This window comes from Ochlerotatus camptorhynchus, unplaced genomic scaffold, assembly GCF_037179485.1.
Source record: "Ochlerotatus camptorhynchus isolate MF236.1 unplaced genomic scaffold, CSIRO-AGI_Acam_v1.1 ptg000270l, whole genome shotgun sequence".
NCBI lineage: Eukaryota > Metazoa > Arthropoda > Insecta > Diptera > Culicidae > Ochlerotatus > Ochlerotatus camptorhynchus.
The window spans coordinates 278,277-422,455 of record NW_027040759.1 but is presented as its reverse complement, the minus strand read 5'-3'; the positions used below and the strand labels follow the sequence as shown (position 1 = coordinate 422,455).

The following is a 144,179-nucleotide window of genomic DNA, read 5'->3' as shown; positions in this document are numbered from 1 at the left end:
CACTTGGCTATGGGCGATATACGTACGGGGGCGGGTCATTGAAGACGATAATGCCTGCTATTATCCGGCCACTTGGGACGAGGAATGTGGGTGTTTTTGAGAGTGTGTTTTTGTTTTGTACTTGAACAGGTCTTGTTAGCGGGGTCAGTGGCGGGCGTAGTGCATTGGAATAGGAGGCTGCTGTTCGGCGAGTGAATGGAACGTTTTGCTCCAAGTCTTTGAGTTATGGTTTCTTGTGTTATGGGTGTTGCAGTATGGTTTCCGGGGGCCTAAAGTAGCTGTGGTAAACTTCAGGTCGGTCGGTGTAACTATATTTTAGCGCCACTGGTTTTAATTTTACATAGGATTTTATATACTTTTTGAAATAACAATCTGTCGAGGTCACCCATTGTCCTCTAAAAATAAATCAATCCAAGGAAATTTTACAAACTTTTCTTCCAAGACCACAAAACGATCCGACGCTTGTGGAAAAAGTTATATAGCCATTACTGACTGCTAAAGGTACGTTCAGACTATCTGATTTGTGATTAGATTTAACGTTTGATTTGTCGAACGAAACAGGTTTGTGTTTAATTTTCATTCGACGCATTCAGCAAAATAAGCGCAATTGAAATAAAAATATTGATTTTTTTTTCCTAAAATTTCACGGTTTTGAACCGCTAAAAAAAGTTTGAATTGTGTTTTGATCGCACCCAGTAGCAAGGTAAACCGATTTCCTAGTCGATTTCGCTATTCAATATTGTCCTGTGTATGATTCGGCTGATTTTTATTTTCCAGTGTCGTTGGCCGCTCTGAGAGCCTACTAAGATTTTTTTAGAGCTTCAGAGAGGTTCGGAGATCTACTGAGATATTTGTTGAGCTTCAGCGTAGTTCGTAGATCTTGAGAACAGAACTACAAAGCTTCAGAAACCTTTACAGAAATTAAATGAAATATGCAGACATTCAGAAAAATTCTCAAGATAGATCGTAGATCTTCATATAAATGATCATAGAAATTTTTAAAACTTCAAGCAAGCTAAAAGATTTTCAGATCAATTTGTAAAACTAAATACTGGATTTGGAAAAAAATACGACACTTTGTTTTGGGTGTAACTTTTTATCGCGTGGATAAAATTTTGGGTAGTACTAGTTTAGAGTGTTATGTATATGTGTGCAAAATTTTATCGTGATCTGTCAAGTAGTTTTCAAGATGCATTCGAAACAAGAAGAGCTACGCCAGCAAATCTTGGGCGTGGTGATCGATAATCCTGGTCAGTCGCACAGATGGATCGGCAAAAGGCTTGGAATCCACCATTCCACCGTGTCCCGCGTTGTGAAGATGTTCCAGGAGACGAAGACCATCGAGCGGCGCGCTGGAAGCGGCCGAAATTCGAAAACGGAATACCCAGAGCAGGCGCGGAAGATAAGGCAGTACTTTAAGAATAACCCGAACCTTTCCACCCGAGACGTGGCCAAAAAGGTCAATTCGTCGAAGTAGTTCGTCCAGCAGACCATGAAGCGGGCTGGGCTACGTGTTTTTAAGGTCAGGAAGGCGCCAAACCGGACTGACAAGCAAAACACGGTGGCCAAATTGCGTGCGCGGAAGCTGTACCGTGAGTGGCTGGTCAAGCCAGGCTGTCTCGTCATGGACGACGAGACATACATCAAGGCGGACACCAAACAAATCCCCGGCCTCGAGTTTTTTGTCGGTACGTCCCGCATGGAGGTTCCGGAAAAGTTCCGGAAGAGAAAGACGGACAAATTCGCGAAGAAGTACCTGTTGTGGCAGGCGATCTGCGAAAGCGGACGGTACAGCAAGCCGTTCGTTACAACCGGCACCATAAACGGGCAGATTTATCGAGAGAAATGCTTGCAGAAGCGCTTGCTGCCCTTGCTCCGCTCTCACCGTGGTCCCACGCTGTTCTGGCCGGGTCTCGCTTCGTGCCATTACGCCAAACCTGTAATGGATTGGTACGAAGCGAAGGGCGTTAATGTGGTCCCGAAGGAGGCGAACCCGCCAAATACACCAGAACTTCGTCCGATCGAAAAGTTTTGGGCGATAATGAAGAAGAAGTTGAAGAAAAGCGGAAAAACATTCAAAACCGATGAAGCTTTGAAGAAAAACTGGGAGAAATTGTGTAAGGAAGATGGGCAAGATCTCATGAGCAGTGTTAAGAGAAATGTACGAGCATTCAGCTTGGGGGAGGAAATTCAATAAATAAATTATGCCAAAACATAGCTAATATATAGTTGTTTAATCCCTGAAAATTTGATAAGTATCCGATTTAAAATGAATTTTTGGTGATCATTTTTATGTGTCTCATTTTTTTCCGAGTCCAGTCTTTATAAGCTAATTTTTTCAAATCTTCAGGGAAATCCGCAGAACTTCAGACAAGTCCAAGAATCTACAGTGAAATGTAAAGATTTTCACAGAAGTTTGGCGATCTAATGAAAAATTATTGAACATCAGAGAAGTTCGTAGACCTTCAGAACAACATTTCTGTTCTGATACATTTTTAAAATCTTAGAAATTTTAATGGATCTTCAGTGAAATTAGCAGAACTTCATGGGAGGTCGGTGATTTAAAAAAAATCTTTATACGATTTCAGGGAAATTCGTATATTTTGAGAGAGACATTTAAAACTTCAAGGAAGCTCTAATGTGTTCAGATAAATTTTGGGAACTTTAGGTAATTCAAAAGATCTTCAGAGAAATTTTCAGATCTTCAGGGTTGCCCGAGAGAATACAAAGGAATTTACAAAACTTCAACGAAGTTTGCAGATCTACCGAGAAATTTATTGAGCCTCCAGATTTTTTTTCGTAGATCTTAAGGGGGTAGTACACTTTGAACGTCCAAAAAGTAAGGCATTTTCGTTAATTTTTTTAAGCAATAAAACACTCAGGGAGGGCAAATATAACATATTTAATTAGTCAAACGGCGTGGGAAAATACTCCTTTCCAAGTGATCCTGGAACATAAATCGAACAAAAATCCTGATTAGTAAAGAAATTTGGGTTAGAAAAAAGTATTCCGATTTATTTTAAATAATTTTTTTCAAAAGTTGTGGCCTTAGGAAAAAAAGTCCATTTTTTCACCCTAAAAATGCTTACAAAATCGTGGATTAAAAATCAATTTTTGACAAAATAGAAAATGTGCATACTCATTTCTAAACAGAATTTAATTCTGAACAAGAAAACTTAGGCGATATTCAAATTTGATGATAACTGGTTAGAGTTATTTCCCACGCCAGTTTGAAAAACCCCGTTTCGAGATAAACGCGTTTAAAGATAAAATTGCTCTCTCAGCGTGCCGGTACATGTTTTAGGAAATCGCTTCGTAAAGCGGTAAGGAACATTCTGGCGGACTTGGAGTCTTTTCTAAATTGAAGTATACATCCCAAGGACCATTTTAAGCCAAAAAAATGCATTTTTTTTTTTTGAAAAATCAAAGTGCACTCCCCCCTTAACAATAGAACTATGGAGTTTCAGATAACTTTACAGAGCTTCAAAGATATTTGCCAAACTTCAGAGGAGTAGATATTAAGAGAACTGCTAGGAATTAGGCATATCTTCAGAGTCATTCAGTGGTTCAGGAAGCTTTACAGTTTCAGAAAAATGTGTGATCTCGGTAAAAATTCGTAAAATTTCCCAAAAGTACATCAATTCCAAAAACAAATCGCAGCGAAGTACGAAAATCCTAGCTTCTGCAAAACCCCATGGAAGTTGGAAATAGATAGATCTGAAGAACTTCAAAGAAGTCCGTAGATCTTAAGAGAAGTCTGTAGAACTTCAGGAAGTTCGTACCGTTTTAGAAGAAATGCAAAGCTTCAGCAAAACTCTTAGAAGTTCAGGAAAGTTTGCCGATCTTAAGAAGTATTTATACAACTTCAGAGTTACGAATTACTCTGAAGTTGTATCTTCAGCTAAGTTCAAATATTTTCAGATAATTTTTAGAGCTTTGCGGAGATCCAAAGCATTTCAGATAAATCTGCAGAACTTTATGGTAATCCAAGAATCCACAAAGAAATTTACAGAACTTTAGAGAGATTTGGAAATCTACTGAGAAATGAATTGAACCTCAGGGCGGCTTGTAGAACTTCAGAGCAGAAATACAGTACTTCAGAAAACTTTACAGAATTTCAAAGAAATTTTAGGACCTTCAGAGAGAAGATCGTAAATCTGCAGATGCTTAAATACATTTTCAAAATTGTATTGCGGTTCTTGGATGTTTAGAGAAATTTACAGAGTTCCATGGAAGTTCGCTGATCTTTAGAGATATTTGCACAACTTCAGAAAATTATTAGATCTTCAGAGAACTTCCTAAAACTTCCGAGAAACTCAAAAATTTCTGGGTAAACTTTTAATAATTTAGGGAATCGTGTAGATATTTGTAGAAAATTACTATACTTTTGAAAGTGCACAGATTACAAGAAATTTAATGAACATTCGAGATAATTGTTGATCTTCAAGGATCTTAAATCTGCAGGGATTCAGGAACTTTGTAGATTTTTAGAGAAAATTGCAGAACTTCTGAAGAAAACAGTTGAACTTCAAAGAAATCCACAGAACTACCGAGAAATTTGCAGCTCTTCAGGAAAGTTTGTTGATCTTTGAAGATATATTACCAAAAACAAAACTTCAAGAACGTCCGAAAGCCTTTAGAGAAACATGCAGAATTGAGTTCTTAACAGAAATTTTCATAACTCGAGGAATCATTTAGATCTATAGAAAACTTTTCCCAGTACCTTGTCGAAAGTTAGTATCGACATCCTGGCGAAGTTTTGAAATCTTTTTCATCTTCATATCGCAGTTCTTGAAGGACAAGGTGACCCAGATCCCTGCCGGTGTTCCTCCTGAGCAACCATATCCTACTCCACAATGCTAACCTTCTCCTTCTAATTTTATTTAAAATAATAAAAGCAAATACGCCTGTTGAAGATTGAGCAATTTTCCGGTAATTCGCGATGAAATTATTTACAATTTATTCCTGATACAGTTTTGTTTTGAAATCAAAATTGACAGTTCTTTCGACATGTGCAAGCAGTGTGAACACCAGCAAACAGGGGTGTTTTGTGTCGAATGTAAATTCGAGCAGATTTTTCATTATCATACCAAGATAGCAGATAGTCTAAACGGATCTTAACCGAACGAACTGCTCATTATTCTTTTTTTCTAGCAGCACTGCCAGCTGCCGCCTGCACGCTATTTTGAATCTACCAAGTAACTGGTCAACGTTGACTTCAACGTTGGCTTCAGATCGCGGTACAAGAGCCATCGACTTCAGCGACCTGTCCATCAGCTCTATCGTGCCTGCTGCAATCCCCGCCAAATTCTGGTTGTATTTGTCGGGGTTCCAACCGCTGATCTCCCCGGATGATGTACAGAAAATTGTGGGTCGCTGTCTTGATCTATCGTCTCCGTGTGATGTGATCCGCTTGGTTCCGAAAGGAAAAGATGTCTCGAACATGTCGTTCATTTCATTTAAGATCGGTCTGGATCCATCGTTAGAACAACGTGCGCTGCTTTCATCGACTTGGCCGGACGGACTGGTATTCAGGGAATTTGTGGACCAGCCAAAAAACTCTCGCCAAACTTTGAACTAGCCAACGGACAACGATCGAACACCAATTTGGAGCTCTGTACTGCGGACGATGGGAACCCTAGGGCTCCCATCACAGGCGAGTATTGTTTTGTAAATTCGTCTTCTCATACACTCAACCGTTTTATGTTGCAGCCTGGTGTATCCCCAGTCGATCCTGTATGGCTTTACTACCAGAACATCCGAGGTGTTAGGACTAAAATTGACGACTTGCTTTTGGCTGTTATAGAGTGCAATTACGACGTCATCATACTGACAGAGACTGGATTAAAGGACTGCATCGATTCTCTGCAAATTTTCGGATCATTGTTCACCGTATTTCGCTGTGATCGCTGCCGCAGGAACAGTGATAAATCGAGCTTCGGAGGTGTACTGATTGCAGTCCATCACCGTTACCGTTGTACTCAAGTTCAGACGCGCCACGGTAAAAGATTGGAACAGCTGTTTGTTGATGCTGTTATTGGTCGTAATCGTTTGCTGATTGGTGCTGTGTACATCCCTCCTGACCGTAGCCGTGATGCAGAGCTGATAGATGAACATGTGGCCTCCGTTCGTGAACTGTGTGACAGCGCTTCGTTTGATGACCAGGTGCTGATATGTGGTGATTACAACCAGCCCCGCCTACAGTGGTTGCAGAATGCAGACGGCGAGGTGTTTCTGGCTGCAACGTCAACTGTACCTCCAGTAAGTGCTGCTTTGATGGATGGAATGGATTTTTTGAATTTGTATCAAGCTAACTGGATTCGTAACCGTTCTGATTGAACGCTTGATCTAGTGTTTTGTTGGACCAACTGTGGGGTAACCGTAAATGAGGCTGCTGTTGCACTGTTGCCTATAGATTTGCACCATCCTCCGCTGGAAATGTTTCTTCCCGTTCAAGCCAGGTGCCAGATTGATGATCCGCACCATGCTGACTGTGAGCCTACTCTTGATTTTGGCAAGATTGACTACGGCATGGTTCGAGAGTACCTTTCTACGATTGACTGGGCTTGTCTGAATTGTGAGGATGTTAATGAAATGGCTTCAAACTTCTGCTCTATTATTCAACAGTGGTTGCAGAGGAATGTTCCACCCACTAGACGTCCATTTTCGCCTGCCTGGAGTACGCCACTGCTGCGAAAGTTGAAACGTGAGAAAAATGCCAAACAACGTAAGCATCGTGCTCTACAGTCGTCTGACAGCAAGCTTGGATTACAACGTGCTAGTAAGGCGTATCACAATTTGAATTCAGCTTTGTACAAGGCTCATGTCATGAGAGTAAAGACCAATCTTCGGAGGAATCCAAAAAGCTTTTGGAAGTGGTCAATAGTAAGCGGGAAAGTTCATCTGTACCGAGCAACGTGATTTTTGACGACGTCGAAGCGAAATCTTCTACTGAAAGCTGCGAACTGTTTGCCAGATTTTTTGCTTCTGTGTTTGACCAAACTTTTGCCTCTGAAATCGAAGCTGAGTCTGCGGCTTTAGACATTCCCATGGATTTCATTAGTCTGTCGACATTCGTAGTTACTCCTGCAATGATCATATCTGCTGCCAAAAAGTTGAAAAGTTCGCTTTCTGCTGGTCCCGACGGTATACCATCGATTTTGTTTTGCCGCTGTGCTGTTGACTTAGCTGAGCCACTGTCTGCATTTATGTTTCCCGTCTTCAAAAAATGGTGACAAGAAAAACGTCAGGAACTACAGACGAATAACGAGCTTATCAGCTGCGTCAAAGCTGTTTGAAATAATTGTCAGCGATATGATTCTACGCCAGTCGCACAGCTATATTTCTACCGTTCAACACGGTTTTATGCCTGGAAGATCGGTCACGACGAATCTACTAAGCTTCACCAACACTTGCATAACTGGTACGGAAAGCAAGGCTCAAGTTTATGTCATCTATACTGACCTGAAGGCGGCTTTCGACAAGATCGATCACAATGTGCTGTTGGCTAAACTGTCACGTCTCGGATCATGCTCTAAGCTAGTGTCTTGGCTGAACTCTTACCTAACGGGAAGGAAGCTCCGCGTTAAATTTAACTCCTGTGTTTCTTCGACCTTCTGCAATACATCCGGTGTTCCCCAAGGAAGCAACTTGGGACCATTATTTTTCACACTGTTTTTCAACGACGTTGCTTCGAAATTAGGCTTGGACTGCGTGATTATCTACGCCGATGACCTGAAAATATATTTAGTTATTCGCTCAACTGAAGATTGCCACCGTTTGCAACATCTTCTAGACCTATTTTCTGACTGGTGCCATCGGAACAAGTTAATTATTAGCGTACCGAAGTGCTCTGTTATGACCTTTCATCGTTCAAAACAACCGATATTGTTCGATTATTGCATCAAGGGTACTTCACTTAAACGAGTTGAGGTGATTACTGATCTCGGAGTTGTGCTGGATCCAAAACTGACGTTCAATTCTCACTACACTTCGATAATTGCCAAGGCGAATCAACAGTTGGGCTTTATTTCGAAAATTGCAAAGGATTTTACGGATCCATATTGCTTGAAATCCTTGTATTGCCCGCAGGTACGGCCAATTCTCGAAACCGCTTCTGTTGTTTGGACTCCAAATGATGTTTCCTGGACCTTAAGGATTGAACGTGTCCAGCGACGATTCATCCGGCTAGCACTGCGTCATCTACCTTGGCGCGATCCGTTGAACCTCCCTGCCTATCCCGATCGATGTAGACTGTTGGGCATGGACACCCTTGAAAGAAGGCGAAGACTACAACAGGCGACATTCGTGGCGAAGTTGCTAAATGGTGAAGTCAATTCTCCCCGGCTACTTTCTATGTTGGACTTCCGTGCTGCTCAACGTCCTCTTCGGCAGCGGTCACTACTACAGGACAGATTTCACCGTACTTTGTTTGGATATAATGAACCAATATCATCGATGATTCGAGCTTTTTCGGTGGTGGAGGATCTCTTTGAGTTCGGCGAAACTTCTGGTCGCTTAAAAAATAGAATTACTAGTTTGTCAATTTTGTAGCTGTTTTGTAAATGTATCCTCATATTCATTAAGACCACATTTGTCAGATGAATTATAAATAAATAAATACATAAATAAATAAATAAATAAATAAATCAACTCTTAAATATATTTCGTTGATATCAGCAAATACAGAATAATTAATTATCATTTTGATCATTTTCGTAATGTTTTTTTTTTATATTCTTCCTGGACGAATTAATTTATATATAAAGTATTCATGCGGCATTCATTCGATTTAATCGAAATGGGTAAAAGTTTACTCAGTTGAAAAATCCGGAGAACTTCGAGATTAGGGCGTAATTGCTTTTGTAAACAAACACTTCATTTGACGATTTCTCGAGATTTAAAGCTCAATTTTAAAAACTAACAACACAAACAGATAAATGAATGGTTCCTCTATCATTTGATATAGTTTGTTCACGAGATTGTTCTTTTATTCGCGAGAAATCAGCGGTTGACATGTTTGTTTACAAAATCAATTACGCCCAAATCTCAAAGTTCTCCGGAAATGTCATCATGTGAGTAACCGTTACCCAGAGTTAACCATAGACCACGTTAACTCAAATTTGAGCATGTTTAATCATTTTTGAGTAACTTTTCTTTGGCTGGACTGAGGCGTTTTGACGTAGGACTACGTCTGTGATTTCGATATGGGGGTAAACTTTGTGAAAACCGAAAATACAACGTGTAACAACATGATGAAAGATTTTGAACGTTAATAACTCAGCTGCCTCTGGACCAATTTCAATAATTTTGTCACTAATTGATCAGAAATATTTCAACGCATCTGTTAAAATTGCTATCAAGGGTGAGACCAAGGAAGATGACTTCACTTGACCATTCGAAGGAAGTATTATCAAGGTAGACTTTTAAGTTACCAGGCGGGGCAAGCCGAGGTGAATTGGAGTGTGGAAATAGTATGGACTGTGTTTTAGCTGCATTGATACAAATCATCCAGCTTTTGAAATAGTCGGACAGAACATCCAGGCCTGATTGGAGTTTATTCGTAAGAGCACGGATTACTCGACCCTTATAGATGATGGCAGTGTCATCCGCAAACATTGACAAAATACCACCACCCGGAAGGGGAGGAACATCTGACGTGAAGAAGTTGAAGAGGATAGGAGGAGGCTACCCTGGGGAACCCCAGCATCAACGTTGAACGTATCAGAAGGTGAATTGTTTAAGAAGACCTGGAATGATCTGCCCGACAAGTAGTTTTTGATGATCTTAACAAGGAAGATCGGGAACTTGCATCGATGCAGCTTGTACACTAGGCCATCATGCCAGACATTGTCGAACGCCTTCTCGACGTCCAATAATGCCATGACAGATGTATTGGAAACGGACTTGTTCCGCTTGATGATGTTAGTAACCCGTGCGAGTTGGTGGATGGTAGAGTGGCCTTTCCTAAACCTGAATTGCTCTTTGAGAAAGATGTTATTATCATTTGAAAACACCAGCAGACGGCTGAGTATCATCTTTTCAAATCACTTCGAGATGGGGGACAAGAGACTGATGGGGCGATAGCTTTTGGCACTGATAGGATCTTTGCCAGGCTTGTGGATTGGAATGACTATGGCTAACTTCCAGCATGCAGGGAAGTAGCCAAGCACCAACCACTTATTGTAGACCCCTGCAAGGTGCTCGAAGAAGTCAACACTCAAGTTTTTCAACTTGAGGTTGACCACTCCATCGACACCAGCGGCCTTCATGTTCTTGTTTGATTTAATCGCTGCTATCACCGCATCAGCCGACATTCTACTTTCGTCAGGGACAACTACGGGGCAGGCAGTGACTCTAGACATTGCCTCCAATACTGCATCATGGCTTGACCAAGGTTATGTGAATTCACAAAGTGTTGACCAAAAGCATTGGCCTTTTCCACTGGGGTTATGAGTAAGGATGGATCCGAATTCTGTATAGGAGAGGAAAGGGGAGGGATGGGCCTTCTTCTTATTTTTTAAAAATCCTTGCCATTTTCCAGAATGGCTTAGCACAATCTGGAAGAGAGCGAATCTTGTTTGCAAAATCGATATTTCTGAAATCCACCATCCTGAATTGGATGATTTTGTTCAAACGGTTGCAATTGGTCTTCAGGTTAGGCAACTCTGTACGCTGGTAAATGCCTACGAATCGTGCTGCGGAGTCTAGTGAGGTCTTTAGTGGACCTGTCAAGGTTCAGAGTATTACTCAGCTGTCTGGATACTGGAACATGTTGCTCCCTGGCTCGGGAAATCACTTCATCGATAGAGCGCAGACACCGGTCGATGTCGTCGGTCGTTTCCGGGTGGACGTCATAGTCGATACTGGTGTCAACGCAGTGTTGGAATTGCAACCAATCTACCCGATGGTAGTTTCGCCGTGATGCTTGGAACTTGTTGATTGAGGAACCCACTTCAGCCACCACCGGATAGTGGTCCGAGCTGAGTTCCTGATACACGACAGGTTGCGAGATGTTGTTGCCCATGTTGCTCATGTAGATATCGATGGTGGCATGAGCACCGGACCTACTCAACCGGGTGGGAGTGTCCGGACTCAAGATGTTGTACTGCGCTTCCTGCAGATCGTTGTTAAGGATGGTACCGTTTTGATTGCGCAGACTGTTGCCCCAAGCTTGATGTTTGGCATTCAGGTCGCCAGCGATGTTGTATTTTTGCCGCCGCCGAGTCAGCTTGATGATATCTCGTCAAAGGTCCGCTGCCGAACCATCGCTGTTGTTGGCTTGATGGGGCCAAGCGATGTGCCAACTTCAACCCCGATGGCTTCAATAATTTTGAGTTGAAGGTACGGCAGCAGGTGGCAGTTGATGTTGCGCCTCACGGCAACGGTAATGATGGTTATATTTTGTAATGTTGAAATGATATCCTTATTTGGGAATTGCAATACCGTATTCCATAGTTATACATTTTTTCGACAATCATTAACAGGCTATATGAGCCGAGAGATGTACTATAGTCGGGTGAGGTTATGTTTGATAGAGCTGCTGCAGCAGAAAATATAAAACAAATTCCCATTAAATGGGTAAAGTTTACCCAGTTATCAAATGTCAACATATGAGTAAACGTTACCGAGTTTCTGCCGCAAGTACGTTTACCCAGATTTGGGTAAATGCATGATTATGCATTTTTGGGTAAGTTCAGTTTCGATCGAACTGGATAAACTCTACCTATTTTTGGGTAGTTTTCAAGTAGCGTGTGCTGCTGTCGGCGCGAGACAGTCACGTTGTGTGGGGATTCACTCAGCATGGAGGAAAGCCGATATGATGCTGAAAGAATTTTCGATTTGGATGAAATTTTTTTTTTTCTTGGGTTTGTTTTCCGTCGATCTTGTTTTCCGTGCTGAGTACCAATGCTACCGACACCAGGAAGGCAGCTTCCACACCTGGACCCTACCCATCAACTCATGAACCGGGGACCAACGGCTTTACTTTCCATCCCGGCGGCGCCGACTGGGATTGAACACAGGCCTGCTGGGGTGAGAGGCAATCACGCTTACCACTACACTACCTACGGCACCGCTGGATTAAACTTTGCACAGGGTAATTTGGAAACAAGCGTAATTTTTCACAAGGGCGTATTTGTTTTGGCACATAATTTATTCAAGCAATCTAACCTGGGACAACATCGAGTGTAGAGCAAAACCGTCTAGAAAACAAATGTAGGCCGAACATTAGGCTTAACGAAACAGACAATGCTCATTTCGTTTGAGGAACAGTTAAAATGAACTGAAAATTTCTAAGTTGTTCTGTGATTAGGTAAAATTTCAGTTAATTTATGAAACTGGTCGTAGAGTCCTGCGTTTTTTTAAAACACTTATAGAACAACTCATTAGAATGAATTTGGACTTCTGACCGGAAAATGGAACCCTGGGGGTCACGGGGTGACATAACTATTGGAATGTGTTGGTGGTGTAGAGGTAACCGTGATTACCTCTCACCCCAGCAGGCCTGGGTTCGGTAGCATTTGTGCTCAGCACGGAAAACAAGATCGACGGAAAGCAAATCAAGGAAAAAAAAAATTAATAACCGGTTATTTATCAAAATGCAGATTTAGTCAATTGATGCTGATATTAAGAAAGACTATATTACTTTTTTATTGTCTAGTTCAGTTCTTTGAAAGGCTTAATCGTTTTAGCTTTACGAAGCCGATAATTCATCGTTGATAACAAGGTCGATTACTCGCGGCTTAGCCGAGGTAAGAGGATCAGGGGAGGAGCTTGGGGTGGAGCTTCGTTGTCTCATCAGTGCGGTGTCCCAGCATATTGATGGTAGTGTAGTTCTAGGTTCAACGTTGTCTGGAGTTCGACCGAAAGTGGTAACTAACAACAAAACAATCAAAAACGAATAAGGAAAGGTTATACTAATTAATTAGGCTGTAGTATGTACGAAGCATTGCACCTACTGGTTTTATTCGTTAATAACAGGTAAATTTTGGTCAAAAACGCTTTCGCAAATATTTTTTTAATTCCCAAAATCATCTGACATCAATGGTCGCAACACATTCCATTAATCTAGATCATCATTCGATGACGGAATGTCACTAAGCATGAACCTGAGATGTTCGACTCAATCACCAATGACGCTCCGCAGCCGATTGTTTTAGGGACAATCACGGAAGTCGTCATGTGTTATTCAATTCGAACTACAAGATACCTTGTTTTTTTTCGAACAAGTGCAGAAAAGCGTGAAAAGTATCATGACTTGTCTTGGACCACAAATAAGTGCGGCAGAAACGCCATTATACATTAGCTTATGGCCATACATTACGGACCGCGTCGTCCCAGCTTGGGATCGGCCGTTGGTTGGTTTTGGCATGGTCCGTTGATTTTTATGGTCTCCGTTCAAGATATGACATCGAGAGACAAAATGTCCATCTAAATTCATAAATTTCTATCTTCCTGCCCGCTGCGGGGGCCTCGGTCGACGCCGCTTCGTAGGTGGAGCCGGAGGATTCTCCGTGCCTGTTTTTGCATTTTTCTTTCTGGTAAGGTGTCTCTTTGTTATCCAAGACGACGGCGGCTTTTGTTTTCATTGGTCTCATTTTCCTGAGTTGCCACTGCTAGTGTCACGTTTCGGTTGCTTGCTTTTTGTCGAGCTGCATAATTGATACATGCCGACCGGCGGAGTCCAGGGCAGTCTATTTCTGTTTTCCGACCGGCATATATGAGGAAGAAGGTTTGAATTAAACATGATCATGAGTGGGGGTGGCACTTTGGAGACCACGGGGAAGACATGTGTGAATGACCGACTGTGAAAAGTGGCCACAATGAGGACCCATAAATTCATACGGTTTTCAACAACTGACAAAGTCGCTTCGTTTTGGGTGGCAGTAAACTTTGATGATGGCATATTTTCGCTATGCGTAATCCGGCCAAATCAGCGACGCGGAATGGATTCAGTTGGAAAGCTTTGTAACGGCTTCCAGCGTTCGAATAGAACTTCAGCCCAGTTTTACCAGCCCAAAAATATCCTCGTCTCATCAACAAATTTTCATCGCAGCCTGCACTGCGTGGGTCACCTCTGGTTGCTTCTGAAATTCAAAATACAGTTTGAAACAAGCAAAAACAACAGCACCGATAGGTACTTGCGGTAAGTGTGCGTAGGTGTTCAATTCCCCCGAGAGGAGATGATCATCTTCACAAGTGTTACTTTGTGTTCGGTGAAAGAGCGGAAAAGGTTACCCGCCAGAGTTCAACCAACCACGCAAAACAGATGGCATAGGTGCTTTCGTCAAGATGATGTGATGATCACGCACACCTCTACCCCCTCCCCCTCGGACAACCATAGACCCTTCATCGGTGAAAGGTTTCGTGAACCCTGCCCAAGACAACAGATAGGAAGGAAAGGCGGAAATCTTCCGCTATCACGGAGTTCCCACAATTACCACTAACTGACTGACTGCTTGGCTGGGGCGGCTGGCGGCGGCGGCGGCGGCGGCGGCGGCTGTGGCAGCAGCAGCAACATCAGCGATCGGCGTCAAATGGCTTCTCCTCCTTCTGGGACCGCGTGTTTCCTCAGATCACTCTCGGCATCACTAGAGTACGGAAAGCCGGGCGGGGGAAGAGGGAGCTAACAATAAGTGGAAAACAACAGCAAATCGATTGAAGCGCGCGGGTTTTTCGATCAATTAACAAATTTTGTGCTTTTTTAACTGTGCCTCCTCGGTGCTGAGCAACATTGCCATCAGTCAGCCAGTGGCCGCAACAGCAGAGAAAATTGAGTGGCTAGGGGTGCGTAGGAATCATTATGGCAGTCATTTGCTGGGAGCTCACCAAATTTCCAGACACAACCTAGTCCAGAGCCAGCTTTCCCCCGCTGGGAAGCCATCTTACCTGTGATGTCAACTCTCGCTGAATTTGTGGTGGAGTTCAGATGGATGACTTAGAAATTATGATAAAGGCTGACTAAAAGTAAATTGGTACGCACAAAAAGAACCGTTATTTGTGATTCAATGAGATTAAGAAGTCCATTAATGGTTGCTTTACAGTACTTTTATTAAAGCTTTAAAGTTACAGCATTAGATAGTTACATTTCTCCCGTTCGAATGAAATCTCGAACCTTCCTCTTGATGGAGCCCATCATCGCCCGCACAGTGGAAACGGACACGGGATCAGCGCATTTCTTCCATTTTGCGCGCATTTGCTGGATGGCCTTGGCTGTTCCGCCGCTTTGTCGAAGTCACTGCTTTGAAATTGCCCAGTATTTTCCGATTGGTCCAATTCCAGGCAATTCGGCGGATTCATTAGCCTGGGGACAAAATCGATCTTGTTGGCAGCATACCACTCCAGAACCACCTTGGAGTAGTGGCAGCTGGCCAAATCGGGCCAAAATATGACTTTGCCCCTATGCTTGCGGATGAACGGCAATACACGCTTTTTCATGCATTCTTGGATGTAAACTTGGGATGTCATCGTCGAGGATGTGACGAATGGTTCCGTTTTCATGCCACAACTGCAAATTGCTTGCAAAATCAGGGCCTTCTTCGTGAACTTGTCGGCAAACACGAACTTAAATCTTCCCGGCACATCCCCACGTCCAAGTGCGATGTAAAACTTTTGACCGGTGAGCTGCTTAAAATCGAGTTTGACGTATGTTTCGACATCGATCAAAGTGCAACCCTTGTGTTTCGTCAAAACACGGTCGTACAAGAGCCTTTTATGCTTTTTGACCACGGAATTCTGCTTCATGTGCCGGTTCGGATGTTTACTGACTTTGTACGACTTGTATCCTTCTCTGGCAAGGATGTACCGCACCGTTTGAAAGTTGGCGTTGTACATTCTGGCCACATCTCGGATCAAAAGACCGGGGTTGGCTTTAACGCACCTCAACACCTTGCTGCACAGCTGATGATCTCTGGTTCAAGTTTTTTCGTAGGTTCGCTGCTTCCTTTCCACACTCAGGGTTTCTTTGTAGGTTTTGAGCACTCGAAAAACTGTTGTTTTCGGCATCTTCAGCACTTTAGCCAGCTTGGAACCGGACCATTCCGAATATTTTTTTGTTCTTTCGAGTTCCATTTGATGTTATTTCTGAACGCGACTACTTTGATCAAACTTGCACGAGTTGTTCTCTATAGAAGTGTAAACAAACCACTGTCAAAGATTTTTGATTCCCAACACTAGAGACGGGCTAGCGGCGTCCGAGGGGCATACCAATTTACTTTTTAGTCAACCTTTAGGGTATATGCCCGAACATCGGTCTAATATAGAGCTTTCGATTACATGTTATGCCGTATATTATGTAATAATTGAGCTGCAGTCGATATCTCACTGTCAAAATGCAAGTTTAGATATTCTTATTATTTGGATATTAATTAGGCACGACTGAAAATTTTAACACTCACAACTTTAACGGGAACAATTTCCAGGTAATTGGATGTAATGTCGATCTAATGTTCTCAAATTGGGTCTATAAATGGATACAGCTTTGTCCTATCGAAGGTGAACCTCGATCTACAAAGGTTCAACATGTGAAATCGCGAATTATTAACGAAAGAGAAAGTTGACAAAGAGAATGGATCATTACTTAGGAATGCATTGTTCGGCATGATACTTTATCGAAGGACCTACACGGTAAATGAATCTAACTTATTCCGTTCACTCAATTTCGCAAAATCGTAGATCACTTATAGTACGAAACTGTTGCTTTCCGAACTCGACAGTGTGCATGCGTAAGGGCGTAGACGCGATGATCGATTCTCTTCGTCGATTTTCTCTTTTGCTAATAACTCGCTAGATTTAACGTTTCTCGGTGCGTTTGCTGTTGTTTTTGATAGCCAATACAACCTGCTAAAACTCTGCATTGAACAAATTCTAGAAAATTGTTTCACTTAGCTGTAGCAATGCAAAGAGAAAATCGATGAAGAGAATCGATCATCGCGTATACGCCCTTATGCATGCTCACTGTCGAACTTCTGATGAAGAACAATGAGGAGGACCACACAATGGTTGCTATCGAGTAAACAGACGATCGTGTGAAACATTTAGAGAGTGGCCTGCTTCGGTCGACAGCCGAGTGAACTCTCGGTGCTTGGATTGGCTGTACCCAAGTCAGCCAGTGAAGATAGTTTCGTTCGAAGTGGTATTGCCAATTCAGAGCAAAATTATTATTTGGCGTGAAGCACTAAACCAAAACTTCGCAGAAGGCTATGTTCTCATAACAACGCGAAAAGCATCACAAAACAACAATAAAGCAAATGAAAGTTCGGATTGAAAATCGAAGAAAAAGGAAGCTTGTGTGTGGATTTATAGCTGTTGTGCCATCCGCGATTTGCATAATTTAGATAGGGGAGTTAAAATATTTTAAATACAAAATGATGCAGTTGATAATCGAGCTGACAATCCAGCCACCGTTCAACCCACATTGGTGCCTAAAAATACACCGGAAGTTCATCCTGCTTTCTACCATGCAATCTAGTTAAATTAGGCAAACCGGATAAGTTTAAAAAGCAGGATGAACATCCGATATATTTTTAGACATGAATGGTGGGTTGAACTTATATAGATGTCCTTGAGTCATCCAGCTATACTCAACACGTTTGAATCCGTCATCCAAGCCATCTAGCGGGTCAGCGGAAAACAGTTCATTTTGTCCTTAAACGCCTTAATAAAAATAACCATAAGAAAGAGCTTAACGACGTGTTCGGGGTATCATCCTAACCATTTGTGGGATGATTCTACCATTCGGGTTACCATTTGTCCATGGTATTCATGTCCATGGTATTCATGTTTATTAGGCCGGGCAATAAACACTTTTTGGTACTCTCAAACTTCCAAAATATATTTCATGGTAAAATACTTGGCATCTGAGGTTGAGGCAATAAGGTTTAAGAATCAGATATAATTGATCCGGTTGTGATTACATACTAGTGTCATATATGCCCGAACCTGTACCAGAACGGGTCTCAGAAAAATTCATTTAGAGTAGATCTGAATTTTATAAAAGTTTGAAGTCTACAATTAATGTAATAATATGTTATTGTGTCAGTGTTTGGAATGTATAACAGTTGCGGTTGTATCTTCTTCTTGTTGCTGAAAAATCAATTAATGCTAAAACTCCTGTGAACTGGCAATATTCCGTGCAATGTGATAGAATGCATCTATATTTGGTAGAAAATATTGGAAAAAATATCGTGAAATTTTTTTGTTATGATCATAATCTGAGTGGAACTGACTTGTCGTTATGTTTAAAGTCAATGAGAAAAATAATCGCAAGTTAGTCACAACGCCACAACGATGCTGTTCTAGCTTAGTACATTATTGAACAGTAGAAAGGTACCATGGAATCATAGAATTTTATTGAATGTTTTGGACTACGTCTGTGATTTTTATATGGGGGTACACTTTGTGAAAACCGAAAATAGAACATGTAACAAAATTATGAAAGATTTTGAAAATTAACAACTCAGCTGCCCCTGGACCAATTTCAATAATTTTATCACCAATCGATCAGAAATATTTCTACGCATCTGCAATTCAAGACTTTATCATTTTTCAAAATAACACTATTGAAAATTGCACGAATGTGCACCTGTTGCCTGCGAAAAGTGATTTCCCTAACACAGATTTCAAAGTTGAATTCCATGCGGTCTCTCCAAACGGTGTTTATTCAATCACCGCGTGGTGAGTGGTGGTGTTCTCCAGTGCACAACGAAAGGCTGCCTGCAAGCAGCGAGCTGCAGCCCACATGACACATCCATAGAAGGAAGAAGAAGCCGCACCGCTATTGATCGGAATCAGTCACCCCTATTCTGTATTTCGTTTCGAACGAAATTCTCATACAAAAAAATATTTTTTTGTATGAGAATTTCGTTCGAAACGAAATACAGAATAGGGGTGAGTAGCTCTTCGTGAGTCGCTGTGGGCCATCTATGTCAAGCGCGTCATACTAAAGAGTATAAACAGAGAGAACCCCGCTCAAATTCCGTTTCCTTCACAAAACACAAGCGCCTGCTGCAGTTAACAAATAGCATTTATTATATGAGACCACGTAGTCCTACGTCACCATTGCGTACACCTCAATATGGCTGACCCTTGTAGTTTTTGGCACCGTTTCACTGGTTTCGGAGCTATGACAGGAACATATTCCGGCGAGTATGGATCTTGAAAACAGACATTTTCAAAAACGTGCCAAACCCACTATTCGATAAATCAATTCACATTAGAATTCGAAAATAAGATCAATAAGAGTAATGATGAGTAATCAGCAATTTGTTGGCTATACCCCGACATATTACGGGTAGCTCCGGGGAAGTGGTAAGACATTTTTAAATCAGTACCCATCAAAACCATTGGCGGTGACATTAAGGGTCGTAAGAACTTTATTGGTCACATCGGGACATGTATCGGATACCCTAAAGAAAGTTGACTCACCTCGGCTCATGAGTTGATGGGTCAATAGGTAGGGTCCAGATGTGGGAGCTGCCTCCCTGGTGTCGGAAGCATTGGTGCTCAGCACGGAAAATAAGATCGACGGAGAACAAATCTAGGAAAAAAATATGATCCTCGAGTTGTTTCACAAGTATTTCATGATATTCTGTGAAAATTTCAGCCTTTGAATGAAGGTATTCTGATATATCTTGATATTTTTAAATTTAATTAGATAATTCCATTAACATCGGCAGAACTACCCTGAACTTCAGCAGAACTTCTCTGAACTTCGGTAGGACTTCGCTGAACTTCAGCAGGAGTTCCCTGAACTTCGACAGGCCTTCCCTGAACTACGGCAAGACTTCCCTGAGTTTCGGCAGAACTTCTCTGAACTTCGGCAGGACTTCCCTGAACTTTGGCAGGCCTTCACTGAACTTCAGTAGAACTTCTCTGATTTTCGGCAGGAGTTCTCTGAACATTGGTAGGACTTCCCTATAGTTCGGAAAAACTTCCCCGAACATCATCAGAACTTCTCTGAACTACGCCAAGACTTTCCTGAGCATAAGTAGGACTACCCTGAACTTGGATTCTTTGAATTGTAGTTGTCATTTCAGTAGCAGAATTATTATAATTATACAATAAAGGGTGATACGGTCAAAATTTGGTCAAGGGAAAACGCGTGTAAATCGGTGAAATCGTTTATTTAAAAAATCAAATTAAATTTCTTCTCAAGTTCAATTAGTATAAAATTCAGGAAAAATATTCAGTTAGGCTTCGGCTTTTCCAAATCCGAATTGCCGGGCCTTACGCTTGACCCCTGCCATCAGATTTTGTACAGCCTTCTTCGCCGCAGAAAGCCAGTTTGCCTTGAACTGCTGCTCGCCCTTAGCAGTTTTTTTGGTCTTCTTTAGGTTCCGCTTGACAATAGCCCAGTATTTCTCAATTGGGCGGAGCTCTGGCGTGTTGGGAGGGTTCTTGTCCTTGGGAACCACCTGCACGTTGTTGGCGGCGTACCACTCCATGGCCTTTTTACCGTAATGGCAAGATGCCAAATCCGGCCAAAACAGTACGGAACAACCGTGTTTCTTCAGGAAAGGCAGCAGACATTTATTCAAACACTCTTTCACGTAAATTTCTTGGTTGACAGTCCCGGAAGCTATGAAAATGCTGCTTTTCAAGCCACAGGTACAGATGGCTTGCCAAACCAGATATTTCTTTGCGAACTTTGACAGTTTCATGTGCTTGAAAACATCTGCTACCTTTCCCCTTCCTTTTGCCGTATAAAACTCCTGTCCCGGAAGCTGCTTGTAGTCGGCTTTGACGTAGGTTTCGTCGTCCATTACCACGCAGTCAAACTTCGTCAGCATCGTCGTGTACAGCCTCCGGGATCGCGCTTTGGCCGTCGTATTTTGTTTATCATCGCGATTTGGAGTCACTACCTTCTTGTAAGTCGATAGTCCGGCTCGTTTTTTGGCTCGATGCACGGTTGTAGACGATACACCCAGCTTATTTGCGGCATCTCGGAGAGAGAGGTTAGGGTTTCGCTTGAAACTACCGGCAACTCTCTTTGTCGTCTCAGCGGCTTCCGGTTTTCGATTTCCCCCCGATCCAGACTTCCTGGCTGTCGACAAACGTTCCCCAAACACTTTAATTACATTTGTAACGGTTGATTTGGCAACTTTTAGCGATTTTGCCAACTTTGCGTGCGAGTAGCTCGGATTTTCGCGATGCGCGAGCAAAATTTTGATACGCTGCTCTTCTTGCTTGGACGGCATTTTGACAACTGAAGAGTGAATTCCAAAATAAAAATAGGAGCAACATTCTACACACACACACACCTTCAAAATGAGGGGTGTTCAGGTTTTTTAAATGCAAAATTGAAAGAAATACGTCAAGTTGATATTGACCAAATTTTGACCGTATCACCCTTTAATGTTTTGTTATGTTCAAAATGGCAATACTTCCCATTTTTCTAATTTGCAATGCTTGTTGGTATTGGTGCATTTCAAATCTGGGTGTGGTTTGAACGGGTGTATATTCCGTATCAACGGAAAAGCATTAACTTTACCCTTAATCCAATAGAAGCAAGCCTAAAATGTGATGTGACTGACTTGCGGTTACTTTTCGTTCTGGGATAATTGGCAATGGTGGTGTTTTTCATTACCATGAACAAACAACCCTTTTTCAATAGCACAGCTCAAAAAACGTTAAAGGATGCAAATTCTAAATTGATAAAAATGCAGATGGGACTGACTTGCGGTTACCGGCAGCATAGGTAAGTTAATCTCGCTTCCAGTCTTGTTGGAGTGAGCCTGGCTGATTTTAAACGCTTAGCTAGGGAGCGATTTTGTCTAATCACCAGTCCATTTTCCAATGGAGTTGATCAATTTAAACGATACCACGTTGCTTGCAATATTTCTCGAACTCCGTGCTCACAAACTGTCGAACATTACCCAGCGTGCTGGCCTTAGGATAGCCGAGACGTGTGAATATCTTCTCCAATCTCTCAACAGTCTCTGTCTCAATTCATCGATATCGACCGTTGCAACCTCGATAACACTACGAATGTATGCCTCTAAATCGGGATCGAATTCACCTGTCTCTGGCTCTTGTGCTTGTGGCAATCTCGACGACGGATCGGCGATTTTAGATTTTCCTTTTCGGTAAACCATATCGTAGCTAAAAACCTGCAGCCGTAAAACCCACCGCTCAATTCTGATGCATGGTGCTGAATTTGCAGAGAAAATAGTTTCTAGGGGCTTATGATCTGTTTCTAGCTCAAAACGGATACCCAAAAGGTAAATTTAGAAACGCTCAGGTGCCCAAGCTAAGGCATCTTTTTCTGTTTGAGCGTAACGTCGTTCGGTATCGGTAAGGCTTAAACGAGCCTTCTAAAAGCGTACAGCCCCTAGCCTGACCAGCGAAGAATCTGCTACAAGGCGAGTTTTGAGTTTGGGATCACGTACTGACTTTTCCAGTTATCTCTATAATATATCAAAAGCACCCTGCTCCTCTGTTTTCCATTCAAATTCCGGCTCGTCCTTCGTAAGTTCTCGTAGCGAAAAGGAAATGGTTGCTAAATCAGGAATAAATGATCCAACATAGTTGAAAAGGCGTAAGAAGCTGCGCACTTCTTCCATTGTGGACGGAGGACGGAACGTACGAATAGCAGTAATTTTGTCTTGAGCCGGAGACATTCCATTCGAATCAAAACGATGGCCGAGAAAATCGATTTCTGTTAATTTAAAGGCACAACGGCGCCGGTGGTGTAGTGGTAAGCGTGATTACCTCTCACCCCAGCAGGCCTGGGTTCAATCCCAGTCGGCGCCGCCGGGATGTTCTGAGGCATAACATCTCTGATCACGCCTTCCTTCGGAGTGGAAGTAAAGCCGTTGGTCCCCGGTTCATGAGTTGATGGGTCGATAGGTAGGGTCCAGGTGTAGGAGCTGCCTTCCTGGCACGTCGGTAGCATTGGTGCTCAGCACGGAAAACAAGATCGACGGAAAAAACAAACCAAAGGAAAAAAAAAAATTAAGGGCACATCCAGCCTTATTCCAAAGGATTCCAAAATTCCTAAGTGTTTCATTCGATGAAACTCGTGCTCCTGTTCAATCTTTCCGCACAAGAAATTGCAAAGACTAAGCATTTATATCTGTATAAACCTTTAAGTAAACATGTTTTCCCTTAGAACCCCTGAAAGCTACAACTACTACATCGCTTACCTTTATGCGAAGACAACAAATCGCTGCGCTCGAGTGAAGGTGGAAGCAACGCATAGAAAAATGAGCAAATACACAAACCCTTCCTCTGAGGATGTAATCTTTGCTATCAAATTCGTTCGAAGCATTTACCTTTGAGTGGCAGATCACGCGATTGTACCTGTCTCATAGCGTTCGTATCAGAAAATGGAAGAGTTGCCAGTCTTCTTGATTTGTTGTCTTCGCTTTATGTGTGTTAAATGTCGTCAACGGCTTGCTCTCATCGTCCAATTCTAACTGGTCCAGTCGTGAAAAGTAAACTGCTCCATTCAGCCTCCAACGGACATCTTCCATCGTAGGGAAGGGGCGAGTCTCGCGTATGACAATCTTGTTGAGCTGCCGTAGATCAATCCAGAGACGAATATCCCCACTGTCCTTCTGCTACACGACCAAAGGAGATACCCAACGACTGGGCTCCATTACCTTTTCGATGGTGTCTTTGCTAAGCAATTCAGTTAGTCCTGTCCTGTCCTCAACATGTGACAGAGAGGCAAATGATAGTCGTCGTAGGCTTTGAGTTACTGGTTCCATCGACTTTTCAATCGGTATATGGATCTTCACTCCAGGATGGTCGGTGTCGTGACCAGACCGAGGTTTCCAGCCTCGGTCACGGCTACACGAATCCGCAGTGCAGCTTTCTCGGCGCTATTCCTGGTGCTGCTGTCGCTTCTGCTGCTGCTTCTGCTGCTGCTCTTCCGTCCTCTTCCAAATCTCTTCAGTGTACTTTTCCATCCATCAGGTCATGGTAATTCTTATTTACCATCCATCAGGTCATGATAATTCTTATTTACCATCCATCAGATCATGGCAATTATGCTAAGAAAATTTCCTCGGCCGAGAACTACGTAGCTGCTGCTGCTTCTGTTGCTGCTTGTGACGAATTTGGAAGAGGACGGAAGAGCAGCAGCAGAACCGGCAGCAGCAGAAGCAGCAGCAGCAGCAGAAGCGGCAGCAGCAGAAGCGGCAGCAGCAGAAGCGGCAGCAGCAGAAGCGGCAGCAGCAGAAGCGGCAGCAGCAGAAGCGGCAGCAGCAGAAGCGGCAGTAGCAGAAGCGGCAGCAGCAGAAGCGGCAGCAGCAGAAGCGGCAGCAAAAGCGACAGCACAAGCGACAGCACAATCGGCAGCAGAAGCGGCATCACAAGCGGCAGCACAAACGGCAGAACAAACGGCAGAACAAACGGCAGCACAATCGGCAGCAGAAGCGGCAGAACAAACGGCAGCAGAAGCGGCAGCAGAAGCGGCAGCAGAAGCGGCAGCAGCAGCAGGAATAGCAGCCGAGAAAGCTGCATCGCAGATTCGAGTAGCCGTGACTGAGGCTGGAAACCTCGGTCCGGTCACGACACTCGGGAACTGCTCCACTGCATAGATATGCTGGATCGTCTCGTGCTGACTAGGAAGACCAAACCGTAGTACTCCCTTCGCTGTCTCCTTGGCGAGTAACGGTTTATCGTCCTCTCTTTACAACATAAAATCCGGCAATGGTTCTAAGTTGTCGGCCACATCAAACTTCAAATATAATTCGAGACAATCTTGTTGCCCGTATGCTTTAAACTACCTAATTTGAATTCTTCAAATCGCTGGTCCATTTTATTCCATGTAATGCCACGTCTTGTCATCTATTATGTTTCATTGCACACCAGAATCGATCTGCATTTCAATCGTAACATTTCCAACCTCGGCCCAAACTAACTCATCGGTGTCATTTGCAAATGATATCATCTCAACCAATTCAACGCTCTCTTCGTGATCATCTATCTCATCAAACGCATGTACCCTACGCGGGTTATACGATGGGTTACTTTTGAACTACTGAAGCAGTCGAGGTGTCAGCGAATGATTGTGCATGCATGCGCTTGGCACTGTTGGTCTTGTTTATGACTACCACCACAGTACTTACAAAGTCCTACAATGCGCTGTAAGATTTCGGAGGATTCTCTCAGCTGAAACTGTAGCACCTTGTGTATACCTGAACTTTCCATCGCCGGGTCCTCATAAGAAATTTTCCCATGTTCCAAAACAAGAACCGCTCGTGGGTCTCGTTCCGCTGAGAAGCGAAAAAATCGTCGGGTCACTTCCCTCGACGTCCGCGTCAGGAATGCCAAAAAGCACCTCTTGAAGCTCAAATCCTCCATACGCCAGCAAAAGATCCTTCTTCTCAGACGCAGTGGTTATCTTCCCTGCTCTGAGGCAAATTTCAAATCCTCGTTTCCACGTTTGCCATTTACTACGATGTTCCGTCATAGGCACATCATTGTACCCAAACGATGGTAAACCAGCGAATGCTTTGCTCACATCCATTCCTTAAGTTCAATCATTATTTTCAGAATACCGTTCAACTTGCATAAAATATTAACATACCAGAATTGTGTCTGTACTAAATCTGTGATCCTTCGAGCAGCAAGTATAATCTTAATCGCCGGCAACTTGGGCAGATCTCCGACTTCGTGGGCCTATGTTTGGCTACGTGGGCCGATCTTCAGCGGCTTGATTTTGGCGAAAAATATTCCCGAATTCGTCACCTATTTTTGGTAATCATCCGAAATTAATAACACGTGCGATTCTCAGTTTGTTTCTATATTTAGTTCATGATTTATCTATCCAGTCATGTCGTCTACAATGTGCAGTCAGCGTCGTTCCCACTAAATACTTATCAAAAACCTAACCCCCTTAAAAAGCTTGTGTTTTGTGTAGGAATAAGAATTTGAGCGGGGTTCTCTCTGTTTATACTCTTTAGTATGACGCGCTTGACATAGATGGCCCACAGCAACTCACGAAGAGCTACTGATTCCGATCAATAGCGGTGCGGCTTCTTCCTCCTTCTATAGATGTGCCATGTGGGCTGCAGCTCGCTGCTTGCAGGCAGTTTTTCAGTACTGGAGAACACCACCACTCACCTCGCGGTGATTGAATAAACACCGTTTGGTGAGACCGGATAGAATTCAACTTTAAAATCTGTGTTAGGGAAATCGTTTTTCACAGGCAATCGGTGATAATTTTTATTATCATAGCATCAGTTGCACATTCGTGCAATTTTGAATAGTGACATTTTGCCTTAAATTTAACAGGTACGTAGATACGTAGAAATATTTCTGATCAATTGGTGATAAAATTATTGAAATGCGTCCATGGGCAGCTGAGTTATTAAGGTTCAAAGTCTTTCATAATGTTGTTGCATGTTCCATTTTCGGTTAAACACTAAGTGTACCCCCATATAGAAAACACAGACGTAGTCCTACGTCAAAACTGTTCCAAAATTCGAGCATCCCCATTTGCAGCCATTCCAGAAGCTTGACTCGCAATCCACGGTCCGTGTGCGGAGAGAAGATTGAGTAGAAACAAACAAACGCTCGGAGCTCAGCGCGCACACATCACACACAAAACAACAGTAATTCGATAATTTGTTAATCAGCATCTCTTAATAAAGCACTGCCTGGCCGGTTTCTGCCTGACCAAATCAACTCCGGAGCCAGAGAGCAAACGAGAGTGAGCGAGAGACAGAGAGTGGGAAGGATGCTCCTAGCCGACGACGACGGCCAAGACGACCAAGACGACTCTGTGAGCCAAATGTGAGTCGAACCGTCCAGGTGTGATCCCCCCCCCCCTCCCCGCGTGGATAAGGCGGGGGAGGAAGACGCGACTGACTCCATACTAGCCTATGTCTATCACATATTTGGCTTTTGGTGCAGCAATCAATTTTCGAGGTGGATGAATATCATCAAAACCGGTAATCAGATAACAGGAACCATACTGCCCGGAGGCCGGAAACGAGAAATTCTTTCCCCCGGCCGGTTTGCGGAAGAAATTGCATCTTCTTGATGGCGCTGATGGCTGTGGCGGCCGCAGCGGCGGCGGCGGCGGCGGCGGCGGCGGCGGCGGCTTCGGCGATTGGAACGAATCAGTCGGTAACAATGGAAATAGTGAGGATGGAGGGGTGGAGGGGGTAGAAACAAACGAGAAAAACAAAAACTCCATTAGAAGGCGAGATTTGCCTGCTTCGGCTGATGGGGCATTGGCGCTGACGTAGTCCCAATATATTAAGACTAATAACTGTATTGATTGCGATTGGAACCCGTGGAAATGATGAGCCACGCTGGAACGACAGATGGTTCCTCTTGCCGATGGCCGGCCGGGAATTAGTCGGGACCCGGAGAGAAGTCGATGGCCGATGACTTTGATTGCGACTCGGGTCCCGGTTGATCCCGGGGAGCGGATGGCCATTAAGTAAGTGGGGTGGTGGGGAGAGAGAGAGAGAGAGAGGGGGATGGTAATTATTGCCATCAGGTGGTTATTGCTAATGCGCTAATTCATGATAGAAATAGTCGAATCAATCCACCTCCCGGCGGTGAAGAGTGGCCTTCAGTGCTGAATGCTCAGGGAAGTCGAATTGTTTCCAAATTGGAAGCCTTATCGGCTGCGACAAGACTTAAGTAGAAATCCCTTATGCTATTGTTATCCCTGCATATTGATCGTAAATTTGGAGAGGATTGTTTCTCCAGAAATCTTACAACGCATCTTTAATTCAAACAGGGTATGGTAAGAATCCCATTTTCGCAATTATACACTTTTGTTGGTCCTAGCCATTTAAATCACTTAGGGCATACCAAATGTCAAGCAGTGTCAAAACTGGTGCATTTCCCCTATATCAACTCAATTTGAATCAATAATCATGTTGATCTTAAATTATGCCTTCAGAACCACTGAAAATTCTGAGCTAACCTGGACACGTGCTTCTCTCCACGCTTCCCCACACGTTCTAACAGAACACGTGGTCCAATTCACCGATCGTCCCAAACACACACACGCACCGTATGTTTGTACGGCTGTAATTAAATTTTCATCCTTAATTTATTGCCTGGCTCATTGTTTTTACGACCAGGCAGCGCACGTTGCGCTTTCCTTCGCGCTTACCTGCGTCCGTCCCCTCCTCGCTGGCCTTTGTTACGGTCCTTTCACAGTTCCTCGTCGTCATCGTCGTCTCCGTGACAGCCACACCACTTAGGTACATCTATCGAATGCGTGCGGGATGCTCGCTTTGCCGGCCTGAGCATAAAGCAGACCTTTTTGTTTTCACGTTTAGTTTAGTTTACCTTGGCTCAATGCAAGCGGCAGCAGCAGCAGCTGATGATGATGAAAATTTTGGGTCGAACGAAGACGAGCACGGTGGAGTAAAATGTAGGTCTCACTTTGTTTTTCAAATCGTTAGCGTTTTTCACGATTGCTGCGTTGTTTTATTAAAGGTAGGAACGAGCCACACATATCCCGTCCCTTGATTGGACCTAATGTCGTCGCAGTGGCAGTGGACGCACGCATGAATGATGGGCTGGTCAGATGGTGTTGTTCGCCAAAGCAGTCCTCGATCGGGATAATTGATATGTCGAACATATGTATTTTGAGATAATTTGATTCCCGGTATCGTTAGGAGCCCCTGCTGCAAGACGTAGATCGATTAGAATTTATCGGCCGAAGAGCAAAACGAGGAATAACAAAACGCACATTGATCAACAGTTGTCCCAAGGCGAATGATTAGCCTTCGGATCGCAAAAATGATTGCCACAGAGCGAGTGGCTGGGTGAGGTTGACTTCAATTTACGCAGTACCTACCTACCTACCTACCTACCCGTGCACTACTTATCGGTTTCACAATGTTCGTTTGTATGCTGCTGAAGAGTTGGAGCGAGCAGACCTTGTGACTTGGGTTCATCGAATCGTGTGCCGGTAATAACAAACAATTGAGATGCCACACTACTGCTGCTGATGCTGCTGGTGTTGTTGTTGGTGATTTTGATGTTGTACTTGCTCTTTGAACATGACGCATCGATGTCGCCACCTTTGAAAGCGGTTGCAAACCAGGCTCATCATAGGCATAGCTATGGAGTTCCAGCTGAAACTCTTCGTCTGCCCTCAACTTACGTGACGCAAAAAAGTAAGTTTTATACTCCCCCTCTCCCCCCCCCCGTAAACAAACAACACATTTACCAATGCCTCCCCCATATGTGTAACACGTAACAATTAAATTTTTCAAGCAAGAGAAGGCATCAATCGCATTAATAATTGCTACCATAAAATGTATGCAACAGGAATATATATGAGGAAAACCTACAAAACTATTAAACATTATTGTGAGTTATTTACAATAGCATATACAAGTTTAAACATTAAGAAAAGCTAGTGCCTCTTAAGGAAAAAAATGCCAAGCACGACCACATAATTGACGTAGGGCTGAAAGATTGTTTTTTTTTTGACGTAGAACTACGTCTTTGTCGCCTTTACTGGGGTACAAATCAAAAAATATGTGTGGTGAAATAGTGTTAGGTTTTGGACGCTTGTAACTTTGTCATTTATAGATGAAATTAAAATCCAAATACGCCAATCGATAGGATATTACTTAACAAATCTTCTGAAATAAATATTTTCCAATTTTTAATCAAAAAACTATTGAAAACTGTGCAAATGATAATTTTGGTCACTGTTTTCATGAACTAAACGTTTTCCCTAAACCCAGTCATCATAAACGAATACCACTTGGTTGCACATAATTCTGCTTGCACCTGCCTCTGCTCATTACCGCTTCGGACGGAGTGGTACTAGGTCCATTTTTATCAAAAAAAAAAAAAACTGCTTAAGAGGAGACACACACTCGATGAATTAGCAACAACTGACAGTAAAACATATCTGGTACCTCTATATATGCAATTATATTAACATCCAAAGTCCATCCCTTTTGACATATTCTGCACAAAAGAAACTTTCTGCTCCACCCCATTCATAAAAAAAAACTGCGGGAAATCCTGTCAGGTGCGGTTGCACATCGTTCTGCTTGAACCTGAAAAGATATGAAACAGCGCTGCTGTCGCTTCGGACAGCGTGGCACAAGTCAGCGGCTAAAGGTGGATCACGGCGTGACGACCACAATAAGGAATTAGACTTGAAAAAGCAATGTATGTAAAACCCCCTCCCCCCTTCAAAACAACCCCCCCCCCACGTCTTAACAATAACCCGAAAAAGGCATGGACTTTGACGATCACTTATTTTTCCGGGAAATAAATTTTAAACAAATCACAATTATTAGTTTTTCCCTTAATTTCTTCGCGCACCAAAACTTTTAAATTTGAGAAAAAAAAATGTTTGAAAGACGTATTCGATGATATTATGTTGGTGAATTACACACAACTGACTGTAAATCATATCTGGTACCTCTATATATGCAATTATATTTACATCCAAAGTCCATCCTTTTTTTTCCAAATTCTGCACAAAAGAAACGTTCTGCCCCGCCCATTCATAATAATAAGTATAATAGTCAAAAATAAATGACAAACGTCAATTTTGCGTGGTTTTACGTCATACTGCGGTCGTGCCTAGGACACAACCATTTAATTTTTTTGGTTACTAATTTAATTAATGATTAAAATAATAAAAAAAAAATATTGATTTATTATTCCACCTATTATATTCTATTCCGCAAGCATCACAGAACAAGTTACGCAAACTTGGGTTAAGTAAGCGTTTTTAAAAAGGAGTTTGGATTAAAACAATCTACTTGATAGATGGTCCAACTAGAACTGATTTATATATCTCTATCACCCACCATGAACCCATAATGTTTACGTCTATGTTGGGACAGAAACTGGATTTCGGACTGGTACAGCACGACTCGTTTTTATGCAATGTGCATGAGTCAGATCATCGAATACCAAGCCAAAGGGTACATTCATTAGGTGAGCAAAGAGGAGTTAGCCAGTTTCGACCCCAAACGGACCTGGTTCCTGCCGTTGAACGTCGTTACGAATCCGAGAAAACCAAACAAAGTACGATTAGTATGTGATGCGGCAGCTAAAGCCCATGGACAATCGTTCAATTCTGCTCTTCTCGCTGGCCTGGATTTTCTCGTACCACTCACAGCAGTCTTGAGTTCATTTCGCCAGTTCGAGGTGGCCGTCAGCGCAGATATCTGCGAGATGTTTCACCAGTTTCTCATCCGACCAGAAGACCGATCTGCTCAGTTGTTCTTGTGGCGGGACGATCCACCTAAGCCTTTTGTTGTGTTTGGCTCCACGTGTTCGCCTTCTGCAGCATAGTTTATTAAAAATCGAAATGCTGAGGAAATTTTCCGAACAGTTTCCACGAGCGGCGGAAGCGATCACGAATCATCATTATGTGGATGATTTCCTGTGTAGCGTACACACAGAGCAGGAAGCTGTTGAGCTGGCAGAGCAGGTGAAGCTGGTACACTCCAAGGCAGGTTTCAACATTAGAAATTGGCTGTCAAACTCGTGTGATGTTCTAATACGGGTCGGGGAACAGCAAGCGGAGTCACAGAAAAAACTACTCGTCGACAGGTCGGCTATCTACGAACGCGTTCTTGGCATGATCTGGAAGCCAGAACCGGATGTCTTCGTCTTTCAAAGTGTGTTTAGGGATGAAATAAAAGCTCTTTTACTGGATGACACGGTTCCGGCGAAAAGAGAAGTTTTCCGTGTCGTAATGAGCATCTTCGATTCCATTGGGCTAGTAGCTGTCTTCGTCGTCCATGGAAAGGTGCTCGTGCAACACATCTGGCGGTCTGCACTTAGCTGGGATGAGCGTATACCTGACGCACTGCTTGAACAATGTAAGAGATGGATCAAGTTTTTGAAGCAGTTGGATCACGTCGAAATGCCCCGCTGCTACTTTCCAGGCTACACAGCGGTCTATGGAGCTGCATATTTTGTTGACGCATCTGAAGAAGCATTTGCGGCTGTTGCGTATTTTCGAATCGTCGAAGGTTAAGAGTTCGTTGCTCCCTAGTGTCGGCGAAAACGAAGGTTGCGCCTTTGAAACTCCTGTCCTATTCCAAGACTAGAGCTGTCAGCAGCCGTTCTTGGTGCAAGGTTGTCGAAGTCCGTAATTAAGAACCATGCAAAGACAATCAACCGGAAAGTGTTCTGGAGTGATTCTCGCACCTTTCTTTCCTGGTTGCAATCTGATCCTAGAAAGTATCGACAATTCGTTGCTTTCAGGCTGACGGAAATTCACGATTTAACGCAGGTCGACGAGTGGCGTTGGGTGCCAACCCGTTTGAACGTTGCCGACGAGGCTTCAAAGTGGGGCAAAGGTCCAAATATCGCCTCCAACAGTCGCTGGTTCCATGCGCCATCGTTCCTCTATCAACACCCGGATATGTGGCCCCAGCAAACAACGAAGGAGGTGGAGACAGTGGAAGAACTTCGTCCGGTACACCTCCATGAGAATGTCGTCGGAAATCAGCTGCTGCAGTTTGAAAGGTTCTCGAAATGGGAGCGCTTGGTCCGGGCGGTAGCCTACGCACGCAGATTCGTTGACATCCTTCGCTGCAGAATCAAGAAGCTAGCACCAGGTAAAACAGAGTTCCTGAATCTGGACGAAATACTCAAGGCAGAGTCAACTATTTTCAAGCTGATTCAGCTAGAGACCTTTGGAGATGAGCTCGTTATCCTCGAGAGAAGTCGTGGACTTCCCGCTGGAGAACAAATGAAGATCGATAAAACTAGCAAAATCTCCAAACTTTCTCCTTTCCTGGACGACCAGGATGTCATGCGGATGGATGGCAGAATTGCACATGCTCAGCAGGTATCGCTTGACTTCAAGTTTCCCGTGATTCTGTTCAAAAGACACGGCGGAACTAAACTCCTCGTCGATTGGTACCATCGGTAGTACAAACACTGCAATGCTGAAACAGCGGTGAACGAGATGCGCCAAAGGTTTCACGTATCGGAGATGAGGGTTGCCTTCAAGCTAGCCAGAAAGCAATGTCAGTGGTGCAACATCTACAAGGTGACTCCGGAGATTCCACGAATGGCTCCCCTGCCTCAAGCTAGGACGGTGTCGCACGTTCGGCCATTTACCTATGTCTGCGTGGACTACTTCGGGCCAATGCTGGTTAAGCAGCAATTTGATTCTTAACAAGTGTTGTTCAACGACTTTAATTCAGCCTTAGTTTGAATAATTGTTGTATACGTTAACCTTTGTTCAGCTTTTAAACATCTAAATCAGGTGATTTTAATCAGCCAAAAGCTTAACAGTTATGTAAATTATAAACTTTTTAAGGCATTAAATAACAGTCTTTTCCAACCCTTGTTCAGCCTTCTAGTTTTATTTAGAAAAAAAAAATTGAAGACCGCTTCATATCTAATACATTTTCATGGGACTGCAACAAGGTGCTGACTAACTAATTGGATTTACATATTTATATTGTTATTATAAGTCTAAAAATTACCTTTGCATTTCGGGATTTGAACCGGCAGTCGCTGATTCACAGGCATCAATCATACCTACTGGACCACTTAAGCATATGTGTGGCAAATATATTATTATGTAATTATTAATAATTAAATATGTAATTATTAATAATTAAATATATAATTATACATCATTAACTTGAAACACGTCAAATTTAAGTTGAATAACAGCAACCGGAAGCGTAATATACAGCAATGCAGAATTGTAAACAACAACTGGTGACAGTAAAATATTCCTCTCATTTTAAAGTGTAGTTAACACAATATGGACACAAGTGCGCGATTTATTTAGATCGTCATGTGGAAGCTGTTTTAATGAGTTATATTTTTGGAATCCTGTCTGAAAATTCATTGCAATATAGCAGTCAAAACACAGAAATACAAATGTTAATGCTTCCGACGTCGTCGCAGCCCACTTCTACCTGGAGCTATTCCTCCACTGCTACCGCTGTTTGGGGTTAGAAATGTAGGCAGTGAATTTAGAAGAACTAAAATGCCGGAAATGCAACGAGTGACACTGGCTACATTTAACAAATCAGGCTATCAAAATATTTGTAGTACATTGCTGATACGTGGAGTAGTGTTAAGCTAAACTAAGGCATGTTCAATCTTTAGATCAGATAACTTATTGAGGTTGAATTATGGGGATACAATCAGCTTTACGCACTATTAATCAACTATATATTCAGACTGCTGTTAATCAGCTTTGTACACCTTAAATCAACCAACTTATGTTCTTACTGATCAGCTTGAATTGTTACTTGGGAGGGACGCAGCGAGGTTACGCGTTGGGTTGCACTATTCACCTGCTTGACCATACATTCAGTGCATCTGGGGGTGGTGCACAATCTGACGACGGAATCCTGCAATATGGAGATTAGGCGGTTCATCGCACGGAGGAGGGGTCCCCCGGGAGATATTTAGTGATCGGTGAACAAACTTCGTGGGCGCTAGCCGCGACCTGAAGAAGGAACTTCAGCACATCAACAGCAACCTTGCGGGTACGTTCACCAACACGGATACACAGTGGTGTTTCAATCCACCCTCCACGCCACACATGGGAGGGTCGGTTAAAAGTGCGCTGGCATCTTTGACTACCGGGTGCAAGCCGCACGATGAAACCCTTCGTTCGTTCCTGATCGAGGCTGAATCTCTTGTCAACTCACGGCCTCTCACATTCCTGCCAATAGATTCCGAGGAACAAGAAGCACTTACCCTGAACTGCTTCCTAATGTTGAGCACTAGCGGAGTTAATCAGCCAGCTAGGGACGAAGTGGTTCGTGGATGGAAGACCCGTTCAAGTTGGTGATCTGGTAGTTGTGGTGGAAGACCGGATCCGGAATGGTTGGCTGAGAGGACGAGTGCTACGTGTTTTCCCGGGACGTGACGGCCGGGTACGGAATGCAGAGGTATTGACAGCAAGTGCAGGAGTGCTGCTTCGTTCAGTGGCAAAGTTGGCAGTTCTGGAAGTTGGTGGTACCGCTGAAGTAAACATCGAGCAATACGGGTCGGGGAATGTTCCGAACGACCAGAAACCAGTACTTCGGTGCGACAAGGCTACCCGGTCTACACGCAACAGGATGAACTATAAATAAGAACACCAATATATACGCATTGAGTTGTCAACGAATTGAAAAGTTCCTAAATACCTACAAACGACAAGTAAACTCACCACAAAAGCTATACTAAAACTGTTGGACTTAGAACAAAACACGAGAATAAGGACTAGAAATGTAAGTGAACACATAAACACAAACATTTAACAAACCCTTATTTAACAAACCCTTATTTAACAATAATCCTAATTAAATACATTACAGCTAAAAAGCTGACTCATGCACATTGCATAAAAACGAGTCGTGCTGTACCAGTCCGAAATCCAATTTCTTGCTGGAACCGGGTGATGTTGATAGGGCTGGAACTGGATGGTTGAGACGACTGGTGATAACTCCTTCTTTTAAGTGGCTTTATCCTCAAAGTCATATTGGTCGATCTGAAGTAGGCATATTAAAATTGTTGAGTAATTCCTTGAATCTTTCATCTGATATATCCGGGAATGTTGATTTTGTTAAATTACCTTCAAGTTCGATGTCCTCTGGTCTGGGGCACACGGTTTTTTAGATAGGTTAATCTCAATTTTAGTTTTGTTGATCCTCTTTAGTGAAGTGTATAGATCAAGACTAGTGATACAACAATAAATACTATACTGATGCTGATAGTTAAAATTTTATTGTCAGTTTCCGTTTTAAGGATTTATTTTCCAGGTATACATGTTGTATCATTTTTCTATGTTTCATTGTTGAATTTCCAAGATATTCCGGGGTTTTTTTTTATCAATGACGTCCCTCTCATACGCTATCAATCCAGTGGTTGGTCGATATGCTTTACTGCTTATTTCCATTAAATAGTTTGAAAAATGGTGATCATCTAAAAATAGTTCACACTGTTCAAACTCTATTATAAATGATCCCTCTAATAGTTGGTTATTGTTGCTGCAATTCGATTGTAATGAAGTATTAACATTGTTAAGTAGAATCAAACTATCCTTGAGACGTTTGATAGCCCCATCCGTGTACGTCTTTTCATAAGTACAATTTGCGTGTTGAATCTTAATTGAATTGTTGATGCACGCACTGCTTGCCTTTAAGTTTTATGAATTGCAAATGAATAAATAATTGTTTTCTTAACATTTTTCTTTTGTTTCAAAGATATGTGTTCCGTTTTTAATTATAAAATTTGATCCAATCGAAACTTTTTTTTGGGTTTGTATTAATGAATCTATGAATTCATATTCATATGTTTCCAACGACAACTGCGGTATTTTCAAACTGTATGCGTAGAGTTCATAGCTTTCTGGCTAGTAGCTGTAGATAACAAATCTTCATAAGATGTCACTTGTATTTGGTGACTTTCCAGAAATCCTTTGATACGTAGATAATCCTTAATGGATAGAATACGGCTGCTCATTTATCCATGTTTTGCTAATAATATAGCTTACTCTAAATTTTCGATTTGTTGTTGAATAGCATCAATATTTCAAATAATCGTTAGAAGGTTGATCTCTATATCATGTTGCTTTTGAGATTTATGATCCAAATCTATAAGTTCATTGGTGAGACGGCTGATTTGTAAAATTGTTCCGTTGATTGCTTTATTAATGAAGATGTAATTATTGTTTTCAGCTACGACTTTGTTCATTGTGGAGTTAATGATGCGAAGATTCTCAGCATCCACAGTTCCTGCTATCCATTTGAAGAGAGTTCCAATGCTATTCCAGCGTTCCCTACGCTTTTGTACTGGACAAAGTTTTGAAAAAGTATGCCTTAATAAAAAAAAAATATTCTGAAGTAATAAACTGGCTATTATAAATTATTAAAAGTATCTACAATATTTTTCAATTGATCAAATTCAACAGGCTGCATAATTCTGTTGTACCCCTAATGAAACTATAACAAGTGAATTGCTATTAAGATCATGCATTTGTATCATCGCACTAGCTGCTAAACAACTAATAATCTGCAATAAAGGATAAAAAAAAGCAACCAAGAATTAATATTTTTTTAATATTTTTATTAAATTTGCTTTGTGGATTTTTCTTCCATTGTCATCTATTATAAAAGTTGAATGATTCTCAATAACTTTGATTTTTTTTAAACGAGTTTCTCTTTTCGAAAATGAGTTAACTTTTTCATACTGTTAATTGCAAATCTTTATAATTTGGATCAACTATTTTTCTCTTTTGTATTTATTTGGTCTATTATATGATCAGTATAAATATGAATTTTTGTTCCGTAAATAAAGTTACGAAAACTGTTCAAAGCCCAAACTATGGCTAATGTTTCATTTTCGTTGCTCGCATAATTTTCCTCAGGTCGTGCTAATGTTCTTGAAATAAATTAAATGGGTTTATCACCATCTTTGTTTTTTTGTGATAAAACTGTTCCTAGGGGCTACATTAGAAGTGTCAGTTGTGATTATAAATGGCTTATTAAAATCGATAAATATGAGGATATCATTCAAAACGGTGGGTTGACAACCTGGAAGGAGTGGAATACCTAGCCATGGCCCTCACAAGTTCCTACTTCACGCCTCCCCGAGTCATATGATAACAAAAGACTACCAGCTAAAACATGGACACAGCTGGGTGGCGTAGCCTGGGCAATGTTACCAGTCCGGCAATAGCAAAGTGAAGAGGTGCGACGCGAATACTGGCGCGGTAACCATAGTACGGTGATAGAGGAAATGCTTCACCAAACCCGAGCGTCTGTACACCATGGAGGAGCGGCTCAAAACGGCGTCTGTTCTCCATGTTAGGAGCGGCTGATCACCGTCCTAGTGCCAGCGTGGGACTCTAAACAGAGCTGTGCACGATTCCCGGCGAGACAGGGGGCTGGGGCAGGCCCAACAAGCAACTCTGAAAAAAAAAAATTGTAAATACCGGAGAAAGGAATACGGATCGGAACAACCGGCACAGACCTACGCGACGAAATAAGGACTATGAGTGGAAACTCGGAACATGGAACTGAAAATCACTCGGCTTCCCGGGCTGCGTTAGGTTAATCTATGACGAATTTCAACCACGCAACTTCGAAGTCGTAGCACTGCAGGAACTTTGCTGGACGAGACAAAAGGTATGGAAAAGCGGGCATCGAGCGGCTACTTTCTAACCAGAGCTGTGGCACCACCAACGAGCTGGGAACCGGCTTTGTAGTGCTGGGTAAGATGCGCCAACGCGTGATTGGTTGGCAGCCGATCAACGCGAGGATGTGCAAGTTGAGGATTAAGGGCCGTTTCTTCAACTACAGCATCATCAACGTGCACTGCCCACACGAAGGGAGACCCGACGACGAGAAAGAAGCATTCTATGCGCAGCTGGAGCAGGTGTAATCGTCATCGGCGACATGAACGCTCAGGTAGGACGGGAGGCAGTGTATAGATATGCAATCGGGCTAAACAGCCTGCATGCCGTATCGAACGACATCGGCCAACGATGCGTGAACTTTGCAGCCTCTCCGGGGTATGGTAGTTCGAAGTACCTTTTTCCCCCGCAAGGATATTCACAAAGCCACCTGGAGATCACCTGAGCAACACACAGAAAATCAAATCGATAACGTTCTAATCGACGGGAAATTCTTCTCCGACATTATCAATGCCCGCACGTACTTAGATTCGGACCACTACCTAGTTGCAGTATGCATGCGTTCAAAACTCTCGATGGTGCATAGCACCCATCGAAGTAAAACGCCGCGACCCAACATTGAGCAACTATGGGACGCCTTAGTTGCCCAGGACTACGCGCAGCAGCTGGAAGTTGCACTACCCACGGAAGAGTAGCTTCTCTTGAAGATGACTGGAGGGACATCCGTTCAGCCATAGGTAATACTGCTGCAGCGGCACTAGGTACTGCGATCCCGGACCGAAGAAATGACTGGTTTGACGGCGAATGCAAACTGTTAGTAGAGGAGAAGAATGCAGCACGGGTGAGAATGCTGCAAGACCACACGAGATTGAATGTGGAGCGATACAGACAAGCGCGGAACAGACAAAACTCGGTTTTCCGAAGGAGGAAGCGTCAGCAGGAAGACCGAGAACGCGAGGCGATGGAAAATCTGTACCGCGTAAACCACAAACGGAAATTCTACGAGAAGCTAAATAGTCCGCGCAAAGGCTACGTGCCGCAAGGCGATATGTGCAAGGGCTTGGACGGTAACCTTCTCACGAACGAGTGTGAGGTGATTGAGAGGTGGAAGCAGTACTATGACCTGCACCTCAACAGTGATGCAGCAGAAAACGAAGGTGGCACGGCAACAGATCTTGGAGCACGCGCAAAAGACGACAGGTTACCGGCCCCTGATCTTCAAGAAGTTAAGGAGGAGATCGGTCGGCTGAAGAACAACAAAGCAACTGGTGTAGATTAACTACCAAGTGAGCTATTAAAATACGGTGGTGAAGCACTAGCTAGAGAGCTGCACTGGGTACTTACCAAGATTTGCGAGGAGGAGATATTACCGTTTGCCCAATCTACAAAAAGGGCGGCAAGTTGGATTGCTGCAACTACCGCGTGATCACACTGCTGAGCACCGCCGTCGCACTCTCCAAAATTCCATGCCACCGCCTGTCACCATTTGCAAGAGAGTTCGTGGGGCAATACCAGGCGGGATTCATAGGTGCCTGCGCTACCACGGACCAAATTTTCATGATTCGGTAGGTTCTGCAGAAAGATCGCGGATTCAACGTGTCCACACATCATTTGTTCATCGATTTCAAATCCGCATACGACACAATCGATCGATATCAACTATGGCAGATTATGGACGAGTACGGACTTCCGGAATAACTGACGTGATAGGTCAAGGCGGCGATGGATCGAGTGATGTGCATTGTTCGAGTATTAGAAACACTCTCGAGTCCCTTTGAATCTCGAAGGAGGTTACGGCAACGTGATGGACTTTCGTGTCTGCTGTTCAACATCGCGTTAGAAGGTGTGATCAGAAGAGCTGGGATAGACACGAGCGGCACGATATTCAGGAAGTCCATCCAGCTCCTTGGTTTCGCCGATGACATTGACATTATGGCACGGAACTTTGAGATGATGGCGGAAACGTACATCAGACTGAAGGCTGAAGCTAGACGGATTGGACTTGCCATCAACGCATCAAAAACAAAATACATGAAAGGAAGAGGTTCTAGGGAAGACAATGTTATACCCCGTTCACATTACAGCGTATATCACGTGATATACGCTGTCTTGCAATGAGCACTTATACATCTAGTTTTCACTGGAAATCCTATGTATGAGTTTTTTTTTTTTTTTTTTTCTTTATTATAGAGATTTTTAGCCATAGGCTAGTTCATCTCTTGCTATGTATGAGTGCTCATTGCAAGAAAGTCTATATAACGTGATATAGGCTGTAATGTGAACGGGGTATTAGCCTCCAACCCCCAGTTTAGATTGACGGTGACGAAATCGAGGTGGTCGATGAGTTCGTGTATTTGGGCTCACTGGTGACCGCCGAAAATGATACCAGCAGAGAAATTCAAAGACGCATTATGGCAGGGAATCGTGCCTACTTTGGACTCCGGAGGACGCTCCGGTCGAATAAAATCCGCCACCGCACGAAGTTGACCGTCTACAAGACGCTGATTAAACCGGTGGTCCTCTACGGCCACGAGACTTGGACTATGCTGGTGTTTTCGAACGGAAGTGAAGTGGATGAAGGAACGTGGAGGAGGCGAATGAACCACGAATTGCACCAGCTGCTAGGAGAACTATCCAACTTCCTCACTGCAAAAATTGGGTGATTACGGTGGGCTGGGCACGTCGTAAGATTGTCAGACGACGACCCAATGAAAATTGTTCTCAAAAGCGATGAACAAGAAGAAAAGGCGCGCAGCGAGCAAGCTGGATCGACCAAGTCGAACGTGACCTGCGGTCCCTTCGCAGGCTACGAGACTGGCGAAGTGTGGCCATGCCATGAATGGAGACGACTTCTTCGGACAGCAGAGGAACACAAGTCTGATTGGTAAGGTAAGTCCGTGGAATTATGGGATATTCCAAGAATTCTATGAATGACACGAAAACTTCATAAGCTTCAAGGATTTATAAATATTTAGAGAACCTCAGAGAAGTATTAAATACTCTAGGGATATCCAAAGAAGTTCAGGAAAAAATAGTGATTTAAGGCAAAGTTCCGTGAGAGTTTATTATATTTACAACCCTTTAGAAAAACTATGGAAAATTAAATGCAATTCAATTTAGTTCAGTACAATTGCAGGTTCTTATAAAAATACTGAGAAATTCAGGGCGGTCTAGGAAACCAATTTTCAGGAAATTGAGAAAACTTTTGAACGGTTTTAGTAACATCAGGTAAGTCTTGACTATTAGAAAAGTAAAGAATTTGTGTCGATAATTTACGGGCAGCTTCATGAGCTTCAGGAAAATCTCGACAATTTCAGTGATTCAGTTATTATATTTTGTTATACAGAAGGGGGTCTTATGAAGGCAAAGTTTCAAGTGCACAGGCCACACACTAGAAGGTGAGTGGAACATGGTCATCTATATAAGAATCTCGTTGAAAGTCTTAGATCTATTTTAATTATTTCGCTTTGACTCCAGAAAAATAGGGTACTTAAATTTAGGTTTCTGAAATTTCAGGGAAGTCCAGATCGTCCACAAAAACCGTGATGACGTGGTTGGCGTTGGCAGTGATCTATAAATCGAATGAATCAGTGAACATGTATATTGACTTCTTCTTCTTCTTCCTCGCATTTCAAGCTTATTGCTTATCGCATATTAGCTTATTGCGTGCTCTCAAGATAGTGTTCTAAATGCACTTCCACAGTTATTAATTGAGAGCTGTCGATGCCAATACCAATGCATGAATTTGCATATTGCGTGGCAAGCACAATGGGGCCTCCCTGAGCTCAGTCGGTAAAGGCGCAGCTACAAAGCAAGACCATGCTGGAGGTGGCTGGGTTCAATTCCCGGTCCGGTCTAGGAATTTTTCAGGTTGGAAACTTTCTCGACTTCCCTGGGCATAGAAGTATGATTGAACTTGCCTCACAATTATACCAATGCAAAAATGGTACAGGCATCGAAAACTCTCAATTAATAACTGTGGAAGTGCATCTAGAACACTAAGTTGAGAGCACGCAATAAGATAATATGCGATATGCAATAAGCTTGAAATGCGAATAAGAAGAAGAAGAGGCAAGCACAATGATACTCTATGCCCAGGGAAGTCGAGAAAATTTCCAACCCGGGAATCGAGCCCACCGCCTCCAGCTTGATAATACCGTGTCTTTACTGACTAAGCTATGAGACCCCAGACATGTATATTGAACAGTTTTGGGATAATCATTTCCAAATTGATGTTTTTTTTCATACGCTCTCAATATCACGCGTTTGGTGAGATTTGCAGCTGGTGAATTTTGTTAGCTTGATATTCCGAGCTGTAATATCACAGCTTGCAATATCAACCGCAGTTGTTTGCTTGTTGATTTTTGTGTACGAAAATCAATGAACTAATCGGAAATGGACAAAAGTTGACCCTTTCTAAACTGCACAACTTTGTCCAAGACTGCGTATCTGACCACTACCCCATTGTGCGGTGGTGTAGATAGGTTGACAAATGGGCACACCGAATCACGTGAAATACCGGTTCAGAATACAAGCACTACTTTTATCAAATCATATCATACACAAACACATTTTTTACTTTCTAGTAGATGTAGTAAAGGCAAGCGTTTGCTACTGTTTATTCATTCGACCCATTGTGTCAAGAATTAGTTTTTTTTTGCTGCATGGACTTAAGTGAAATTATTATGTAGATTAAAAAGCAATAACCATTTTAAAACAACCTATATGTGACACGCTACTTTAATTCTATGACCTGCTCCCGTCAACTCCACTATAAGCCCAACTGATTCAGTTCCGGTTTCCGGTGGTTGATCTTTTTCTTGCAATGCTCCACTAGTAACTATTTTATTTTCAACCCTCCCGAACCACCACCAGACATCTCCGGAGCAGACTGGTGGCTCAATTCCCATTCATGTTGCCGATTGTGTAGTCATTTTTTGCTGATGTTTGCCTCATTCCATCACCAGCACCGACTTCTGCATGGTAGCAACTTGTACGAATCGACTTTCCCGACTTTTCTCAATCAAACATGATTGACGTTCAACCGATGATGAACATGCGTCAACATCTCCCCTTTTGCTAGTATTTCTTTCATTTTTATTTTTTTTTTATTCAGGCTCACCACCCACTTGCAGTGGTGGAAAACAAACGACGCTCGATCTGTGCGCAACCACACAGACAGGGCAGCCCAGACAATGCAGTGGAAAATGAGTGCCTAGTGGTAGGTATGTTGCAACAGAAGACCACCGGGGCTCGTGGCGAAAAATCTCGCAAACTGATGACGATGACGAGATGACGCGACTTCGAAGACGTCGTCGTCGTTATCGCTTGGAATGGTAGTAGCTGCAACGTTGTGATACGCGTGACTAACTCCGTCTCTTTTCCAAGAAGCCCACCACATGGGCCTCCAAGATGCCTAATAATAATAATGAGCAGAAAAATGCACTTTCGCATTCACCATGCGCGACTGCAATTTTTCCATAATTTTTTGTGCTTTGATTCCTCTGTTGTTGAGGTTGTTTGTGCTTTGTTTAGACACCACCAACCAGCACCTCTCTCAGTTAGCTACCTACCTACCACCCCCACCCTCCGATTGCGCGATGTCTGGTCTGACTGTGGTCTACCCTCACGACTACGACGCTCGGCTGGGTGATGATGAGCATTATCACGCTTGTTCGTGGTGAGGAAAGCATGCTGGCTTTTTTTCTTCTTCTTACCTCCGACTAAATAAATATGATTAGCTGCGGGGATGACTGGGTGGAGTCGCGTTGGAAAAGTTATAAATAAACAAGTGAAACAATGTGTCGCTCACGGATCGCATAATTGGTCCAGCGATATGTGAAAGTACTTTGAAACTATTTGCATGATCGCTTCTGAATCCGTCGTCGTTGCGTGAAAGTAAGTCTCTTGGGGTGTTGGAGAGTGATGGGTTTTATGTTATTCCTAATTAGGTAGTGGTTCAACTCAATGAAATTTTCTTAAAATTTTAATCGTTTGTTGCAGTTTAGGGTTCAGATCAAGTTTAGGGCCTACAGACAGACAGACAGACAGACAGACAGACAGACAGACAGACAGACAGACAGACAGACAGACAGACAGACAGACAGACAGACAGACAGACAGACAGACAGACAGACAGACAGACAGACAGACAGACAGACAGACAGACAGACAGACAGACAGACAGACAGACAGACAGACAGACAGACAGACAGACAGACAGACAGACAGACAGACAGACAGACAGACAGACAGACAGACAGACAGACAGACAGACAGACAGACAGACAGACAGACAGACAGACAGACAGACAGACAGACAGACAGACAGACAGACAGACAGACAGACAGACAGACAGACAGACAGACAGACAGACAGACAGACAGACAGACAGACAGACAGACAGACAGACAGACAGACAGACAGACAGACAGACAGACAGACAGACAGACAGACAGACAGACAGACAGACAGACAGACAGACAGACAGACAGACAGACAGACAGACAGACAGACAGACAGACAGACAGACAGACAGACAGACAGACAGACAGACAGACAGACAGACAGACAGACAGACAGACAGACAGACAGACAGACAGACAGACAGACAGACAGACAGACAGACAGACAGACAGACAGACAGACAGACAGACAGACAGACAGACAGACAGACAGACAGACAGACAGACAGACAGACAGACAGACAGACAGACAGACAGACAGACAGACAGACAGACAGACAGACAGACAGACAGACAGACAGACAGACAGACAGACAGACAGACAGACAGACAGACAGACAGACAGACAGACAGACAGACAGACAGACAGACAGACAGACAGACAGACAGACAGACAGACAGACAGACAGACAGACAGACAGACAGACAGACAGACAGACAGACAGACAGACAGACAGACAGACAGACAGACAGACAGACAGACAGACAGACAGACAGACAGACAGACAGACAGACAGACAGACAGACAGACAGACAGACAGACAGACAGACAGACAGACAGACAGACAGACAGACAGACAGACAGACAGACAGACAGACAGACAGACAGACAGACAGACAGACAGACAGACAGACAGACAGACAGACAGACAGACAGACAGACAGACAGACAGACAGACAGACAGACAGACAGACAGACAGACAGACAGACAGACAGACAGACAGACAGACAGACAGACAGACAGACAGACAGACAGACAGACAGACAGACAGACAGACAGACAGACAGACAGACAGACAGACAGACAGACAGACAGACAGACAGACAGACAGACAGACAGACAGACAGACAGACAGACAGACAGACAGACAGACAGACAGACAGACAGACAGACAGACAGACAGACAGACAGACAGACAGACAGACAGACAGACAGACAGACAGACAGACAGACAGACAGACAGACAGACAGACAGACAGACAGACAGACAGACAGACAGACAGACAGACAGACAGACAGACAGACAGACAGACAGACAGACAGACAGACAGACAGACAGACAGACAGACAGACAGACAGACAGACAGACAGACAGACAGACAGACAGACAGACAGACAGACAGACAGACAGACAGACAGACAGACAGACAGACAGACAGACAGACAGACAGACAGACAGACAGACAGACAGACAGACAGACAGACAGACAGACAGACAGACAGACAGACAGACAGACAGACAGACAGACAGACAGACAGACAGACAGACAGACAGACAGACAGACAGACAGACAGACAGACAGACAGACAGACAGACAGACAGACAGACAGACAGACAGACAGACAGACAGACAGACAGACAGACAGACAGACAGACAGACAGACAGACAGACAGACAGACAGACAGACAGACAGACAGACAGACAGACAGACAGACAGACAGACAGACAGACAGACAGACAGACAGACAGACAGACAGACAGACAGACAGACAGACAGACAGACAGACAGACAGACAGACAGACAGACAGACAGACAGACAGACAGACAGACAGACAGACAGACAGACAGACAGACAGACAGACAGACAGACAGACAGACAGACAGACAGACAGACAGACAGACAGACAGACAGACAGACAGACAGACAGACAGACAGACAGACAGACAGACAGACAGACAGACAGACAGACAGACAGACAGACAGACAGACAGACAGACAGACAGACAGACAGACAGACAGACAGACAGACAGACAGACAGACAGACAGACAGACAGACAGACAGACAGACAGACAGACAGACAGACAGACAGACAGACAGACAGACAGACAGACAGACAGACAGACAGACAGACAGACAGACAGACAGACAGACAGACAGACAGACAGACAGACAGACAGACAGACAGACAGACAGACAGACAGACAGACAGACAGACAGACAGACAGACAGACAGACAGACAGACAGACAGACAGACAGACAGACAGACAGACAGACAGACAGACAGACAGACAGACAGACAGACAGACAGACAGACAGACAGACAGACAGACAGACAGACAGACAGACAGACAGACAGACAGACAGACAGACAGACAGACAGACAGACAGACAGACAGACAGACAGACAGACAGACAGACAGACAGACAGACAGACAGACAGACAGACAGACAGACAGACAGACAGACAGACAGACAGACAGACAGACAGACAGACAGACAGACAGACAGACAGACAGACAGACAGACAGACAGACAGACAGACAGACAGACAGACAGACAGACAGACAGACAGACAGACAGACAGACAGACAGACAGACAGACAGACAGACAGACAGACAGACAGACAGACAGACAGACAGACAGACAGACAGACAGACAGACAGACAGACAGACAGACAGACAGACAGACAGACAGACAGACAGACAGACAGACAGACAGACAGACAGACAGACAGACAGACAGACAGACAGACAGACAGACAGACAGACAGACAGACAGACAGACAGACAGACAGACAGACAGACAGACAGACAGACAGACAGACAGACAGACAGACAGACAGACAGACAGACAGACAGACGGGCATCAAATCCGCCATTATTGCTGCCGAACGTGAACAGGATGCGCTGAGGATGAGATCAGTGACTGCCGAAAGGGCGCTGATAGAGGCCCAGGAGAAAACAGCAGCTGAAATACAGGAGACGCCAAAGGAACCTCGAAATCCACGCTCGGAGAAAAGGAAAAGGGAAACGCCAGGAGAGGAAGAGGAGTTGAAAAAAGTTAAGAACGACAAGGAAGACAACAAGGAGGAAGGATGGTGTACCGTCGAGAAGCCGAAGGAGAAGTGGAAAAATCGGAAGGAAGAAGAAAGCTGAACAGAAGAAGAAGATACCCAGGACTCGTCGGGAGCGAAGTAAGGGCGATGCTCTGATCGTCGAATCTAAAGACAAAACGTCGTATGCAGCACTTCTCCGGAAGGTTCGGGAGGATCCGAAGTTGAAGCAACTAGGAGAGAACGTGGTGAAAACCAGATGCACCCAGAAAGGCGAGATGCTCTTTGAGCTGGAGAAGGATCCTGCTATCAAAAGCTCAGCCTTCAAGAGCTCTATCCAAGGAGACAGTGGTCGAGTGCAGGGACCTGGATGAGATTACCACAGAAGAAGAGCTAAGAAGTGCGTTGAGAGTGTACTGCGATTTGGGAGATGTCTCGATGTCAATCCGGATGAGAAAGGCGTACGGCGGCATGCAAAAGGCGGTTATACGGCTTTCGACAGTTGCAGCGTATAAGCTGTTGGAGACGGGCAAGGTCAAGGTTGGCTGGTCATTGTGCTCGCTGAAAGCTACTCCTCGGATTATCAAGCAACTGGAGCGATGCTTCAAGTGAATGGGATTCGGTCACCAGGCGAGGAACTGCAATGGCCCTGACAGATCTGATCTGTGCAGGAAATGCGGAGAGAATGGCCATATTGCAAGAGGCTGCACGAAGCAATCGAGGTGTATGCTCTACAAAAAAGAGGACGGTTACGATCATACGACGGGAGGCTTTAAATGCCTAGTATACAAAAAGGCGATGGCAGGCCAACAGTAATGGAGGTAGCCCAAATTAACCTCAATTATTGCGACATTGCTCAGCAACTGTTGTGGCAGTCGACAACAGAAACAAAGTGCGACGTTGCAATCATTGCGGAACCGTATCGAGTCCCTCCCGATAACGGTAACTGGGTGGCGGATAGAGCTGGGATGGCTGCTATACAAATTATGGGCAGATACCCCATTCAAGAAGTGGTTGCGAGCTCATACGAAGGTTTCGTGATCGCCAAAATCAACGGAATCTTCATGTGTAGTTGTTACGCACCCCCCAGATGGACGAAGTTCCATGAGATGGTGGATGGACTTACCGAAGAGCTGATCGGACGACGACTAGTAGTCATCGGAGGAGACTTCAATGCTTGGGCAGTGGATTTATGGAAGTTATGCTGGCCAATAAAGGCACCAGCAGCACTTTTCGCAGAGATGGCTGGGAATCCATTTTCGACGTTACTTTCTGCAGTCCGTCGCTGGTGGCAAACGTGGATTGGAGAGTGTGCGAAGGATATACCCAAAGCGACCATCAGGCGATACGATATGGCATCGGCCAACGGAATACTGTGGCAGTACGGAGGACGACAACTTGTGACCGGAAGTGGAAGACGATGGCTTTCGACAAGGATCTTTTCGTTGAGGCACTTCGTGTGGACAGGAGTCCTGCAGATCTAAACGCGGATGAGCTGACAGAAACGTTAGTGAGAGCATGTGACACGACCATGCCGAGGAAACTGGAGCCAAATAACGGCGTCGGCGTCCAGTCTACTGGTGGAACGAGGCACTTAGCACTCTCCGCGCTAGTTGTCTCAGAGCCAGATGACGTGTTCAGAGAGCAAGAATAGAAGTAGACAGTGGCCAGGGGCGCACTTAAACGAGATATAAAGCAGAGCAATTCAAACTGTTTTAAGGAGCTGTGTCGAGACACTGGTGCGCTGGGGCGACGCATACCGAGTCGTGATGGCGGAGATCAGAGGTCCAACGATGCCCGCATCGTGGAAGGACTTTTCCCGAAGCACGACCCAACGACCTGGCCACCTACACCGTACGGAGAAGGAGAGTGAGATAACGTCGAAGTCACCAACGATGAACTCGTAACAGTGGCGAAAGGATTGAAGGTGAAGAAAGCTCCCGGTCCGGATGGAATCCCCAACGTAGCGTTGAAAGTGGCGATCCAGTAATCCCCGGACATGTTCAGGATGGTGCTGCAGAAATGCCTGAACGAGGGTCTCTTCCCTGACAGGTGGAAGATACAGAAGCTAGTGTTGCTGCCGAAATCAGGAAAACCGCCGGAAGATCCAGCATCGTACAGGCCTATATGCCTGCTGGATACACTCGGAAAACTCTTGTAGAGGATCATCCTAAACAGGCTGACGAAATGCACGGAGCGTCAGCACGGATTGTCGGAGAGACAGTTCGGATTCCGGAAAGGGAGATCGACGGTGAATGCAATTCGGACAGTGGTCGAGAGAGCTGAGACGGCGTTCAAACAGAAGCGGAGGCTGCGAAATTCCGGGAGAATGCAAACTTGGAAGGGCTCCTTTGACGACCTACTTGGCATTCATTTTGTTGAAATTGATATGGGACTACCTTATTCACTTGAAATGAATACGGTACGTGTGCTGAAATCCCTCCCAAACTGATTGGGAGGGTTTTCAGCACACGTACCGAGTCCTCGCGCAGAACCAGGAACCCACGAACATCCCAAGCATCACGGAAATCATCTATAAAGCCGCTAGCACCAGTATACCCAAAACTGGCTGTGCCCCCGGGCGGAAGGCACTCCGCTGGTGGAACGACGAAACCAAAAGGGCAGTAAAAGCTAGGCGAAAAGCACTCCGGAAGCTCAAACGCACCTCCCCAAATGATCCAGCAAGAGAAGAGGTCCTCACGAACTATCGCCAGCAGCACAACAAATGCCGACAGGAGAAACGGACGGCGAAGCAAAATTGCTGGTCGGACTTCCTGGAGAGTATCAACGCCAAACAATCGTAAGTGGAGCTATGGAGTCGCATTAACGCCCTTAGTGGTAAGCGGCGATCATCTCCGCTCCAGATTCAAACAGACACCGTCACCATCACTGATCCAACCGTCGTAGCAGACGAACTGTCATGGCACCAATGAGCTGGATTACCGAGGTGAAGCAATCGGTTAAGTTGTGTGAGTAAAACCCCTGTACGATACAAGCAATTAGTGACGTCACTACTTGTGTTTACGTTGATTTTTAGTTTACTCATACAACCATATTTCACGATCTGCTTCACCAATCTCTGTACCACATTGATATGGCACCTCCACCTACTTCGCCACTCTTCGACAGCTCTAAAGCGTTCAACCGAACATGGACACCAGCTGTATTGAAGAAGCTTGCTGATTGGGGCCACTTCGTTCGGAACTTTCTAACCGACCGATCTTTTCGGGTTTCGGTTGGAAACGTGCAAATCGGAATTTTAAGTGAGGAAACCGTAGTGCCACAGGGTTCGGTGATCACGGTCACCCTCTCCTGGTGGCCATGAATGGGGTCTTTGACCAACTACCCAAGAATGTTTACATCTTCGTCTACGCAGATGACGTCCTCATTGTAACGGTGGGTCCCACCCTGCAGAGAACGAAACTGAGAGCGCAAGCGGTTGTCAGATGGGCTGACTCTGTTGGTTTCCAGCTTTTCACCGGCAAGAGCGTGCGCTGCGATATATGTACCACCAGGCACCGCAACAACGGACAGCCCATCATGATTAAACAACAAGCAATACCGACCAAAAACACCGTGAGGGTCTTGGGAGTGCTCCTCGATCGGAATTTATCCTTTGAGCCGCACTTCCAACAAGTAAAGAAGGACTGTTGCAGTCGGTCCAACCTGATTAAGACCATCTCCCACCCCCACCGATCCAACAATCGCGAAATCCGCTTCCGCGTAGCTCGAGCCATCATCGACAGTCGCCTACTGTACGGTGTAGAGATTACATGCCTTGCCGCCGAGAAAGCCGTCCAGATTCTGGAACCGGTGTACAACGGTTACGTTCGAACAGTCTCCGGTCTCCTTCCCTCTACCCCGGCCGACGCTGCATGCGTTGAAGCCGGTATCCTACCTTTTCGGCTCGTTTTCACCGCATCTACTGCTACCAAAGCCGCTGCCTTTCTCGCTAAAACGTCGGGAAACAACTGGATCGTTCTCCTCGACGAGGCGAACCGACTCCTCCGCACAAGATCAAAATAGACAGCCGAGTCAAGGACCGCTTCAGGGCAGGAGACAACTCTCTGGCTTTACGCCGAACAGTTGTCGAAACTCTCGGGGTGCACTACCAAGATTATGAAGTTAGGTACACCTACGGCTCTCTCTCCAGGAACGGAGTGGGAATGGGGGTCTCCGGAGATGGTCTGCTTGTGAGTCGTGATATTGGCCCTAACAACAGAAACACCCAAGCATCCGTGGATCCAAGGGACGGGTAAAGCATGCGCCGCCCAACACTGTATTCATGTGGGTACCCGGTCACTGCGGGATCCAAGGAAACGTAACAGCCGACCACCTCGCCGGCACAGGCCACACTGGACCCAGGTCCACCGGCAATGTACCGCTCCAGGATGTCAAAAAGTAGATCAAGCGGACGGTTCGGAGAGCCTGGGAAACCAAGTGGAGGAACAACAGGACACACCACCTTCAGAAGATCAAGGCGACCACCGGAACCTGGAAGGCTCGACCAAACCTAAGAGAACAACGGGTGGTGTCAAGACTGCGCACCGGGCACCTGCGAAACCTGCGAAATGCCAGCCACCCTGGAGCACATCCTCGTGAACTGCGCGGAGTTGGAGGACCTTCGGCTTGGAGTCAATCAGCATTCGGAACCAATCGGGCGATGAGTCCCCGGCAGCAGCCGCCCACATCACCTTCCTAAAGAAGGCGAACCTTTACAACAATATCTGAGTGTTCCTTGTTTGTATTTCCAGTTTGTTGGCCCTTTGATCAGTTTTCTACACCTTTTCATTCTAGCAAGATAAATGTACCACAGCCAAGATTGGGAATCTCTTTCTGAGAACCCATTTTTTTTTCTCTTCTCTTTACTTGTTTTACTATCTTAAGAGATGAACTAGCCAAATGGGTAAAAATCTCTACAATAAAGACAAAAATTAAAAAATTAAAAATCGAGGGACAACCCTATGGGGTTGTACGCAATGGTTTTATTTGTTAACTGCAGCAAGAGCTTGTGTTTTTGTGTAGGAATAGGAATTCGAGCGGGGTTCTCTCTGTTTGTACTATTTTGCATGACGCGCTTTACATAGATGGCCCACAGCGACTCACGAAGAGCTACTGATCCCGATCAATAGCGGTGCGGCTTCTTCCTCCTTCTATGGATGCTCATGTGGGCTGCAGCCTGCTGCTTGCAAGCAGCCTTTCGTTGTGTATTGGAGAACAATGTCAACGCCACGTGCCGAAAGCACTGCTGCTGCTAAATGCCGACGACCGGACACCACCACATACGGAAATTGGAACTGAATTCGATCAGCGGTTGTGGGCAGTCTTGATAGCTAGCTGCTCGCAGGCAGCCTTTCGTTGTGTACTGGAGAACACCACCACTCACCACGCGGTGATTGAATAAACACCGTATGGTGAGACCGGATGGAATTCAACTTTGAAATCTGTGTTAGGGAAATCACTTTTCGCAGGCAATCGGTGATAATTTTAATTATCATAGCAACAGTTGCACATTCGTGCAATTTTCAATAGTGACATTTTGAAAAATGATGAAGTCTTAAATTTAGCAGATGCGTATAAGTATTTCTGATCGATTGGTGTTAAAATTATTGGAATTGATCCAGGGGCAGCTGAGTTATTGACGTTCAAAATCTTTCATAATTTTGTTACGTGTTCCCTTTTTCGGTTTTCACAAAGTGTAGCCCTATTTAGAAATCACAGACGTAGTCTTACGTCAAAACTTGAAATAATTGCAGCAGCAAGTGTACTGATTTACATATTGAAAACGTTTTTTAATTAATCATCGAAGACATAAATTCATAATGAAACTAACAATCTTTATAGAAATGTCCTTAACCCGTGGATGCATTGATTATGCATTGCTCAAACTGGTTAAATACCGTCGACCACTGGACCATGGGACCTCGTGGTAGTGCAATAAACTATTTCATAAAGTTAAATATATGACATAGCTAATTCACTGCAAAATAATTGAAGACATAATGTATTTGAAATCTGAGACAAACTTCCTACGACATGAAATATGAAACTATTGAGGAGTATTTTCTAAGCACGTGGAGGGTGTTTGCTGAAGTTAGCAGAGTTCTACGAATTTCAGGGAAATTTCTGCAAACTTCATTGAATTTATGTGATATTCAGGGGACGTGAGGCAATTCATATGAAATGCAGAGAATTTCTGTGAACTTTAAGGAAAACGACCTTTACGGAAATCGTAGCTTTCACATTTTTGTAGTTCTTTCGATCTCTGAAGTTGCTCTTGAGCTCCTTCAAAAATATCAGTAGATTACCCTACTGTTTTACCTAACTCATTCCGAATATACATTGCATCCAGAAGAACATGAACTCGTTTATGGTTAATTAGGCGAGTCTACGTTTTATATGCGCAGTAACCGTGTCCCGAACACTGCTCATACTTTTAACCTTACTTTAAGTCTTCTAACCAGATAAAACTTTAACTGAACCCGTAGTTACAATGTCGACTGCCTCAGTTTGAAGTTATAAAATGAGTATTGAGATTAGTTCGAGGAATGTACATGAGTTTCTGGAAGACGCTGGTAGTAGTGTTCCACGTAATCAAACAAATATTCATATATTGTATTGTTTATTTACTATCCCGAATGAACAATCTAAAATTTGGTGACTCAACGCATTCAGAATATTTATTTTAACCTTTCTTTTGATGATTCTCCAAGTCATCCTTCACAGTTCAGATGATTGAAACAATGGCTGTAGTATCGAAATATGTTCAAACAGATTCATGGTGCTTACGTGCAACATGCACGATCCATTTTCATGTATAGCAGATGTTCAAGGATCTCCAAATTGTCTATCAAAAATCTATCAACACTACAACAGTAAATCTAGTAATTATGCGCCTGTTATTCCACAGAAGTACCACTTCAATTTCTTATTAAATTCCTCTAAAAATAAGTGTATCCCTCATAACAAGAATTTCAGCTCTTGGCGTGAGCCGAGTGTTGTCATATATTAACTTGCTGGCATACTTGCTTCAGCACTTCTATTTCTGGTCCAATTTTGTCAATTCACGAATAGGCAAATACGAAAATTGTACCACCAAATTAATTCCCCGTGAGGCCAATAAGTAATCCATAACAAGAGACTCAAACCTTCCCCATCTGTATTCCAGTTCAGTGACCGTTCCCCGGCAGCATATCCGTAAAGCAGCCCAAGAGGTAGCTAAATAGCAATGCAACATTTCATCGGCACATTCCGAACCTATCATTATAAGCGAATAGTGTTAGATTATTTAATATCAATTTTTAAACGCGATGCTTCCAGCGGCGAAAGATCCATGCAAAGAAGAATGGCCAATGGCCGCAGCCCTCGAACGATACAGCTGGAGATGGGATGCGGACATGGCAAAGTCACTTTTGACGTAAATCGGAGAAGGAGGATTCCTTCCCCGCGCCTCCACCCTCAACTCCGAAGGAAAGAAGCAATTTCGGAAGTGCTGCTTCCTTTCTGGTCCCGGCATGCACAAAATGAGATATCGGCACCGGCAGCACCGTCGGTCGACTGAATCGATGAATGAATCAATATGAATGAATGAATGGATCGATTCTCCGGGACCGAGCGGGAGGAGCGGGTGATGGGTCCAGAAAATTTTAGACTTTCAAAGTGCTCGGGACGGGACGCGCTTCGGTGCAGCAGCAGCACCAGCACCAGTGTGGGGGATCGGTGCGGGGGAGCACGACCGGGTGCGAGGTATGTAAAACGGTTCTAAACACCCCAAAAAATCACATCCGCCGTCCATTAAGAGCCAATTTTTTGAGCCATAATTACTCATTTTTCTACGGCGCGGTTTCGGAACTCACTTATGACCGACCGGCTGCCGTTTGGATGTTTGGGAGAGGGGCACGGAAGAAGCAGCAGCAGAAGCATGATCGTGTGATTTACTTGCTCATGGCTGATGATGACCACTGATGCTGCTGGAAGGAAGGAAGAAGACGATGGGGCCAAGATCTTCCAGCAAGAAGACCCCATAATTTGAGTCCGAGTGCGAACCGAAACCGAACCGAGAGGGGTCAGGGGCCTGGATGACCGTTTTGGCGGTCAAACCATGGTCACGTCCGATGGTTGGAAACGGGGGTCCGAAAGTTTCGACAGAGATGAAACTAGCTGTGAACTGGAAGGCGGTTCGCGAGTGTGATCTGCCGAATGTGTTATTAACGGTTCGTACTTAGCTTGTGTGAAATGTGGCTTCATTTTGGAGTGTCCCACGGATTGCCACTGGAGTGTAAAAGTTGTGGGAAAGTGTGAGTTGGTTGCAATCGATCGAATGGGAGTAAAATGCAAGTTATTTTATTTTAGACGCATTTAATGCACTTTTCTGAATTCATAACATGTCTCCTTCTTTTTGGGTCCTAAGATAGCCTAGTCAGATAAGGCAAGTCGGTCCGGTCGAGAAAATCGAACACCTACCTATATCGATTCACTTCCTTCATTTTACTCAGAATAACTTTGTGGTACGCCCATTTTTGTTTTTCAAATCATTAACTGGTCAGAAAGGAATAACTAAATGTTTTGCACTTCTGTTATTTATAACAAAGGTTGATACAATTTTGTATCAGGAACTTGGTGTGAAAAACTAATCATATTAATTTAAATAAAATCATATCACATTTCATTAACAATGGGGCTTATTACGGATGTCACTTCACGGTGAAAACTTGTCACTTGTCGTCACGATGAAGTGATTCCCATTTGATTTGTACGATAATCACGGCTCATATTCTGAGTATCACTTGCTTATCACCGTGTAGTGACACCCGTAATAAGGCCCAATAAGATTGATAACAAAATGTGTTATAATTTTAATAGATTTGGCATACAATAGGAATATTTGCGAAGGTTCGAAACGGTGAAATGTAATAACTTCTTAAATATAATTTGAAAACTGAATAAATACCCTTTTGTTGTTGAGTTATGATCACTTGAATGCGTTCAAATTTACTTTGAATCGGGCTTTATTTTAAACCATTCCGATCAGAAGGACATAACAAAATTATAACAACTGGAGTTATTTATTTAAAAAAATGTAACTGAGCGTGTTATAAACCTTGGCTAGTAAGTTGTTTAAAAAACAAAAATCATAATAAAAATTCGTCTAGCGGTAGCAAAATTAAAATACGTTGATATGATAATATCAAAATCATTACAAAATTAGATTAATCTATCGCTATCAAAAATATACATCGGTAACAAACGTTGTTATAAATAAGATATAAAAATTGCCAAATTTCTGGCAATGGTTATGCCATTTATTTTTCGAATCTAAGTTAAATAATTAATTGCAAATAAAGTTTATTATTTTATCCGGTTTTCGGTACTTCGGATTTTATCATATTCATAATTCATCAACTGTATGTTATTTAAGTTAATTAAGAATCATTTTCCTGGCTTCTTTTTCCATAATATTCCAGGATTCGTTTCATAAGGTATGGTGCTTCATCAGCCAAAGATTTTGCAGCAGCTGGTTTGTCCCCCCGATAAATGCGGAGTTCCAACAACCGATCTGAGAGAAAAATTGGTTGTATTACTAATTCTGAAAAAAATCAATGAAAAATTAAGGTTACCTCGCACATATTTCTCTTTTTCCAGCGCAAGTTTTTTTTTCCCTGGATTTGTTTTCCGTCGATCTTGTTCTCCGTGCTGAGCACCAATGCTACCGACGTGCCAGAAAGGCAGCTCCCACATCTGGACCCTACACACTACGAAAAAGACATGTAAATTTCAGTGTCCTGAGACCGACACATGCAAGCGGCCCTTTTGACATAAGAATCAGTTTAAAAGGACGGGAAAATCAATTCAATCAAACGCACTTTTCGTCGAGTTGTCTATGTTTCAGTTTCAGGACACTTAATTTTACATGCCATTTTTGTTTACGTTCCATGATTTACGTCAAAGCTGAATTACGTCTCGTGTAAAAATAATAATTTCTAAGTGTGTATCGACCCATCAACTCATGAACCGGGGACCAACGGCTTTACTTCCCTTCCGAAGGAAGGTGTGATCAGAAATGTTATACCTCAGAACATCCCAGTGGCGCCGACTGGGATTGAACCCAGGCCTGCTGGAGTGAGAGGTAATCACGCTTACCACTACACCACCGGCACCGATATCCAGGTCAAGTGGAATGCGTTTAGCTGTGTTATGTGGCAATTGAGCCCGATGCTTATTAGCTGCCATTCGTGGTCATCCACGTAGATTGTTCTAAAAGTAGCGTCAAAGTTTATTTGAACCGTATTTGTCATCATACAAAAATAACAAACAACAATCCTACGAAAATATGGAATGAAAAAATTACTTATAGGACCAAGCGATGCATCAGTGGGAAAAAATCGACCCAAAATCCCACTTAATTAGAGGGCGCACGGTAGGAGTCCTAAAAAATAGCCTATCTTATGTGAACAAAAATCGGAGAATCGATTGGTGATGGTCTCGTTTAGTTTAGGGTTGACTTCGGGAAATGGTCCGTTTTGCCCGATTTACCCCTAATTATGGAAGAAAAATATAATTATCATACAGAAACTGAACTTGGCGCACTTAGATTGAGCCACCGTGAACTTTACCCTTGTAAAAAGAGCTGGGGAGTTGAATGGAGCTAGTTTTACTTTGATCAGACGTCAATAAGTGGTCCATTTTACCCGATTTACCCTTGGCCTATAAAAACAAGATTAAACACTCGGAAAGCAGAATTTTACGGACACAATATTAAACTTTATGCACTTAACTATTGTACAATCATTCAAGGAATCGAATTCTGCGAAGTTCACCATGTGACGATCACTGTAAGACCCCATTTCATCCTATATTCCCCTCAAACTTGAACAAACTCATATATTATGTGGTTTATAGATTAGCATCATTAATATTACTTGTGTTGAAATGTCCAGAAAATGGAATGGTGATGGTCCCGTCTTGGTCAGACTCCAGGAAATGGTCTATTTTGCCCGATATCCCCTCAAATTAAAAAAATCTTTATAAATCAAGTGGAAATTTAAATTGGTACTATAATTTATAACCTATGTGCACTGAATTATCGTAGAATTATCCAAGGAATCGAATGATTCGTGCCCCGTCTTATGGTGACTCCTGCAAAACCCCATTTCACCCTGTAGCTATGAACCGGAATACCCATGCTTGTCCTCTTTGCGTGTCTGCTGATTCTCGTGTTGGACCATCTCTGTTCCATGCCAGACTTAATACAGTTGAGTGGATGATTCGGGTTTCAGCCCAAAAGAAAACCAATAGCAGTTTCTGGCTCATCCTATTTTTAAGCAAACAACTCAGGAAATTGCAGACCAACTTGAGACGCATTTAAGTTGAGCGTCAATCGATCAAAAATTGGTGGCAGCGGTAGTAGCAACAACGGCAACATGGCGCGACGTCTTCTAGCGGATCCAGTATACTTCTCCGAAATACTCGGTATCTCGGAAGAACTGGCCAATCATGTGCGACTAATTAGCAGCTTAGCGGTTTCTTCAAAGCAGCTCGATGCCGAAAAAGTAAAGAAGCTGTACAACAAAATGGAGGAGCTAATCATGACATAATTTGATTTCTTGAAACGACTGCCTCCATCCGTACACAAGTACAAACATCTGCCGGATCTTATCAACAAACTGGTAAACCTTCATTATTAAAAGATATCTCTACAACCTGGGGCCCTATAAGGCGATTTTTTTGGAATGATTTCATAATACTTAACAAGATTATTTTCTTTTCAATAGCCATACCCTTTGAGTTTTATAAATGAGCAGTCTGGAGAAAGGTGCCATAAGAGGTATAAGCATGCGCGACCATTTCTTGCTCGAAAAACTTCGCCGGAAGACAACATTCTGGCTGTCTTTGGCATGGTCGGATCCGAAGATGTCATATCTGGAAGCACATTCCAAATGCTCAACCAGAAATCGATCTGCCGAGGAGGATTTCTCTAAGCAGCTGGCATTTTATTATATCGATACTAAAGTGACCGTTGATAGTGCCGACGGCAATAAAGCTTCTGATGGAAGCAATGCTGATGACGATGATGCGGAGTAAAGCGAACTATGGTACTCGATGTACGATTTTATATATATATCTGTGTTTTATTATTGAGGAAATCTTCTAACGATTGTATTACCTTTTTTTGTAGAGCAAACACATCTTTTTAGGTTGTGTTACGAAGAGATAGAGTAGACAAAATGTTTTGATATTTTCCGATAAGATAATATTGGGATAAGATATCGGGTAATCACATCATTCTCCGGGCATTTTTACATAGCTACAAAACAAGTTAGTGTTATTTTGATGACGCCAATCTTTAAAACTATTATAAAATTGTTGTTCATGTTTGAGGGGAATATTAGTTAAAATGGTGTTCGACAGAAGTCATCGTCATTCGATTCCTTTGATAATTTTACCATAGTTCAGTGCATGTAGGTTCAAATATTATAATGCTTATTCAAATGTCCGCTTGATTTATTGCGCATTTGCCACACAGTAGACTCCTGCGTTGAAAATAATCCCCCAGATTTTTTTTCGTTCAAGCCAGTAAAAATAAAAGTTGACCATTGTGAATGTAAAACACCACTAAATTTTGCCATACTATATCACAGTGATAGAATTTTATATATATATATATATATTTATTTTTAATTTTTCTGATATTGATATCTGATTTTGACGTAGAACTACGTCTCTGTCGACTATATTGGGGTGCAAATAAAAAAAATATATGTGGTGAAGGAGTGTTAGGTTTTGAACGCTTGTAACTTTGACATTTATAGATGAAATTAAAATCCAAATACACCAATCGATAGGATATTACATTACGAACCTGAAATAAACATTTTTCCATTTTTTTTTTAATCAAACTTTTAAAAATGTACAAATGATAATTTTATCATTGTTTTCATGAAATAAGCCTTTTTTTTCCAAACTCAGTCATCATAAACGAATACCACTTGGTTGCACATCATTCTGCTTCAACCTGAAAAGATATAAATCTGCGCTGCTCTTCTGCCTCTGCTCAGTCAGCGACTAAAGGTGGATCACGGCGTGTCCACCACAATGAGGAATGAGACTTCAAAAAACGTGCATGTAAAACCCCCTTCCCCTTAAATACCTCTCCCCCTCCCCCCTTAACATAACCCGAAAAAGACAAGACGGGAAATAAATTTTAAACAAACCACAATTATTAATAAAAACAGAAGTTTTCCCTTAATATCTTCCCGCACTAAAACTTTCAAATTTGAGAAAAAAAAATTGCTTGAAAGACATATTCGATGATATTATGTTGGTGAATTACACACAACTGACTGTAAAACATATCTGGTACCTCTATACATGAAATTATATTAACATCCAAAGTCCATCCTTTTTTCCATATTCTGCACAAAAGAAACGTTCTGCCCCGCCCTCATTCATAATAAAATGGCGGGAAATCCTGTCAGTTGCGGGGCTTAGAAAGTATGTTTTGTGCAGAATATGTAAAAAAGGAGGGACTTCGGATGTATTTTTTCTGCAAAATACGTAAAAAAAGGAGGGACGTCGGATGTTAACCTAAATGCATATATCATGCATCATAGGTTCTAGAGATATAACATTCTCTCGACGATCAAGAGCAGTTCAGTTCGGTGTTAGCTCGCTCTCTCGAGTTGTTTGAAAAGTTCGTGGCGATAGTGTTCGCACTCTCTTTCGCGGTTTGTCGTGCGTGTGTGTGTGCCCCGTAGTGGGGAAGCATCGGTCGCGAAGCCCGGCGAAGGTCTAGAACCCCGGTGAAGGAAGCTTCGGTGTACCTACCTCGAACAGGTTTGCTGTTCTCCCCATGGATGGGAATATCCAGCCAGCTGTGTTGGAAAAACGCAGCAAGAAGAGGAAGAAGAATCGAGGCCAGTTCGATGGCACGATTGGTCGAGACGATGCCTCTGCGACGAACGGAGTTTTCGGTGACGTTGCCGATAAAGAAAATGCTGCCGACATGAGCGCGGCAAGAGTGAAGCTACCTCCGCTGGTAGTGAAAAATGCCCATCTCAACGTGCTCATCGCGGATCTGGCGTCGCTGGGCGTCAAAGCCGAATTCAAATTGGGCAGAGTCGGCACCAAGGTGGTGCTCCGTACCAAAGCGGAGTATGACTTGGTCATCGCCCACCTGAGGACTTCCAAGGTGGAATTCTTCACCCACGATATCTCCGGTGAAAAACCGTTGAAGGTCGTCATCAGGGGCCTACCAAATTTCGACCCGAAGTTTATCGAACATGAAATCAGGGACCGGTACAAGCTGGCCCCAAGTGCCGTGTATCGAATGACAAGAAGAGACGAGAATGTGAAGGCGTATCCGGATAGCCTTTTCCTGGTACACTTCCAGAAGGGAACGGTGACGCTTAACGCACTGAAAGCCATCCAGTCCATCAATTCCATCATCGTTCGCTGGGAGCCATACCGTGGCGGCCATCGCGATGTGACTCAGCGCCAGTGGTGTCTGAACTTCGGACACGGTACCAGCAACTGCAACATTAAGCCACGCTGCGGAAATTGCGCTCAAGACCATGCCACCTCCGAATGTGCTGCGGATGAAGCTGTAGCGTCCAAATGCGCCAACTGTGGTGGTGCTCACCAAGAATCCAATAAGCAATGCCCTAAACGCGAGGACTTCAAGCGCATCCGAAATCAAGCGTCCACCAACAATCGAAGGAAGGATAAGGCCCCGGCATTCAGGAAGGAGGACTTTCCACCTCTTCATGGACCGACCTTCAACCGTGGCTGACGAGGCGTGCGTCCGACGAGTTCCTGTGAGGGGTAAGTTTGTTGCTATTGATTCCCACACCCAATTACTTATTCGGTTGAGAAATGTTCGTAGACGCCAGTTTCAGAGGACTGGAGATCTGAGCAAAAAATGTGAAATGGCCGATCTGAACAGGCAGATTGCTTCCAGAATAGACTCACTCAGAAATGAAAGTTTCGGGCGTGTTGTCCAGAATCTGGACGACCGCTCCAAACCATTCTGGAAGGTAGCCAAGGTCCTGAAAAATCATCCCAAACCCGTTCCACCTCTCAAAGTCGAAAATGATGACGATCGGCTTTTAATTACCCCACAGGAGAAAGCAAATGCGATCGGCAAGCATGTCGCTTCATCGCATTTGCTTGGTTCGAATATCCAAAGTCCGCTCGAAGATCAGGTTGCGCAATGCGTACAAAACCTTGATGCCTCCCCTTGTGTCGTGCCACCGACGGATTTGATTACAGTACAACAAATTTGCTCAGCGCTGAAATGCACCAAGAACATGAAGGCTCCCGGGTTTGACGGTATATTCAACTTGATCTTGAAGAGACTTAGCATGAAAGTGCAGTCTCTTCTAACCGCTATCTTCAACAGATGCTTGGAACTGCACTACTTTCCAAGTATCTGGAAAGTAGCAAAAATCATACCAATCCGCAAGCCCGGTAAGGATCCAACATTGCCTTCAAGCTACAGAACAATCAGCCTCCTTTCAGCGCTGAGCAAATTGTTCGAGAAACTCATTCTCAATCGTTTGCTCAAGTTTGTCGAGGAAAACAACATTCTCCTTCCGGAACAGTTTGGATTCAGAAAGGGGCACTCCACCAAGCATCAGCTAGTACGGGTGATGAATAACATCCGAAGTAACAAAGCTGTATCCAAGTCCACAGCCATGGCCTTGTTAGACGTTGAGAAAGCGTTTGACAATGTTTGGCATGATGGACTTGTGTACAAGCTTTGTAACTTCAACTTTCCTTTACATCTGGTTAAAATCACCCGTAACTACCTCCAGCAAAGGTCGTTTAAGGTATCGTTGAATGGTTGTCTTTCCGACACGTTTTCCATCCCAGCAGGAGTGCCGCAAGGCAGTCTGCTGGGCCCCTTGCTTTACAGCATTTACACTTCCGAAATTCCTCCCCTTGGAGACGGTTGCGTGTTTTTCCTGTTCGCAGATGATACCGCAATAGCCGTCAAAGGAAGGATGCCTCGCGAAATAACGAACAAACTTCAACGATGCCTTAACGCCTTTGCTGATTATGCCACCACGTGGAAAATTAAAATCAATCCCTCCAAAACACAAGCGATCATGTTCCTCCATCGGCAATCGCCCAAACTGAAACCGGCTCCATCTTGTACTGTAATCATGGATGGCACAAGGGTTGAGTGGTCTACCGAAGTTATCTCGGGATGTTGTTCGATGAAAAGCTCCTCTTCCGTTCGCATGTAGAGAAAACTGTAGTCAAGTGTTCTACCTTGGTTAGGTGTCTGTTTCCGCTGATTTGCCGCAGATCCCGCCTCTCAAGGGTGAACAAACTGGCCGTCTACAAACAAATCATAGCACCTGCGATCCTCTACGCAGCTCCGGTGTGGAAATCATGTGCACAGACTCACAGGAACAAAATCCAGGTCGCTCAGAATAGAGTGCTGAGGATGGTTCTTGATCGTCCTTTCGACACTAGAATAACAAATTTACATGAAGAGGCAGGCATTGCCAAAATAGATTCCAAAATTAACGAAATTAAGACTAAATTTGCACAAAAATGTAACTTATCAGAACATGCTTTGATAAGCATTTTGTATATAGTAGGTTAGGTGTACATAGTAGTTGTAGGTTAGTTGTAGCTGTAAATAGTAGTTATAAGTAGTCTCCTTTTTCAAATTTTCAAACAAACCAATCCCACCAAGGTGGTCATTCTCTAAAACAGGCCTGATAGGACTAGGAACTGTAATTAATAATAATTGAAATTTCAAAGGAACTAAAGTTGAAAAGACGCGTCTGTGTCACTTGATAAGTAATACATGTGAACCACACAAATTCAAGAAATATAGATCATTTAAAGTCAAAAAAGTAAAGTCAAAATAAGCATCATTATTTGTTAGACCGTCATGCAGGTCAGTATGTATTGAGCTCGCTCTCTAGAGTTATATGGAATTTTTTTCGCATCCCTTTCCTGTCAACCGTACCCGAAGGCAGCTTAAGCAGCATAAACATTGCCTGGACGTAGCAAGGGAGGCAAAGGACTCAGCGAAGGAGGAGCCAAGCGTCATCGTAAGGTGTTGCATGATAACTTACAGGGTATTTCCAAGACCGTCGTCAGGCTCGTCGTGATAATGCGTATCTGCAGTCTGATTTACGAGGAAGGTGTTGCTGGAAAACGTCATTCGTGACGCTGTTACCTACTCTGAAGACGCCAAGCGGAATACCGTTTCCGTAATATACGTAGTCAGGGACGCATCCTGTATGGTTTCGGAGGTTAAGCTTCGTTCATTTTCCATATCTGAAACGGCTCTTTTCAGGGCCAATAACGCATTTCAAAAGAGATGGTTTAGGTTTTCTACTAAACTTGGCATGAATGAAATTCCTGGAACCAGCAAAATGGTAGCAACCAAGTTTCTAATCCTGAAGCAACTGGGCCGACTCTCTGAGTGCCCATTTCTCGTACCGAAGTTCACTGCCTTTCCAACCACCGGGTCAACCCGTGTCCAGCAGTAGCCGTAAAAAGAAGTATTTATGGTGATCATATCATATAGTTGAAACAAAACTGCAGGACTGCCTATTCTTTGCTGCATACAGCATAAATATTTAGGTTTTTTTTTTTTGACAAAACTCAGGTAATCATGACAGATTCTTATTTTTATTTAATCATCAAGTAACCATAGGTAAACACTAAACCTTAATGACATTTTCGAAAATCTCTGATGTTTTTTTTTTTTATTTTCACTCATCTAGTCACATAACCAACAAAGCAACTACCCCTGTGTTGAAGTAGAACCATCGATCAGCAAAAGGAACCAGCAAAACGGTAGCGACCAAGCTTCTAATCCTGAAGCAACCGGGCCGAGATTCTTCTGAAATTTAGGTATCCTTCGCTGCGCCTTTCACATCACCGGGACAACCCCTGTCCAGCAGCTGACGGGCCGAGACTCTTGCGAGTGTCCAATCATTGAACCGAAGAATATGGGATTGTCCGGTCCGATGTGCTGATCCAGCTGCCTACACATCATCATCATCTTCCAAAGGCTTTGAGCCTGTAGTACCATCGGTCCTTTTCAGGGCCACCAACGTTTTCCGAAAGAGTTAAGTTTCTGAACATGCCCCAACTAAAATTCATATCAAAAGGTTCTTTTCAGGGCAATCATAGTCATACTAAAGAGAGAACCCCGCCCAAATTTCTATTCCTACACAAAACACAAGCTCCTGCTGCAGTTAACAAATAACATTTATTATATAAGACGACGTAGTCCTACGTCACCATTGCGTACGACCCCATAGGGCTGTCCCTTGTAGTTTTTTACTTCAAATATGATCTTCTATCGCCCCTTAAATTATTTGTACTCTGGAACCGAACATCCTGCATAAACTTATTAGATTATAGAATGCTTTAAAATCTTAATAAAACTTGAAGTTGCTTAAGAGGCCTACTTGTATAGAATACTTGGAGACCTAATTGTATGACGACCACAGAAAATGATTATAAAGCCAATTCCTCCCAACTGGAGACGTTGACAAATAAATAAATATACCTTGATGGCAACTAAATATTCTCAAAATTCGATCCCCACTTTGGATCACAACAACTGAAACCCCAATTTGGGTGCACCAAATGGACACAGCCCCTCGATCAATAATACAAAAAATGCTTATGGATTTAAATGATGTGATAATTGCTGGCAGCATGTTGTCGGTGTGTACAAAATTGATGGTGAACCGATTTGACGAGCTCTGTAATTGCCGCCACAGACTGACAGACTGCCTTCTGCTGCTGCTGCTGCTGCTACTGCTGGTGCTGGTGTCTTGAGCGATCATCATTTGACCATTACAAAAGAAGAAGACGGAGGGAAAAAAAACAAGAGCTATGCCGTTATCGCTGGATGGCTCTGTGGGGGCGCACTCGGCCACCAAATCAATAGTGCACAAAATCAACGATAAAGCAACCACGGGAGTCAGCGGGAGGAGCAGTTGTGGTAGTCGTAGGAGGAGGAGGAGGCCAAAAGTGGTGTAATTTTCCTTCCGGACAGGAAGTGCTGCCAACGGAATCGCGGAGATGTTTTCCTCCATTTCGCGCTCGTCTCGAGACTATCTATCTCCGTTTCCACTGGGGCTCTTCTTGTTGGGTGGCTGCTGGGCGGGCGGCGGTGATTGTGGGATGAAAAAGCCCGGTCCACGAGAGAACATGCGGAATGTGCACTATGGAGGCATGGACGGACCTTTGTGGCCGATTGTGCAGAGAGTGTGGACCCGCGAGGGACGGAACAGATGGTTGATTGCATGGGGCGCGGAGATGTACATCTATTTTTTTTGGTACGGTAAAATGACCTCTATTGGGTGTGCTTTTTGGCGGAGGGATTTTTTGTGTGGCTTTGGTGTGCACCGGTAAGTACCGCCTCGATCGGCCGGTTGATCGCGTCAATCGCATTTCGAAACAAGACGGTGTTTTTTTTCGATTTCGTGATTGGAAATTTTTCACAATATCTTTTCTGAAGAAATGTGTTTCATAATCGGTGACTGGTGCAAAGTGCATTGAAAAAAATGATTAAGTAATTGTTATGCTGTGCCGAAACATTCAATTTGCTTCCTTTTTATGCTTTGTTATTTTCCGCATAGTGTTCTAACCAATTTTTAGGGTATGCTCTCAGTCCACCCTAGTTAACTCTTTCCTTAAACTCATAGTTCGCCCCGATGTCGAAGAATTTACTCTTCTGTAACCCCAATCTGTAACCGACAAAAACCAGAACCGAAAACGCTCGACATTCAACGACCAAGTCTCCCAGCCCGATCAGTGGGAAAATCCGCTGTCCCTCTTGAAAATCACTCAACATATCTTCCATCTTCCAGAAACAAAACTCACAAAAAAAAATCCGTGAGCCATCTGTCGTGCCAAGTCCACTAATGCCATGGTGCGTCCCACCGTCCCACCCAAGGGAGGAATGAAAAAAAAAGAGTTGACCACACGGTGCAAACGACGAACCCGACTTCCCATAGCCCGAAAAACACAGCGAAAACAAAACATTCGTCCGTCACATGGGAGTCCCGTCCTATCCATCTAGTCTGTTGTGGCGCGATGTGATGTGATGTAGACCCCAGAGAGACATCTCTCATCTCAACTCGGTCTACAAACACCAGCCATCGGCCATCCTCAACGGCAGCAGCGCGGATGCCGTCTGTGATCGATCGTGAGAACGTCCCAAAAAAGAGCACATGCAAACATCTCCACACTTCTTCAGTACTCGTCTACTCTTGTTGTTATTTTTTTTTCTTCATTTCGGCCGCTTCTGCCCCGGTACCCCAAAGTGTGTTGTACACCCCAAAAGAGGAACAGAGAGATCCGAAACAACAAAAGTGCCTCCTCTGCTTCCCAAATTCATGAGCCTGAGCACCACTGGACAATAGATGCAAGTACCTACCTTCCCCCGTCCTCCCCCCCTGGACGACTATGATCACAACAACGACGATGACGGTGACGACGACGACGACGACGACGGGACGAGAAGGAGGAGCGGGAGTATGTGAACTCTCTTCAAGACTCGTTACATTACTGTCCAGAGACCTCTCGGGAATATCCACGCAGCGAAAAAAAAACGCCATCTGTTGCTCGCACTCTCTGGCTTCGGCAAACAGTCATCCATCGATCCATCAATCCCCGACTGCCATCCCTCCCCCCCCCCCCTGGGTTTCCCGCTCGTTTCGCTTAGAAAAAAAGGAAGCTACGGGGGCGCGAGGCGGACGGCGGGTAAAGAATGGGCACCACCGAAAAGCCTTTTAAGTCATTTTGTCTAATAGCATCGAAATCCCATTATGTGCCTTGTGGCTCGTTTTGTTGTTCTCGCTGCTTCCCTGTGCAATGAATCTCTATAAGCACGGTAAGTGCCGAACTGGGTACGAGGGGCAGAAAAATTGTGTACCGGCCGCTGACGAACGTGATCGCGAGAATGGAACCGGTGTGGTGAATAGAAAACAACAGCAGCAGCATCGTCGATATCCACTCGGACGGATGTGTCCAACGTTCTGCCTTCGGCCCCCGGAAAGAATGGTTCGATGAGCTTCTGGTGCGGGAAACGATTAATGGTTTGTAATTGATCGGGGCCCGGAGAGCCAGTTTGGAGGATTGGGGTTTTCCGAATATAGTTGCGGAAAAGTTTTGATTGAAATTCAAGCTGAGACATAACTATAAGAATAAGCATAAGTTAGGGTAAGCGAATAAAATTCAGTGAAACAAATCTATAGTCCAAAGTCCAAATATCCTTCGAAAACAATGATGATAAAATTTGACAATAACAGTAATCCCTCGATTTATGCGATGCGTAGAACCGAACACCCACCACTATTTCTCGGCTGTCCTTCATCCAATTTAGCTGATTTTGTGTGTAGATAACTAGTTTATGGTTGGCTCTAATCACACACAAAATAACAGCGTAATTGGTTGACGAACAGCCGCCAAACAGCCGTCGCTGGATTACTGGATTAATGGTGGGATTACTGTGTTCAATGTTCAAAATTTATGTTTATTAAAGGCTGACTAGAAGTAAATTGGTACGCCCCTCGCACGCCGCTAGCACGCCTTTAGTGTTGGGAATCAAAAATCCTTGACAGTGGTTTGTTTACACTTCTATTCGCATTCTAAAAAATCCAGTAAAATACTCTAAATCCTCTTAATTGTATCACTTTAAGAAGGGAAAAAACGAAGAACTGGGCTTAGTTCCGATGCTTGAACAGTCAACGTTAAAATGAATCCAGTGCAAAATCCAGGCCAAAAGTGCATCGTTCCAACCTGTGAAAATCGACAGGGAGTTTCAGGTTGTTGTGTTCATTTTTTTTGTCCCATCGACCGGGCATAAAGTTTTCAAACGATGGACAAAATTTGTCAAATTACCCGAAAAGCGAATAGATAAAATTTGTGCTCAGCATTTCTCCGAAAGTGATTTTGTTGAAAGTAAGTTTTAACCTTTTTTTGTCATAGTGCACAATAATAATTCAACTCTGTGATTAGATACCCGTATAAAATTGAAAAAGGATGCAATCCCCACATTAAAGATCCCAAAGAAGAGCCCCAAGTTGCATACTGGACAAGTATGTAGTGTCGACGGATGCAAGACAAAAAAACGGAAAGGTTATCTGCATAACTGCCCGTCCGAAAAGAAATTGCTGCGGAAGTGGAAAATAGCTTTTGGAGTTGAAGAAAAATCCGGTAAAGGTGGATTTTTAGTGTGTAAGAAACATTTCCGTAGGACGGATTTTGTCAAAAGTAAGTTGATATTGTTTTCTTTACTCTTTTTTGCATTGTCCTGTCATACTTCTTTTAGTCACTTCCAGATACCTCAAGGCCAGCGCTGTTCCGTCTAAAAAAATCATCGGTTAATTCGTGTACCACGACGAGTTCTGCTGAAGATTAAAATTCCGGATCATCTTGCGGATCACAACTATAGTTTATATGCTGATAAACCAAGGAGTAACCAGATATGCTTTGTTAATGGATTCCGTTCTCGTACTGAAGGAAACACAAAGTTACACAGCTTTCCAGCACATAGTGACACCAGATTTCAAGAATGGATCCGCATTTTGAAGTGCTCTAAACTACCTACGGCTAATTCAAAAGTGTGTAGCCTCCATTTCAAGAATACTGATTATATTCCAGGTATGTTTTTTGGTCTTCTACTAAAGGAATTCCTCAGGTGGGTGGTGCTGTCCATCCACTGCTATTTCTTGGCTTTCCTCTTTTCAATTGAGCTGATTTTTGGTATGTTGTTGTGGTAAACCATAAACATGTCACCTACTCAAAATCAGCTCAATTGCTATGAGGACAGCCAAAAAATGGTGGAGGGTGGATGGCACAACTCACCGCGCTATTCGGAGGATTCTTGTTTCACTATTGACGGATTTCACGCCAACTCATCCAGTGGTTGGCAGCACCCTCTCAGAACCTTATGGAACTTTGTGGGTGTGGAGACTTAGCAATTTTAAGCAACTTTGCGTACTTATTTTTTTCAAAATTTATCTCGCCTAACATTTGATAAGGGTCAAAGTTTTTTGTCGATTTTTTTTTCAAATCGATATAGCTTAAAAATGACAAGCCCTATAAAAAAGTGATGTATGGCGAACTTTTAGCAAATAATCTTAAATTTTATAAAAAAATTTAAATAAATTAAAAAACTGGTTTCTACACTCTAAAAAAATATATTTAAAAATTAAAAGTCATTTTCCCAAAAATGGTACCCCTCAGATTTGCTTGATATTTTTTCTCATGAAAGGCAATATAATTACCTAACTTTTCTTCATACATCGCAAAGTGGGCGCTTTTAAGGAAAAAAAGTTGTTCGAACAACAACTTTTTCATGTTAATTTTTTTTTAGCGTGTTTCACTCAAAGTCGAATAGTAATACGCGCACAACCTTATTAAAATCCGTTGAAACTTAATGAGCATAAAGATTTTGACCTTTTGATAATCTGGGCGTGCTTAAAACAAAAATCTAGCCTAACATTTGAAAGGGCCTAATACAGAGGATTTTCCTGCATTTCGAATGGTGTTTTAATAAATGAAAACTCTAGTGTTTTTGTTTAGTGCATAATTTATTTTCCTATAATTCTCCATACATAATTTGAGTTTTTCATTGATTATTAGTCTATCGGAAACAGAGTGAAATTTTTCGGAGTTTCCTTTGAATTTGAAAATCGCTTAGTAGAAATTATGTTTTGAGAAATAGGTACAAAACAATGAAATTTTTGTGTACCAGGTATAGTTTTTACATGACTGAACAGCTCCTTGAGTTCATCGGACATCTTTGTGTATTGATCATTTGATATGAAGCAGAAGTTCAATTTTGTTATGCTTGTATCTGTTTGTTTAACTGCCCAGTCATACAGTTCTTGTGGAGTTGTGATTGTGTTTCCATAATCTCGAGCAAGGCTTGCTCTCTTTGCCATTCGTTTGAGAGTTCCTCCAATTGCGTCACATGGGCCTTTCCCATGAGACGTTGCGAAGAAGTGCCATTCTGCTTCCAATCCATACTTGGACTTGAAGTTGCACAAACTGGCAAAATTCTTTTTATTTTTGTAATGAGCCGCTGCTCCATCTGACATGAAAGTAATTTTTGTGAAACTAATAGATTGTTTAATGAAATCTAACAATTTTGATATAAATAATTGAACTGCTATTGTATCATGGGTCAATACTTCTGAAATAATAATAAAGCTTAAATTTTCCAACTTGTTTTCTTTTATGTAGTAAATTTCGAAAGGATGTATCGTAGCTTGATTATTGTTCCAATGATACCCCTGTGCTGAGTTTTGAATAATAAATGAATAATTTTCAGAAAAGTCGCAAATCACTAAAATTTCACCGTTTTGAAGAGAATTTTTTTTATTACTTAGGTAAGATGATTGCTCTTTATGAATAAAATCATGGGTTATGAGCTTTTCAACTTTTTCCGTCAAATATTGAACAAACTCATCTGCAGGTTTAATAATAGTTTCCAAATTACAACGGTCGGTAGTCAACCACTGTTGAAATAAAACTTCTTCCATATCATCTGCTTCTAATACTGATGTAAGTTCCCTCACGATACTATCTGTGGAAATGCATTCTTCACATGTACGATAAAAACAATCTATGGTTCTAATAGGACTACTGCAAAGTATTTTGTCTGCAATTTCTTTATATGAATCAAATTTTACACTATTAATAATCAATTTAACATTTTCATGTATAGTACAGACACATACATTATGTGTACCTGTACTATCCAACAGTATGCAATGCTTTGGTCGGAGCTGAGTGAACGAAGTAAATCCGATTTTAACAATTTTGTATTTCTCTTCAAAAATCATAAAAGCCTCTTTAAGAGACATCATCAATAAACGTTTCTGAACATGCTCTTTATATCCATTTCGATATTCAGAAACATAATCATTACTTCCTGGCATAGGCCTACTAATATCATCACTGTCAAAGAAATTTAAAACAATTTGTTTTTCAGTATCATTAAATCCAAAATCTTGTTGATGGTTGCGGCTCTTCAAACTTCCGAGCATGGCTTGATTCTTTTCCATCCGATCGCCTCTTTTTCGGGAGAGGTGTCCTATTGTGCACTAAAATTCCACGACACGATTCACAAATACGCATTGTTACATCCAATTGATGATCAAAGCCCCATGAATGTATTTTCTCTATGAGACTTGATGATAAATTACGTAAATTATTGCGGCTGCAATTGGGATTGTTTATGTTGGCACTACATTGCACCCTTTTAATAATCAATTCAGCAGATTTTTCCATTGTTGTATATATAAACACTTTTTCGTTTCAACAACTATGCAGCACTACACTTTCAACAACTATGCACTACAGCAACTATGAGCATTGTTGTGATATCACCAAACTTAAATATTAGATTATGTCGGTAGAAACAGACTGCGGTGCTTTAAGTGTATACCTTATATCTCTCATGTGACTACCTGCGTTGTTATATAACTGCTATATAGCAGGTAACTTAACGATTATTTTAGGCATGCCTTAAATAATCGTTAAGTTACCTGCGCTATTATATGTATTCACTTGAGAGATGAGGTATAAACATATATATGCATATTGCTTACTAATGGACACACCTAATACATAAAAATAAATTAATGATTATTTTTCTAATTAAATTAATCACAAATACATGAATTGAAATCTTTTCATGAATAAAACATACTAAGTGATTTTTACTTAGTTTACCTGTTGATTTGGAACAATTTGAGGGTGGTTTTATAGAAGTTGGATAGAGTGTATGCATATATTATAATACAATCCATCACAGGAAAGTGCAAACCATGCTGAGATGGCTGTTCCTAATTAGAACGTTTTGTTCTGAACTCTTATTGGACGATTTGCAGGTAACTTCTCTGTACCCTTTTCAAATGTTAGGCTAGATTTCGCCCAGATTATCGAAAAGTATACCCATAAAGTTTAATCGAATTTTAATAAGGTTGTGCGCGTATTACTATTCGACTTTGAGTGAAACACGCTAAAAAAAAATTAACATGAAAAAGTTGTTGTTCGAACAACTTTTTTTCCTTAAAAGCGCCCACTTTGCGATGTATCAAGAAAAGTTAGGTAATTATATTGCCTTTCATGAGAAAAAATATCAAGCAAATCTGAGGGGTACCATTTTTGGGAAAATGACTTTTAATTTTTAAATATATTTTTTTAGAGTGTAGAAACCAGTTTTTTAATTTATTTAAATTTTTTTATAAAATTTAAGATTATTTGCTAAAAGTTCGCCATACATCACTATTTTGTAGGGCTTGTCATTTTTAAGCTATATCGATTTGAAAAAAAAATCGACAAAAAACTTTGACCCTTATCAAATGTTAGGCGAGATAAATTTTGAAAAAAATAAGTACTCAAAGTTGCTTAAAATTGCTAAGTCTCCACACCCACAAAGTTTCATAAGGTTCTGAGAGGGTGCTGCCAACTCCGAAGACGAGTTGGCGTGAAATCCGTCTATTAATTTATTCAACATTATCTTTGAAATATACTGCTTGATACTGTAGTTTTGTGGTAGGGGTAATAAATTAACTATGTCCCACTCTAAAGGAAGAGGAGGGAGTTGTAAGATTATTTGGCGAGCAATGTATTGAGGAAAAGTTTGATACCTTTTGGTACTTTTTTTTTCCACTGCCACTAAATTGTTCGCCTTTATAATAGTGAAACTGTAGACAATCATTTCATTTGAATTCTTTGTGGTTTGGTCAATAGTGCTAACTGTTGTTTTATTGTTTTAGGAGGATCACGTTTGAAACGGAACGCAAATCCTTCGCTCAGAATTCTCGATGTTCAGATAAATCCTACTGAAGAAATCGACAGAGACTCATCGGGTTCTGATGAAAATTGCTGCAAACATACTGGCATGCCAACCATTGACAATCCTCAACAAAATGTGTCTACAGAACTTCACCATACCACAAACCGGCCATTTGTACAAGCAAAGGACGTCGAACGTTCAATACCCGATAAAGGAACTTCACCGGATGATCATACCGTGTACCAATGATCCGTTCAGCATAGGAAAAATGACGTCGAACGTGCAGGGCCTAATCATAAGATGTCGAGCGTCATCATTCATCGATCGTACCGGTCACAAGTAATACCATGGATACCTTGTATCATCATAATTCTACGATAATTTTGAACATCGGTGAAACAAGTAGCAGAGTTAAGTCTGGAAGCTTCATATTATCAGATTTGTTAGTATCAGACAAAGAGGTTAACATTTGGACTGGGATTCAAACTTTAATCGTATTAGAGGAAATTTGCCTGGCATGCAAAAAATTGGAGTTGGTGTTGTATGCAAAGCACTTCAAAATGCACACAACCGATCGTGTGATCCCGACGCTTACCAAACTGAAGCAGAATCTCAATTTCGAAACACTAGGCACGTTGTTTGGTGTTTAATGTTCTTCGAATCGACGGCAGTAAGAAGCCAACCTACCCTACTTCGACCGTACACAGCAATCTGATCGTTTCGATAAGTGACGAACCCGCAATCATCGGGCACCCACCGTCATTGGGCACCCACCATCATCGAGCACCCATCGTCATCGTTTTTGATCGTCATGTATACGAAGCCGGCTAACAGTAACGAAACTGTGGAGTCTCTCTCGGGTTTATTAGTTGTAAGATAGTATGTATAAATTTGTGCACACATTAAAAAATACATATCAGTTTCCATAAATACGTCCATGAGTTCAGTCCAGTTTGATTGTTCGCTTAGCCAGAGAATGCCGGTAACACGAGGCTTCACTAACTCGAGGAGCCGGACGGTGTCGACGTCTACTACATATGGAGTGACAGTTTCCAGTTACTTTGGTTATACCATTCAAATACTGCGTCGAGTCTTATCGCCGTTCCTGTATTGGCCAACCAAAGAGTAGATTTCCAAAAATATCCCTTTATGCTTCCGTGAGCAGTTTCCAAATGTAACGATTGTACTCGACTGTACCGAAATTCCAGTAGCCACACCAAAATGCCTCAACTGCCGAATTTCATGTTACTCAAACTACAAAGGGCGACGTACAGTCAAATTTTTAATCGGAGTTACTCCCGTAGGTTTGATATCATTCATAAGTAATGGATCCACTGGAAAATCTTCGGATAAGTTTATATTTAAACGAGAAGAACTTATCAATCGTTTAGAAGCACACCGGGACAAAATTATGGTAGATAAAGCAGTCTCAATTCAAAATGAGTGTCTCTCCCACCATATTAAACTTCATATTCCTCCTTTTATGAGAAATGAACGATTGACAGCTTCCGAAGCTAGCAGGAATGAAGCCACAGCCAGAGCCAGGATACACGTCGAGAGGGTCATTCAAAGGGTGAAAATATTTAAAATTTTATGCCATTGCATCAGTCCGTCTACCCTTGGTCATATTGATGACATTACAACCAACCGGTGAACACTCGTATTTATTTCAGTTACCATGGAGACGTAATTTGTGATTAGCCCCGGTTCCTTTCAAATTGTATCATTATTTATGAACGGCCTTATGTTTGAAATGACGTTTCACATTCATCTAGTGATGTCCAATTTTCATTCGAATAATCGTTTAATTGATTAACGAACCGAAAAGTAAACTATTTATAATCGTTTAGATCATGCCGATATAAGCAATAACATCTCAACAGGAACATCACCGATCGTTTCAAACATGTGCTGCACTCTCATTGGTGGAAAAATGGCAGCACAGCGAACAAAAAATAATCGATTAGTTGTTAATCGAGTAATTAAAAAAGTGGGACATCTCTTATTTTGGTGAGATTGTTTTGATAAAAATGAGCGCAAAATTTCATCTCTTCCGAGGGGGCAGCAAAACCACAAAATTACCTTGAATACGGGGGGTTCTCATTGGATTAAAGGGACCGTGAAAAAAGACACTACAATAGAAAGTTTTTCTTCCGACAGTTTCATCTTAGTATTCATCTTTGTTACAACTACGATTTGCGCAATTGTTAACCTTACTCCACCCATTCTAGCTGATGATAAGTTTTAATTTGTTGTTTTTTTTTTTATTGATTCATTGAAGTTTTTGCTTTTGTCTACATTCCTGAAAAAAAATGAATAAAATTAGCAAATAAAGAAAACGCAACGAATATTTTTTGTTTTAATTACTAAGCTGAAAATTTAAAGAAATCAAATTTCTTCCTCCATTACTCAAAAAAAACTCTTTAAACGATTATAAAATTCAACAAAGAAAAACAGCACACACAATATTTTATCCCTCTGATTGTATTTCTCTCAAATACTTTAATCTACATAACAAACAGTTCTGAGTATTATGTGATTAGTCTTGGTAACATTTTATCAAAATACAATGGTTTCCTACTGACGATTTCTTCAACGAAATCGGCATTGTAAGATACTTCAATTGTGGCAAAATCATTATCTTTTAAAGAATAAATAATAAAATCGCAAACCATGCAGTTCAATATCCATATGTTTATCTGGACCTGGCAATGGTACGAATGATCATGATTCAGTTCTAATTTGTTGGTAGCGTCATTGAATTTCGTAAATCTCTTTACATTCTGAGATTCAAGAACTTCTGCAAGACTTGCTTCACTGCCAACAGGACATTTTATCTCCAAGAGTATTCCTGAAAGTGGTTCAATCCCATCTGGTGACCCAGCAACCCAGCAATCATTTTCAGGATGGATGATTAGCCCACATTAGACATTCAACATTTTTTCCATACTCAACCGCTCGAACTTGCAGTGGTTTTGAATGCCAGTAGCCGTGAATTTTCTTATCCCAATCTGGCTTCTTGTTGTTCAGATATGTGAACAGTTTGTAGCAGGAGCTAGCAGTTATCCTCGTAGATCTATGCATAATCCAATCATTTGTTTCTTGTTCTTTAGTTAAAAGAGCCATGTCTACAGACTGATGTTTATCCACTGATATGTGGTTTTCGTAGTACTGTTGGTGCTACGAAATGTCTTCCTTCGAGCAAAACACATCTGAAATGTCTGCGGTAATTGCTGATTGCAATGCTCTGTTAGAGTATGACTTCGGTTCATTCAGGTGCCGTCCGTGGATGTGCTTGTATGCAGCTGAATTTTTAGAAACTATAAGATATTAATTATGTTAAATGCAATTCTATAAAATGAACTTAAAATAGCAACAAACTCACCAGCAAGGATACGATCGAATGATTGTGTGATTATTCTGCCTTCCTCGGCTTTGTTTTCGTTCAGAAACTGTTTAGGAGTTGGAACACAGCACATATCTCGTACTCGTTTTGCTCCCCAAGAGACGGATTTTTCAGCCTTCGACATACCCCACGCTTGGGTCACATTAATGCAAGATAAATACTCAAGCCGCTTGTATCTAAATAAGACGTTAAATTAATGTACGGATTTTATTTAGGGCATATCATAATCTCATACTTATTTTTCAATAGATAGAAGGCAATCTATAATGTGCTTGCATTTGGCCGTACCAGCTTTACATGAACATCGTAGCATCCATTCCGATATCGAGGCACACAAGATCAGTTCAAGTTTGTGTGGAACCAGGCCCGGATGGGAGCTTTGGGTTTCGTATCCGGTGATATGAACACTACTCGCATCATGTTTCTGGTATCCCAGGCATTGTACGATGCTTTCTGCTTCCAGGGTCTGACACAAATCAATACTGTTAAGAACTCCAGTTCACGGATTCTCGATTTAGTACTCGTGAATGACTCAGCGTTATCAAGCTGTTGCGTATCCAAAGCGGCTAAATTGCTCGTAGAAATCGATACTCCACATCCTGCTATTGACGTCACCGTTTCTATTTCGGTACCAGTGTCATTTGAACCATCTCTAGACGACTGCCGGTTCGATTTTCGTCGGGCTGATTATAGTTCGATGAATGATGCGCTATTATCAATCGATTGGCAATTTTTGGATTCTGATCAGGATCTGGATGATATTGTATGTATTTTCAACACAGAGATACGTCAAGTCATCGAAGCTCACGTGCCTCTTCAGCGCCCTCCACTGAAGCCTCCTTGGACGAACAGGAGCCTCCGCTAGTTGAAGCGCCGTAGGCGATCTGCACTTCGAACGTATAGTCGGAGGCGTTCGCAGCACTCCAAACATCGCTTTGTAATAGCCAGTAACAAATACACACGGTATAACCGTCTAGTGTATGCTTGATACGTTGATCGTACGCAGAGAAATTTACGTCTACATCCCAAACAGTTCTGGTCTTTTGTTCGTACTAAACGCAAGGAAGATGGATTGCTAACGTCCATGTATTTCGGCGACCAATTTGCTAGCACAGCCTCTAGTAAATGTGAGATCTTCGCTGAACACTTCAAGAATGTCTTCTCAAATATCGCAGATAGAGGCTGCTGTTCGTGATACGCCGCTAGACAGCATCGACTTTGGAATTTTCCAGATCAGCGAGGAGCATGTCGAAAATGCATTACGTAAGCTCAAACATTCCGTGTCACCTGGTTCTGATGGGATTCCTTCATCTGTATTGAAAAACTGCTCGAGTTCTCTGATGACACCGTTAGTAAAACTGTTCAATCTCTCGTTCCAACAGCAACAATTTCCTGCTGGATGGAAAACTTCGTTTCTGTCACCGATTCACAAAAAGGGTGACAAATGTAACGTCGTCAACTACCGTGGAATAACGTCCTTGAGCGCTTGCTCTAAGGTTTTTGAAATAATTGTAAACAACGTTCTCTTTGAAGCCACCAAAAACTACATTTCATGTGCCCAGCATGGATTCTACCCGAAACGATCTGTTACTTCTAACCTCACTCAGTTCACCTCACTCTGCATACGCTCTATGGACGCTGGTTCACATGTGGGCGCCGTATACACGGTCTTCAAGGCTGCATTCGATCGTGTGAATCATGATATCCTGTTGCAAAAACTCGAGAAGCTGGGGGTATCTTCCGCGCTTGTTAGCTGTTTTAGATCATATCTGTCTTAAAGATCCGTGAGAGTAAGGATTGGTTCGTCACATTCGGAGCCGTTTATGATTCCTTCTGGTGTACCGCAAGGAAGTAATCTTGGACCGCTGCTTTTCTCATTATTCATAAATGACATTGCCTTTGTGTTGCCACGTAGACAGCGAATATTCTATGCCGACGATGTTAAGATCTTTATGATCATCACGTGCACTGAGGATTGCCTGTAGTTGCAGAGGTTATAAGATTTGTTCGAGGACTGTAGCAAGCGAAACCTACTCGATTTATGCATAGCCAAATGCAACACAATATCATTCAGCAGGAAGCGGCAACCAATCAATTTCAACTACAGCATGTGTGGACAAACTCTCGAGCGCTTATATCAGGTTAGGGATCTCGGTGTGATATTGGACCGCGAACTCACTTTCCGACCGCATTACGAAGACGTGATTGCAAAAGCCAATAAACAGCTCGGCTTCATGTTTAAGCTTGCTGATGGATTTCGTGATCCTCTCTGCCTGAAGTCCCTTTTCTGTGCACTGGTTCGATCTATTTTGGAATCTTCCGTGCTGGTATGGTGCCCGTACAACAGAAACTGGATTGACCGTATCGAGGTGGTGCAGAAAAAGTTTGTGCGCCTCGCTCTTCGCCACTTACCCTGGCGTGATTCGTCAAATCTTCCTCCATATGAACATCGTTGTATGCTGTTAGCACAGAACAGATAGGTAACTCAGAGCAAACGGTTTCATCTGAAACTGAGCTCATGCTTTTCATGTAATTTTTGCTATTCCTTTCTATTTTCATTTCGCAGTGCACATGATGATTTCAAATCTTGTATAAATTGGTATAATTACCGTTAAAACATTTTGCTTACAGTACGCTCCTAATTGTTTGAACATGCAAAAATTAAATTTTCTTTTTATCAATGCTTGGCAAAAATAATCATTATTGACGCAATTCTAGCGGTTTTGTTGGAATACGTGAATAGGGTATTACATTGCTTTGCATAAAATTACTATTAGTATCACAATTTGTTTGAACCAATTAAAACATATTTGATGGGATGTTGGTGAAATGTCTCTTTTTTAATTAAGGTGATTGCAAATGTGTTTGCTACTATGCTATGCTACTTACTGTTCAGACTCTGTATGATAATAATAATAAGGTTCGGTCAAGGTATGGTCAAACAATTGGTGTATTATTTGTTCAATTCAACTACACAACAACGAAAACGCAACGTAAAAGTTTAAAGTCCGTGCGCGGACAAAATGATATGGTTCAAAAGATCTGTCTGCAGGTTTGTGCCAAAGAGGAGTCTCAGATTTTTTTTTAGAAACTTTGCCCACAAGACGGTTTTTACGCATAAAAAGTGAAAGACGGAAGATGTTTTGCTTTTTAACACAAACGCACATGGCCATGAGAAATGCCATTGGAGTAAAGAGAGTTTCCCTGCCATTCCTTCGACATATCCTCTCACAACCCAAGATATTTTCTAATCCTATAGGTAGAGCGATCTGCATGTGTATTGAATATAGTTTTGAGAATTCAGGATGAATGAAAGATTGGATATTTTTTAATTAGGGGGAATGTCAGCTTCGGCACTTCTTTCCCTTTTATCGCAACGGGGTTAAATGTAGTCTTAGAGTGTTAATTGTTTGCAGAACAATACATTGGAACATGATGCAAATAAATACCCGCTGATGATAATATTTCCTATCGTTAAACTTTGGATATGTCTTATTCTAAATGTGTTTTTGAATATCAAAGTGTACGGAATTATGATAATCGTACTAGAATTAGCAAAACAATCATAAATACAGTTTTTCTTTTATGTGATCGCATTTTACTTACCCTTTGCTTTTGCAGGAAGCATTGATGAAATCTCTGGGTAGGAAGTGATCTGAGCTGTCAAAGACTCGTGCTTATTCCTGCTTACACTACACCAGTGCTGCACCGCAAAAACGAAAACGACATAAGCTCAGAGCATGCAATAAGCTTATATGCAATAAGCTTATATGCAATAAGCTTATATGCAATAAGCTTATATGCAATAAGCTTATATGCAATAAGCAATAAGTTTAAATTCGAAGAAGAAGAAGAAGAAGAAGAAGAATTCAAAACAATCATATAATCTAAAAACTAAATAAGATTTTCTCATCTTTCCTAAAGACACTCTATACATAAGCACCAACAGAAGTGTACACACCTTTCAATATATGAATCTTGGGTATGTTTGGTATAAATGGTAAAAAGTGGTATAAGTGTAAATAAATTTTGAGTGTAAAAAGCGTTCTCTCCACCGCTAGGTGTCACTACCAATTGAAATTTAAATGGCTCCGTTTCTGATTCCCATGTTACCTATCTGTTCTGTGCTGTTAGGCATCGATACTCTGGAGAAACGAAGATCCAATTTGCAAGCCATCTTCGTAGCTAAGGTAATGACCAATGAAATCGATGCCCCAGATATTCTTGCTGAATTGCACGTATATGCGCCGCAAAGACCTTTGAGGCAACGCAATATCCTGCACCTTGCTACCCGGAACAGCCGTAATGGTCAACACGATCCTATCAGGATAATGACTTCTCGGTTTAACAATGTTAGTGGACAATTTGACTTCAATGTTTCTGCTGCCACTTTTCAACGCCGCCTCAATGCACAGCGGTGAGTATCTGTCCAATCACTGCTACTTCGAAAGTGTGTATTACCTGCTGTTTTTTTTATTACATGGTCCTTCTACAAACTACCCTCCGACGCGTGAGCTGCGACGCATTTGCAGATTGTTGTGTTCAATTATTTTAGATTATTGACTTAGCTTTTAATATGTTTGTCATTTGTTTTCATTTGTATTCAACGTATTCTGTGTATTGACTATATGTAATTTTATTTATTGTTATGTGTATGAAAAGACATGGGGTTTTTACGCCTCTTTGAGCCAACTGAATGGTTTACTCAAAGAGGCTTTTCCCCATCCTAGATTTCATTAAGACTGAAAAAAATCAGATGAAATAAGAATAAAATAAAGAAATAAAATGACGTGGTTGGCGTTAAAAACGGCGAAGCCTTCTCTAATTGGCCGCACCGATTCTCCCACGTAGTCCAAGATATCAACTATGGTAATATCCACATCATGATCTTCAGCAACTGGAACACATAACACATTCACTTTAAAGATGTTTTACAATCGTTTTAGATTGTATACGCTTGCGTATTGTTACGTTCAGTATGCATTAGGGTGTTTCATTTTGAAAAAAGTGATGAATTTTTGATAGGCCACCCTCCAGTTCGATTCATAGCCCCAAAATATGAACCTGTGCAAAAAATGGTAAAGATTGATGAAGGTTTAGAGGTCGCGCCAATGATTTGGATTTTGTATGGAGATTTTGGTGAATTAGTATGGGAAATTATTGATTTTCGTTTACATTGCTCTAACTTTGGTTGTAGTTGTCCAAACGTTGAAAAAAAAAAATATGTGGTTGTCATGACAATGATCAACAAGCCTGTTGTTGTTGCGATGAAATTGGCGTTGTTGCCTTGTACATATTCATCTGTCAATTTACCCTATTTTGCCATTTTTTCACATTTTTATAATTCTTGATACGCTGCAAAACTGAGCGTAGCAACTGTAGGCTTTTTGTTTATTGCCATAGCAATAACATACTAAATTTTTTCGACATTTGGACAAGTAGAAGCAAAGTTATAGCGATATAAGCGATTTTTTAAATTCTTCCATAGTAATTCCCATACAAATTTCAAATCATTGGCGCGACCTCTAAACCTTCATCAATCTTTACCAATTTTTGCACAGGTTCATATTTTGGGGCTATGAATCGAACTGGAGGGTGGCCCATCAGAAATTCATCACTTTTTTCAGAATGAAGCACCCTAGTATGCATAGGTTTGAGGTTAAAATGAAATGCAAATCAAGTTTTCAAGGATCTCAACTTTTGATCAGATCTTTCTCTAAAATGAATATAAAATGTGATTGATAGAGCAATTGATATGTTTTTGTACCATTTCCGCCTAGTTCCATTGTAGAAAACCGCGACATTCAATGGGGTCCGGAGATGTCGGATGTCGGAGATGTTGTCATGGAAAATTATGCATAACAAGTTTGCACCCACAGGTAGAGGTTACCTCCTGCGCAGCTGCATTTTTCGGAAAATGGTGAATATGAGCGATTTCCACTAGCATGAAAGTGGAAATTAAGTTAATTTACTTAGGAAAGATTGTATCATGCTGGTGATAATGAAGAAATGGTTGTATAGGACGCCAATATTCAATAAATGTTCATTATGGCCTTTTTTAGGTAAACATATTGATACTTACAATTTTCGACGGAAAACGCAACGGAACTTAATTTACTCAACACGCACCATACTATAAAATGGTGCTCGATGGTTTATAAAGTGATAACAAGGTGACAAATCATCTTTATTTTGAGTAATTGAGCAATTTACTTCTGTTTACATCATATGTACGATGTAGCATTGATGGAGCTGTGAAGTGAAATGAATATATCTTATGAAAGTTCATCTGGAAAAGTCAAAGATGTACATCAGTCTGATCGTGAAAACATTTTCTTCAATTCGAATTGTATATTGGAAGGATTTTACACAGGCTTGATGAAAATTATGATTTAATGCTCATTTTCACGAATTTTTTTTTTTTTTTCTTTATTAAAGAGACTTTCAGCCTTGGGCTGGTTCGTCATATTTTCACGAATTTTATATGCAGTCTGTCCACATTATCATCATCATGCAGTGGTGACATCTGCGTCAAGCTTTTACGGCAATCTCCCAATAGAAAACAATTGGTGCAAATTTGATCAAAGTAGTCGATAACGTTCAGAAATAGCATTGGGCGATCTTGAAGCAAGAATCGATCTTAGGATCGGATCTTTTTTTTTTGAAAATAATCGATTTACCAATTTAATCAATCATTTTGAATCGATCTTTTGAATCGATTAATTTTTCAAAATAGCACATAAATTGAAACATTCACATAACGAATCATAGGAAAGTTGGTGCAGGTTAACGCCAAGTTTAGTCTAAATTTTATATTACGTTACATAAGCTATCTTGTTATGTCTTTTTACTTATAATAGTCATTTAGTGTGATTATTGATTTAATATAGAAACAAATTGTGTAGTACGTACACAGTAAACGTTGTGAGTGTAACATACACACATGATGAGAATATAGTAAATGACTATTTTGATTTAATTTGACATATGGAAGTTTTTGCTCAGGATATTCGATTAGGTGAGTGATTTAATAGGCTATAATATTAACTTTATTGTTATTAAATGAACGATTTAAAAAACGAAAGATTAACATATGACACAAAACGATTAGATGATCGGAGTGTAAAAGCAGGTAAGTAAGGAAAATACTTCATTCAGATAGCCCAATACTCATCCGAGAGGGATCCCAAGAAAGCTAATTGAGCCATGCGTTTTGCATTGAGCCGATATCGATTCTGTGTGGTTTCACCAGTTTTAGAGAATATCCTCTCTGACGGAACACTTGTTACCATTCTTGATAAACAGTCTCGAGCAATGGAATATACATGGGGATTTTCTCCCATGCCTGAAAAGGATCGACAGAACGTGTGGAAACAGGCTGATACAAGAAATTTTGTAACTATGCCGATATGCCACCATGGCAATCCAGTTCTGACATAGCAGAGGACTGATGAATCTGAAATATGTCATAAGAGGTGAATGTTTCTACTGAACTGTCACACTGGTTGTTTGGCAAAATCCATGCCCAAGGCAAGTGATGTGCAAAGGTGAAGACATAAAAAATCAATATTAAATCGCAAATGCAAATGCACTGAAAAATATCGATCCAGTCGATTTTTGTCGTGTTTGAGATCGATTCATAAAATCGATTAATCGAATCAAAAGAATCGATCTTTTCTGTTTCAATCTAAGATCGCCCATTGCTATTCAGAAATAACGTCAAATGGAACTCGAAAGAAGAAAAAATATTGTGCACAAACACTTGGAAAATCCGGAGTGGTCCGGTTTCAAGCTGACAACAGTTTGCCGAGTGCTCAAAACCTACAAAAACTGGAACCAGGGATCGTCAGCTGCGCAGCAAGGTGTTTAGGTGCGTTGAAACCAACCCCGGTCTTTCGATCCGAGATATGACCAGAAGGTACAACGCCAACTTTCAAACGATGCGGAACATCCTTGCCAGGGAAGGATACAAGTCGTACAAAACCAATAAACATCCGAACCAGCACATGAAGCAGAATTCTGTGACCAAAAGCGTGCAAAGCTCTTGTACGACCGTGTTTTGACGAAACACATGGTCTGTACTTTGATCATAACATACGTCAAACTCGATTTTAAGCAGCTTCCCGGTCAAAAGTGTTACATCGTGACTGGACGTGGGGATGTGCCGGGAAGATTCAAATTCGTATTTGCCGACAAGTTCGCGAAGAAGGTCATGATTTGGCAAGCGATTTGCAGTTGTGGCTTGAAAACGGAACCATTCGTCACATCTTCGACGATGACATCCCAAGTTTACATCGAATAATGCCTACAAAAGCGTGTATTTCCGTTCATCCGCAAGCATAGGGGCAAGGTGGTTCTGGAATGGTATGCTGCCAACAAGATCGATGTTGTCCCCAAGCTAATAAATCCTCCGAATTGCCCGGAATTTTGACCAATCGAAAAATACTGGGCTATTTCAAAGCAGTGACTCCGAAGAAGTGGCAGTCAAGGACATTCAGCAAATGCGGGCAAAATGGAAGAATTGCGTTGATTCCGTGTCCGTTTCTACTGTGCGGGCGCTGATGGGCTCCATCAAGAGGAAGGTTCGAGATTTCGTTCGAACTGGAGAAATGTAACCATCTTATGTTGTAACTTTGAAGCTTTAATAAAAGTACTGTAAAGCAACCAATAATGGACTTTTTAAACTTGAGTTGAATCACGAATTGCAGGTCTTTTTGTGAGTACCAATTTACTTTTAGTCAGCCTGTATCTAGATACTGTAGACTGATGCAAAATTTTATACTTTCACTCCACAGTGCTAAAATAGTTTCAAATTTGAACTCACTAAGTGTAGTATGTTACTGGATCATCAGTTTATAGTTGGTCAGTTTTGTCGCCGATGATTGATGAGCACGGAATTCTTGGAGTAGACACAGTCGGATCATCCAATCATCCTACCACATGATCGTCGTGTGACGATGCTACTGCTGTATTGGTATCATCGTGACTTTCGCCATGCCAACGATGAAACAGTGGTGAACGAAATTCGCCAAAGATTTTGCATATCTCAGTTGAGGACACGCGTACGCCTGACGACGATGCATGTGGTGTCGAGTGTACAAGTCCGTTCCAGTGGCACCGAAGATGGGACCACAACCAACGGTAAGATTAGAGCCGCATGTACTTGACGTGAAGGTCAGGAATAGGTGGTTGAGAGGTCGGGTAGTGGAAAGGATGGGACCGTGCGACAAGCTGAGGTAGTGACTTCGAGTGGTACACTACGGAGACCAGTCATCAAGCTTGCACTACTAGATGTGGAACCGGAAGATGACGCAAAAGCAGATACTGAGGTGACATGAGGGGGAGGATATTACGCGCAAGCCCCTCGTATGCAGGTGAGCCATTGCGATGACCAACGTCCCGCAGAAGACCACGGTGACGTATAGATGACAGCCATGTCATGGCATGAAGACGTAGCGATGACAGACTGATGATTAGGTGATTAGATAATAGAAGTTTACATTTCGTGAAGAGTAAATGATATCCCACGATTAGTTCTTTGTAAGATTTTTGCAGTATTTATATCTAAGCCTGCTTATAATTTATTTGTTCGCTTCAAATTTAGCGGAAACTAAAAGTGGAAAGTGGATTTGAATTACAACTATTGTTCTTAAAACTAACCTAATAAAAATTGCAGCTTGAGCAACAACTACTACAAACACAAAAAAGAGTTTTGCTACAAGATTCCGAACTAAAGCGAACAAACGTGGAACTTCAGGACCGTAAAAATAATTTCAGGAAAATAATAGAAATTTAATGGAAGTTCTGAGTAATTTAGTGAAGGCCAGATGAAAAAAAAACAGGGAAATAGGTGTTTACTAGAGCAATTGCGAAAACTTCAGAGATGTTCCTAGAACTTCAGGGAATATCCGAAACATTTAGAGACATTAAAAATCTTCAGGTATGTTCCAAAAACTACAGGAAAATTCTGAACTTTGAGATTTTTAAGGGTAAATTCCATTACAGGGCAGTTGAATCAATTTCAGGAAAATGTTGTGAACTTAGATAAAGAACAGATAGCTCCACGACAGTTCGACTAATTTCTACAAAATATGAAGAACTTTGGAATTGTAGAAGCTTTAGTGTTACTCCAAAAACATCAGGATTAATTTGAGACCTTATCGGTTCTTATTAAATTAAATTAAGTTACATTAAAAAAACAAAACAGCGGAAACTTTACAGATTTTCCAAGAACGAAGTCAAGAAAAGTCCAAGAAAGTTTTGTAAACTTTATTTTTGTTCCATTAACATGAGCATGATTGACCGTCCAAGGATGCAACTCTATTATTGCCAGATCCGCTATAATTACACAGCAAACCAAACCAATGCTTGGGCCTAGAATTCATCCTCAATGTGTAAATGCTGGTGATCTAAATTAGGCCACCCACGTCCGAATGCTGGTCAAGAAAGGAATCGGTAGGAATATGTTGACGTTACACTAGCTTTAATGAAAGACGAGAACCCCTCTGCACTTCCACGAGAAATCACTGGGATGTTGGATAAAAGGGATGGGATTGCAGCAGGATTGGTTTTGGTAAACGATATGCTGAATTGATGTCCTAACGATTCGATGTTACGAAGGAGCTTGGGTTTGAACCCACGATATTGGGCTCAGTAAGTAAAAACGGTTGCCATTAGGCCACCGAGCTCCTTACATCAACCGGATCAGGCGTACGTCATAGTTGTCTAACTACAGTCAAGATTCCTATAGTACGGTTAATAGGGACCGCATTAAAGGAACCGAAATTAACGACTACACGTAGCATAAGGGATTAGAGCTAATTGGGGACAAATGCTCATTGTAGGGTAATTTTAAGAGATAACTTCCTGCCCAAGTAACAAATCTAGGTTTTATTGCACCTGCAACCATTACCTACAGCTTAATGACGGTCATATACAATGTAAGTCATGGAGCATTCTTATAGCTATCTACAAAACCCCTATAAAGCTTATATAAAAAAAACCAACTGATGCTTATGCTATTTTCACTCATGAAAGGTTTTATGATTGCCTTGAAGTATAAACAAAAACAATATGAATTGCCCTTATAAATACCAGAAATAAATCCTTATATTGCTATATAAGTAAGCGCAATAAAACTAGTTGGCCATGAAACAGTTATTTTAAAACAATTATAAGCATTCAGTTGCAACTTGTCAGAAGTGTAAATGAAGGGGTTTATTTTTACAACATAGAAAAGAATCAAAACTTTCCGGTACTTCCAAGCGGAGCGCAAAGAAAATCAACAACAACATGCTAAGCCCGTTTATATGAAATCACGCATAATTTTTCATAAAGGTTAATGTACCATTGAAAACTTTTCCATATGTTTGTTAAATTCATCGGTTGCATTCCAGAGTGTTGCTTTTTGCCGTTTTCGTGCGCTTTTTTAATAGCTTCTCAAACATTGATTTTAGGGGTAAAGTTTGTTCAAAGGTGTTTTTGCATATGTTAAATCGCTTCTTTTGATGTAGACGGGTTGGTTCTGCCTTCATCCAATGATAGCACTAGACATTTTAAGAAATTGCGTTTGGATTTTTTCTTGCCTGCTGTCCTCTGTCGCCATATTGTTATTATGAAAATGCCATTAGCCTTGGAATAAAATCCAAGAAATTTCATTAAAATAATGGCTAAGTTAGAGATCCGAAATGATTTCCAGTGTGCATTGGTATGAATTTATTTATTGAAATCTATTTTCGGTAAAAGTAAGATGATTCCATCAAATGCATTTGATTTTTGAAACAATCTTTTTTGTTAACTTGAATTATTTTGGAGGCGCATTTATTTAACGCTCATATTATCCCAATATACACGATAAAATTTCAAGCGCATATGTTTTAGAACTTCTAAAAAGTCATAAATTTTCTTTAATATTTTCACTAATGTCGCCGTGACACCTACACTCAAACCTATGTTTTACCGCTAAAGATTTCCATATGGAAAAACAAAAGTTTCAGCAGGACAGAACAACAACAAGCTAATTTATGGCAGTTGCTTTGAAACAATGAAAATTAAATGGGATTTATAACTGATTTTTACCAAAGCGTAATAAAACTGCTTGAGTACAATAATACTCTTAAAGAGGCTATGAGAACCTTTTGTAGAGTATGGGGCTTTCTTACAAAAGGTTTTAAGACAGCTTTATTGTGATTCTCAAACATGCTTTATAAACCTTATCAAGAGTGGTCCACTAAGCTGGAAGACGATCTTATAGCGGTTATCAAAAGGTTGTGCTGGAGCTATTAATTTTATTGACGGTTTTATAAAATTGATCTCAAAAACCACTAATAGAGTGCAATAAAACAAGAAATGCTACTTGGGATGGTTTCATTTGATATGACAGCCCTTTTTCCGAGTGTACCAGTAAAGGAAGCCATCAGCCTTTTAGAGGACTAGCTTCTGAAGCAACGTGAGGATCCTACTTGGAAAAACAAAGCTCGGTCATTCTCAATGGAATATCGGAGGAAAATTATTTCATTTTCAGAGGAAATTTTAATAAACAAACTAAAGGTGCTCCTATGGGCAATCCGCTTTCTCCATTTTTATGTGAATTGTGCATGGCTTACCTAGAAAATACTCTGGAGGATACACGGTTAGAAAAAAGTACCCAAAATTAAGTTCTTTTCACTCATTTCGGCACTATAGTGCAGGAACCCAAAAGCAGGTAAAGCGGGTCAAAGTAATTTTTATTTACTTGTGTGCAGTTCGTATGGAATTTTCCACTGGCTTTTTAACCAAAAATAAGTTAGTTGTACCCAAGTAGGTAAATATGATTATACTCAACGTTGGGTTCCCATACTTTACTACCACTGTTGGGTGGTTTTGCTCGTCCGTTTTTGACAATATTAGTAGGAGAAATGGAGACAAACTAGTCAAAAGTAGGTAAAAGTGAACTGGCCGTTGGGTACTTTTTTCTTACTGTGTAGGAATTTGTTGCCCAAGTGTTGGTATAGGTACACGGATGACATTTTGAGCATTGTCAAAAGGGAAGATCTATCAAAAAATTTGGAGGCCATAAGCAACGTTCACAAGGACATCAAATTTACTCACAAAGAAGAGAGAGGTGGCAAACTCCCCTTATTTTTTGTTTATTAATTTATTTGATAAGCCTCAACCGAATTAACTTTATAGAGCCGAGGATTCTTGTTCACTATACAATACATATTAAAACTATAGTCAAAAGGTACAACACAAAAAACATTTTTTCTTCCGCTATCCAATAAGCCTCCTTCACCCGAACGGGAGTCGCTTCCAGTGGTTTCATTGTATGGCAGATTCGCCAACGAGGGCCAGAGCGCTTCCATTGCAGCAATGGACGCAAAACGTGGTCATCACTCACACACTCATCACGACGACGCATCGACTGAAAGAACCGCTGATGAAGAACAATGAGGAGGACCAAACAATGGTTGCTGTCGAGTCAACAAACGATCGCGCCACACACATTGAGAGTGGTCTGCTTCTGTCGACAGCCGAGTGAACCCCTTCTTATAGCGAATTCCCAACCCAGTGCGAAACCAAAATTTTTGTCAGTGCGAACCTCAACCTGAGCTAAGTTTTAAAAACAAACGAAAAAACTGACGTTTGTCAGAAAACAAGCAGACCCAATCTTGATACCCGATCCAAGTTGGAACTGAATAATAAACGAATTCGCTATTAGTTTTGCTTGAAAATTTAGTTTTGACACATTGATGTCCAACTAAGCCAGGCAACACAAAAAAGGGGTCAACTTTTAGTCAGCTATTTTGCATGAAGTTCCACATATGTTATGTGTCTTAACCCTACCTCTTTACACAACATTGATTGATATTAGAATTTTCCGATGGATTACACTTGTTTTTCGTATCATTGCTTAAATGTTTACATTTGTTTCTCATATTTGCTTTCAAGTTTTAATCATTTAATTTGTTTGCCGAGCATTTTCCTTAAGACACCATTCCCAAACTCAATCAAACACCTCAAGTATGACGCTTCGCTCCCGTTGCGAAACTGACTAACGCATAAATTCCATTTCCATTTCCTGTTCTCCGTCCCCAAAGTCGTCAAGCGCCGTATCTCTGTCCTCGAGGTCGCCGCCACCGTCGCCGACTTCCACCTCAACCACCACACCGAATCGTTCCAGTGCTGCTGCTGCTGCTTGGTGCCTCTCTTAATTGTCTCTTAATAGATGAAAATTAATTCAGCTTTTAATTTTATAATCTTTCCTCCGGTGACCACAAACAATACCTTGGCACCACCAGACACAAAACTGTCTTCCACACTCCACATACTCACATACCGGGGCGCTAAGACATGCGACGTCCCCGGCGTTCAGCCCATTTCCCGGGGTGTGGAACGTCTTTTTAAATCGTCGCCGGTCGTCCCCCCACCGGCTGATGACTTGTCCCATGGATGGGTGAGTGCGCTCTGCTTTGGGTTGTTTCTTTTTCCACTCGGCTTGGACAGGAGAATGAGTTCTTATGAATTTTAATTTTTCCTTATTTACAATTATGACAATCCACGCTGGGTTCGTTGTCGTCGTCGGTTGGGTGAACGATCCAAGTGACATAAAAATGTGAGCAAATTTCATTAAATTTGCTCACCCGACCACGCAAGGGGATTACTTATGGGTTGATTTTTAAGTCTAGCAGTGCGATACTGTTATAGCTCGTTCGTTATCTGCTGATCTGAAAATTAGAACGTGCTATTTGGAATTGATTGGGAGGTCAGTCAACTCATCTTATCTTCTTCCGATGAAGACAATTTTGTTTTGTATTTGCTAACTTCTTGAAGTCCTTCTTACCCATCGAAAGGGGAATAATGTTCAACCCCTTCTGCAAGCGCTGCGACCATGGGAACTTTTTCGTCGTCAGTTGCGAGAAGCCTGGCATTCCCCATGGGACTGGTCAATTATCTCCCAGATCTCGACAGATTCGTTGTTGTTCAGCGAAAGTCTTAGCTTCTTCTCTGCTCTCGAGAGCCCGGCGAATCCTAACGGTTGCCGACTGCTGGCTCAATGAGGCATGAAAATTTTGGACAATAAGTGTAATTGAAGAAACCAATCAATAAACCAATATTGTTTCGATAAACTGCAGCCAAATTGTCGAAAACGCAGCCCGAGCCCAGGCTCACACGCTGCAAGAATGCCATCGGATTGGGCAGTTTTCGATTGCGAGGCATATGGGAAGAAAAACATAAACAAGCCGACCCTGGGCCGGGGGGGTCGGGGCCCGGGGTGAGGAGCAACAGATCAGGTGCTTCAGAGCGCAGGCTGTGATGGGTTTTCTTTCTCATCCGACCCATCCGTCGAAGCAAGATAATGATATTTTATTGTTTTAAACTAGCTGAAATGAAAATAATCTCAATTCGACGCGGGCTCATTATGGTTCGAGTGTTTGGGTTTGTGGTTTGGCTGGTTTGGCGCGGGACTATCAACTAACTTTTGCTGTGTGGTGGATGGTCGATGCGATGAAGGGCCTCCGATCGGTGGTGATCTCATCGGATTGGCTAAGCATCAATTGTTTGAGGATCGTAGATCGGGGAAAATTACCGATGGTGTCTTGAAATTTGCCTACTCAACGGTATGTTACCAGCGGGATTTTTTGGTTGATCCATCGCCTGAGAAATCGTAGAACTTAATTCGATTCTTATCGTAATTTGAAGCTGCGGCTAGATTGGACTTGTTCGAAAATCCTACTCAGATTTGGTAATATAGATTACCAACAAATTAATCCCTTTAATTTTCGGCAAGTTCATTAACCATGCGACGGTCTTTTCACACATTTATGCTTGTCGATGACAATCCAATCTAACGTTTCCATTTCTACCTATTCTGTTATGACAATTATGCTGCGGCCCTATCGATCATTTAACAAACGCTCCCGATGGGGACTGCCACAGTTGACCGCAACATTCCCCGGCCCGTAACCCAGTTCCGGTGGTCACTACCGGCTCGGTGCTACTCTCGTCAATCTCAAGCACGGCCAGTTGTGCAGTAGCCTACCTTTTCCTTCCACTATTGGTTACCACCCGTGCCTGGCGAATTCGGCCATCACTGGTCACGATAGGTTGCTCCACTACTCCGCGGACCCAACACTTCCGGTTGTTGCGCCCGACGATGTAGACCAGATCTCCAGTTTTCAGGGGTCTGATCTCGCCAAACCTCCTGTGTCTATGGTTCAACGACGGAACGTACTCGTTGATCTAGCGTTTGACTGCTGGGCTACATATGTGAGCGGAAGCGAATTGATATTATCTTCCGCTTCTACAATCGCAGTCTTAAGAATCTCGTCGCTTGCCGTCATCTAGTGCTTTCAGGATCTCCTCAACCGACAAAGCTCCTCCCATATGGTGTGCCGCAGGGGGATTAACCGTCCACTTCGTTCTTGCGTTCGTCAGTTGATCCGCACAATTGTTCTCGATTTCCCGAAACATTACCAGTATCTCCTTACTAGCTCCTTGAAAATTCGTCCCATTGTCTGAGAATATTTCGAGAGGCCAGCCTCTGCGAATTGGTGAATCCCCATTAAACACGATTGTGTTGACAATCTCTACAAAACCTCCAGATGAACTGCTCTGGTCACGAAGCAGGTGGATAGTGCAATCCACCTTTTCTCTGCCTGTTACCAACAGTTACTTCAAACGGCCCCAAGTAGTCGACTCCAACGTAGCTAAATGGGCGCATGTACGGCGTAATTCGCTGTTCTGGCAATGAAGCCATTCGTAGCCCTCAGGGTCCATTTCCAGTAGCAAGTCCAAATTCATTCTAATGATAGATATACCGTATGCGTGATAATGTATGCACCATCGTACAAATAAGGTTCCCGTTTCACCTGTGCATACAATGCCTTTGTATTCTTTGCATACACGTAACCTACAGCTCATACCGTAGTAGGCTGTGTATAAAAGAAAATGATTTACTTAGTTTGATAGTTGCACCATGACGAAGTGGCAGCGTATTCGTGATTTGTCCCACGCGCAAATGTCGCAAAAAGACATTTCAATCGCCGTGGGAGTGTCCCGGTGGACCGTCAAAAGTGTTTTAGACCGAGAAAAGAAAGGACAACTATCCGCGAAGGTGGCCACAGTTCGTCGGAGGTCAGCTCGGGTTCCGAGGGTTATCGCTGCTATCAAAAGGAAGATTCGGGTGAATCCAGTGCGTTCAATAAGGAAAATGGCAAAGGAACACGGGATCAGTGACTTTACGGCACGGAAGATCGTAAAAAAAGATTGCGGGGCGAAGTCGAGGGCACGGAAAAAAAACTCACATGATTACCAACCGCATCCGGGAGCTACGAGTCGAACGATGCAAGAAAATCTTGAACTTCCTTAAGCGAAAAAATCCGGTAATCCTGTTCACCGACGAGAGCATGTTTACCGTCGATCCCGTATAAAATTCCAGAACCGACCGGTATATTAGTTCTCTTCCGGTAAAAGACGTGGCCGACGAGCACAAGAACGTGTATCTGACCAAGCATCCTGCTAGCGTTCTGGTGTTTGGGTTGGTGGCTTCCGATGGCAAAAAAATGGACCCGGTATTCATTCCAGAAGGCGACAAGGTCAACACGGAGGTCTACATCGGGATTTTAAGTAAGTATGTTCTTCCGTGGATCAAAGAACAGTACAGTCCAAAGCCAAATGTTGTATTTCAACAAGATGATTCCGGTCACAAGTCCGAATTCATTATAATGAGTCGTTCTTAAAGTGCTTTCCAAAAAACCGCAGAACTATAAGACCAGTTTCATGAATTGACCGTTTTCGCTGGACCATCCGAAAGCTCACTCACTAGATTCCAATGTTCATTTTCCGGTCGCAAGTCCGAATTCGTTCAAATGAGTCTTCCTAGAAGTACTTTCTAGCACCATTTTTATGAAGTTGTCACATTTACGGCTGTTCCTGATCTTACAGACGGTCATCTTGTAGCCCCCGGGCTCCATTTTCCGGTCAGAAGTCCAAATTCATTATAATGAGTCGTTCTATAAGTGCTTTAAAAAAACTACGAGGTACAACCGTATGGGGTTGTCCGCAATGGTGACGCAGGACTACGTGGCCTTATACATTTATTATATAATCTTATTTGTTAACTGAAGCAGGAGTTTGTGTTTTTGCAGGAATAAGAATTTGAGCTGGGTTCTCTCTGTTTATACTCTTTAGTATGACGCGCTTGACATAGATGGCCCACAGCGACTCACGAAGAGCTACTGATTCCGATCAATAGCGGTGCGGCTTCTTCCTCCTTCTATGGATGTCCATGTGGGCTGCAGCTCGCTGCTTGCGGGGAGCCTTTCGTTGTGTACCGGAGAACACCACCACTCACCACGCGGTGATTGAATAAACACGGTTTGGTTAGACCGGATGGAATTCAACTTCGCCATCGTAGCCACTGAAGGAATCACAAAAGCCCATTGGATTCTGCCATCACGACTGCTGATACAATCGATTCAAGGCAATTCATTGCCTTTAAAAGGTAATTAGTATTCCTATTATTTCTACCTCTCCTTTTTGGGCTACGCGGTCCTTCGTTTTGCAGAACCGCTGAATCCCGTAACACACATTTATCTTTACCGCAGCTGCTTGGAATTATTTAATACAAAGCACTAATTGCCTTCAAAAAGGTAATTAATTTTTCAATAACATTTACTCTCTCTCGTGTGAGCTACGCGGTCTTTCGCATTACAGACCCTGCTCAACACCATGTCCACCGATCGACGTATCAAAGGCCTCAAGACAAAGCAGAAGAGGCTGCTTGTGTCTTTCGGCCGTCGATAGTTACGATGAAGAAACCGGTGCGTGTCGCCTAGCCAATCTCGACGCTCTATGGACTGAGTTTAAGCAAGTCCAGGCCGAACTCGAAGCACTTGACGAGACCACTATCGACCAGCAGCTAAAGCAGCGAACCGACTTCGAGACAGCATACTACCGTCAAAAGGGATTTTTTTTCAAACAATAAAACGCCTTCCACAACACGCCTGCCGGTCTTTAATGGAAACCTAGACAACTGGCTCTACTTCCATGACTTGTTCGTTTCGCTGGTTCACGCATCGCTCGAGTTGTCCAATATCCAGAAGTTTTATTATTTACGTTCTTCTTTAATTGGAGACGCCCTGAAGCTGGTTCAAACGATTCCCATAAGTGCAAACAACTATCCTGTCGTCTGGACCCTGCTGGTAGACCATTTTCTAAATCCTGCTCGATTGAAGCAATCCTACCTTGACGCTCTTTTCGAGTTTCCTACGTTGAAACATCGTTCGCCAAATTCGACTTGGCAGCTAAGGAAAGGGAGGTTCGATGACATCAACTTTGCCGTAACTGTCTACGTCAGGGCCATCATGCTCGGGACTGTCCGTCGGCTAGCTTCTGCTGTAAATGTCATGGTCGCCACCACACCCAGCTCTGCTCTGAGGAGAATTCAGTCGCTGCGAACTCCAGGACTACGGAAACCAAAATACCAACTACTTCTACGTCTGGCGAACAACCGATGGCATCCGTGTCAGCAACCATCTATCAACCTGCCAGCTACGCGAATACCGGACAAGCACGAAAGAAGGTACTTCTGGCAACAGCAGTCGTCAATATGCTCGACGACAATGGGACTGTACATATCGCAAGAGCTCTCCTCGACTCCGGTAGTGAATGCTGCTTTATTACCGAGTCTTTCGACGCTAGTAGTTGAGGAAGTGAATATATTACATCTTAAAATCAAACGCACTACTTTATTCTGCAACGCTGCAATATCGATATTTGTGTATCATTGGCCAAAAATAAACAGCCAGTGCCAGTGGTGTAGTGGTAAACGTGACTGCTTTCTCATCCCAAAGGGTCTGTGTTCAATTCCAGCCGAGGTCGGTGGGATTTTTTTGAAGCATAAAAATCTCTAGTCACGTCTTCCTTCGGAAGGGAAGTAAAGCCGTTGGTCCCGGCTCGTGTGTGTTGAATGGGTGCGATATCCTTCGCAGGGGTGGAACCTACCTTTCTGCACATTCGATTGCTGTCAATGGATGGCATTCGATGTCCGTCGGTGATTGGCACTATATTGCGGAACAGAGACCGACGTCTAGATGAGGGGCGGTGATTGATTTGTATAACTGTATTTTACTACCAATCATTAAATCGTTTTTCAAGCAACATAGAATTCTATACTTCTTGGCAATCTTCTCTATGACATTATCAATATGAGAATTTAACTTGAGCTTGTCATCACTAATCACGCCAAGATATTCAATTTCCTGAACGCAATTATCATCAATAACAACAGAGACATCATCACATACATAATTCCGCGAAACTAACATGAGTTAAGTATTACTTATATTCAATATCAATTGTTTATACTTCAATCATCTACTTAGAGAACGCAAATCTTCATTCAAGCGTGAAACGGCTTCTTCTAAATCTTTAGCTGCAATCAATAACACAGTATCGTCAGCAAAAAGATTAATATCACAAAACCATAAAACTCGTCGCATGTCATTAATATACATAATAAATAAAAGGGGCTCTAATACACTTCCCTGAGGCACTCCAAGGTCATTGCCAACGGGACTGGATACAAAATCATTAAAAACAGTCCTCTGTGTTCTGTCAGACAAATAGCTTTCAAACCATTTGTATGCAGAACCCGAAATTCAAAAGCGCTTAATTGTTCTCAACAATGAGGGCCTAAAAATTGAAAAAAAAAATACGGCAAAAATCGTATCTTTACGCTCCAAGTTTCTTTTTCATTTAACTACACTAAGTTTAACGCGGTTTCACAAAAATGACCTTCCTGGTATCCCACTTGTTTCGGTATCAACAAACAGTTATTATTTCAATATTCTAACAGCTGGCCTTTTACAACAAGTTCCAAAATTTTCTCTAATGTGTGCAACATGTTGATTTTTTTTTTTTTTTTTTGTAATTACTTTATTTGTACAGGCTCAATCGAATAAACTTTACAGAGCCGAGTTATCCTTTGCGTTATACATTATTACTGTCTTATATTTAAAGTTAAAGGAACTGGACCGAGTACTCGCGGTCGTCTCGAGGTTAGTGGAGATTTACAATTTTTTGGATGGGAAAAGGGAAGAAGGAGGTTTTAAATGTGGTTTACGATATAACTATTTAATTAATCCTAAAGCATGAAATTATTTCTATTCATCTTGAAAACAAACATTGAAAAAAAAACCCCAGACGTACAAAACACAAACTAAACACAAGGTTAATCAAACTTACAATCTAAGGTTAATATCCTTAAAGTAAACATATATGAGTTTCATAAACTCCAGATCGCGTCTAGCCAAAATATCCCGATCTGGAACATTAGGTTGTCTACATCGAGCCCGAAGGGAATCATAAAAATGTGATCTGACTCCACGATACTCCGCACAAGACCAAAGGATGTGATCAGCGTCCTGGTAACCTTGTCCACATTCACAGAGATTGCTGTCTCCCAACCCCACACGGAACAAGTGAGCGTTTAGACAATAGTGATTGGACATGAGACGAGACATCACGCGTATGAAGTCTCGACTCAAGGCCAACCCTTTGAACCATGCAAACTTCGACACCTTAGGGATAATTGAATGTAGCCATCGTCCCAAGCTCCCTTCACTCCATTGATGTTGCCAGCTAACGAGCGACTGCTGACGATAAATAGAGAAAAATTCACTATAGGCGATCTGTCGATCATAAATGTCGCCTTCCATAGCGCCCACCTTCGCAAGTGAATCCGCCTTCTCATTGCCCAAAATTGAGCAATGCGAAGGGACCCACGCGAAGGTGATGATGAAAGAGCGCACGGATAAAGCACTAAGCAGTTCTCGTATTTTCAAGAGAAAATACGAGAAGTGCTTTACCGGCCTAATGGAACGGATAGCCTCGACAGAACTGAGACTAACCGTAAAAATAAAGTAGTGGTCTGGAAGAAGTGAAGCAATAGTTTCCAAAGTGTAGTGAATTGCTGCCAGTTCAGCCACATACACAGAACAAGGAGCTTCAAGTTTTCGAGAGGCGCTATGAAATTCATTAAATACACCAAAACCAGCGGACTCCTCTATTAGAGATCCATCTGTGAGAAACGTTCTTGCAGAATCAACATGGCCAAACTTTGCAGCGTATAATGACGGAGCAATCATAGAACGATGATGCTCTGGAATTCCGCGGATTTCCTGCGTCATAGATAAATCAAAATTCACTGAATTGCCGAAATCGGAGAAGACTACACGATTGGGAATATTTCTTGAAGGGCTGACATCCTGTGTTAAATGTAGGTAGTACAAAGTCATAAAACATGTTTGAGGATTTAGCTCCAGAAGCTTCTCAAAATTTGCAATCACTAGTGGGTTCATTACTTCGCAACGGGTGAGGAGCCTCAGAGATAACTCTGAAAAACGGACGGATAGTGGCAACATGCCCGCCAGCACTTCGAGACTCATAGTATGAGTCGAGTGCATGCATCCTAACGCGGTACGAAGACAACGATACTGGATCCGTTCCAGCTTGATGATGTGCGTTTTAGCCGCCGACTGGAAGCAAAAACTACCGTACTCTAAAACCGATAAAATCGTTGTCCGGTACAACGTTAGAAGATCTTGCGGATGGGCTCCCCACCACGTTCCGGTAATTGATCGAAGGAAATTGATCCTTAGTTGGCATTTTCGTCTCAGATACTCAATGTGGGATCTCCAGGTGCATTTGGAATCGAACCAGACCCCGAGATATTTAAAAGACATGGAATGAGTGATCGGTTTACCCAAAAGTTGAAGCTTCGGTTGTGCTGGGCTATGCTTCCTAGAAAAAACGACCAACTCAGTTTTTTCCGTGGAGAATTCGATACCTAGCTGAATAGCCCAAGTAGACAAATTGTCCAAGGTATCCTGTAAGGGTCCTTGCAGGTCAACCTCTTTTGGCCCTGTGATAGACACTACGCCATCATCTGCAAGTTGTCTCAACGTGCAATTATCACTAAGACAATTGTCAATTTCTCTAACGTAGAAATTGTACAAAAGGGGGCTTAAACATGAGCCTTGGGGGAGACCCATGTAGCTAAATCGAAAAGCTGTAGAGTTTCCATGAGAAAAGCTCATATGTTTTTCTGACAGCAAATTGTACAAAAAATTATTCATTAATGGAGACAATCCACAAGCATGGAGTTTCTCTGAAAGAACTTCAACGGATACTGAATCAAAAGCCCCCTTGATATCCAAGAACACAGAAGCCATTTGCTCTTTCTTAGCAAAAGCCAACTGAATTTCCGAGGAAAGCAACGCGAGACAGTCGTTCGTTCCCTTACCCCTACGGAAACCAAATTGAGTATCTGAAAGAAGGTGGTTCGTCTCAACCCATTTGTCGAGGCGAAAAAGGATCATTTTCTCCATCAATTTCCGAATACACGACAGCATCGCGATGGGCCGATACGAATTGTGATCCGACGCGGGTTTATCAGGCTTTTTAATGGCTATCACCCTTACTCGTCTCCAATCGTCGGGAACAATATTGAGCTCCAAGAACTGATTGTACAAGTTCAACATGCGCCTCTTAGCGACGTCTGGGAGGTTTTTCAGCAAGTTGAACTTGATTCTATCAGATCCCGGGGCAGAATTGCCACACGAAAGGAGAGCGAGTGAAAGTTCGACCATTGAAAAAGGCTGACTGATTTCGTCTACCGAATTCGCGGTTTCGTGAGGAATCAACTGCGACGGCACGGAATCTGGACACACTTTTCGCGCGAATTTAAGAATCCATTGATCCGAGCATTCCTCGCTTTCGTTGTTAGTAGACCGGTTACGCATTCTTCGCGCCGTACTCCAAAGCGTATTCATAGACGTTTCGCGCGACAATCCGTCTACAAACTGCCGCCAGTAACCCCGTTTTTTGGCCTTGATGAGGCTCTTGAGTTCGCGTTCAAGAGATGTGTATGCGTCGAAATGCTCGCGTGTTCCGCGTTTCCGAAAAAGTTTAAACGCGTCGGACTGTTTACGGTAAACCTCCGTGCATTGTTGATCCCACCAGAGCGATGGTGTTTTCTTACGAATAGACGATCGCGGCACCGGTCGTGTTTGAGCTTGAAGTGCGCTGTCGACGATGAGATTAGAGAGGAAATTATATTCCTCCAACAGCGGAAACTCTTCCACTGACGATACTGTATCGTCTATCGCGGATTGGAACTTAGTCCAATCGATGTTACGGGTTAGATCATACGCGACGTTAACAGATTCTGACGAGTTGAACCCACTGGCAATCGAAATTTTGATCGGCAGATGATCACTACCGTGCGGATCCTGGATTACATGCCAAGTGCAATCCAACGATAGTGAATTGGAGCAAAAGGTGAGGTCTAATCTGCTACCATTCGAGGATGGACCAGCCAAACGTGTTACTTCTCCATTGTTAAGGATTGTCATGTTGAAGTTGTCGCAGAGATCATAAATCAAAGTAGAACGGTTATCATCGTACATTTCCCCCCAGCCTGTACCGTGGGAGTTTAAATCTCCCATGATCAACCATGGAGCGGGAAGTACCGCACATATGTCGAAAAGTTGTTTGCGATTAACAGAGACTCTAGGAGCAATATATACAGAAGCAATACAAAGGCTCTTACCTTTAATGGTAGCCTGACATGCGACAACTTCAATACCGGGGAATTCGGGAAGATTCACTCTATAGAAGGAATGGCACTTTTTGATCCCCAAAAGTACCATTCCTCCACGTGAATCCTCACGATCCAATCGAATAATGTTAAAATCGTAAAAAGGGAGATCAATTTCTGAAGAGAGCCATGTTTCACAGAGGGCAAATGCATCGCAATTATTGTTATGGACTAAATACTTGAACGAATCTAATTTCGGAATAAGACTTCGACAATTCCACTGTAGAACAGTGATCAAATCCCCGACCTCGTTTGGAAAATTATCCATCGAAGGAGATGATAGCTGCAAGAAGGGGCCATTTTGAAGTCAATTGCTTCAAGAAGGATTTCACAGTGGGAAGCAATGTGAGGACAATGCTTTTCAGAGGATCAGAAATGTTGAGGTATTTGAGAATACCGTCCACAATGTCATCAAATGAGAACAACCCAGATGAAGAAGGGGTTTCTGTTCTTAAAATTGGGGCATCAGGGGTTTTGGATGTCCCCGGAAGTGGTGGAAAATCCTGGGTATAGTCAGTTCTGCGGAATCCAGGAGGAGTAGAAGTAGAAGTCTCCTTTTTTCCACCACTCCTTGATTTAGGCAAGCTGATTTGGGGTTCTTTATTTGCAACAATCCGCGAACGGATGCGCTTTCGTTTCCGTGCAGAACCTTCCGGAAAACTGAAAGAAGTTCCCTCCTCAGCCAAGTCAGAGTCAGTCTCGTCATCTGACAAAAGAAAAAAGGGATTTTTGTCATTGGGCGATGGCGTGGCTGTCTTAAGCATTTCTGCAAAAGACCGCCTGGAACGTTCCTTAAGGGAGCGTTTCATTTTGTCCCCGAGCTGTTTGTACGCCGGGCACGACGAGAGAGCATGAGGAGGAGTTCCGTTGCAGTACACGCATTTTGGTGCAGTAGCTGCGCAGGCGCCATCCTCATGCTTCTCCCCGCATTTGGAGCAGCGTGCCTTGTTGCCGCAGTGGGAGGCCGTATGTCCCAACCGCTTACAATGCTGGCAGTTCATGACCCGAGGTACAAACAACCGCACAGGAAGACGAAGTTTTCCCAGCTCGATGTATTGAGGAAGGGCAGATCCAGAAAAGGTCACCCGAAACGAGTCTGTGGGGGTAAAACTCTTTTTACCCTCGCTGAGCGATACTGACTTCATTCTATGAACGGCCAGTATCTTTACCGGAGGAAGCAAGGGGTTCTTGAATCGGCCAACCGCTTGCTTCTCCAGCATCTCGGGGTTCAGACTTGCCTCAGTGACCACGCCTTCGATCTCCACATCAGAGGCTGGAATGTACACCCTATATTCCAGTGTGAAAAATTGGGAAACAGCAATTTCATTGGCCTGTTTCAGGTTAGCGACGGTCACACGAAGTTTGTTGTGCCTAACCTTCGTTATTTCGGTCACGGCAGAGAATCGCTTTGTCAGATCATCAGATATCTGAACAACATTCAAGGGTTTGTTTTTGGGCTGAAAATAGACAACCCATGGGCCAGTCGAGTCATTCGGGTAGGCCCGCAATCTGGTGCTTTTCTCAGCCTGCCCATCGACAGACTGAGACGACGAACCAGGGATGACATCATCATTCTTCTGAGATGAATGGTCATCCATGTCGTCTTCTGACAAAACATCCATTTTGTTCAACTAGTGGGAGCGCAAAACGCTCTCCCACTGAACGCACAGACACAATACACAGAAAACACTACAAACACAGAAATACAAAATGAAAATTTAACTAATGGGGGAGTAAAAGAAACAAGAAAAAAAAAACAAAAACTTATCTGATAATCCTATACTACTACCACCGAGCGTTATATGTGTAGGCGTTTACACAGATGGCTGGGAAGCGACGCGCAGCGTGGATGACCTTCGCTGTGGTGCACTTGATCGAGGCGCGGCACTCAGCGCACACAGGCGCACGATGAATGATGAACGATGTAGATGTAGAAACGGGTGCTCACACTCGATGATGATGATACGTGAGCGGGTATGCGTAAGCGCGTATGCGTGACCACGCAACGATGATGCCCAAATTTGTTTGCGAATTTCCAATAGCACGGATTAATCTTTCCGAAAATGACACTTTCTACTAAAAAAACTCACTTTTCGATCAATTTACCGGGAACTATGCCAGGAGTCACTTAGTGAGAAAAAACTGATAATTTTTGAAATTGTATATCAAGCGAATACCGAAAAAACTTCCAAAACAACGGAGCGCGAAACAAGTCGACCGTACTTCTTGCTAGGACGCAGTGGGATGAGCAACATGTTGATGGGACGGAACTCTTTAACTCTTCGGCTTTAATCGTCCCAGCCAGTTTTTGTATATGAACTAAAGATTCTTTCCAAATTTGCGGCACGTGCCGAGATTGCAATGATTGATTAATGAGGTCCAGCAGAGTGTGTCGAATGGCTTGAAAGCAATCTTGACTAACTCCAGCATTAACATTATCTACTCCAGCCGTTTTTCCTAAAGAAAAGCAAATATGTTTTAGTTCATCTAATGTAATTGGGTGCAAACCATCAAATCTACAGTTACTATTAATCGGCTGTTTTATTTCGTTCGGTACATCGACCAGTTCAATAGATTGATGGATCAGTGAAACACTCTCCACGAAATAGTCATAATACTTAGAAGCAATTGCTGGTTCTGACTGTTCTAATATGGGTCATTCCTGAAGTGGGTACACCACCTGTGGTCTATGTCACCGATTTGAGCCAAATTTGGCCAAAACGCTTATTTTGGCATTCTGAACAAACATCTTTTTTTATTTTGCTCTAAAGTGCCTAGATCCTTCTGGGCTACACCCCTGTGTGTTCGAGATTTTTCTTTTAATTTTAACTTTCATAAGAGATTACTCCAAAACCAAATAAGCTATTCTTGATCTTAAAACGTCAATTTGAAGTTTTTTTTTTTAATTTAAATTCTTATAAGTCCACCCACATTTTGTTTTTGTTATAGTAGCTACAGTAAACAAGCTGATTACCGGCAGGTATCCAAATTGTCAAAAATGGCCTATTTTCATCATGGGCGGGATTTTTTATTTCTTGATATTTTGGGCTCAAATTTTCACCATACTTTGGAAAATTATTCTACTTGTTGTTTTTGTAAGAGCAAATGATTTGGGCAAATAGTTTTTGAGATATGACTAGATGAGTGAGAGGTAGTTTCGAGCTTTTCTGGTGAAAATCAACGCTTTTTAATAATTTTATTTCTCTTGAACTCCTTCACGCTGATGGCACAATAATATTTTTATGTTATTTTTCACATGTTCTGGGCTGGATTCTCTCTATATGAAATCATAACTACCTCATTTATTTACTTCTGTCCATAGTTATATTATGGTCCTAAAAGTGAAAAATGTTCCTATGGAATACAGCCAAAACGAGCTTTAGAAGTACGATGAAGTCAGATAGATTAGCAGGTATACAAAATTTCAGTTGTGGATGACTGCTGCAGGTACAACTGATTTTTTGACATGAATAGTGCCTCGAATGTGACAAACAAGCAGCAACTTTATATCATAGAGGTAATTCTAAGACCACAAGGTCCCAAAAATAAAAAAAATAAAATAAAATCAAATTAAAAAAAAAGACCCAGAAAAAGCATCAGAGATATTTGAAACCACACATCCAATATCCTCATTTTTAAAATGCCCTCCAGAAGCATGTATATCGGCAAAGTAAAAAAAAATCAAATTAACCCCTAGCACCTCCTGTAACAAACCAACAATTCAAGTTTCAGGAAACAAAAACTAAAAAATAAAATAAAATTCAACTTAAGACCACTTGCACCCCTATTGCTTCAGTGACATTAATATCAGCAGTTACAATTTCATCAAACATTACAACCGCTTTCTATTTGCATTAGTATAACCAAAGTTTAAAAGAATATCAAATTCAATCAAAGACCCCTACACAGCAAAACATAAATTTCAATGATGATGATGATTGTTTCCTTTTTGGCATTACACCATATTTTCGACACAATTGAAGTGTATCCGCTTTGATGTGATATTAAAATTAACTTTTTGCTGTGTAGTGGGTTGCATCAGCGATATTTGAAACCACACATCCAATTTTCTCATTTTTCAAACACCCTCCAGAAACATGCATATCATCAAAGTAAACAAGAAACAATCAAATGCAATTCAAATTCAATTGCTTCAGTGACATTGAATCCAACATTAACAATATCATCAAACATTACAAACGCTCCTAGCACATCCTGTTGCGAACCAACAATGCTGAATTCTGGAAACGCCCTGCAGAAGCATGCATATTACGGTGTCCCAAAATTGCACTATGTCTGGAAATCTGGGGGCTCACCCTCCAACTGATAGCTAAAGGTGTAACAAACAAACTTTTGTATGGCGGCAACTCTAGGAAATGTTGTTTAGAGGTCGCCCCGACGAGATTTTTGAAAAAAGTTCATTTTTCATAGCTATTATCCAATAAATATTTTAGTTCTATAAATTTCAGTGAAATCTCACCCTTTTATATTTTTCGCGGATTCCCAAGGGTCAAAACTATAAAAGAAAAAATTGAATCGGCATGTTCTGTGTCCAATTTAGTTACAATTTTTAAAATTCTCTAAAATGATGTTTTTTGTTGTACATCACTGCATTCAATCATCAAAAGTGGGTATCAAACATAGCGCTATTATCAATAAAATACAACAGAAATATGGGAAATTTTATAAGCAAAAATTTTGCTTACAACACTTTAACCTCATTTTTAACCGTTAAAAAGTTATTCGTGATTTACTGTGGAAAGAAAAGTTCAGAATTTCAATACTTGCAGACTGTTGCAGTATGTCTACCAGCAAATCAAACTATCATTGAAATCGATAAATACAAATCACCTACTTTGTTGCAAATCACTTGATGACATTTGTTTCGAAGTTTCTAGAATTCAAAAGGAGGATATATGAGCGGAGAGCCCAAGTAACCACCAAGCCCGCTAACTACCCGATAATCGCCCTTTTTGCGATATAAGGTAAATATAGGGTTTCCGAACTTCATATTAGTCGTATAGCAGCCTTATATACCAAAAAGGGCGATTAACGGGCTTGTTGGATACTTGGGAGGGATCACACAATTTATTAGTTTCAATTTGATTGCCGTAGAAAGCAGAACCAAAAAAGAAAATCATGTCATCAAAAACCAAGCTCAAGTCGGATCTCATCACCGGTATTGCGAGCAACCATTTGCCCAGAAACCGTTTGTCGTCGGAGTTGGACATCATCAGGTACTTTCAATTCAAGCATGAAACCCAACAACTTTCAATCGGAAAAAGCATTCAAGTTGTGGCTACCGAAGCTGCTTGCATAGCAATGGTACACTGCTTGAGAAGCTTTTCGGAAACTCAACCGGAACTTTGTTTGTCACCTTCTGGCTTCAGAATTCTGCACGGACAGTATCGTTTCGTAGCTCTTCATCGATGTGGTTCACGCTTATGTTGAAGAAGCAACTCAACCGCATCCTACACATCTTAAAAGCTGGCAATAGCTCTGATTTTTCTTCTTGAAGGCCTTACTTTGGCGTTGCCATGTCACAACGAGCTTGGCAACCCTCCTAACAACGTTTTGCTTTAGCTGGTGTGAAAGTCCGGCTTGATTCCAAATCTCCACAGCTTCGGCATTGCATATCGTTAAATATTTTTTTTTATCAAATTTACGTCTGCTGGATCAAATTTTTATCAAATTCCATTAAAGACTCTTTAGCGCCCCTGTTGCTTCAGTGAAATTAAAACCAACATTTCCAATTTTATCAGACATAACAATCGCTTTTCAGTTGCATACGTATCATGAAGATACGAAAAAGAGTTTTAATAGAGACTCCTCCCAAATAACATTGCAAGTTTTATAGTGGTTTTAAAGCAAGCTACAAGTCCAAATCATGGTCTACAGAACCCTCATAAAACCAACATTGTTACTTGGGCTAGCGCACCCTGTCACAAACCAATAATTACAATTTCAGTAAACCAAAAATAAAAAAAATAATATCAAATTCAATTAAAGATCACTTGCGCCCCCTGTTACTTCAGGGACATTAAAACTAACTTTTTCAATTTCATAAAACGTTACAAACACTTTTAAGCTTCATTAATTTCATCAAAATTAACAAAATATAAAATTCAATTAAAGACCTCTAGCGCCCCCTGTTTCAGCAGAGATATTTGAAACCACACATCCAATTTCCCCATTTTTTAAACGCCCTCCAGCATGCTCATCATAAAAAAAAAACAAAATATTAAATTCAATTAAAGACCCCTAGCTCAGTTGCTTCAGTGACATTAAATCCAACAATTACAATTTCGTCACACAAAAGTTTTCCAATTGCATTAGTATCCAAGCATGAAAACAAAAAATCAAATTAAGATTTCGAGCGCCCCCTGTTAGAAACCAACAATTCCAATTTCTGGAAACAAAAATTAAAAAATAAAATCAAATTCAACTGAAGACCCCTAGCGCCCCTTTTGCTTCAAGAAAATTAAAAGCAAAAATTCAAGCTTTCTCAAACTTCACAAACGCCTTGAATTTGCATTAGTATCATTAAAAAGAAATAAAATGAATACACTTAGCGTCCCATAATGCAAACCATTTAAATTTAATGCAAAAATTAAAACGACTTCATCAAAGAAAAGATATTTAAAATCAAATTCAATTGAAGAACATTCAAATACTACAAACGCCTTCCAGTTGCATTGGTATAATCAGAGTATGAAATAAAATTAAAATAAAGTCTCCTAGCGTCCCCAGTTGTCAACAAACTATTCTAATTACAAGAAACATTCTAACAGCATCCAGAAGCATGCCTGTCATCAAAGTAAAAAAAAAATATATAAAATTTAATCAAATACCTCTGGTGCCTGTCCTGTTGAATCAGAGATATTAAAAAACACACTTTCAATTTCCTTATTTTCCAAACGCCTTGCAGTTTCATGAGTATCATCAAAGTAAAAAACAAATCAAATTTAAATTAAATACTCCTTGCGCCCCCTGAAGCTTGTTGTTATTTAAAAATAAAATCATGATTTTTAGTTCCTCCGCCGAATTTGCTTTTGCATAAAAATTAGAAAATAAATCAAGTTTTCAAAGATTGTTTTGTGTGAAGGCACTTAAATTTATATGTAATAACAATTTTTTCAATTTTTTTTTCCCATGGCGGCTGTCTCAGAGAACTTAGATTTTTTTTGTTCAACTTGCTGATACATCACAAGAAAGGTGTGTGTTATGATTATGGAATTTTGATTTTTTTCTAATGTGTATGAAACAATAGGAGGGCGTTCACAGTAAAGATCTGGTATCAGGAGCATCGGGAGGGCGCATGAGGTATGAAAAACAAATCATTTTGGGGGGCTATGCCCCCGGCCCCCCTTGCGCACGCCACTGACTCTGGCACCACCTAGTGAGTCGATTCCCTGTTCCTTTAATTCAGATTTGATCAATTGTATTAGAGTTAAAATTACTAAGAATGGGGTCAGATCTATTTTTTTTTCCTCTGTTCGGGACATAAGGCCTGTACTCGAAAAAAAAAATGCACCATACAAAAGTCCACGGTTGCTACTCTGTTATTACCAGACCAGCTGTAATTACACATAGAACCAATAGACGATGTTTGGGACTAGCAATCATCCTCAATGTGTAAATACTGGTGATCTCAAACTAGGCAATACCAGTGCCGGTCGCGCCCGAACACAGGTCAAGAAAGGAAGGGGTAGGAATGTGATGACGTGACACTCGCTTTGACGGAAGCCGAGAACACCTCTGCACTTCCACGAGGCATCACTGGGATATTGGGTAATAGGGTTGGGTTTGCAGCAGGGTTTGTTTTGGTAAACGATAAGCTGAATTGATGTCCTAACAATCATATAACTCGAAGGAGCTTGGAATTGAACCCACGGTCTTCTGCTCAGTAAGCAAAAACGTTTGCCACTAGGCAGACGAGCTCCTTTTTAATCATCGAGTTGCTGTTATTACCATGTAGTTATGTTAACAAATAAAACGATTGACGAATCTTGAATGTGGATGGGCTTGAGATTAGGCTCATGATGTTCTGCTCAGTAAGCAAAACCGGCTGCTCTAAGGCCACCGAGCCCCACATATGACATTATAGCGTTACTCAAGTTTTTATAACTATTCAAACCCGGCACCGACGACAACGAAAAGTTTTACAAAACACACTATAAACAAGTGATCTTACCATTAATTTTTAATATGAAAGGACCTAGGACCGAGTTTTTCTGGTCAGTAAGCAAGCCACTGCAACCGACGATCTTTGAAATCCTAAAACTTAAAGCTACGAAAGATTACTTAGGCCTTCATTAAGATCCACTTTCACGCGACGTTCAATGTTTCGATTTTCTCTTTACGCATGGTTCAGGCAATGATGACCGACGTGACGAGTGTTTAAGACCTGGTTAAACAAGCTATTCAAATGAAATTACGTTCTCGAATTTCACTTGGCATGCAATGAACAACAGAAATACGCGATAATTCATATGTTCAGCGGTTGATGGTTAATTTTAAATATACTAACGGTACTGCCTACGACTACTACGAGCTTCCTTGCGCGGGATTTGGCCGCCGTGTTTTGTTGATCACTTCCAAACCTTGAATACACGAAGCCCAGCTCGTTTCATGGTTTGCTGAACGAACCAGGCGGAACACTTTGCCTTCAGAGCCGCGTCGCGAATCGAAAGGTTTGGATTACGCTTGAAATAATCCAACACCTTCCGGGCCTTCACAGGGTCAGTTGTTTTCGATTTTCTTCCACTTCCAGCCCGCCGCTCGGTCGTCTGGGACTCCTTAAACGATTTTACTACCCGAGACACAGTTGTATGGGTGATTCCCAGTTCTCTTCCGATCCATCTCATGGTCGCAGACGGATTGTTTCGATGACATCTCAATAACCACTGAGCCAATTTATAGGAAATTTTGCACATGTTTAACAATTCACTCCAAACTAGTTATACCCAGATTTTCATAAATTTTTACCCACGGATAAAAAAGTTGCACACGGATAAAAATGGTGCATTTTTTTCGAGTACAAGCCTTAACACGACTGCGACCATTAATTTGATCTATTGTAGTATATCCCGTGTCCTTAGTTTAGCGCATGCCGTATTAATCCATCACTATTAAGAAATGATGAATTATTCGGTTTTGATACAGTTGTCATTCTTACCTTCATCGCAAGGAATCGATTCTAATTGAATGGTCCCGCTATTTATACCCTTTGGAGTGTTGAAACACCCTCCAAAGGCGCGCCCTTTTGTCAGTCAAAATTGGATTCCTTAGCAACAAAATTAAGAAATGACACCGTGCATCAGAACCCTATTCTTAACCACTTCAAACTAGGAAACAACAAGTGGAAGTTTAGGAATCACATAGATGAAGACTAACTAACTCATTTTTTCCTTGTTTCAAGATCATCCTCGGTCCAGCCAACCCGAGGACTTATCACTATCAACAAGGCATAAAAAGTAACAAGATGTGTTCCTTTGATTACCGAATCGTCCTGTTCCCCTAGTTTGAAGTAGTCAGGACTAGGAATCGGTGGTAGATCTTACATCCCGTAACGCACCACGAAAAGGTGATCTACCCACGTTACGGGTCAGATCTTCCTACAGGTGGAAAAATTCAGGACTTTTTTTTTGGTAAAAATATTATTATTCCTCCTCGATCTTTCCCCACATAAACTACTAAGATTAATAATCCAGGAAACAGGGATCGGTAATTAAAATAAGAAGCCATCAAACCGTCAACGCTGACTGCTGAGAAGACTGAACAACATGCTTTGCGGTCCACCGGGTCGGTATGTATGTACACCACGAGGCGTTAAACCACGATTGCGGTCGGTTGACTTGAAATAAATAAAAAATATGAAAGATATCTATATGAAGAGCTGAAAACCAACGGCAACGGTGGTGCTACTTAAAAGGTGCATGAATTATGTGCCAAACGGTTCCTATGCTCCTGTATCATCGCGCAACACCATCACCGCCGCCACCAAGAGGTAGGTAATTATGACAAAGTAATCGTCGGAGTTCTGAACTGCTCGCTGGCAGCACTGCTGCTTTGATTGCCAACTGTGTGCATTGCCGCACGGTTGTCTCCACGGTTCCACTTCATGCATACGAAGAAAATGGACGTTGGGAATCACCGACTTTCGAAGTGCGTTCCACCCCGCACATTGCATGGTGACTGATTATGATGGAGGCTTGAAGAATGAAGAAAAAAAAATATGAAAGGTTTGATAATTATCAGCCGTTGCACGCGCAGTGATAGGTGCAACGGAACGATTAAGCCCCAATGAATGGCGCTTTCTTTGCACTCTAAGCGTTTGATGATGATGGTAGTTACTTAAGCGCCTTTTGGTCAGCGTGTGCTCTGATTGATGACCGATATTTAGCGGTAAATGAAAACATTGTCATGGAATTGAACGTTCTGACTAGTGCAAACGAAATTTATTCAGCAAGTCACCGCAGTCGCGATCGTCACCAGCCAAGCAAGGAAAGATGATCCGAAAGCACGCTACACATGGAGAGCGACTTTAATAAATGCTCCTCGCTTGACTGACCCCAGCGAGAAGTAGTGTACAGTGAGGAGTCGACTGCTGGAGCATCTAGAACATCAAGTGCTTCCGTGAAAGCGGTGACGAATGACGACCAAGACGGTGGGTATTTATAATGAGCGGTATTATGAGCGTCACTGATTCCGCACATAGCTAATGAGCTGATTAAATGAGAACATCGGACGGTCCAGTAGAAGTAGAAGGAAAGGCAAGCCACCAGTCCGTAACAGGTGTCAGAGCTCTGCGCTGGACATCGGAGAAAGGCAGAGTACAGTAAGAAAAGACCGAGTCCAAATAGAAACTGTTTGTCGTTACCACTCAACCAACAGTCGTCACAGTCGTTTACGTAATGCGTAGTGAGAAAAACAACAACCTGACTAAAAAACGACTTATGTACAGCAGAAATTGACGGTTGGCTTAATTCAAGGAGACGGTTTTGTCTGATAGCGTCCACAGTGCTACGCTATGCTAGATTGGCTGGGCAATTTCTCGCCAGAAACCCTCGGCAATCGAATCGAGGAAGACCTTATGGTGCGAATAGCTGCGAGTCAGTCAGCGCTGGGGCTTAATTCACATAATTGTGCTACGTTTCTGCTGCTGCTGCTGCTGCTGGTTCGATCGATTTGCTAGTTCGTCAAATGTGCAAGGTGGGTTTGAGACCTGCTGCTGCTTGGTTTGACGAAATGTGCTGCAGCCAAGAAGCAATCACTTACTTGTATCGAATTAGTTGAAAACTGAATGAAATTTGGCAAATCATGTGAAATTATGCTTCGACGGGGGGCAAAATGCTGTGAATGAAATGGCTAGCGATGCAAGTGAATAAGGTTGGCAAATGGCATTTGATTGAGTTAACGTTACTTAATGGGCTTGGGATAAAATGATAATTTGACGATTTCTCCAATGAGATGTCACTTTTTTTTCTATTATGGCTTAATTCAATTTGTAACATGTTGAAAAACACTCATCATTAAAAAGCCTGGTAATAAAGTTGCATCGAAATTATAGCTATTTTAATGCTAGCCCATTCTTCCAAAAATTTCTAAGATTTTACTAAGAGTAGATGTTCTCTGATTTTGTATTTATGTTTTCCTGAAGAACATAGGGCTGCCCTGAATTTACCTAATCACAGGTTTAAAGATTTTTAAACTCCTGCAATTACGGCAACTTCCCTCAAGATCTTTTGATTTCACCAAACATCTCTAACATTCAGCTTTTCTGAAGTGCTTGGAACTTCTAAAAAATTTCCACAGTAGTTTTTTCTCAAACTCTCTCCACATCTCTGAATTTCTTTTGACCTACGTTAAATTCTCCGAGATTCCAGCAACTTATTAAAAGTTCCTGCAGGTTTTTCGAAGCTAAAAGAACCACTTTGCAAATCTTAAGGCTTTCATAAAGTTAAAAACGTACAATCTCGCAGCTTCTTTATAATCCTTCGTAAGACATTGCACAGGGGTCCAGGAGGGTGATTTTCAGGAAAAAACTAAAAAAATGCATTAAGATACATATGCAAATCCCTTAGGACAAAAAATAGAATTTCTAACTTTTTTTCTATGTGGTGTTAAGGAAGGTCCCTTAAAATCGTTACATAGCTTTTTTATTTGATTTTTTTTACGGCATACTATGTTAGAAAGAGTTTTTTCAGTTACCAATACAAGCAGCTTTCTAGAATACTTCAACACCTCACCTGTGATTTCTATATGGATTTCTATTGTCAAGCGGAACCTAAAGAAGACCAAAAAAAAACTGCTAGGGGCGAGCAGCAGTTCAAGGCAAACTGGCTTTCTGCGGCGAAGAAGGTGGACAAGGTGACTGTACAAAATCTGATGGCAGGGGTCAAGCGTAAGGCCCGGCAATTCGGATTTGGAAAAGCGGAAGCCTAACTGAATATTTTCCTGAATTTTATACTAATTGAACTTGAAAAAGAAATTTAATTTGATTTTTTAAATAAACGATTTCACCGATTTACACGCGTTTTCCCTTGACCAAATTTTGACCATATCACCCTTTAAAAGATCCACTTTGTAAATCTTAAGGCTTTCATAAAGTTAAAAACGTACAATCTCGCAGCTTCTTTATAATCCTTCGTAAGACATTGCACAGGGGTCCAGGAGGGTGATTTTCAGGAAAAAACTAAAAAAGTGCATTAAGATACATATGCAAATCCCTTAGGACAAAACATAGAATTTCTAAGTTTTTTTCTATGTGGTGTTAAGGAAGGTCCCTTAAAATCGTTCCATAGCTTTTTTATTTGATTTTTTTACGGCATACTATGTTAGAAATAGTTTTTTCAGTAACCAATACAAGCAACTTTCTAGAATACTTCAACACCTCACCTGTGATTTCTATATGGAGGTACACTTTGTGAAAACCGAACCTCAGCTACCCCTGGTCCAAATTCAATAATTTTATCACTAATCGATCAGAAATATGGCTACGCATCGATAAAAATGCTTCCGAATGTTGATTTGTGACAATAAACTATTGAAAAAGTGGTAAACGTCCAGCATTGTTGAAAAGCATCGAATTAACTAACAAATCCACCAATTACGTACATGCATATGCTGCTTACCCAACACAGTCATCAGAGAATCATCCCTAGACGAAACATGTCGATGTGGCATTACGACGAGGTTCGGTAGTTCAGTGGTTACCGTTTCTGCTTACTGAGCAGAAGGTAGGGAGTTCAATTCCAGGCCTGTCCCCTTCCTTGCAATTTTTCATTTTGCCTTATTCTATCCCCACTAGATTTAATGATATGTGCTAACCTCTCAGTATCTTCTAACTGTCGCATATAACACATAAAAATTGACTTTCAGTCGCTAACCTAAAATCGAAAATTAATTTGATGATATATCATCACTATGGCCCGGTGGTCGGAGGTGAGGCCAGCAGCTCATTGCTCTATTCATACTGCATTGGACATCCCGTATCCAACATGTGTGATGTAGAACAGAGACGAGTTGTGTTTGTTCACATCGACCGATACTGAGTGGTTGCGGTACAAGCACATATCGTCGGTAATAGACGATTGTTGTGTATTGAGAACGCTTGCGCAAAAAGACTAAGGGAGGGAAACGGATTCGAAACTCATATGTCATTAGCCAAATACATCCGTAGACCATAGGTCCACCGTTGTATAATTGGCAATGCACCCGTGTACTGAATGGGAATTGTGGGTTCGAATCCCACCGGTGCCCTTAGATTTTTTCGCAAATTTTCTCACACGCACGTCTGTTGCCGATGATATGTGCTAACCTCTCAGTATCTTCTAACTGTCGCATATAACACATAAAAATTGACTTTCAGTCGCTAACCTAAAATTAAAAAAAAAAAACTAGATTTAAATTAAAATCAAATTCTGCTTTAACCGATCGCACCACTTACCACATGAATCCTGATCTAAAAATAACCTACCTCACTAACACATTTATCATTCCCGAGAAAGCCGTGGAGATGGAGAGGTATTCTCGGTCTCTAGTAACAACCGGACGTCATCCTTCCCTCCCCAAAAGACCGTGAGGACGTGGCCGGCGCTGTGAATTGATCTATTATAGATTGAATTAATGTGCTTGTCCATTGAAGATGGAAAGCTTATCCCATGCAATATCTATGTAGTTCTCTGTGCAAGTGGATTAGTTCTGATCATTCACGAAGGAGCAACTACGAAGTGCACGGTCAGATAACGTTAACTCGACGGCAAACACATTCATTGATACGTTTATGGTTGTGGATGATAGGAGAGCATAGCAGAAATAGTGCGAAATAGGTTAGTGAAGCCATGGTCATCAATAGAGGAAATCGATAAAGAGAATTGGCTTTCACCCTTCTGCTTCTAAGCCCCTTACAGTCATTGTCATAGCATCGCACGGCTATTGGTTCTAGGGCACTTTCTGGTTGCAATTTTAAGATCAGAATTCCCAGTGATGCGATCAGTGAAAGCAGCAGAAATTTCCTTCACAACTTTCTTGTGGAATCTTTTAGTGGCTCTGAAAAGGACCGGTTTTGTTAGATTTCGACGGAGAAATTAAGAGCGTTCACCACAAATACGAAGAGCCAGCTGAATGTCCTTTGGCATAATTGTGACACGCTTGGCTTGGATGGCGAACGGACCGACCAGATAGGCCTCGCTGGATTCCTGTAGGAATCTGGAAGCGCAGATCGGTCTTGAAGTCCTGGGCGATTTCACGGACCAGACACTGGAATGGCAACTTGCAGTCAGCAGCTCGGGCGATTTCTGGTAACGACGATGTGGATACGTTGAATGCAATCTGTTGAATAAAAATTTTTCTCTTTTTCTTTTTACTTTAACTGATCTTTATTCCTTGTATTTGTTTGGTTTACATGTATGAATTTTCAAGTGACACAGATGCGTCTTTTCAACTTTAGTTATTTTGAAATTTTTATTCTTATTTACTGTTCCTAGTCCTATCAGGCCTGTTTTTAAAGTATGACCACCTTGGTGGGATTGGTTTGATTTAAATTGGAAAAAGGAGACTACTTATAACTACTATTTACAACTACAACTAACCTACAACTACTATATACACCTAACCTACTATATACAAATTGCTTATCAAAGCATGTTCTGATAAATTACATTTTTCTGCAAATTTAGTCTTAATTTCGTTAATTCTTGAATCTATTTTGGCAATTCCTGCCTCTTCGTGTAATATTGTTATTCTAGTGTCGAAAGGACGATCAAGAACCATTCTCAGCACAGGATACAGACACCTAACCAAGGTAGAACACTTGACTACTGTTTTCTCTACATGCGAACGGAAGAGGAGCTTTTCATTGAACAACAGCCCGAGATAGGTTACTTCGGCGGACCACTCAACCCTTGTGCCATCCATGATTACAGTACAAGATGGAGCCGATTTCAGTTTGAGCGATTGCCGATGGAAGAACATGATCGCTTGTGTTTTGGAGGGATTTATTTTGATTTTCCACGTGGTGGCATAATCAGCAAAGGCGTCAATCATCGTTGAAGCTTGTTTGTTATTTCACGAGGCATCCTTCCCTTGACGGTTATAGCAGTATCATCTGCGAACAGAAATAACACGCAACCGTCTCCGAGGGGAGGAATGTCGGAAGTGTAAATGCTGGGACGGAAAACTTGTCTGAAAGACAACCATTCAACGATACCTTAAACGACCGGGTGATTTTAACCATATATAAGGACAGTTGAAGTTACAAAGCTTGTACACAAGTCCGTCATGCCAAACATTGTCAAACGCCTTTTCAACGTCTAACAAGGCCATGGCTGTGGACTTGGATACAGGTTTGTTACTTCGGATGTTATTCATCACCCGTACTAGCTGATGATTGAAACCAAACTGTTCCGGAAGGAGAATGTTATTTTCCTCGACAAACTTGAGCAAACGATTGAGAATGAGTTTCTCGAACAATTTGCTCAGCGCTGAATGGAGGCTGATTGGTCTGTAGCTTGAAGACAATGTTGGATCCTTACCGGGTTTGCGGATTGGTATGATTTTTGCTACTTTCCAGATGCTTGGAAAGTAGTGCAGTTACAAACATCTGTTGAAGATAGCGGTTAGAAGAGAGTGCACTTTCATGCTAAGTCTCTTCAAGATCAAGTTGAATATACCGTCAAACCCGGGAGGTGGGGTGATTAAAAGCCGATCGTCATCATTTTCGACTCTGAGATGGGATGGGGTTTGGGGTGAGTTTTCAGGACCTTGGCTACCTTCCAGAATGGTCTGGACCGGTCGTCCAGATTCTGAACAACACGCCCGAAACTTTCATTTCGGAGTGAGTCCATTCTGGAAGCAATCTGCCTGTTCAGATCGGCCATTTCACGTTTTTGCCCAGGTCTCCAGTCCTCTGAAACTGGCGTCTACGCACATTTCTCAACCGACTCAGTAATTGGGTGTGGGAATCAATGGCAACAAACTTACCCCTCACAGGAACTTGTCGAACGCATGTCTCGGCAGCTTCGGATATGGCCTGTTGGAGTCCTTCCAACGCCCGGTCGATGTCAGCTACAGTGTCGAGCAGTGGATTTTCATCGATGTTGCTGTCCACCATTCGTCCGTACTGCACCCAGTTGACATGGTGGTAGTCTTTACGCAGGCAGCTTCTAGCAGGAACCACATTGACACCGACTTCAGTCACCACCGGTTGGTGGTCGGAGCTGAGATCGTTGTGCGCCTCCGGCTTGGATAGTCCGATGTTTGACAGGAAAAAGTACAGCGTGGAGGGAATTCCCGCCGGAGAGATGAAAGTTGTTTCGTCCGGAAATTGCACAGTGTACAGTCCATGTTGTGCGTGGTCGAACAATAGACATCCGTTCCGGTTCCTCTGGTAGTTCCGCCAAGCTTCATGGCGGGCATTCAGGTCACCCCCAACGATGAATCGGGAGCTAGTACGGGTGATGGCGGTCAGGTCCTTCTTGAATTGGATTCCTAATCCGTTGCTTGCGGTACACTGGCGTGGGCAGTAAACAGCGATGAACCGGATGTTTCCAGTTGGTGATTCCACCTCCACACTAATGGCCTCGATGATAGAAGTGCGGATGTGGGGCAGAGTGCAGAACTTGATTCCCTTTCTGACAATGACCGCTACACCACCCCCCTGGAGCTGGTGCGATCAAGCCGGATAATGTTATGGTTAGGCAACCAGAAGCTGTCACCGGACTTTAGGTGGGTCTCGGTAAGAAGACCCCCGTCGATGCTATGCTTGCGGATGAAGTCGGCAAGCTCAATCTGTTTTGCTCTTATAGAGCAAGCGTTCCAGGTAGCGATGGTTAGTGGTTTAGACACCATACTTACCGAGCACTTGGATCTGTTCGGTCTTATTGCGGCACTTACGTAGAGCACCGGTCATGTTGACGAAAATTTCCATCAGTTCATCCGCTGAAAACAGATCGGGGTTGTTGTTTTGCGCTGGTGGTTGTCTCCAGAATCCAGGGGGGATGGAGAGCTTTGGCCAGCAGAATCACCAGAAGTTGCTTGAGCGGAATGCACCCGCAAATTCGCTTGCCTTTGCTGAGGAGCACGAAGAGGCGGGAAATCCTCAGTCTGAAATGCCGGGACTTTGTCCTTCTTGCGTCCTGGTTGGTTGTTGGTTGCCGCCTGTTTTCGGATGCGTTCGAAGTCCTCGCGTTTGGAGCACTGTCTGTCGGAACCTTGGTGAGCACCACCACAGTTGGCGCATTTTAACGCCACGGCTCCATCCGCAGGGCAGTCGGAAGTGGCGTGGTCTTGAGTGCAATTGCCACAGCGTGGCTTAATGTTGCAGTTGCGGGTGCCGTGTCCGAAGTTCAGACACCGTTGGCACTGAGTCACATCGCGATGGCCGCCACGGTATGGCTCCCAGCGGACGATGATGCAATTGATGGAGCGCATGGCTTTCAGCGCGTTGAGCGTCACCGTTCCCTTCTGGAAGTGTACCAGGAAAAGGTAATCCGGATACGCCTTCACATTCTCGTCTCTTCTTGTCATCCGATAGACGGCACTTGGGGCCAGCTTGTACCGGTCTCTGATTTCAGCTTCGATAAACTTCGGGTCGAAGTTTGGTAGGCCCCTAATGACGACCTTGAATGGCTTCTCACCGGGAATGTCGTGGGTGAAGAATTCCACCTTGGAAGTCCTCAGGTGGGCGACGACCAAGTCATACTCCGCTTTGGTACGGAGCACCACCTTGGTGCCGACCCTGCTCAACTTGTATTCGGCTTTAACGCCCAGCGTCGCTAGATCTGCGATGAGCTCATTAAGATAGGCATTTTTCACTACCAATGGAGGTAGCTTCACTTTTGCCGCACTCGGGCCGGCAGAATTTTCGTTGCCGATGGCGTCGCCGAAATCACCGATGTTGCTGGCGTTCGTCGCAGTGACATCGGACTGGCCTCGATTCTTCTTCCTCTTCTTGCTGCGTTTTTCCAACACAGCTGGCTGGATATTCCCATCCATGGGGAGAACAGCAAACCTGTTCGTGGTAGACACACCGGAGATTCCTTCACCGGGGTTCTGGACCTTCGCCGGGCTTCGCGACCGATGCTTCCCCATTTCGGGGCACACACACACGCACGACAAACCGCGAAGAGAGAGGGCGAACACTATCGCCACGAACTTTTCAAATAACTCGAGAGAGCGAGCTAACACCGAACTGAACTACTGGACGATCAAGCAGAGGACCAAAAAAAAATTCTCCGAGTTCCATTCTCTTTTATAACATGCTTTTGCTATGTTCAACCAATCATAAACGATAAAATAACAACAGCACAACAACAAGAAGAATTTGACCCTCGAATAGGTATAAAAAAGCAGAAAATTTGAACTTCTTTTCACATTCGTTTCAACCTTACCCGAAGAAACATCAACAGCATAAACAATCTCCTTGATAAAGACAACCAACCAACCAACCAACCAACCAGCATAAACAATCACTGGACGTGGCAAGTGAGGCAAAGGACTCGGCAAAGGAGGAGCCAGTTGTGTTGCATGATAACTTACAGGGTATTACCAAGTCCGCCGTCCGTCGTCTGGCTCGTCGTGGTGATGTCAAGCGTATCTCCGGTCTGATCTAAAACCCGAGTGTGCTCAAGGTAAGGTGTTGCTGGAAAACGTCATTAGTGGCGCTGTTACCAGAAGCGTCAGGGACGCACCTGAGGTTAAGCTTCGCTCATTTTCCCTATCCAAAACGGCCACCAACTAATTTCAAAAGAGATTGTTTGGGAATTCTACTAATCTTGGCATGAATGAAATTCCTGGAACCAGCAAAACGGTAGCAACCAAGCTTCTAATCCTGAAGCAACTGGGCTCGCTGAGTGCCCATTTCTCGTAGCGATGAAGGCTGACGCTGCCTTTCCAACCACCGGGTCAACCCGTGTCCAGCGTAGCCGTACAAAGAATTATTTATGGTGATCTTATATGGTTGACACAGAACTGCCTTATTGCATTGAGAAGATAGCAATTCAAATGGCCAGAAAATTTTTGTGACCCTGAAAAGGGCCGTTTGATTTGTCAAATGAGTTCTAATGAACACAGCATGGCTTTGCTATTGGCTCACACTCCGGTACGGTGCAGATTGGCAACGATGATAAACGCCCTGAACTAAGAGCCTAGAACTCGAAAAGTAACAAAACTGGGCGATGGTTTAACTTGTAAGAGTTCTACTTTTTACTGTCAAGGCGGACGTTGCGAACGAAAATTAAGTCCACTCACGATCCATGTCCTGGTGCAAATATTTTTTCATGAACTCGACGAACTTCAAGTTTCCCTTCGTTCATGAGGTCCATGTTAAAATTACCCACCACAATCATGGGCATTGGTTCCAAGCAATATTTCGTTAGATTCCGCGCACAAAAGTATTGCTTCTGCTTGTACGACAAATCTGTACGATAATAAATAGAACAGTAAATCAAAATATAAAAATGAGGTAAGGAAAATAATTAAAATATGGTTAATAGATTAATACCTGGCTCAATAGAGATACACATTACAATTAATTATAAAAGACCACGTAGTCCTACGTCATCATTGCGTACAACCTCATAGGGCTGTCCCTTGTAGTTTTTTAATCGAATATCGCGGTCAAATGTTACGTGGTTCATAAAAAAAATTCGTGGGGAAATAATAGAGGGTTTTTTTTCATGCAGTAGCTATATTTTACTTATAAATTGGCTCTTTTCTGAACTAAGTTTTTTCTATATTTCAAAGTTTAATCATCTCTTTCGTTAGAATTGTTTTTTTTTTTAGAAATATCATACTACAATATAATGATTCTGCTGATTTTAAGAGATGTGTGCCATATTATGTCATGGACATTATCGATAAGTCATTAAAAAAGTTAGGAGTTGTGTACGAAGTACAACCGCATTATTGACGTAGGACTACACGATTATTGTTTTTGCTCCATTCAATAATATTCTCTAGATTAATAACGCATAAATTTAATTCCCACATCAAAATTGTTTCAATTCATTATTCAAAGGTTTGTAATTAGGCGACACTCAATATCCAAAAATGAAGACTATATTTTTAGCACTCAACATGGACACTAAACGTTCTGTAACTGAATAATAATTAAAATTTATCGTTAGCGATGCCGGTGGTGTAGTGTTAGGCGTGATTGCCTCTTACCTCAAAAGGCCTGGGTTCAATCCCAGTCGGCGACGCCAGATTTTCTGAGGCATAAAAACCATGATCACGCCTTCCTTCGGGATGGAAGTAAAGCCGTTGGTCCCCGGTCTATGAGTTAATAGGTTGATAAATAGGGTCAAGGTGTAGGAGCTGCCTTCCTGGTGTCGGTAGCATTGGTACTCAGTACGGATCTACGGAAAACAAATCAAAGAAGAAAAAAAAAACAATGTTTAGTTAAAATGCATTTCATATAACATTCTAGTTTATAATACATTGCAGTGCATCTGACACCATATAACATTTTTTTTATTGCACATAGGTATTGTCCACTTGCACAACTTTCCCAAAGACACCAACCTTCTATCAAAACGAGATGTCATGTTTGGGAAGTAATTAGAGTTCAAATGGCACAATCAAATCAATCAAATTGAAATAATTCATTTCTAATCAAACTTAACATAACAAATGATTTAATTGTCAATTGATTTGAAATTTCATCGAAAAACTATTTACAAAAAACGTTAAACGTTACATCACACCACCCAGTTTTATGAAAATTTGATCAAAAGGAATTGGTCAAACTTTCATAACTTAAAAAACACTATAAACGTAAACATTGTCAACAGTTCTTTCATTCAGGTAAGTCGCACATAAACAGCCAAATTTAAAGCAACGTAAACTACAATCGCTTGTTCATCAACGTATCAAATTCTGTTCAATAATAAATCTACTGAACAAACAACCACGATTAAACCATCGAAATATTCTCCGTCCTAAATTTGATCATCAACGGAAACTGCAATCAGATGCAATATCAAAACATTATTTGACCCAATGTGCATTTAAATTTTTCAAACGGACTCCTCTATTCAACGATAATCGAAATTGTACTCATCAAATTCAAATTTGACTAACTCATAGAATTCGAACTACGAAAATATTGAACAGACCTATAACATCGCATGAACAACTGACAGCATACGCGTCGGATTGTGAAATATTGTTGTATTAGTAAACCAAAAAATCAACGTAAACGCAAGTAGTGACGTCACTAATTGCTTGTATCGTACAGGGGTTTTACTCACACAACTTAACCGATTGCTTCACCTCGGTAATCCAGCTCATTGCTACCAGCAACCCGGAAAAAAATTACCGTTTTGACAAACGTCATCGCGATGCCAACGAGAGCAAACGCGTTCAAAAATTCAATGTTATCGAACGGAAGGCGATTTTCATATAATTTAAACGAATTGCATCGAAAATCGGGGTACTATTTTTACCAATTTTATTTTAATTACGGATTTAACTGGTTTTTGTTCTTCAATTTACAGGTACTGAACATTGCAGACGGCAACGCCCCTGAATTGGAATCGATTTGGATCGGAACAATGGATGCAAAATTAAACAAACGGACTACAAAAGAAACTGAACTACAATGATATGACAATCGAAATGGAGCTATTGTGGACTGCTGAATACGGACTGATAAGCAGATCAGCAGAGAATACTAAAGAAGACTAATGATTTGGTGTGCATTGGGCAGTATTTTAAGTATACTTTCAAATGTAATCAACCTATCTCAATATCTCAAAAAACATTGAAGATAGGGATTTACTTTCCACGACAAAATGGCGTTTTTTCAAAAATCAAACATTAGTGTAGAACATACTAATGTCAAAAAATTACTTCCTGAAAATTTGCAAACATTGATTTTCTGAAGGCTCTTACCAAAAAAGTGACATGTCTCTGTAAACAAAAGAGATAGAGGGTTGACGTCTTGCACAAAAATGTTTGTTTTAATATTGTCTAAAACTTTGCTCAAGACACCATTTTGCTATCTCGACAAACAAAGAAGCTAGGGGAAGTACAACTTGATCTGCAGTTATATTTGGTGTAAAAATTGCTCAAATTGATAATTATTATAATTTTTAGTACAAATATTAATAATATGTCAAGCGGACAGCTTCAAAGTTAAAAAATAACAGTGTAACTTTAACGCAATGACGCAATAACTCAATGACGTTTCACCGTTGTTGTTTATGTTTACTGCTGCTTTCATTTTTGCCTAGATTTTTGTTTTCGATAGCTCTGATCGATTTCGACTTTGACTTTTCATGATAAAAACGGTACTGGACGTTACCCCAGCAGCAAATTTTGCCAGTTGCAGGCTCATGGCAAATCGAGTGTAATACGACCACGGAACCATCACTCTGGGACTCCGTTTACAGGGGAGGCGTTGTCAGTCGATTCCCGTTCCATCGAAGGACAGCACATTGGTTCGCAGACGATGAAGAATTCGTGAAAATTAATGACTATTTTCTGGGACAGAATTGCGACCGATTATTTGCACTGAGATCAGCTAACAAATAATGCCGAATTTTTTAGAACAAGGAGCAGATTTTTGTGGCAGTGGCCAGCAAGATCATCAAAGAATGACTTGCATCTGGTGTGAAATCCATTTTTCATCAAACGAATGTCAAATGTATACTTCAAACCAAAAATAGTCAAAAACAAAAAAAAACAACTGTCAGACTAAGTATAAGATTCGCAAATATCACACATATTAAAATATTTAATATTTCCACCATCGATATTGATGCTGATACTTGGACCTGTCCTTCCCCTAGCAAAGAAGTAAAGTTTTCATCTCTCTGCTAGGTGGATTAATCATGAAATGGCTAAGCTAAAAAAAAGGGGCATTTTAATTGCACAAACTTTTCCCAAAGTCATATAGTGTTTTTAAATTGACAGTTTTCGCATAAACTAAAAAAACGCACGTTTTGGCACTTTAAGACCACTGTGCAGTGGTGGCCTTTAAATTAGCACAATAGGCCAACTCTGGCATGTTGCAACTTTGTTTTGTTTTGATCAATTGAGCTGAAATTTTGACACAAAACTTCATATATACTGAATTTTGCGTATATGTAATATCAAATGATTGAAAGCGCTTGCCGGAAATTGACGGGCTGGTTGAAAATGGCCAACTAATTAGCACATTTATAATTCTAAATTTCCGAAGAGTTATAGTTTTAAAATGTTTAACTATATTGCCAATAAACGACGGCGTGCGTTTGATCATAACAAAACATAGTTGTAACATGCCAGAGTTGGCCTATTGTGCTAATTTAAGGGGCACCACTGTACTTAGAAAATACTTGACGCATCTACTAATTGAAAAAGATTGCTTTGTTTCTTCACATATGTATGACGTTTCACTGTGAGCGTATCTGCAGTTTTTGTGTTATCATTAAATTTTGACAGTTAAGTCATGTTGACGGTGTTCCGAAACATTGGGCGTTCAATAAATAGTTTTTCCATAATTCATTAAAATTTCAAATCTTGTTTTCGATTAACTCGTAGGAAAACCATGTATTTTATCAAATCGGTTAGAAGCAAAACACCGCTTCGTTTATTTTTGCGACTTACGTCATTATGATAAGATATGCTTGAAATAGTAGTTGCATTATTTTAAAGTACCGATTAGAAATGATTATCATAATTGGTTAATGTAGTCTCGAAGATTGCGTTGATTACTGTTTTATTTGGCAGATATGTTTATTTCTTCTAAATTCAAACTCTCAAAGCAGATTGACAGTTTTTAACGAACAAGACCGGTCCATTTTGTGTACATTCGCAAATTATTAGACGATGTTTTTTTTATATCTGATCGCGCACGACCAGGATGGCTCGAACTGAACAGATGGCAGCTTAATTAATGAGTTGAAAAAAATTAAATAACAATACACGGCTGGATCCTCCGCGGATGGGGTGAAGAAGGTGCGGGCACATGAAAAAACAACTCCGACCAAATGTAATGCTATAATATCCATACTTACGTGGGTAAGCAAGTGCCTCTACTTGAGTGTGTTTTGTTTCTCGTTTCGTTTCTATGGATACATTATGGGATCGCATCAGACAGTTGGCGCTGTTCCCGATGATGACGAACCGTTCGTTCCGTCAAGCGATGCGCTCGTATTGGAAAACACCTCGAATGACCTCTCGAAATACCAACGGTTCTCTCCGGGGCAGTCCGGTTCCCACAGCACTTGCTACTACCCTCGAAATCGGCGATATGCTAATCAGGTGAAATTCCTCAGATATCCTTAATGCATCTCCTCCAACAGAGAACCACACTCACACACACACAAGCAACGACCGAACGGTTCTGCTTCGATTGCCCTGGTTCCGTCTTCTGCCAAGTGCAGTGCCGATATTACAGCAGGTGCCACCAAGCGACACGTCTTCACGGTTGCGCTTCTTCACGTCAGTTCCGTTTCGGTTACGTTCGCTTCCTTTTAAACGCGAGGAATTAAATTAAAAAAAAAACATCATAAAACTGACCCTTTTGCAAGATTAATAATTCATGAAATACGGTCTCGACGACGACGTCGCCGTTGTCGTAATCGTCACCGTTGTTGTATCCGACCTCCCGGGGGGGAATATGAAGGAACACAACTAGTGTCTCCCCTTTGCCCGTCTACAAAGTGCTTTTTCAGGGACACAGCACACTCGGCTGACCCGTAGGAGATGTTCCGGTCCCATAATCCAACGCAAACACACAGCCATTCGAAAGGCGATTAACTTAATTCACTTCTGCCACAGTGCTCTGTAATTATATTAAAATATCATACGAAATAATAAAAGTTTCATCAGAACCGAGCGCAAAGTGTCGTACGCTCCTTTCGACGACCCTGATGGTTATCGGCCTGAAATGCGGAGACCGTGTGGATTCGGTTGGAAGCAGATAGAAGAAATTGCGATAAGATCTGGAAGTGAGCAAATAGCAACGGACGGACCGGACATCTAATAACAGGTTGTTTTCCAGTGTTTCAACGACTGCCCGGGTTGTTTTTGGCCCCCGCTAGGAACGACGATTTTCCTCCCGCTTTATATCGGGAGTTTCGTTGCGGAAGGCTTCCTGACAGATCGAAATCGGAACGGGTCGGCAGGAATAATGAGCCGAATAAAGAAGCGTTTCAGTGGGAAATAAGGCGTACGATTGGCGTGTAAATTGGTAGGTCATTTGTCATTTTGGCGGGGTGTAAGGTGGGAAATAATGGGAACACTTTAGAGGGAAGACTGTATGGTGGGTCTTATGACTTCAAACTGGATGATAAATTAGTAAGTTCTCAGACAGCTAGAGGTGGTGTTGTAATGTACGCATTGCATATATGGACAAACTATACGGATCAAAAATTCAACTTTGATAGAGGGGAAAAGCTTTTGAGCTTGTCAGATTGCTCAATAGATTATATCTATCAGAGGTCTGGTCATGTTTAAAAGAAGCAGTCAACACCAAGAGAGAGATATCGCATTCATACGTTTTCTGTTAAGTTTTTCAATATTTTTTATCTGTCACTGAATTGTTCATATTATAAAGTATTTTTCGCTTTTAGGACCACAATTAAATTATGGACAGAAGTAAATAAATGAGCTAGTTATGATTTCATATAATGAGAATCCTGCCCAGAACATGTGAAAAATAACATAAAAAAAGCTCAAAATTACCACTGACTCATCTGGTCATCCCAGACAACCAGAATGCACGTATATTCAGAATTGTTTTCGTGATATACAAACATATATACAAACAAACAATTCGTATAGAATGCAAATAAATGGCTTATACCAAATATTATAAATTAACAATATGGTTCATTTCCAGAATTTCCATATGTTTCTGAAAAGACGCATAAGTAATACCCTCTCCCGGTGAGAAAGGTGACTAACAACATTCGTGGCCGTATTATTTAAGCGTGTAATCAATTCATAAGTTTAGTCAAATAAAAGGTGTGGCAAACAGTATTAGCTTTCTCATGCATGTTACACGCCTACCCTGACGTCATGACATTGCACTACGTTCAGACTATAGTTGATATTAATAACGTAATAACGTAATATAATATGATATCAAAAGTGTCTAAATTACGTGATATCTACAATAGTTTGAATGTTTTATTAGTTTAGAGGTAAACCAAACAAATAAAAGAAAATGCAGATTATATCTGCCATCCCTCTTTACATACCACAATGGCAACTGACAGGAAGAAAACTTTCAACACGCTAAGAATCGTTAACCCGATTTTGGGTAATAGATTAACAGACACGGTAAGAATGAATGTTTCATTGAGTTTAAAAAAGAATTTGATTTTCGCTAAAAGTAATCAAACGTCATGTTTTCACCGTTGTGAACTTTTAACTTATTTTTTGGATGAAAATCATAGCAACCTGCGCTGCCTTTGATGCTGTAAATTTTGTGTGCTTTATCGCTTTCGTTCGTGCTCCATTATTGGCGTTGACGGCACCGTCGAAAAATTGTCTCTTCTAGAAAAGATTGACAGTTTCTTATGGGATTTTCGGTGAAGTGAAAGGATAGTACAAAGTCCGCCTTGTTTCACGCACAGTCTGAAGTTCTTAATCTTATGTTATGTTATTAATGTCACTTAATGTTATTTTCACTCAATGGGTTGTTGATAAGGATTTCTCAAAATTTAATTATCATCATTAATTTAATTTTACCTAGCCCCATGGAAGCCACACCACCCATTAATGGGTTAAAAAATTGCTTAATTAATGAGTTACGTCACTTTTCTTCAAAATGGGTATTTTTTACCCAATAATGGATACTTTAAAGTTAGTTTAAAAATTGAGTTCACTTTCACTCATGGGGTAACAGTTACTCATTAATGGGTAAAAAGTCTAGTACTAGTTAAGCCATTTTTCTTCAAAATTGACCTTTTTTACTTATAAATGATAGTGGCGCCGGTGGTGTAGTGGTAAGCGTGATTACCTCTCACTCCAGCAGGCCTGGGTTCAATCCCAGTCGGCGCCGCCGGGATGTTTTGTGGCATAACATCTCAAGACCAACAATTGAACTGGCCTTAACTCCATTTTGTAAACAAACCTTGTAAGGCCATTTTCTCGCGAACCGAAACCTTCATTCGCAAACCTAAACCACAATCGGGTAGAGGAGAATTTTTCTTACCTGTTCATTAGGTTGGTTTGCCTTTGCGGACTTCGGTTCGTGAGAAAATGGCCTTACAAGGTTTGTTTACAAAATGGAGTTAAGGCCATTTCAATTGTTGGTCTTGATCTCTGATCACACCTTCCTTCGGAAGGGAAGTAAAGCCGTTGATCCCCGTTTCATGTGTTGATGGGTCGATAGGTAGGGTCCAGGTGTGGGAGCTGCCTCCTTGGCGTCGGTAGCATTGGTGCTCAGCACGGAAAACAAGATCGACGGAAAACAAACCAAAGGAAAAAAAAATACTTATAAATGGGCACTTCCAAGTTAGCGTCTTGGGTACCTCGTTCCCCAGCAACATGTGCAAAGGCATACAAGCCAAATGTAAGCAATGCATTTAAACGTGGGTTGTTCCCGAATTGCAACATGCCCACTCAAACTAACTATATCATCTGATGGAGCAAATTAACTCTCAGATGTTGGTGTCGGTTTGCCAGATTGAGTCTATATTCACGAGAAATCAACGTTTATAGTCATTGTTTACATTTGGTAAATAGGCCTTTTTTACATGTTTCTCAAGTTAATAGCTATCTCTATAATACGTCAAAACAAAAACGATAAAGTTGAGTGTTGTGGACTGAACGGTGGAGAATTTTTATGGTTCAATTTGCATTCATGCAATTTCAAAAAATTCAATAGCAGTGCATACTTTGCGATATGTTTCAGCAAATTATTGCGGGACGGTTTGCCCAAATGAGGTGCGTCGAATGCAAAATAGATTCTGTTTTTTTTTTTATGAAAAAGAAACCATGGTTGTTCTATGCTAACTAATAATTTGGGAACAAGTCCTGTCTCAGAAACCAGCTTCAAACCTTCGTTGACAATATTCTGCAACCGCTCTGATTTCAATGAACTCGTATTAAAAAAATAACCAATGGCCTGCGTAAATCTTGATTTGAAGGATTTCCCCATAATGGTAAGGGCTGCACTGGCTCTTTGGTTCACATCGAGGGGGGCGACATATCTAAATCTCAATTCTAGATTCTCAACAAATCTCACACTAGCGAATCGATTTACGAAAAATCTTCTTTCATTTCTCGCATCTACTTACATCGCGCATCATCTTTTTGCAGGAAATCTTCAGAATCGCGATCAATCTTCTTTCTATCTACTCAGCATGCGTGCAGCTAACCACAGCAAAACACAATTTTTCCTGCATTGTAGATAGAGTCGCCCCCTCGGTTCATATTCACAGTTTCTTTCCCAACTTTCGTGGGAAATCCCCTGAAATAATCGAGATCAGAATTTACAACATATGTTAGACGTTGTGAAACGCTCATCTCGTCGATAAATACAGTGACCAGTTTCTCGTTCTCTGGCAGACCAGCTACTTTGAATTTAAGGTGCTGTAAAATCGTCAACGATAATCCTTCTTCGATGTTCAACCTGGATAGTCACGCTATTCTGATTCTACCCAGAGACTGGGTAGACGGTATCCATTCTTATGTGCAGTAAAGACCCATACTCAATGTGGACGGCAGCGGAACGGAAACGGAAAGTTTGACAGTTGTCACAAATGACATCAAGAAGCCTAACCGATGTCGATTTGGTTCTAACTTGTTTTCAATCCGACAAGGAGGCTTACTCAGATCGAACTTTTCCGCTGCCGCTGCCGCTGCCGCTGCCGTTCCGTTTCCGCTGTCATTGCGCTTGAACCTTAAGGAGTTGGCAGATTCTGAGTAAACCAGATTTATTACGATGAGTAAAATGTACCCAGATTCTGGGGAAATGGTTATAATCGCATGTTTAGAATGGTGCCGGTATAAAAGAGAGATTTTTGCGGTGTCCAAATATCCTACAATACTGTGGACCCCCGTTAATCTGAACGACACTTCGTGCATAATAAGGGGGTTTATTTTTATTTTGAACTTCTTGTGTGATATGACCATTAGAAATTTAAGTTTCTGGTAGCTTTATTTACGGTTTTGTTTTGATTCTGAGTTCCATTTTGCATCGTTTCATTCCGCTTTAAGGCTCAGGCGCAATTACAGCGGAAGCGGAACGGCAGCGCGAAAAGCGGAAAAGCCCATTCTGAGTAAGCCGACTTGTCGGATTGAAAACTATTTAGAACCAAATTGACTCCGGTTAGATATCTTGATGTCATTTTTGACAACAGTCAAACTGCTCATAAAGACGATAATGAATAAAAACTGAAAATTTTCATGCATTTCCAAATGGTTTCCTGCCATTCCCATACATTCGAAAGTGACTGGCCCTCTGGATGTGGATGATGTCAAAAACAACAAAACCCATTCCCACATAGTACATAGTTGCGTGAAATAAACTTTTTTTCGTAATTTGTTTTCCGTACTGAGTACCAATGCTTCCAACGCCAGGGAAGCAGCTCCCACACCCACCCTTCGTGATCAGAGATTTTGTACCTCAGAAAATCCCGGTGGCGCTTGAGATATAAACTTAATTTTTGGGTATTTTTTTCTTACCGTGGGTAAAATTTTACTCAACAGTGAGTTGTTTTTGATAGCCTTTTTACGCTCAATTCACAGTGTATGTTGCAATGACAACGAAACAGTTTCCGACTTTTTAACCTCACTTTATTTGGTGTTGTAGGGTTAGAAATTTCCTGGGGTATTAACATAATTTACCAATTTTTAGCAATAGTTTGAGTTTGTAATTTTCTTAGTGTTCTAGTACTTACGTTTAGTGTTTCTATTGCAAGTAATTAGTTAGTGCTGGTTTAGCGCGTAAGGGTACCGCAATGTATGCTGCAATAGTTAATCATTGTTGTTTTTTATGTTTCACAATTTCACAATGTGTATCAGTTTTACCTGTCGTAGCGAATCGAATAGAATTAACTTTAGGAATAGTTCTCTGTAGATTTAAGTAGCAATAAGTTTTAGATGTAATTTAGCTTTCTCTGTAGATCTAAGTAGACATAATTATTATTTTTTACTATTGTTAATGACCACAAGTCTTACCACTCCACTTCTACGTTCAATTTTGCCAAGTAATACTGCATGACATTTAGTAGCAATAGATATTAATTTTAAGGTAGGTAACTTTTAGTAGTTTAGTAGTGTTAGTTGTACTGCAAGGTCTGTAGCTATTTACGAGGTGCGGCGTAGCTTACTACACTGAAACTTTCCCGATGGTGGTTCGTTGCGGCTGCGGTCGCAACACTCCTCCCCAGTACGTCGCGATCATTGATCCGACTTACTTACTATCGAACCGACATCTAGGATTGCCAGCTTAACTGCTGGTCTCTCGAGAATTCCGCCAGCTGTTCGCACCGACGCCCGTCGGACCTGGCCGTCCTTAGATTTGACGACTCCGACGACTTTTCCCTTTGGCCACGAGTTCCTGGGTTGATTATGGTCAACCACGACTACGAGATCTCCTTCTGCCAAGGGTTTAACAGCTTGAAACCACTTCGTCCTTTTGGTCAGCGTTGGAAGGTACTCGGCGACCCATCGTCGCCAGAACTCATTTGCATACACTTGTGACATCTTCCAGGAACGTGTCACTACGGCAGCACTATCGTTAAATGCGATCGGGGGCTTTGAACCGTTCGAGGATCCAATAAGGATGTGGTTCGGGGTTAGCGGTGAGGCTTCTTCATGTTCGAGCGGTATTTCAGTCAGCGGTCTAGCGTTGATAATGGATTCGACTTCAACGAGCATGTTTCGAAGCAATTCGTCGGTGGGAGTTCGGTTGGGCTTGATTTGATTAAGTGTCTTCTTGATCGACTGGATAAGTGTTTCCCAGCATCCTCCGAAATGTGGCGAAGCGGGCGGATTGAAAGACCATTTGGTTTGGGCGCTTACGAAACTTTCGATCAACTTGTTTTGGTCCATCTCCTGCAGGGCATCCTTCAATTCGCGGCTGGCGCCTATGAAGTTAGTTCCGCGGTCGCTAATTATTTCCAGTGGCATTCCTCGTCGTGCAATGAAATTCCGAATGGCAATGATGCAGGAGTCTGCCGATAATGAGTGGGCAACCTCGATGTGTACTGCTCTGACGGTCATACACGTTATCAGTACACCCCAGCGTTTCTCCACCCTGCGGCCGACCATGATCTGCATAGGCCCGAAATAGTCGATCCCGACATATGAAAATGGTCTGGTCAAGGCTTGCATACGCATCGCTGGCAAATTACCCATCATCGGCGGCTGAGGCTTCGCATTTCTGATCTTGCATAGTTGGCAGTGACTTCGAACGCGACGGTAGATGGTGCGGAGACGTGGCACATAATATTTCTGCCTTACCTCGTTCAAAACTGTTTGGTGATTGAGGTGGCAGTACTTTAGATGGAAATCCAACACGATCAGATCGGTCACATGATGGCATTTGGGAAGCAAGATCGGATGCTTCATATCCTTTCCGACGAATTCACATGCATCTATGCGGCCGTGCATGCGTAGTACACCGTCGCTGTCGAAGTTCGGACTGAGCTTGTAGAGAGCACTGTGCTTTGACAGGTTTCGCTTGCTCCTCCATGGCTCTCGATCTGCTTCCTGGAGTATCTGGATCTCTTCCGAAAAAACTTCAGCTTGAACGCTCTTGTAAAGGTAGTTCTCAGCTCCTACTAGTTCTTCCTGTGTGAGTGGGCCAGTGACGAGCATCTCCTTCGAAAACTTCCTACGGATGTTCATCGGAAACCGCCTGACGAAAGCTGCATGTCGCACAAGACGTTTCCATCGTGAAAATTTGACTATATCGATGACAGGTTCCAAACACCTGTGGTGCAGCGCATGAGCTCGCAACTCCAAAGCAGTAGAACCGGGATCAGAATTTTTTACCGGCCATCTATCTTTCGGTTCCCAGAGAAATTGAGGACCTCGAAACCAGCGACCGTTTGACGACAGATTCGGCAGTCTCTGCCATTTGGTAGCATCATCGGCAACATTAGTTTTCGTTGATATCCAGTTCCATTCTGAAGCTTCGGTAAGCTCCAATATCTCTTAGATTCTGCATCCGACGAATTGACTGTATCTGCGGTGATCCGAGTTCAGCCAGCAAATTACATCCCGCGAATCAGACCAAAAGAATTTCTGCGATGGCTTCAGCTTATGTGAATCTGCTATACTACACGCAAGGCGCACTCCTATCACTGCAGCTTGTAGTTCGAGGCGGGGAATTGAGACGAACCGCAATGGAGCAACTCGGGCCTTCGAGCCAACTAGCGCACATTCAATGGTCTCTCCTTCCTCGAAGCGCAGGTAAGCCACGGCAGCGTAGCCATTTTCGGACGCATCGACGAAAACGTGTAGTTGGATGTTGTTCAACTCTGTTGCTGTGGTATTATTCCGGTAGCATCTAGGGATCCGGACGGATTCGATTCTGGGAAGGACTTTCAACCATAGCTGCCATTTATTCCATTCCTTGGTCGCTATTGGCTCATCCCACGCTACTCCAGAACGCCAGATTTCTTGAAGCAGGATCTTCAGGAACATAAGGAAATTGGCGATAAGCCCCAGTGGATCGTAGATCGTCATTAATGTGCTCAGAACTTGCCTCTTCGTCGGGATAACTCGGCCTGATAGAAGTTCGGAGTCATGTCGGGGGGAAACTTTGAACGTCAACTTGTCCGTTGAAGTACACCACCACATTCCTAGCACCTTGTCGGATGCATGCTCAGCTGTGGTGTTTAGGCTTTTCTCTTTCCCAACTTCCACACCAAGGGCCTCCAGCACACTCTTGGAGTTGGATAACCAATTGTGAATCTGGAAACCTGCTTGGCCGTGAATGTACTCCACTTCCTTCGCCAATTTTTCTGCTTCAGCTTCTGTCTCTACGCTGGTAAGCATATCATCCACGTAATGCTCGTGAACTACCGCTTCCACCGCTCTTGGTAACTGGTCTTGGAAACGTTGGGCGTTGAGATTTTTGATAAATTGAGCGCAACTCGGTGAGCATGTCGCTCCGAATATCATAACCACCATTACGTAGACGTCCGGATTTCGGCTCTGATCGCAGCTTCTCCAGAAAAACTTCAAAGACTGTTGATCAACCGCATTCATCAGCACTTGATGGAACATCTCGACGATATCGCCAGCAACAGCAATCCGAAATTCTCTGAACTTGTAAAGGACTATCACGATAGATGCCAGCCAATCAGGACCCTTCAACAGCACGGAGTTCAGCGAAATACCGTTGACTGCAGCGGCTGCATCCCAGACTATGCGCAGTTTGCCAGGTTTATTTGGGTTTCGGACAGGAAATATTGGAAGGTACCACGACCGAGGGTAGCTGACATCGAGCTCGTCAGGGGACAGTTTTCGAATGTATCCTTTCTGTTCGTACTCACGTAGCTTCTCGTTGAACGCCTTCGCTAAATCAGGTTCCTTTAATAGCTTCTTCTCCAGACACAGCAATCTCTTCATGGCCATTTGCTTATTGTTAGGCAGCTGCACGTCGTCATACTTCCACAGTAATCCCGTTTCATATCGGTTCCCCTTCATCCTCGTTTGCGACTTCAATAGCTGGATCGCCCGATCATCATCCTTCGACAGGAGAGGCTTCTCTGGCCTCACTACACCTACGTTCTCCAACGAAAAATAGTCCTTGACTGAATTGTGCAGCTCTGCATCACACTGTTCACTGCATGGACAAATGTGAAAGCTATGATATGCCGAATAACTCTTGTTTATCGGTCGCACTGCTGTTGAGCACGGCCCGTAAACTAGCCATCCAAGACGTGTTCGACTAGCTACGGGTTCATCTTCTCGTCCTTCATGACTGTTCAAAGCATGACCCAGCCGACAGTTGTCAATTCCGATGAGTATTCTTGGAGAGACGTTCCAGTACGAATCGATTGGTAGACCCTCGAGGTACTTATACTCCGATGCTAGCTCATCAATTTTCACTGTTTGATGTGGCAACGCAAGACAACGGACTGTGTGCACCTTCGGGATCCGATATCGCTTACTTCTTCCTTCAACTCCTGAAATTTCCAGAGATAGCTTCACTGAGTCCTTCTCTTCCCGATGCTGCTCCGCCGTCCAGTTCAAACAGAGAGGGTTAGGTTTCCCATCCAGCTTTAGCTCCTTAAGCAGGCTATGCTCCATCAACGTTGCTGACGAACCATCGTCCAGAAAGGCGTACGTCTTAACGGACACGCCACGTCCATGAATTGTTACTGGAACATATCGAAAAAGGATCTTCCCGGTCTGGCTTATGTGCGTGTTGCAGTTCTGTGACGATTCTCCTTCGCTCACCTGTATTGTTGCTGGTGAAACTCCTGCTTGATATCTTGAGTCATCATGCAGAAGCTCGTGATGCATATACGAGCACCCGTTCCTCCCGCAAGGATTCTTCACCTCACAGGCTCCAAAATGCCTCTTGAGACACTTGCGGCACAGCTTGTGTTGCTTCAGAGCCGCCCAGCGAGCGCTAACATTGAGATGCTGGAACCTCTTGCAAGCAGCTGCACTATTGCAGGTTCCATGACAGACGAGACAACCTTTGTTGATCGGTTTCTGCACTGGTTTCGACGACGAATCGATGTCCGAATCTAGATGCACGTTCACGTCTGCTTTCCTGCTACGTTTCTCCGTAATCATTGTACTGACCGGCACGCTAGAGGGTATAGTAACCACACACGCTGCTTCCACTAGCTTTTCCAACCATGCTCCGTAGTCTGAGAGTGTAACGGACGCTAACGTTTGTCGATGCATTGCCCAATTGAGTTTAATCGTCGACGGCAACCGATCAACTAACTCTTGAAGTAGCGCCACATTACACAATTGCTCTTCCAGTCCGCAGGCCTTGATGGTCGCACACATGTTCTGAACTGCAACACCGAAATCGATGAGCGTAGTCAGCCTTTCCGTTTTCGGCGATGGCATGCTCCGAATCCGACACACCAACGAATGGATTATCACCTCCGGTCTTCCAAACAACGTACGCAATGTATGAATTACTCCTGCCAATCCTACCGGGTACAACAGCCGGCTTCGAACAGCTTCTAGAGCTTTTCCCCTCAGGCTGCGCTGCAAACGAAGTAAGTTCTCTTCATCACTGTATCCGCACATACGAGTGGTGTTCTCGTAGGTGGCGATAAACAATGGCCACTCCTCTGGTGCGCCAGTGAAAATGGGAAGCTCCTTTGCTACTGCTTGACGCGCAGCAAGCTGACTTCTGCTCAGATCGTGGGACGAATACGAGAAAAATAATGGGTCAATCGTCGGAAGGAACTCCGGCACATTGGGATCCAATCTTGCAGCACCGTCTCCGGGTCCATCGGGATCACCGCTATTCATCTGCAGAACTTTTAACCGCTCTTCCATGTGCTTCATTTCAAGTGCCTGCTTCTCAGCCAACAACGAAAGCTGCAACTCTACACTTGCCCTAGTATTCCGACGATTTCCAACTGCGCCATAGGTACCACTGATGCTCGTCGAATTGGCATTCGGCGGGATGTTAACGTTCGGTATCTGTAGCCGAGATGCAAACTGCTCCTTCATTGCTTTAAGCTGTTTCTCGAAATGTTCCTGCTGCTGTTTCAAAACTCTATTCTGTTCCTGTTCTCTGATTTTCAGCAAACGCTCGTACGATTCCTTCTGTTCCCCCATCAGCTCCGTCATGTTTGACATCCGTTTCTGCAATGCCTGGATCTCCTCTGACTGTTTCGGGATTGTGTCCAGTGATGTGGGATTTTTCTTCGCTGGTGCCACCGACGTCGAAGAACTAGCTGCGCCCTGAGCCACTCGTTTTGCTTCGCAATCCTTGCAGTTCCAGTCTACCTTCGCTATGCTCTCATCAACGCCCACACACTCAAAATGAAACCAATCTCCACAGGTATCACAACACACCATCCGACTGTTTTCCGAGGAGCCACATATTTTACAGGCATCGTACAATATCACTGACGATTCGTTTCGTCCATGAGCTTCTTCGGAATCAGAACCTTCACCGGAATCTTCGCCGCGATTCGACCGTTTTGACATACCGTAAATTGACCGCACTCCCCGATCGCATAAACGAAATTTCTAAATTGTGGCGATGACAACGAAACAGTTTCCGACTTTTTAACCTCACTTTATTTGGTGTTGTAGGGTTAGAAATTTCCTGGGGTATTAACATAATTTACCAATTTTTAGCAATAGTTTGAGTTTGTAATTTTCTTAGTGTTCTAGTACTTACGTTTAGTGTTTCTATTGCAAGTAATTAGTTAGTGCTGGTTTAGCGCGTAAGGGTACCGCAATGTATGCTGCAATAGTTAATCATTGTTGTTTTTTATGTTTCACAATTTCACAATGTGTATCAGTTTTACCTGTCGTAGCGAATCGAATAGAATTAACTTTAGGAATAGTTCTCTGTAGATTTAAGTAGCAATAAGTTTTAGATGTAATTTAGCTTTCTCTGTAGATCTAAGTAGACATAATTATTATTTTTTACTATTGTTAATGACCACAAGTCTTACCACTCCACTTCTACGTTCAATTTTGCCAAGTAATACTGCATGACATTTAGTAGCAATAGATATTAATTTTAAGGTAGGTAACTTTTAGTAGTTTAGTAGTGTTAGTTGTACTGCAAGGTCTGTTGCTATTTACGGGGTGCGGCGTAGCTTACTACACTGAAACTTTCCCGATGGTGGTTCGTTGCGGCTGCGGTCGCAACAGTGTATTAGTCACCTTTCGCGTCACTAGAGCCGCTAGTGTCGGGAAAAATCGTGTCTTGGAGATAATAGAACAGTGAACCATATTGTTAATTTATAATATTTGCTTATACGTACAAAAGTGGAGGCCATATACGTGCATATTTTAATTTAATTTTAAACGAGTTGATTAAACATCATATACGATTCAATCTGTAATAACAAATTCATTTTGAAAAGCCTTACGATGTAATCCGATTTAATTTGTGATACAGTACGACGGAAAAATGAGTCATCGCATATAAGTCGGAAATTTGCATTCTATACGATTTAACTTAAACATAATGCGAGGAATGCCATTCGTATATGCGATTTTGTCTTAAACTATAGCAATTTACGATACTCTCTGTACATTGTTATACGACTTCTGGTTGTCTGGGATATATCTCAAAAACTATTTGTCCAAATCATTTGCCCTTGGAAACACATCAAGTAGAAGAGTTTTCCAAAGTTTGGTGAAAATTTCTGCATTTCTACCGTACAACATCTGTATTCGAGGGTGAAATTTTCCAAAGTGGGTCGCAATCTAAAAAAAACCAAAAAATCCTAACCACCATTTTAAACCATAAGGAAATACAAAAAAAATCCTGCAAAGAATTTCTGTTTGACCGTGAACAAAGCGAGCATACAGAGCACAATAAAATCCACCAAGTTTTAATTGTTTTTCCATTCCCCAGGTGATCCCATCTAGGCAACAAAAAAAAAAAAGACCAACCTTTCTCGCTTACCTTAAACAGAGTGACGTCCACCTCCAACCAGGGTCAACACAATGACGACGGTGAGATGACCGTTTCCTCGAAAGTGACCGCAATTTGAACCTTCTGGAAAAAAAAGGACGTCTAATTTTCGGGTGTACTGAATTTTTAATTATTTTCCTCTTTCGCCGGGATAATGAGATTTTCGCGTCGGTTGATGGTGGAGTTTTGCGGTGTGGAATGTGATATATTTAGAACGGTTCCCTACACTTTTTTAATTACTTTTCAGTTGGCCTAGCACAGAGACAGGGTCTGGTTTCAACCTTTTGAAAGAGATGTTCTTCAATGTAACCTTCATCACTCGTATGCATTCACATGTGACTCACCTCAGTCGAACTTATTGACTTCGGCGGCACCCCATTTGGATTGCAAAGTCAATCAACGCGTTAGTCAATCGATTTATGTTTATTTGTAACGCTCAGTGCCGTCATCTTTGGCGCGATTTGATTGATCGATGGCCATTGCAGAAGAAGTGTCTCACCAGATGAAGAGATAGAGAGAGAGACAGAGAAAATCACGCAGGCGCATCACCAATGGATCAACGTACGACATCGGTCATAAATTATTATTTAGGCTTGTTTTTTTGTCTTTCCTCGTACCGACAAGACGAATGACGGTGATGGCCAATTGATTTGCCTCAACCTCAAGGCATCTTTCCTTCAAGCGAAAAAAAAAACTGCCATTTAATTAGCGTTCGATTGACTGACATGCCAAAAGCCGAAATTCAGTGCACTTGGGTTGTAATGACCGATGAGTCCCTCTCGAGAGGAGCCTCAATTAGTTGGAAACGACAACACGAGGGATGACTGTTTTTATTTTCTGTGTCGGTCCCACTCGCAAGTCCATTAAAACGTTCCAAGAACAATACTGTACATAGGTCGTCATATTCCACTCGAGTCGAATTTACGTAAGCGAAATGATTCTTCAGCAGCCTTCGCGATTCGCTGTTGTCTACGACCGTAGAAGCGAGTCTATAGGTTAGGTAAACATAATTAGTTAGTCCCTATTATAATCTCGTTATAAGCGCGTAGACGAATTTTTCCCGTCTCCCACCCGACCTCGAGCCATTTGGATTGATGTTGGTATCTGTACTCACTTTACACATTTTACACAAATCGCAAACGAGCGAGGGAGTAAATGTAATTGAAGAATCCTCAAGTAACTACGAGCTTCAGCATCAAGTGATTGTTTGTTCTTGCGTTGTTTTATTGGAATTGATAACGCGTATACCAGTGCTACTTTTTCTAGGATGATTTTTCAAAAGGACGTATCTGCTTTTGTCAAAGGTTTTTTTTTTTTGGAACGCAGAAGCAAACTAATGCCACCGTCAAAAAGAGTAATGAGTAATTTTACGTTTGGAACTTCGTTGACAAAAGCAAATATGTCCTTTCTTAAATTCATCCTGGATTTTATTTTAAATTTGTTTATTTGGAATGGCTCAATTGTTTTAATGAAACGTTACAGAGCCGAGAATCGTTAGAAACCACTTTACAAATTATAAAAAAACGAAGTCGTGATGAGGTCTTTGGATATTTTCTTGGTGATAATTTGCCGTGTTCTTGTCCTGTCCTAGCAACTTCGTCAATTCTTCAAACTCTTTGGTCCTCTGTTTCCACTTCCTCTCCATCCAATCTACGGTTCCAAACTTGTAGAAGTAGTACACGGTCGATTGAATTTACTCAAAAGTAAGTTGAATTTTCCGGCATATTCCAGGAGTAACTTCTCTAAATCGATAGAGGTTTCACTCAGTCTGTTAGTATACTCCTAGACTGAGCAAAATTTTCATGGATTTTCCGCATATTTGAGAAGTTTTTTCTGGTTTTCCACGACTTTTGAGTAAATCTACTTTTGACGAAATTTAGCCGACTCGACTAAATTTTGAGTCAGTCTGATGGCATCATTCGAAAGCTCCGGCGTCGTCACGTCTATTTTTACCGTATCTTCTTCAAGTACTTGCACCTCCTCTTCCGTTTCCCTGTCGTTGTTGTCCAACGATGAACCACCGAAAAACCGACATGAACGACCATAGCAAAAACAATAAAATTTCTGACCAAAACACACTACTGACATCTGGCTCCGTGTTCGCGGGAAATATTTAGCTAAGTCATGAACCCGCATGCAAAAGTTATGAATTGGTTCGTGTCTGATCTATTCTGGGCAAATTATTTTTATGTAGCTCAAAAATCCTATGTTTTTGACAGTTCGGATCACTGCACATTTAAATCGGCCGTTTACGATTTTCGGCCATAACTCAGAATTAAGTGTCATGTCATTTTGTCGGTGGATGACCCTTCTGCCATCACACCAGCGTACATACTGCTTCCGCTGAAGGGCATTGCCCTGACTTTGTTTTGACTTATTTGGCTGACTCTGGGTGTAACGACAGCGCACGTCCACGATTGTCATCGCTGTTGAGTATGGGAAAAAACAATCGGTAGAGAGAAAGATTTACAACGTGAACAACAGTAATTCTAAATTTATTTATTATTTGTAGTTAAAAGTATTTGTACTCAAACGAGTGAATTTAAATGCGATACCTACACACTATATTTATCCCGAGGGGGGCGACTCTCTACGATGCAAAAAAGATTGTGTTTTGCAGTGGCTAGCTGCGCGCACGCTGAGTAGATAAAAAGAAGATTGATGACGATTCTGAAGATTTTCTGCAAAATGATGATGAGTGATGCAAGTAGATGCGACAAATGAAAGAAGATTTTTCGAAGATTGATTCGCTAGTGTGAGATTTGTTGAGCATTTAAACTTGAGATTTAGATGTGTCGCCCCCCTCGATTTATCCTACAACACTAAAAGTAAGTTTGTTTGCTTAAAATATAGCTTAAAATTAGTGAATTAATAATATCTTAACCTAAATTCAGCTTAAAAACTACAACATACGAATCCGACGACTCACTACTCGAACTATTGTCGGTTTACCAAAATTGTAAGTTGAAATGGGAACAATTTGTAGGTTAGACTAAAATAAATATGCTTCTCTAGCTTGAGGCTAACAGCACAACAAAATCAGCGTTTGCTCTCGGGAGTTGGAAAACCCGTCAAGTCTTCAACTGTACATTTTCTTCAAGAATTTTGTCGGCATGTTGTACCGAAGTGACGAAGTGGTGAAAGATCGTCATGAGATCATGTTGCACAGTTGCCAATCATGCAATCGTCCGGATGCGGTGGAATCGGACATGGTAGAATGCAGTACGTGCAAGCTATGGGAGCATTTTGGCTGCGCGTTTGGCATTGTAAGATATGTTGCTCCAAGCTATTTAGGAGCAATTAGCAAGCAACTACCGCTTCCCGCAGCAGATCGCCCTATACAAAGCACACGGGCTAGTTCGAAAAGGAGTCAACAATATCCGACAACGGCGGTAAGTGTTACGTCGAGCGTTCGTGCGGCAATGCTGGAGGCCCAGCTGAAGAATGCGCTTGAGCTTGAGCTTGAGCTTGAGCTTGATTGACCGCCCACGGTTGCTACTCTGTTACTGCCAGATCAGTTGTAATTACACAGAGAACCATTAGACGATGCTTGGGACTAGCAATCATCCTCAATGTGTAAAAACTGGTGATCTTAAATTAGGCAATACCAGCGCCGGCCGCGCCCGAACACAGGTCAAGAAAGGGAATGGGAAGGATTGTGTTGACTGACACTCGCTTTGATGGAAGCCGAGAACACCTCTGCACTTCCACGAGGAATCACTGGGATGTTGGATAAGAGGGTTGGGTTTGCAGCAGGGTTCGTTTTGGTAAACGATAAACTGAATTGATGTCCTAACGATCATATAACGCGAAGGAGCTTGGGACTAAACCCACGGTCTTCTGCTCAGTAAGCAAAAACGTTTGCCACTAGGCAGACGAGCACCTTTTTAATCACCGAGTTGCTGTTATTACCATGTAGCCATATTAACAAATAAAACGATTGACGAATCTTGAATG

General features: G+C 42.1%; 1 protein-coding gene and 1 pseudogene across 1 annotated transcript; both read right to left on the bottom strand.

The window, feature by feature from the left end:
• Positions 1-77,306: 77,306 nt before the first annotated feature.
• Positions 77,307-123,970, bottom strand: LOC135705600 (uncharacterized; annotated as a pseudogene).
• A 9,054-nt stretch (positions 123,971-133,024) lies between these two features.
• On the bottom strand, positions 133,025-138,772 carry LOC135705588 (uncharacterized). The gene is made up of 2 exons (XM_065227361.1): positions 134,973-138,772; positions 133,025-134,462 (listed from the first exon to the last, which is right to left on the bottom strand). The coding sequence occupies exons 1-2, from the start codon at positions 138,770-138,772 to the stop codon at positions 133,025-133,027; spliced, it is 5,238 nt and encodes a 1,745-aa protein (XP_065083433.1).
• Between the last annotated feature and the right edge of the window lie 5,407 nt (positions 138,773-144,179).

Bases quoted from the DNA above. Each gene is read 5' to 3' on its own strand.
- LOC135705588 (XM_065227361.1), bottom strand. From the start codon at position 138,772: ATGTCAAAACGGTCGAATCGCGGCGAAGATTCCGGTGAAGGTTCTGAT. The intron at 134,463-134,972 runs GTTCGTCTCAAT...GAACATCCGTAG, and splicing joins GCCCGAGTTGCTCCATTGCG to GAAGTTTTCGAAGGAGATGC.